This window comes from Notothenia rossii, assembly GCF_949606895.1.
Source record: "Notothenia rossii genome assembly, chromosome: 10".
NCBI lineage: Eukaryota > Metazoa > Chordata > Actinopteri > Perciformes > Nototheniidae > Notothenia > Notothenia rossii.
In genome coordinates, this window is record NC_136908.1 from 35,078,983 (window position 1) to 35,223,161 (window position 144,179).

Sequence of the window (144,179 nt, forward strand, 5' to 3'; positions counted from 1 at the left end):
GACGCTTGACAGTTCCAAAAGCAGCTTGCTTTTTAGCAACGGTGGAGATGTAGTCAGCAAAGATAGAAATCCTCTTACCCTGGCAGAGGAGGGGAGACAATTCCCCCGGCCCGACGTAGGATCTCATTGCGAATGTGAAAGTAATGAACTCTTACAACGAATGGTCGGGGTGCATCTCCCTCTCTGGGCCTGTCCCACAGTGTACGATGGGCTCGATCTAGCAGGGGCTTTTCATCCAGGCGAAGTATTTCCTGAAGTGGTTTGGAGATAAACTCAGTAGGACGAGGTCCCTCCAATCCCTCCGATATGCCCACCAGCCGAATATTATTCCTTCTGGATCTCCCCTCCAGGTCCTTGCACCGATCATCAACATGTTAAGCCTGAGCCGTTAGCCTGCTAACTGTAGCTTCCAGCTCCGTTATCTGGCCGCTATGGTCCGTAGCAGCTCGTTCAAGCTCAAGCACAGTTTTCCCGTGTTGATCGAATTTATCTTGTAATGGTCCGAATGAATTTTTTTTGGACAGAGGTAATCTTGGAGCGTAGGCTGGAAGACAAAGAGTCAATTTTGCCAAAAATGTCGGCTTTCAGGGAGTCCATCATACTTTGTAAAAGTTCGGCGTCAAGTGCGTTAGCTTCAGCCACCCCTCGAGTAGCGTTAGCCGGGTCAGGCAAAGGCGAGGTTTTGCAGCGGCCTCCTCTCTGTGCTTCGGATTTTTGGCGAGCAGAAGACATTTCGGTTGTTTTGGTTAACAGAAGTCACGTACGACGAATCCTTAGTTTATGTTCTATTTCATTTCAACAAGAAAGACCAAAATTGTGCAGGATTTATGAAATTAAGTCACATTCTCAGGATCAGCGGAGAAACACGTCTTACATCCTCAGAGCCCATGACTCCGCCTTATCAGTTAATTATGAACATCATTAACCAATCATTTATTTACATTTTACATGTCATTAAAATGTCAATCTGACGTAAAAGCTATCCACCTCTTCTAATTGCTTCACTGTGGTTCACTGCCCAAGCTTTGAATCTACTCAGAATGTAATATGTAACGTGTTATTCAATAAGGTCAGACCTTGCCTAAATGAAAAACATAGAAGCTAAAACTTCAGTTTATGCTAGTCAACCTCACCTGTAAACTAGATTAAAACAAATCAACTGCTTGGGTCCTGAGAGTAGAGATGACAGCAGAGAAGTCTAGCTGAGCAAGTTGACTTTTGTTGATTCTTAACAGTTATATCCCAAAGAACATTAGGTACAAAATGACTATTTACCGTTTTATGTGGTAATTACTCTATTACAGACAGAGTAGAGTCAGCTATCAATCAATCAATCAATGTTTATTTATATAGCCCAATATCACAAATGTTACATTTGTCTCAGTGGACTTCAGTTTGTACAGAATATCAGTATGACAATACGACACCCTCTGTCCTTAGACCCTCACATCGTACAATGAAAAACTTCCAGAGAAAAACTCACAGTTTAAAGGGGAGCATGGGAGAAACCTCAGGGAGAGCAACAGAGGAGGGATCCCTCTCCCAGGACGGACAGACGTGCAATAGATGCCGTGTGTAATTTGAAAAGATAATACATTTTACAGTGTAGGTAGACCAAATGTTTGAAAATACCAAATGTTTGGAAATGCATGTGTCTATAATATGAATCCACAAGGATGTCAGCAATCCTGTGGGAGCCATCAGGGAAGTAGTATGGTGAGAGTCAGGCAGGACCACAGAGACTGGTTCAGCCACGACTCGAAGTCCAGGACTCAGGATAGAGCAGTGGTGTAGTCTACGTGATACGCTGGTATACGCCGTATACCCACTAGAACATGCCAGTGATTTCCGTATGCCCTCTTAAAAATTGAGCGATGATACGTAACAACATCATTTTGTGACTTCGCTTTCACGCTTTCGCCCCCTTCTGTGTTAATACTTTTGGACGTCTGGGGCTTCCGTCGCCTTTGGCCTGTTGCTAAGCAACAGCAACACACTTTGTTCGGCTCTGACAAACCCCACGTTTCTCTAACGTTATCAGAATTTGATCCTTCCATCATTCAAGTTCGCGGAGCGCTAAACAGGAAGCAAACATGAAACGAAAACAGACGAAAATATTTTAATGTTTTCCGAAGTTTTCCCCTATTACCACTACAGAAGAAGAGCCAGGTCAGGCGGCTGTCCTAAAGGTGACAGAGAACGAGCCCGGCGCTACCGCAAATGTACCCGGTAAGTGGAATTAGCATGGTTATCATTAACGTAACAGTAGCTGGAATGTAAGAACAGGCATCCTTGGTTAGAGTGGAGGGACAGAAAGTTAGGTAAATGTCAGCACACATGCAAAGGAAAGCTGAACAGAAATTCCTAAAGTCAATGACTATGCAAATGAGAGTTAATTCATGGTCATGTTAAAAGTGCATTTAAAACATTTGCACCATTATATTACTATATGTTAGTTATCAGTAGTTGTCAAATAATTAGCTATTGAAAAAGTGGAACATTTTTCTCCTTTTATCTGCTTTTCATGCATTTGTTAGCCATGATGTAAATATTGTAAGCAGTTTATTAAATACTTTTGAGTAAATCTTGGCTCTTTTCTGCAGATATTATTGGTAAAAACGTGTATTATGCTAATTAGTCATGGCTTTGTTTATTTCCAGGTTGTGCTCTTTGCAGCGCTACAAAATCAACAGGTGTCCTCACAGAACAACGAGTGTCTATGTCTGAGGAGTGGGTGCACTTTAAGATCCAGTCCTCAGATTCAAGCAGATCAACATCTCTGGCCTCTTTGAGAAACAAGATTAGACGACATGAGACGTCCAGAGCACACAAAATAGCCCAGGAGCTCACGGAGAAGGGTGGACAGGATTTAGTTGGAAATTTGGTGAGAGCTGTGTCAGAGACAGTGTTTGCAGTAGGCCATATTGAGATTTTGATAAAAATGTCGATTCATTGTTCAACCCTAGAAGATAAGTGGGCTTTTTCCATCATTGTTCATTCTTTTATTTTTTTATTGTTAATGTCGCTGGCAGTTAAAAGTCACATAAAAATCTTTATAATACATTGACATGTTGATAACACATAACCAGTCTCAAGACTAGTCTATGCATTAGTAAGTGTGATGGTGTTCATGAGGTGTTGCTTCGAGACAGGATGAATACAATTATTACAGTATACCCACTACAAAAAAGTAGACTACACCACTGGGATAGAGGATCCAGGACACACGACCACATCAACAGGATTAGCGTCCTAATCGATAGTATCAAAATGCAACTGAGATCGAGCAAGACAAGAATACAGACAAGTCCTTTGTCTGAGGCTATTAGAAGGTCATTTGTGACTTTAACCAGAGCTGTCTCTGTGCTATGATGTGTTCTAAAGCCAGACCGAAAATCTTCAAATAAATCATAGTTTTTTAAGTAATCACACGACTGTTTTGCGACCGCTTTCTCAAGAATTTTTGAGAGGAACGGAAGATTAGAAATAGGTCTATAGTTGGCTAAAACCTCTCTGTCAGCCTGGCTACAGTGCTGAAAAGAAATCTTGCATTATTCTTATTCTCATCTATTAATGAAGAGTAGCAAGCTGCTCTCGCTTTACGCAGTGCTTTCTTATATTCATTGAGAGTAATATGCCAAATTAAACGAGATTCTTCAAGTTTAGTGGAACGCCATATCCTTTCAAGTTGTCTCGACTTTTGCTTTATTTTGCGGGTTTCGGCATTATGCCATGGAGCTAATCTATGTTGTTTTATTTTCTTCTTTTTCATTGATTGATTGATGTGCTAATTACTCTATGACAGACGGAGTAGTCAGCTACAGCAGCAGCTGGTGTTTGCCCATATTTGTGACCAGCTTACTGCGTATTGTGGAGTGAGATATCAACACCTATCATTTAACCCTCCTATTGTCTTCGTCCCCCCGTCCCCCCCTTAGTTTGGTGTTTGCGGTCAAATTGGAACGGTCCTGTTTTAACTGCTATTACATTAACACAAAAACCATTCATCATCACCACATTTCAAATCAGACTACTGTTATACATGAAACACTGCAGTAAATATATACGACACTGAACATGTATTGCGTGTGCCAGGTGTGATCCATGTGGGGGATGGGCACGTGTGTGTGTGTGTGTGTGCGTGCGTGCGTGCGTGCGTGCGTGCGTGCGTGATCTGATCCAGATGGTTACTAATTCCTTTTCTTTATGGCGGTCATTTTTGACCGGGAACACCATGGGTGTTACAAAGTTGACTAAATCATCCAAAATTCAATGAAAGTGGTGATCAGCAATTTTATATTTTCAAATGTCTACTGTGAAGGATATCATAAAGCCTTAATGCAATCGAATGTAAAACAAAAAGTTATGATTGATGAAAGTAGTAAATCGGTCAGATTTGACCCGAAGACAACAGGAGGGTTAATAGTGAATGATTTGTAGATTATTTGTAAATTGTGTACTAATTGCTTAAAGCATGTTTTTCTGAACTAATAACCATACCATTATTATTGCCGCGAACATGTGAATTTGAGCTCTTTTTGCATTTATATTTTTTTTACAAAAAACAAAAACACCACCACGAAAGCAAAAATCAGCACAAAAAGGAGGATGTTTTAACACATATTTATTTTATTTATAATAAATGCAAACCTTCAGCCCTTAAGTACTTCTCTCAAAAGTAGTAATTATAGGCAATAATACTGGAGAAGAGGTGGTTAAAAAAAGTAGAATATAAATGAGGGTGTTATTTGAATGAATATGTATTTTCCATTTGGCAATAAACAGTCCCAGATAGCTCTATATTATATGTTTTCGTTTAAAACTATTTACTATTAGTATTTTACATCATTTAGCTTTTCTGCCTCCTTTCATTGCAAAAACACATCCCATATACGTACACTAGTCTCCCTCTAAACCCCATAAAGGCCCCTCCTGCGATGGATTATCAAATGTTTAACAAGAAAGTTCTCTTTAGGTAACTGTTCATATAAACAGTATATTTAAAGTACATTTATTAAGAAAAACACTGGTGGAAATGAAACGTAATATTTCATACTTATTTTAAAGATGAAAGAAGCTTTGGACTTCTCAACACATACAAAGTAATACTCTACAATAATGGTTGTTTGTGTCTTTTTTCAAGAACACCCAAACATGTTAGGAATGGTGCCTGAGTTTAAGCTTTAGTATTCGCTCACACAAGCCAACAACTCTGTCATTTAAGATAGTAATGTCTAGTTCTGGTACATAGAAATATCACTCTTAGCTCAGAATGCATTTGGCTTAGCAGCTAATGTTAAATTATTTTTTGGCAACAACGTTCAGGTGTACGTTGACACACTAGGGAAAGAAAGAATGACCCCACAGAGTAGAAGCACACACACTGCTGCATGACAGTTACAGGTGTCCCTATCTTGGTTCATCCTAAGCAGTCCGCTGTGTTCGGGGTCACAGGAGGGTCCTCAGGCATGATGGAGCCAGTCCCTGAATGTGCGTATGAAGAGCATCTGGGGTCAGATCTCTACGTTCACTGGCCTGATCTCCCCGGTCTTATTCTCCTCCACCCACAGCTCTCTGTCTCTGATGGGGTCCACACTTTGTAGCAGCTGATCCACCCGCTCCATCGTCTGCAGACACAGAGAGCAGCTGAAGCTCAGGGGAAGACATGACGCCACTGATAGTGTCCTGTTGTGAACCCGCAAATGTTGAGTACCCCAAAGTTTTATGTTAGAAATGTATAGTATAGGTCCCCAGCCAGGGGCGGACTGGCCATTGGGAATACCGGGAGTTCAGGGGGAGTGGCTGTACCCGTAGGATAGAAAAGGGGGAAGTGACGTCCAGTGGCGGTTCTAGTCTAATTTGACTGGGGGAGCCTGGCTGGGGCCAGTTATTTTCTGAGGGGGGCACAATAAATGCAGGACGAAAAAGACAAAGACACTATGAAGTAATTGTGCATACACCTAAGAAAACGATGCAATACAGTTATTGGTATTTGTTTCATTACACATTATTAAATGCTTACCTTTGTGTTATGTTTGGGTCTGTGGGACCCGTTTTCAGTGTTTTCTAAAAGAAAATGTATGCAATTTAATCATTTTAACCTGCTTTATTTGGGGGTGGATGGGCCTCACCTCCTCTAGGCGAGTCCCGGGAAGACTTTTTTTAAATGTTGAAGTTAAATGCATCAATTTGGTGCACTTTGAGTACACAATGAATATATGGATACAGCTCTCAACACTCAGATGAAAGGGAGCTGTATACTTTTCAATAATCAAAACATCTTTAGAATATGATCACAACCAAGAACAAATCATTTAAACTTGTTTATTCTTATCTTATGTTACCTATAGCATCCTTTTTTTTAATTTATGCATATTTTACTAATCACTCCCCTTTCAAACTGTTTTTTTTTTTTACTGTCCTATAGTACACATTGGAATGATTTCGACGTGTTGGAGACCCCTGCTCTAATGGTTCAGACTCGAATGACAAATATCGTTACTTCCGCTTATTCCGTCAGCCAAGAAATTGTTTAATCATAAAAAAAATGTTTTTCCTTTTTAGGGGGGCCACAGGGGGGTCCAAAGTCAATGTTAGGGGGGAATTGCCCCCCCCTAGAACCGCCCCTGGTGACATCTGACTCAGAGCTCGCGCGGCTGTGGAGAAGAACGTGTTGCCCACATTCTGTTACTGAGTTTAGGCTAGTTAGCTAGCAGGTTTATTGTTTTGGGTGCAGTCACTTTTGCCTCCACTTGCTGTTGAAAGAAAAAGTAAATCTGTTTACAGTTCTGTTTCATATGGGTGTTGAGAAATGTATCCATAGATTTAGTCCCTAATTTTGCTCTCAAAGTGCACCAGATTAATGCATTTAACATCAACATTTAAAAAAAAATATCTGTACTCTCTGTGGGCTGATTTAGATTTATTTTGGGTCGATTGTTAAGATTTAGGGGATTCTGGATCATTTGGGTTGGACAGTTTGCTTATTTATTTGGAAATAAACTGTCCACAGTAGTAAAGGTCATTTTGTGCTTTCTGTATTCAATGGTAGCAACACTACTCATGGTAGTCTAAATCAGCCCACAGAGAGTCCAGATATGGCCACTGAAAACGTCTGAAATGGATTCAGCATCCTCAATAACCCCCAAAACCACTCCAAAAGGATCCAAATCGGTCAAGTCATTTTTTAACTATTGTCCACAATAATTTTAAATAACACTAATTATGCTAATTGTGCAACTTGCCCAACATATGCAGGTTAGCATCCGGCAGTTTCTATGTGCTGGGGACCCTACTATACATTTCTAACATAAAACTTTGGGGTATTCACGGATTCACTATGCTGGAAACTAGACTATTAGGAGACAACATGTGGGTGCTTTTAATGTACTTTATACTCTCTATAAAGTACTATACACACTCAACGTAACAAACATTTGGAAGGAGATCAGAGTGCATGGAAAGGAAGTCAAAGATGCAAAAGCTTAAAGTTTCTCCTGCCTCATTTCAAAAACAAATGTGGCAGCAGAAGAGTATTTGGCACTCAGCTATCAAGTTTGATGTCAGATTTTGCATCCAATCTACAGTATATATTTTATATACTATAGCTCTTTTATTTATTTATGACCTCTTTATCTATTCTTGCCACCTCAGGGAATCAATAAAGTCTGGATTGAACTTTACCCTGACCAATTTAAGTTAGGCCAAGTTATGAAAATAGAAGTTATTTATCAAAATGTCTTTTGACTCGACAGCACTATAGTGCCTTTACGCAGTAGCTTTGGCCCTGATCCCTCATGGTACTCTCACTCTAACGGTATACGTGTTTCCTCTGAACGCCTGTAATGCTGAGTGTGAGTTGAACTTACACTTTGGTTGAACATGTCTGTCTCGTGTCGGAGGGTGGTGTACTGACACAGATGGTGTCGGATCATCTCCACCCGCTCCACCTCCAGCCGTTCCAGCTCCTGGGGGGGGGGGGCACACAGAGAAGTTGAAATGCAAACAGGCACTGTTACTCACCAAACAGTAAACTTGTCACACATTTGATCAAAAGAGGTTATGTAGGGTCGATCAAAGCTATGACTCTCAAGTCACCTAGACATCAAATGAACCGTTCAGTCTCTATAGTAAATGTACAGTGTCTTAGGGAGCCCTGATGCTTTAACCATGCTTCTTCTTCACACGTCTTACAAACATCCTTTTGTAGCCGCATTCTCAAAGTGTATATGACCTGATCATTTATAGACATTACACATGGACTAAAACTTTATATATATATTGTATATTGTAAGTGCTTGTGGACATGAAAATGGACATGTCTATGTAGAATAAAAGTTCTTATGAATAAACATTTGTGTAATTTACAAAATACAAGAAATATTACTTATTTTTGTATTTCTTTCAGATCATTTGTTTGTATTATTAACATGACTTGTAGTTTCTTTGTATCTTATATGTTTATTTTGCTATGCTCTGGACCTTCACAAATTCTGTTTAGCACACAAAGTGAAAAGGCTCCATTCAGTAAGTCAGTTTATTCATTTATGTTATGAGTTTGCAGACTCAAACTTTGGGAGAATGAACTAAAGCTACTGATATTGTCAGATTTTGCTAACTATGATGCTGAAGAACATCCAAAGGGAAGAGCAGCCGCGTAGAACAGCTTTCTCTCACACCAAACTACACACACATTAACAGGACGTTTTACCAGACTGGTGGTGACCGTCTCCTCAAACCATCTGGACTGTGATTGGTTATAAAGGTCCACACAGCGCATCAGATCGTCTCCTGTTGGAGAGAATACAACGAGAAGTCTTAAAAGGACACACATGTATTACATGAGACCTGATAAGTACAAACTGTGTACAGCACATTCAAATACAAGGTGCTATATTCTACCACTAGGTGGTGCTACTGCCCAACAGCTGATGAGACTACATCACTCAGCTGAGCCTGAACAGTGCACACAACCTGGATTTCTAATACATTCTATATGATATCATAAGCAATAATAAAAGGAGAGTGTTTCTCTCCTTTCATTACGTTCTCTGCTTACATCCTGCTGAGAAACAAGACCCATATCAGGGAGGGGATGATGCTGATCCCTCTGACCCATATCAGGGAGGGGATGATGCTGATCCCTCTGGTATGCTGACATTTCGGCAACTTTATATTCAATTTAATTATATTTTCTGTTAGAATGTGTGATGACTAAATATCTCACGCACGTTTAGAAAAGCGAGCCTGAGTCTGAGCCTAAATCCTTGAGAACCTCTAACTATAGAATGAGGCTAAAACCCCCAAAATAAAGACCATTAAAGGGCCAATTATGGCCATTGGGTATTTGATATGAAGCCTAGAGGTTCTTCCATATACGGAGACACAAGCGGCTTCATACTATGTCCTCATGTTCTCAGACAGCTGCTCTGTTTTAAATGAGAGCTGTTAGCCAGCTCAAGATACATTGAATTAAACAGGTATTGTTTCATTGCTAACAAAAGTAACATTTATATTTGTATATATAACTCTTCTTTAACATTTAAGTCTTATATGCAGTTTTAAAGGAAATTAACTTCAGTAATTAGCAGAATAAGTCTGACCAAAATCCACATTATGGAATGCGCCTGTAACAACTGAGCCACAATTTAACATATTGATCAGACACAGAAAACTAATCTTGGTAATTGGCATATTGGCATAAATTGTGCAGCTGTATATAAAACTTTATAAGCGGTCTATGATCAATATCAGTATCTCACAATATATATATATATATGCCCAAAGATAAATGAGAGCTAGCGAGGCAGTGCTGTGACCTTTGACCCTGTCTTTGACCTGCTTGTGTGGATTTTCTGCGGGCTTTCTTGATGTCCTCTTCAATCTTGTTGCTGAGTTTGATTTCCAGCTGCTGAGTCTTCAGCTCCAGATCTTTCTGTCTGTCAGCCAGAGCCTTACGGGCCTGCGAAGAGAAGACGCAGGAGTGAGTGACGGGCTCACATCTCACTGCTATACAAATCATTTCAATCTGAATAATGGAGTGCAGCAAGAAGGTTCAGGGAGCGGCACTTTCACATCATCATCATGTGTCATTACTTTTCATCCATCATCCAACCAACATGACCGGAACATTTTTGCCTGTCCTGCTTTAAATGCTCAATTTTCCATGAAATAAGGAAATCAGAAATAAACTGTCACCCCAGATTGCTTTTCTTTATACATATTAAAACATTCCAGGGATGGGAAACAGCCCATCGCGAAAGGCAAATATAGGGAATCTTAATCAGCATCAGGGTGATTGTCAGAACTGTGTTCCCCTCATGCTGCGGAGCTCTGTTCTTGTTCCTGGTTACCTTCTCCACCGATGCATGGCGGCCACCTAGCTGCTTCCGGAGGTCAGCAATGTGATGTTCGTACCTCTTCATGTCCTTCTTAAAGTTCTCCCGGAATGTCAGAAGAGGCTTCTCCACCTCACTCTGCAGCTGTACGAAACACAAACAACCAATAACTCAAAAGCAGATAATAATAAATGGTGTAATGACCAGAGAGCATCCTCCTGAGGACCTCAGGTCTTTGAGCCAATGTAAAAACACAGGAATAAAATATGAAGTCTCCCTTGCTGAGAATAAAAGCTAGTGTGAATGTGACTTTGAAGCCTTTGTTTCTAAAGTTACGTAAACTACACAAAGAAATACTGTTTTGGGAAATGTACACAAAAGATAAAAAAACTAACAACAAAAATGTACCTTCTGGGAGCAAAGATAGTGTCACTGAAGGGGTTAAAGCTATTATTATTGGCCATTTAAAAGCAGTGGCTGTAGTCGGAATTGCAAATCACCAGACATTGTACACTTGTCAAAGATGTCTGTAAAACCTAAAGTGGTCCACTTTGAGCCATACTGTAGGACCAATACAATTGAACTGAAAAACTTCTCTTCACATTTGTATATAGAGAGTAACTACCATTTGAAAAAATGTGATGGCTCCTTGGAGCAAAAATATCCAGTTATCTAAATGACTCCATGCCCTTCTCTGGAGACCCTATGCTCTTCCCATCAGCTCCCGGGTTGAGTGTCCCCTCCCCTGTCAGTATGAGCTTGTCCATCTGATAAACTCAAACTGGGGCTGGAATAAAGTAGCCCAGAGATGAACAGCACATGGCTTTTAACTCTTAGATGTGAGACAAGATGTATGATGATGTATAAAACACAGTGCAAATCACCCATCCCCCACAAACTGGATTTACATATCCATTCACAATATTAATTATTTCCAGCTTTCCACATTATGTCATGACAATCTCACAATGATTTAGTTTTGTCAAAACATTTTTGGGGATTTTTGGAAACAAACAACAACTTTATCTATTAATTGTTTAACTTACTTCAGATGTATCCAATTTACAGTAGAACTGAGTGCAAATGGCTTTACCCAAGAGTTAAGGGAACTTGGCCTTGGAACCGATTGGTCGTACAATCGGACCCAAATAAAATGGAGGTGCCACTTCACCTCCTGAGCCGAGGTTTGTAAACTGGCAGGCTCTAGCACCTCTCTGTGTGCACCTGTACTGTGTTTATTAATTATATTGTTTTCATTGGAAACAATCAAAGTATATTTCCATCCCATTCCTTGTTCTGCAGCACATCTGTGCATCTCTGGAGGATCACATCACCGGCTCCATTTCCTGCATCAGACCAGCTGCATCCTGGCCAACATCTGTGCTCTTCCCTCTCTAAACCCCTAAGACAAACCCATGCTGGATTACCTTTGAGGAGAACTTCAAGTGAACCTCAGCCTCGTCTTCCAGACTCTTCTTTAACTGGGCCCAACACTCTCCCACAGTCCTGAGAGCAGACAGGAGGCAGTGTGTTGATTTTATTGGACAAAAAAGGACCACACACACACACACACACACACACACACACACACACACACACACACACACACACACAAACACACAAACACACACACACAAATCGAAAGCACAGCCAGTCCAACAGACGATAAGATAATGCTGAGCTCTGCCGTCGGCACATGAACAAGACAAGAGTGAGTGGTTGGTTTAAAAGTCTGTAATAACCGTACAGTCTGAGGTAAGAACATTGGAGGGTATCTTATAAGACACACTCCTTAAACCCTGTGACAACGCCACCTCAGCCTTCACAACCGCACAATGCAACTCCTGCTCATTCTTCCAATCCAAAATTAACAACATTTATAGAAACCTCAGCCAGCAGTGGCTCAGTCAGTAGGGCCTTGGACTGTGAGCCGTAGGGTTGCTGGTTCAAGTCCCCGAACAAAGTGTGGACTTGGAGAGGTCCCAGTTCAGCTCCTGGGCCCTGCCGGTGTTTTTTTATTTTTTTATTTAACCTTTATTTAACCAGATAAAAAGCATTGAGATAAAATCTCATTTACAATGCTGACCTGGCCAAGAAGGCAGCAACGTTACACATAACACAAACATATAAAATACAGAGAACATAACTAAGAAAACAAAAGACGAAAAAAAGCAGTTACTACATTGTGCACATTAGGACAGTAAGAAAGGCACTACTTATTACTGCAAGAGCAGCTGGTGGTAAGGACTTCTGACAACTTCAATTTAAAACAGGCTATAGAAACAAGTGCCGTCAGTTTGAGGCGTGATTGAAGGTCATTCCAAGACCAAGGACCATAATAAAAGAGACTCCTTTTTCCAGCCTCAGTCCGCACAGCAGGAACCTGGAACCGTATCAAGGCACTGGATCTGAGGTTGTAAAAGTCACAAACTGGAGCAAATCTGGCACATATGTAGAGTGGAAGATTTCCTAAAATGGCTTTATACATTAATAAAAACCAATGCTGCATCCTACGCATAGTGAGTGAGGACCATCCAGTTAGGCTATACAGTGTGCAATGATGAGTCCTATAGGCTGCATTTGATATATAACGCAGTGCAGCATGGTAGAGTGGGTCAAGTTTGGCCAAGACAGTGGGACAGGCAAGTCTATAAATGGTGTCACCGTAGTCCAGCTGGGACAGGAATAAGCCAGAGACCAACCTTTTACGGTATGAAGTTGAAAAACAACATTTAAGTCTGTAAAGGAAGCCAAGACTGAATTTCAATTTCTTTGTTAGAACTTCGATATGGTGTTTGAAGTTCAGATTACTGTCCAACCAAAAGCCAAGATATTTGTAGATATCAACAAACTCAACAGAGACGCCATCAAGGGTGTCAATGGAGAGGCAAGAGGACGCTGATTTGGGAGCAAAAAGCATTGCTTTGGTTTTCTTACTGTTCAAAAGCAGTTTGGAATCAAGAAGTGCATGCTGCAGCGTGATAAAATCAGATTTTAAATTGGAAACGGCCATGTCCAGAGAAGGAGCACATGAATATACAATAGTGTCATCAGCATACATATGATAGGTAGAAAATTGCATCTGATTACAAATATTGTTTACATATAATAAAAAGAGCAAAGGCCCCAAAATAGAGCCCTGTGGAACGCCCTTCTCCAAGGTGACAGGGTCAGAGACAGTGCTACCCAACCTGACGCATTGAGTACGGTCGGTTAGATAACTCTGAAACCAGCAAATGGCATTATGACCGAAACGAGACACCAACATAACATTAGACATAATGTGGTGATCTACATTATCAAATGCTTTGGCTAGGTCAATAAACAATGCAACACAAACAGATTTGTTATCCAAAGCAGCCTTGATATCATCTAAGACTTTCAGACTGGCAGTCACAGTACTGTGCTTTGATCTGAATCCAGATTGCATAGGGTTAAGGATGTTGTGTGAATTTAAAAAAAGTTTTAGCTGAGTAGAAACTAGGGACTCAAGAATCTTTGATAACACAGAAAGATTTGAGATAGGACGATAATTATTTAACTCAGTGGGATCACCAGCTTTCAAGAGGGGCGATACCAGAGCTTGCTTCCACAGAGCTGGCAGTGTGTGAGTGGACAGGGAGAGATTAAAAATATCAGTTACTGGTTGTGCTATAATCTGAGCTGCAATTTTTAAAAAGAATGGGTCGAGGCCGTCAGGCCCGGCAGACTTTTTAGGATCAATTGAGTGCAAACCCTGTAAGACTTCAGAGACCGAGAAAGAAGCAAAATCAAAAACAGGGGAGCTCATCTCTTGACTAGGGCTGTGAGTACGACCATTTAGAGAGTCATGACTTTGCTCATCAAAAATGTGCCTTTTTGAAGTGAGCATTGAAAGCATTAGACATACCATCTGAATCTGAAATAAAATAATCACTGACCTTCAGTTTTTGTGGGAAACTAGAAACTTTCTTGTTCTGAAGTGATTTAATTGTTTTCCAGAACTTAGAATGGTCATTAAAACAATCAGTGGTTAAGCTCAGATAGTAATCAGCTTTAGCTTTTTTAATAAGGGCTGAACATTTATTTCTGAGGACACGAAAAAGAAGCCAGTCATCACTAGTGTTAGACTTTCTAGCTAAAGACCATCGCTTATTTCGATCATGAATTAGATCAGATAGTTCTCTAGTAAACCATGGAGTGTTCCTATTCTTGACTCTGAATTTTCTAAGGGGGGCATGTCTATTAATAATCGATAAAAAGTGATCAATAAAAAAATTGGACGGCAACATCAACAGATGGAATTAACGCTATGAAGTGCCATTTAACCTCCGCCAGATCGTGTAGGAAAGCCTGCTCAGAGAAGTGTTTGAAGCAGCGCCTGAGGACAATAAGGTGTGCCCTTGATAGTGTACTAAGCTGTAAGGGAAATTGATTTCTGGTTCTGGCCTGTGTCGGGTCTGATGGTAGGAACAAAACAGCGATTGTCCTGTCAGGCAACAGTGTTGTTCTAAGGGAGAGAATAATGAAGGCACTGTGTAGAAGGTTTATGAGTCTGAGCAGACTGAGCCCAGTGGCCTAATCTGGATTCTATTTGGGACAACTCCATAGCACTGCAGTCTCATGACAATGCTTATATCAGAAGAAAACATATTGTATGCATGTTAACTAGCAGGCAGGTTAAAACTCCCCACAGTTGGTTTTGCACGCAGTCTAATTTGCAACATAGACATTGCCCTCTTTCTTTTTCAGACATTAAGGTTCAGAAATAAAGTTTGTAAGCTAATCGTGTCTATGAAGTTATGTTGATATCATAGGTAATAAAATACTCATATCTAAATTGCACAAATATGTCATGAGAATAATAGCTCAGAACTAGTACCTATTTGGATGCACTGGGAATCTGGCAGGGACGAAATACAATTTGTCCATTAGGGCTGGACAGGAACAAAAGGAAGAACTGACAAAGAACACAAGGGGAGACAGGTCTGTCAACACACAACTGATCACAAAGACAAGACACAGTTGACGAGGGCAGAAGGTGAACACACTCATACAGTCAAACAGGCAGGAAAACAAAAGTGTGTAAAGAGCTAAAAGGAAGGAGTCCGACGCAAAAATCACTTCTTGGGTAAAAGGGAGGTTTTTTTGGTCACATGAATCGTGATTGCCAGAGGAGCTTGACATGCAAAGTCTGTGGTCAAACTCCCCCTGTACTCCACATGAAGAAGCAAGCAGCTCTGGAGTTGCAGAGGGAACCATGCAAAGACCAGCCAACTGCAGTCACAACATGTGAACACACAGTGTGCTCCACTGATCATTCCAGTGAAGGTCACATACAAGCAAACATATAAGTTCTGCTCTAAACATTTTAAGAAGAACCTGAATGCTGCAGGTAAAATAATTACTGCTACGCAAATTGAAGCAAGGAACAGTTGAGACGGCTTACTCATTGACTGGTTTGGAGGTTGCTGGCCTTGACAGCAGTGGTTTCTATCTGCTGCCAGATGTTGCCAGTGACGGCTGATGACATAGTGACACAGTAAGCTCTGGCTGAAGATACGCATCCCAAGCATTGAAGTAACTGTGCACCTGTCGATTGGAACCAATGCTCCCAAGCAATTGGGACAATGAGAGGTGATAAAACAGGCGTGGAAATTCAAGCATGACCATTCTGAGATGGTTCATATATTAGACCCTCCAGAAAAACGCGATTCTGTGATCGCAGAATTTACCGCATAATCAGCAAAATGGCGCAGATTTTTAAAAGGCAGCATATTTATCAAAAGGCCGCATAATCCCCGCATTTTTCCACACAAAGTTGAGAAAAAAAAAAGTTAACTCGTCTTGACGTGACGTCATCAGCTCGCGCATCACAGAATATAAACAACACTGTATAGAGTGAACGTGTGGAGCTCACACGATAGAGAAAACACCAAGATGAAAAAATCTAATCCATCTAATTTACCGACGAACATTTCTACTAAAGACCGGGCAAAAAGTGGGGGGAAACTATTCTGCACCCTGTGCAACTGTGTGTTGGAGCATAAGAGAAAATCGACGGTGACGACCCACTTTGATTCATTCAAACATTCGAAAATGCTTTCTGCTGCTGCGGACAAGAAAGCCAAACAACTCACGTTCACCAAGGCATCAACATCCAAAACCCTTTCGAGGGCTACAAGAAACGAAGTGAGTAGCCTACAAGATTGAAGCTGGTCAGATAACGAACGAGTAAATGAAAACAGAATGAGGCAGAGAAGTGTGTGTGTGTGTGTGTGTGTGTGTGTGTGTGTGTGTGTGTGTGTGTGAGATTAAAATAGCCCAATTGCTTTTAAAATAAATAAACATTGAATGTGTTTAATTTAATAGTAAAGGGGTTTAACGTTAGTGGCAGGTTGTGTGTGAGAGAGAATAAATAAGACAGCCCAATATTTAAACATTTTTTTATTCTTTTTCCCCGCATATTTAGCATATTTCCGCATATTTCGCAACTTCCCGCAATTTCACCGCATAAAATCACATAAAACCCCTGCATGTTTAATCGCATAATCAAGGATTTTAGCCCGCATAATCAAGGAATTTAGCCCGCATAATCAAGGAATTTTGCCCGCGTTTTTCTGGAGGGTCTAATATATGGTCAACTGCAGACAATGCGCCCAGAGGATTGAAAGTCGATGACTTGCTGGCTGGCAGCAGGTGAACTGAAGGGCCCAGGTTTCTTTGGAAGCCAGAAAGCCATGTTCCAGAGAACATCATGGAGGGTGTGGTGGAAACTTCTGAAGCAATGGAGACGAAATTCAGAGAGACACGGGGAGAGCTGGAGCTTGAAGGCAAACACTGATGGTTTATTATGGAGTTACGGCCGGAGAACTGAAAAGACATGTTGCCCGACCAATTCTGAAGATCTCTACCCCAGCCCCATGTATTTAGCTGGTTCAGCTAGATACATGCTAGTTCTGGGACAAAACACTGAGAGCAGCCCAAAGTCGCAGGCCTGTGCTCATTGAGGGCAGAACAAACGGATAAACTGGGTCAAAGGTGTGGGCCTAGGAAAATATCAACAGAGGATGGTATTCCATTGGACGCCTCAGAAGTCAAAAATGACTTATCTGTGAATACTATGATTGCTAAGGACTCAACTTATGCTTCTGACCAACTAGGCATGTACTTCTCGGACTGAAGGAAGCTCAGGGTCGCAGTGTCCTGGTTCCTGTGTTTATTTGCTGTGCTTTGTATTGCAGCGTTTTGTTTGTGCAGCGCTTTGTGTAAACACTCTGCATGTTTGGTCAAGTAGGCAAATGTTTTTTAAAGACTGCATATGTTGTCTGGTTGATGATGCTTCTTCTTTTGCATGTGTTTTGGAACATTTGTTTGTTTTATTTTTCATCTTTTTTTTTAAAGCGCAGCGCATTTCTCTTGTTATGTAAGTGTTTTCAGACACCGTAAAGATAACATAAATTCAAATTATTTTGAGACAAAGATACATGCTAAAAGAGTAAATAAAGCAAAACATTCTCTATGCAAACGTGTGTGACTTGTTTGTTGTTCTAAATCCTGGCACGGGTAAAATAAGCTCAGACTCAGAATCAAACAAAGCCTTTTCTTATCAAGCTCCACTTTTGTGGAATCAGCTTCCAGTTTGTGTTCGGTCGGCAGACACCCTATCCGTTTCTAAGAGTGCGCTTAAGACCTTCCTTTTTGATAAAGCTTATAGTTAGGGCTGATTAGATTCAGCCCCTAGTTTTGCTGCTATAGGCTTCGACCAGGGGTCGGCAACCCGCGGCCCTCGGGCCGCATGCGGCCCTTGAAGCCCTCTGCTCTGGCTCCCTTGAGTTTACACAAAAATAAGAAGGAAATAAAATAAAAGTATTTGGAGGACTATTTATATTTTGTTGCATGGTTGAAAATGTTTCGTATCTTGTATTTTGAGGTGATACTGTGACACATAAATAAAAAACAAAACAGTTTTAATTAGGTCAACTAAAATATGCGTCACATCCTGCTACGGTCCCGCGCGAGCGCCTTTTCTTGGAGGCGAATAACCTGACCCCCGGCTCGATGAGCGAACTATGGATAAATCAAAGAAAAGTACCGGAGGAACACAGGATTTAATTCTGTGCGGACAGAGTTATATGCTTTCACAGCAAACGATGCTGGTTTACCGGTATGTTTGATATGTGGAGAGAAGTTGTCAAAGGTGCTGCAGCCTTGACGTGTCGAGGAACAACACGGGAGAGGAAGACAGCTGACAATCTTCAGTCATAATTCAATGGGGTATGTAATTTATTTCAGAAAACAGTTTTTGTTATATTCCATGCAATGCTCTTAACGTCCCGATAGCAATGAACATATTAAATGCTTTGACAATAAATACATAAACAAATTAATCTGTGGAAGCCGTAGCGCTGTAAAAAGCATGACTAATCATTTTAGCCGGACGGGCTAAAATGATTGGATGGCCTACCTGCCTGTCAGCCTTCCATCTGTGCACAAACTTATCTCGTGCCCTCATTGGTCATGTGCGCGTTCGTGTGTGTTGGAGGAGGGACTCTTTAAGAAAGTCTGAAGGAAGAGGCATATTTGTTCCGGTTGTGTATTTTCAAATTCTAGCGCACTCGAGCTGGTTTCTTACCTACCCTACCTTTAACTCTTTTTAGGGTGCAGCTATATGTTTTATTTATTTCAAAGTGGGCCCATTTTAATAATATTTTTTTTTCCTTCAAATGTGCAGATGACTCCTCAAGTGCTGTGTTTAATTTATTTTATAGTAGGCCTGTTTATTATTTGTAATTCTCCTTATAGGAGTTCTTTGTTTCTTATTAGAGGTTAACAGTTTTATATAATATAATAAATAGCCTAATAAATGCAAAAAAAATGTAGTTTTTGTCTGATATAACAATAAATACAACTTCATTCGCTATCAAGCTATGAAATATGTTTTGCGGCTCCAGACAAAAAAATGTTTTGGAAAAAGGAGCAAAATGGCTCTTTTGGTCAAAAAGGTTGCAGACCCCTGGCTTAGACTGTCGGGGGACACCTTACTTCTTCCTTCTCTCTGTCTGTACCTGTGTACTCTCATGTTCCGAATAACCCAGCTTCCCCCAAATGTCTTTTTGGTGTCTATCTACGGCGGGATCCTGAGTTGTGGCTGATCCTGTTGCTGTGGTCCTGAGTCCTGCATCCTGAGCCCTGGATCCTGAGTCCTGGATCCTGAGTCCTGGATCCTGAGTCCTGGCTGTGCGTTTTGCTGTGGTCCTGGATCCTGAGTCCTGGATCCCGGATCCTGAATCCTGAGCCCTGGATCCTGCATCCCGAGCCCTGGATCCTGAGTCGTGGCTGTGCCTGTTGCTATGGTCCTGGATCCTGAGTCTTGGATCCTGAGTCCTGCATCCTGAGTCCTGGACTTCGAGTCGTGGCTGAACCTGTCTCTGCGGTCCTGCCTGACTCTCACCATACTACTTCCCTATTTGTGATATTGGGCTGTATAAATAAACATTCGATTGATTGATTAAAAATGACTTGGCTCAGCGTGATAGCCCCCCTCTGCTCTCACACTTTTCGTCCCCCTTTTTGTACAATCCCCAACACGAAACTGCATGTCTGCTTTTTTTTAATAAATGACCAAACACAAGTGATCACGTCCTATCAGAGCCAAGTATTTATTTCCTACAGAGGAAGGCCATTTTGGCTTCATGCACCACTGAGAAAATGTTTGTTAATGAACGGGCCTTGCCTCACACACTGATCCGGTTTCTCTATATACATCCATGCATTGCCTGCTAGAGGGGTCGAATGGGCCATTGAAAGGCCTTTTATTAGACTAGCCTCATACTGACTAAAAAGAGGATGTTAAACATGTTGTTATTTTCCAAGCAGGCTGTGCCATGATGAATCATAATCTGCATTATTTAGCTTATTGTATTTCTTTATTTCCTGACATGTATACAGATGTAGTGCTTCATTTCAGACAGTTTGAAACGCGAGGGCCGTGATTGGTACGTGATCTGCCCTCGCTCAAGGGAAAACCTCCAGCTTGACTTGAGACCTCCCCCGTGATAAATAAATGTAATTATAATGAAGCCAGCTGCAATGGATCATTGATCCACCAGGGGGTGCAGTGGGGTTCCACACTGGAACTCATGTGAAATAAAGTCAGATACAGTACGCTGGATGTACAGTGGAACTTTGTTAAGATCCATATGTCACGGATATCATACTCTGTGCTAAATAAGAGACATGTAATCATTTACAAAACATCACCATGTTGTTATTTAACAAAATAATGTTGTTTAGTCAAAAAAAAAGAACGGGAGGAAATGCAGCCCGGCTCTCGATTTTTAATCCTAATTTAATCATCATCTTGAACACGATCATTTATGTTTATGTTCGCCGAATTGACATGAAATCACTGACACATATGAATATACTGTATTGAACTTCATTAAAACGTTATTAACGTGCCTAAACTCAGTAATTCACTAAAAATATTTGTATTAATGGAGCCTCGTCGGCAGATCAGGATCCCTCCGCTACGCGTCGGGATCCTGATCTGCATGAAGGGTTTTATTTTCCCCATAAGGAACAAGTCGCTGCAAATTATCCCGCTTATTACATGGCCACATTCTCAACAAAGTAACGACATGACTCCCAATATTAATGCTTTTATGGATTTCGAAAATGTTTTTATTGATTTAAAAAATAGTTGTATGTATTGATTTAAATTGACATGCATCCGCTAAGAAAAATAGTCCGTTGTTACCGTTTTTTAAACAGTCTGAATGCTCTCTCCCCACTCCCCCCCTGATCTTTCTTCTCCAGCAGCTAATAGAACTGTAGGTTACTCTGAGTGACCATAGACTGTATGTGACAAGCTTACAGTTAGTGACGTAACAACACCATAAAAGCTGGTGGGTTGAAAGCAATACGGGAGGTAAAAATAACTAGAATAATTGTGATTTATTTATTGTGGCTTTTATGTTTTTAGGTATAAAATGTTATGTAATTCAGGCTTATAGTTCACCCTTCTCTAAAAGCCTTCAACAATGACAATATTCATAGTAATTTAATAAATCCTTCCAACACACATTGTAAGGCGCACCTGAATATAAGCCGCAGGTGTTTTAATGTTTAATTACCATATGTAAGGGTTCGTGCACAGAGGGGATTGTCGGGAAAGAGATGGCTGTTTGAGGAAGATCCCATTTATTAGCATTTCAACAAACAAGTTGCATATTTGCATAACGTATTCAAGTGTTACCATTTAGTGCAATAGTAGATACAGAACATGTACTGTGCTGTGTAAACTGTACTGTATCACATAGCGTTTCAGACACACAAACTTTTCAACTTTCAAACTTAAACGGTGCGCTCCCAGCGCACGTACCGGCAGTGATCTACAGCAGTGGTTTTCAACCAGTGGTACGGGGACAAACTGTCTCGCTCTCGTAATGTCTGTCTGTCTTGCTCTCGTTCTGTCTCTTGTACCACTCTCGGTTCCACTTTTACTTTTGCGCTAACTGTCTCACTCTTTTCCGGCCTCCAGCTTTTCCTGCTGGAGCCCGCCGCTTAAAGGTGGGGGGCGCGGACCGGCCATAGAGCCCATAGAGTTAAAGGTGGTGGACTGTAACCTGTAAAATCCATAGATTTAGGAGGTCCCTAGTGGCCGTTAGCTGTAAAAATCCATAGATTAGCCGCACCGTTATATAAGCCGCACAATTTTGAGATACTTGTACTTTATTTAAGTATTTCAATGTTTTGCTACTTTGTTCTTCTACTCCACTACAGTTCAGAGGTACATGTGTAACAGGGACAGTTATGTCTCATTTGTATATAATATATTATGTAAATATGTCTATATAATTACACAAAATCTGTGTTTATTCTTGTTTCATCTTGTGTTAATACCTGACGCAATAGGACTCACATCAGTATGTGGAACTATAATTTTAGCGTGTACCCCTACGTTCCTTATGTATGTGACACTGTTCCCCTTTTTTTCGCGGGGTTCATGCATCGTTCTCCCCTTTTGATACTGATCTCTGTGGGAGAGGTAGGCGGCTCTTCAGCCAGAAGCAATTTCCGTGTTTTAGTGTCGACTTTATGCAATTTAAGTTACTTTTTATTACTTATTTTTGTTGTAGTGTCTCACGGGTGTTCACAATGTATTTCTGTGTTGTTTAATTTGTATAGGGGCACGTTAAAGAGAGTACTGACTGGAGAAATGTTTTCTTTCTGTCGCTGTTTCGTCAGGTATGTTGTGTTACTTTTTACGTTATGCCCTTTTTGATACTGATCTCTGTGGGAGAGGGGCACGTTAAAGAGAGTACTGACTGGAGAAATGTTTTCTTTCTGTCGCTGTTTCGTCAGGAGTGAAAATAAATGTACATCCTGAATGAAGCTACACGTCTGGGTCGTCGTCTTTCTACACAACACAACGCAGAGTCAGACACAGCCGGTTACACATGGTTTACTTCTACTCCACTACATGTATTTAATACCTTTAGTTACTTTACAGATGTGGATGAATGATGTGAAATATAATCAAGTGTTAAATCAGACTTTAGTTCCACATGGAGTAAATCCACAAGCTACCCTTTAGTATACAAAGTAATTCAAACTAGCTACACCTTTACCAGCTTTGAGAACACTTTCGTGATCAATCATTATAAAACATATCATATCTATTATTCTGAAATGGGCTAATCTGCACAATGACTACTTTTACTGTCGCTACTTTAACTATATATTGATGATAATACTTTTCTACTTTTACTTGAGGAACATTTTGAATGCAGGACTTTTAATGTAACAGAGTATTCCTACACTCTGGTACTATTACTTTTACTCAAGTACAAGATCTGAGTACTTCTACTTTTACTCAAGTACAAGACCTGAGAACTTCTACTTTTACTCTAGTACAAGATCTGTGTGCTTCTACTTTTACTCAAGTACAAGACCTGAGTACTTCTACTTTTACTCTAGTACAAGATCTGTGTGCTTCTACTTTTACTCAAGTACAAGACCTGAGTACTTCTACTTTTACTCTAGTACAAGACCTGAGTGCTTCTACTTTTACTCAAGTACAAGACCTGAGTGCTTCTAATTTTACTCAAGTACAAGACCTGAGTACTTCTACTTTTACGAGTACAATATCTGAGTACTTCTACTTTTACTCTAGTACAAGATATGTGTGCTTCTACTTGTACTCAAGTACAATATATATATATACTTATACCACCTCTGTTTATAGCCTATGAAAAAAACTAGAAATAGAAGGCTAAAGCTAACGTTAGCAGATAGTGACAATGTATGCTAGCTAGCTAGCTCAACGATTCCTTAAATAATATTGCCACAGAAAAACTTTTCAGTTCACATCACGCTCTGCCGCTCCGACAGGGAGCTCTGCTCTGGACACCTGAACGGCCCGTTCTAACAGCTGTTCACCAGCAGTCCAGTCTGTGCCACAGTGACTCCGGACGCACAGTTAATATTAACGAACGCACCCGTAGGTAATGTAGCTGCTGAAGCTAGACCATCATCTCGGAGCAGCAGAGCCTTATTATACATACATGAGCAGAGCCGACAGGCAGGAAGACTCGAGCACACAGCTCGCACTTCATTATAATATATAAAAAAAGAACACCATGCGTGTCATGATGGCACATCACAGCTCACGGCCGCAGATTACTCCGGGTCCCAGACCCCCCACATGAATCACACAAACGACCTATTTTGGATTCAAAACTTAGAACGGGCGTGTCGCCTGGCAGGACAGGAGAGTTTGTGCACCAGTCTGCCTTGATCTATGAATTCATGTCCGTGACACTCACTGCTGCCCACAGCCGTTTTATAGAAGGAAAACCTCCTTCACTTCATGAAAGTGTTTTACACACACACACACACACACACACACACACACACACACACACACACACACACACACACACACACACACACACACACACACACACACACACACACACACACACACACACACACACACACACACACACACACACACACACACACACACACACACACACACACGAATATACTGTATTCAACTTCATTAAAACGTTATTAACGTGCCTAAACTCAGTAATTCACTAAAAATATTTATATTTTAATGGAGCCTCGTCGGCAGATCAGGATCCCAAAGCGTAGCGGAGGGATCTTGATCAGCATGGAGGGTGTTATTTTCCCCATAAGGAACAAGTCGCCGCAAATTATCCCGCTTATTACATGGCCACATTCTCAACAAAGTAACGACATGACTCCCAATATTAATTGAAATGCTTTTATGGATTTAGAAAATGTTTTTATTGATTTAAAAGATAGTTGTATGTATTGATTTAAATTGACATGCATCCGCTAAGAAAAATAGTCCGTTGTTACCGTTTTTTAAACAGCCTGAATGAAACGGCAGCTCTCAGCTGTGTATTTACACAACTAAAGGCCCAGATACACCGGCCAGTCACCTGAGAAGTCGCCGACGCCGACACCGACTGTTGCGTCGCCGGACTCTCCTGCGTATTTGCCGACTTCGCGCACTGGAACACACCACAAATCCGAGCCGAGCACGTATGAACAGCGTATGCGTGAGTGGCAATAACTCTCCTTACCAGCAGGCGGCGGTAGTGTGTATTCATAATTCAAAAGAGGCAACAACCGGAACAACCGGAAGACAGAGAAGAAGAACAGACTGTGATATAAACAAACAACAAATAGTGTTTTTCTTTCCATTTTCACTCTCGTCCATTGAAAACCTGAACGAACAGAAGCTCTATAAACCGATGAGGTGAAATAGCCGTCCGTGTGTGTTGCATCTTCCATTATAAATCATTTGTTTACCTCCCTCACTTCCGTTAACGCTTCTCATGCACTGATTCGCTAGCTGAACAGCCAATCAGTGTAATCCCTTTGTCCGACTTCAGGTGGTGTTCCCGACGCCGATTCAACATGTTGAATCTGCAAGAAAAGGCGTCAGGTCGGCAGAAAAGACCCGACATTAACTGCCGATTTCGGGACGGTGTATCTGGGCCTTAATGGCCCATCAACCACAGCTCTCTCCCCCCCTCCCCCCCTGATCGTTCTTCTCCAGCAGCTAAATTAACTGTAGGTTCCTCTGAGTGACAAGCTTACAGTTAGACACAACAATGTCATTGCAAGTTACCCTCAGTTAGTTGACTTTTATGTTCAACTGCTAAATTCGTTACTGATAAAAAAAAGGGCTTCTACTGTTCCTAATTACCTTAACACTAGAACCGCCAGAGGTTTTTGTATAGGCCTACCTAAACCCGTCAAATCCCGCTATTAGAATGCAATTTTTAACAACATAGGGTGCTACATAACACACTTTCAGGAAAAGTCACGGACTGGGAGACTTTAATATTTTATTGAAAAAAAGTTACATTGCACACACACAACACACATCACACAAATTGACCCGATTGGCGGTTCTAGTGTTAAATAAACTCACTAATTAATTAAACCAGTTCAATACGCATTATTCTTATTCTTATCATTCTTTATGAGCGCAGAAATAGTCTTAAAATCAGATCTGTTTTTTAAATGAAATCTGACGGCAGGCAGTTAGCTCTGATCATGATAAATGCGCCACACCTAATCGCTGGCCATTCAGCCACAGAGCTCCCTCTATACAAATCAAACTGTAGACGGTGTGAAAGCACCTATTGTTTTAAATAAAGGTTGGAATGTGACCTGTGAGCCTTCTGAATTACCGTGGGACAGCACATTCTAAACTAAAATGTTCAATCAATAAAGTAACACCTTATCTTATCTTAATAATATCTTCATATTAATAATAATAATAAATCATACAGTATGTGTCCGACAGGGAGCAGGAGGAAGCAAACACAAAAATATACAAAAAATATACTGCATATTAAAGCAAACGATTGTAAAGGTAAAAGTATGAGCATAACAAATAAAGAAGTGTAATGTAAACATTTACATTATTATTATGAATATTTAATATATAAAGACTATATATTATTGAATTACAAGATTAGATATACTTTAGTTGATCTAAAATATTGATGTGTTCAAATGCTCTTCAAAACACAACTGAAAGTCCATGAAACTTGTCTTTCTGTATTTGTGAATGAAGCGCCATCTCCTGGTTAAAACCTGAAATTGAAAATCTGGCAACGCCCTCTTGGAAAATAGTGGGAGGGCTTAACATTCCTCTATACTGGTCTTAGGCAGGTCGTAGGCAGGAAGCTGTAAGCTAGAGTCTGAAATTAGATGCTACATCTGTATAGTTTACGTCATCTGCATAGACATTGGTCTCGCAAAACATATATTTTGTTCTCCAGTGCCTGGGACGTTAGATTTTCATTGCCCTTTCTACACTGTAGCTGCTGTGCATATGACAATAAAGCCTTGAATCTTGAAAGGAGTTTGTCTTTCTCCGTCACTCACCCTTCTTCCTGGCTTGCTAGAGGGATCTGGGAGAGCTTGGAGAGACTCTTGGCATACTCCTCTTCTATCTTTATCCTGAGAGGGAAGTCAAGAGTTTCAGTACCACACAGCCCTTACGCAATCTGATTAATTCATGTGCCTTCCTGTGTTAGCAACACAGTGGTGTACATGAGCACAAGAAAAGGGGAACTTGTTTGTTTTTAATGACAACTGCATGGTTTTCATAGTAACCTGAGCATGACATGTGGAAGAAAAAACTGATACCTTTCTCTTATAAACTCTGCCATCTCTTTCTGGATTTGTTTCCCCTTCAGCTGTTTTTGCAGCAAAACCTCAAACCCTGTGAGGCAGCTGGTGCCCTGGGGATCCTTCCTATCAGCCTACAAGGTAAACACATCAACCAGACAAGAAACACATTAAACAGGCAACAGCAGCAAAGACAAGAACAATACACCCAGAGCCAATGAACCTAAAGAAAAAAAAGTAATGCATTGATTAAGCTTGAACACATAAGTCAAGTCTGATTCTTTCTTGCATCACAGCAGCTCCATTTGCAACATCAACAAGGACAAATAGTGGGACCCAATATCTCAGACTTTGAAGGAAGGAGGATGAAAAGGATGAAATTCAAATAGAGATGTTCATTCGGTGATCAACTGGGCAAGAGGATCGTCTACACTGGTAGAATTTCCTTTTGAAAGGATTGGTTTTCTTTCTTTGGTTGCTAGTTATTTCTAATTCACTAATGGTGTGTCATTTAAAAAATGTTTCGTCCTCTGCTTCCTTCTGTTTCTCACCAAGTTTGGTTCAAGTTTTTTCTCCAAAAAGGTGACCTTTTAAGATTAACACTCTTAGCTTAGACCACTTTGGTGTTAGGATATTGGACTTGAGTTTGCCCTTGAGAAAAACTGTAGCCATGTTGTGTTCAGGGACAGAAGACATGTATAGTCTCTTAGTGCTGACGAGAACTTACCCAGAAGAAATCACAGTAGCTCCACTCGTTTGGTTTCAGCAGCTGCTGCTCCTGCATGCATGCAAGAGACGGGAACGTCACACAGTTAACCTGAGAGAGAGAGAGGGCGAGAGACAGAGAGAGAGAGAGAGAGAGAGAGAGAGAGAGAGAGAGAGAGAGAAAGAGACAGATAAGGAAGATAGAGAGAGAGAGAGAGGGAGAGAGAGAGGGAGGGAGGGAGGGAGGGAGAGAGAGGGGGAGGGAGAGAGAGAGAGAGAGGGAGGGAAGGAGGGAGAGAGAGGGAGGGAGAGAGAGAGAGGGAGGGGTCAGTCAGCTATCAGAGCTGGACGGTCGGGGAACATCAACAGAATCTTATTCAGAATTCTTCAGGTTTATATTTACCAGTAAACAGAAAACACAAAAAAATACATGTAAAGCAGAATCAAGCAGATGCCCACTGATAATTACCATTCCGTTTTAGCGTTTTTTAACCACCTTAACCATGCAGAAGCATTGTTAACTAGAAAATTCCGATGCTAACATTAACCCCGCTGAGTAATTATTAATAGCAGTAGTTGTATTGTTAAGGTACAACAAAGAATATCCATTAATTTTAGCTCACTTTTAGCTGACTATTTTAACTGTTTATCTATTAAATCTTTGGATTCTTGTACCACATTCCTGCATCGTTTCTGAACATCTTTACCACTGGATTTAGTTAACGACCGACAGGTGTTTTCAAAGATCAAAGCTTCTCTCCCCTCTAGCGGTGACGTCACCCAATCTAATGTCATGATTTTAGTTTTGTGTCTTTAGTCATGGTTTTATTTTTGAAATTCTGTTCTCCCTTTGTCTGGTCTTCCTTCCTGTGTTTACCATCCTGGGTCTGATTGTGCCTCATTGTCTTCACCTGTTGCTCTTGTGTTTCTGCCTCCCCTCCCCAGCTGTGTCTTGTCCTTTGATTACCGTTCTGGGTATTTAGTCTCGTCTTCCCCTGTGCTCCATGTCTGATCGTCGTCGCTTCTTGTCCATGATACCTGTCAGTTTTTCTAGCCCACGTTGCCTGTTCGTCTCTTCTTGCCTATGTTACCTGCTCGTCTTCCTTGTCCGTGTTACCTGCCTGTTCCCTTCTGTAAGTTTGTCCTGTTTCATGTACTCCCCAGTTTGTTAGTGTTTAGTTGTTTCTTGTTTTTCATCAGCTTTTTTAATAAAGCTTGCCTTTTGTTACTTGACCTTTTTGTTTTTTTTAACTGAACTTGGGTCCTATTTTCCCCAAACCTGACAGTACGATCAGATCCGTATGGACCCAGCAGTAAAGTTGCCCCAGCAACCATGGTTCCATCCCAAGTCCTGGCCCCAGCAGCCATGGTTCCAGCCCAAGTCCTGGCCCCAGGAGCCATGGCTCCAGTTCCGGCTCTAGTTCCGGTTCCAGTTTTGGCTCCAGTTCCAGCTCCTCGGCCCACTCCAGCCCCCGTGTCCTGTCGGCGTTCCGGCCGATGCCAGCCCCCAGTGTCCTGTTGGCGTTCTGGCCGACGCCAGCTCCCCGTGTCCCGTTGTCAGTCCGGCCGACTCAAGTCCCTTCACCATCGGGGGGTCCCGCCGACTCATGTGTCCCTTCTTCATCGGGGGTCCCGCCGACTCAAGTCCCTTCACCGTCAGGGGTCCCGCCGACTCAAGTCCTGACTCATGTCCCTTATCCATTGGGGGTCCAGCCTACACCTGTTCCATCGGGGGTCCTGCCAACTTCATGTCCTGTTTTGTTGGGGGTTCTGCTGCGGGTCCTGCCAACTCCAACACCTGTTTCGTTGAGGGCCCTGCCAACTCCATGTCCTGTTCTGTTGAGGGTCCAGTTAACACCTGTTTAGTCGGGGGTCCTGCCGACTCCATGTCCTATTTCGTTGGGGGTTCCGCTGGGGGTCCTGCCAACTCTGTGTCCAGTCCTGTTGGAGGTCCAGTCGACACCTGTTCCGCCGAGGTTCCTGCCAACACCATGTCCTGTCCTGTTCGGGGTCCCGCCGACACCTGTTCCGCCGAGGGTCCCGCCAACACCAGCCCTTGTTTTGTCGGGAAAACCTGTCCTGGGAACACCTGTCCCAGCAACACCGTTGACTATCCCGCTGAAACCTGTCCCGTCGACACCAGCCCTTGCTGTCCGGCCAACCCCGGGTCCTGCCTTTCCTCCGGGGCTGTCCCGCCTCCGTCCTGCCCATCCTCGGGAGCTGTCCCGTAGCCGCCTTCTTGCCCGTCCTTGTGCCTGGCCCCCTGAGTTCCCCAGCCGCGGCCTTTGCCCTTGTCTCCGTCCCCCTGAGTTTTCCCCTCCGCGGCCTTCACCCTCGAATACACACTAATGTTAAACTCTGAAGAAGGCTTCTTTACCAAGCTCCAAACTAAGTTAAATATCTCAAAAAGTGTACAAAATATCGAAAATGAATACAAGTTTAATAACTGAATGTCTTGTGACCGTTTTAAAGTTGGAATGAAGTCTGTGGCTGAAAGTATGTGGAAGGAGTAGCATTTGGCGCACGGTGTAGCTAAAAGAGGATTTGAAGGATCCTCCCATTGAGTTACATGTTAAAAAAAGAGTTTAAAAAGCTGAATATTTTGAAAAGTATAACGTCAATAAAGTTGAAGGTTTCCCATCATGTGCTGAAAAAGCTGAATATTTTTGATATTTGAGCAGAGCAGTTACCGGAAGCCAGTGAAGGGAGCGGAGGAGCGGCGTGGTGTGGGAGAATTTAGGAAGGTTGAAGACCAGACGAGCCGCTGCATTCTGGATGAGCTGCAGAGTTCGGATGGCACATGCAGGTAGACCAGCCAGGAGGGAGTTGCAGTAGTCTAGGCGTGAGATGACGAAAGCCTGGACCAGAACCTGCGTTGCTTTCTGGGTCAGCTGGGGAAGTATTCTCCTGATGTTGTAAAGAGTGTATCTGCAGCAGCGGGTTGTAGCAGCTATATTTGCAGTGAAGGACAGTTTGTTATCTAGGGTCACACCTAGATTCCTTGCAGTCTGAGTCGGGGAAATAATAGAGGTGCCGATGTTGATTGTTAGGTCAAGAGTGGGAGAATCTTTTCCCGGAAGGAAAAGCAGTTCAGTCTTGTCAAGGTTGAGCTTGAGGTGGTGAGCAGACATCCACTGAGAGATGTCAGCTAGACAAGCAGAGATGCGTGCGACGGCCTGGGTCTCTGAGCGGGGAAAGGACAGAATTAATTGGGTGTTGTCAGCGTAGCAGTGGTATGAAAAACCATGCGGGCTAATGACTAATCCGAGCGAGTTTGTGTACAAGGACAAGAGGAGGGGACCAAGAACAGAGCCCTGAGGGACCCCTGTAGTTAATTGACAAGGGTCGGACTCCGACCCTCTCCAAGTAACCCTGTAGGTACGGTCTTTGAGGTATGAGGTGAGGAGGGAAAGTGCAGAGCCTGAAACTCCAAGTTCTTGGAGAGTGCGAAGGAGGATCTGATGATTCACCGTGTCGAATGCAGCAGACAGGCACAAAAGGATGATGACAGAGGAGAGGGAGGCTGCTTTAGCCGTGTGTAGTTCCTCAGTGACAGCAAGGAGGGCCGTTTCTGTTGAGTGACCTGCCTTGAAACCAGACTGGTGCGGATCAGGAAGGTTGTTCTGATGGAGATAACAGGAAAGTTGTTAAAAGACAGCGCGTTCAAGTGTTTTAGACAGGAACGGGAGGAGAGAGACAGGCCTGTAGTTTATAACATCAGATGGGTTGAGAGTGGGTTTCTTTAGGAGAGGGTTTACTCTTGCCTCCTTGAGACTGTTTGGAAAGTGACCAGAAGTTAGAGAAGTGTTGATGAAATGGGTGAGAAACGGTAGAATATCAGGAGCGATAGTTTGAAGGAGGTTTGAAGGGATAGGGTCCAGAGGACAGGTGGTAGGACGGGCAGAGGTAATGAGGGTAAGAATAGAGTTTAAAAGGGGAGTGATTTGTAAAATATCCAAAAATAAAAATCTGCTTACAGTTCTGTTTCATGTGGGTGTTGAAAGATGTATCCATAGATCTCCTCATTTTACTCTCTAAGTGCACCAGATTGATGCTTTTAACTTCAATATTAAAAAAAAAAAATCTTCCCTGGGGAGCATGCCCCCAGACCAGTGGCGGACGGCCCATAGGGGCGCTAGGGGCGCCGCCCCACCTCTTCCCACATACAAAAAAAAATATTAAAAAAAATATTAAATTAAAAAAAAATATTTAAAAAAATACATATTTAAAAAATATATATATTTTATATTTTTTATTTTTAATGAACAAGGTAAATATCATACAATTTGTATCAGTAAAATGTATAATCTACAATAAAATCTTGTTTAAAATTGTGTTACGATGTCTAAAGTTACTGATAAGTCACATGTTTCCTGACTGGCCTTGCCCTTGGCATTAGTTTATCATTACGGGGCGCTGCCCCCGAGCCAAACAGCAGCAACCAGTACGTTGCAAAAGTCTCAATAGTAAACTGTGCCGCCGAAACATAATTTCAGCCAATCAGTGCCGTCAAATATTTTGGTCACGAGAGCGCTCACGTTGGCGCCCACGTTACTTACGTGCGTTGACGTGAGTTGTTTTTTATACTCGTGAGGAACTGGGGTAGTATCTATAGTAACGCAGTGTAGGCGGAGCCGTGACGTCATCTTCAATGAGCTCCCCAGAAAAACAACATAGCCGTTAGCTCTTAGCACTCAGAGCTCACAGCTCTTCATATCTGTTCAGAAACTAGACAAAAGTTAAACAAGTACAAACCACATACTGTCTGTGTCATGGCGAATACAGTCGCTGGTTTATTTATGTCTGTATAGGCCGTTGTTGTGAGTGTGGACGGTCGGAGCATTTACAACGTTAGCTTAGCCAAATCTCCATTAGAAAACACGCATTTTAAAATATAATATATATATATTTATAATATAAAATAAAAGACCTTTGGGGACAGGGATGATAGCTCATATATGAGACTTCAAAGGTCTTTTATTTTGAAACTGTACATCAGAATGTCCTGATTTTTTCTGAGTGACGACATGGGGTGTCCTGCTATCACCCTGGAGTGAGATGGATCTATGATACTGGACAATTTTTGTTTTATTCTCATCTAAAAACAGGGATGATAGCTCATACAAGAGAGATTTCAAAGGTCTTTTATTTTGAAACTCTACATCAGAATGTCCTGATTTTTTCTGAGTGACCAGATGGGATGTCCTGCTATCACCCTGAAGTGAAATGAGTCTTTGATACTGGACAGTTTTTGTTTTATTCTCATTTAAACACAGAGGGATGATTTTTTTTTTACTACCGTAATGCATAGGATATTCGCGCACCGCAATATCACGTGAGGGCTGGCTTGACTAGGTTCTCCGAGTGGAGGCTGGCTTGACCGCAGTTAGTTTAGCACACTCAGCCCGACTCAGCCTGGTTGTTCCTGGCCCTAGAACCACGATTGTATGGGGCCATTACATCACCAGAAGTCCCAATTTAAGGGGTCATTTCTCCCAAATACTCACTATATCAACAGCCCCACCAAAAATATTTTCCACCAGCCGCCGCTGGTCAGATGGCTTCGAATAGTTCTCTCTTTTTTCACCATACCTGTGTTTGCATCACTGTAACCAATGAGCACCTGCATGTGTATGAGAATGGCCCTGACACCATTTCAGCCCATAACTCCTGGCAGGAAAAGCTCAAGCTCACTTCTCGCACTGAATTTAAAAAAAGCAAGTGAGGGACTGCAATATAAGAGGGAAAGAAAGAGAAACTTTAAAACTGTTCAATTGTTATTATGTGTAAAGGCTGATATTGTTCTATAATCGTCTGAAACAGTTAAGTCATGATGTGAAACAGTAAACAAAGAAAAAGGGAAACTCAAGCTGCTGCTACACTTTATTTTATTTATCTAAAATGAAGCACTTTTAAGATGCACATATTTTCAAAAGCTATTTTATTTATTTTCTCCATTTTATTTTTTTTAATGCAGCCCGAGAGGGACATTACACATATCCACAGTATTTACTGTATATCTGTATAGTTCGATGTTAATTGACAATAAATATAGTTTTTTATGAATTGTACTTTCTTTATTTGATTGGCAGTCAGTTGTTGATTAAATGCAGACGTTGATAAAGCAACAGGCTACTTCAATATATATCACACTAATTCATAAAGCAACTTAGACATTTTGATGTTCCGGACCTTTGCATGGGGAGATTTTCTCTAACTGGACCTTGTTGAATTTTAGTTGAATACCCCTGCTGTAGAAGGACACTGCATGCCTCCTCATCTCAGCAGGTTCAGAAGTTACCTGTCCATCTGGGAGACGCAGACATACCATCTGCTTCCTTTGGCCCACAGACCTCTCCAGGTTGAAGAAAAAGGTGGTTGGTGCATCAATGTCTCTCATGGAAGTAAAACGGGCTCTGATCAGAGCTCCCTTGGCTTTCTCCTGAAGAAAACAGTTAAGCTGTTGTTGTTTTAGGAGGGACTGTTCTATATTTCGAGCAGACACACTCTCTAACTCTCTGATCTCCCTCTCTAACTGCTCTATACTGTAGCTCTCCTAATGTTTGCAGTGGAGTAGGCTGTATACTGTTGGAAGAACTAGACCCTCCAGAAAAACGCGATCCTACGATCGCAGAATTTACCGCATAATCAGCAAAATGGCGCAGATTTTTAAAAGGCCGCATATTTATCAAAAGGCTGCATAATCCCCGCATTTTTCCACACAAAGTTGAGAAAAAAAAAAGTTAACTCGTATTGACGTGAAGTAGTGATGATGATGACGTGACGTCATCAGCTCGCGCATCACAGAAGGTAAACAACACCGTAGAGTGAACGTGTGGAACTCACACGAGAGAGAAAACACCAAGATGAAAACATCAGATCCATCTCATTTACCAACAAACATTTCTGCTAAAGACCGGGCAAAGCAGTACCCCGATGTCTTTCACAAAAGTGGGGGGAAACTATTCTGCACCCCGTGCAACTGTGTGTTGGAGCATAAGTCTTAGAGAAAATCGACGGTGACGACGCACTTTGATTCATTCAAATATTCAAAAATGCTTTCTTCTGCTGCGGACAAGAAAGCCAAACAACTCACGTTCACCGAGGCATCAACCTCCAAAACCCTTTCGAGGGCTACAAGAAACGAAGTGAGTAGCCTACAAGATTGAAGCTGGTCAGATAACGAACAAGTAAATGAAAACAGAATGAGGCGGAGAAGTTTAAAATAGCCCAATTGCTTTTACATATATAATAATAATATTATAATAACAATAATAACAATATTTTCAAAAATATCTATTCTTTTTCGCAACTTTCCGCATATTTTGCAACTTCCCGCAATTTCACCGCATAAAATCACATAAAAACCCTGCATGTTTAATCGCATAATCAAGGATTTTAGCCCGCATAATCAAGGATTTTTGCCCGCGTTTTTCTGGAGGGTCTACAGAACACTCTAATATGAGCCTTCCCTACCTCCCACCATTGACAAAGGGAGTGAAAAGACTCTTTCTTTGATTTCCAGTTGATCCAGAACTATTTTAAATTCTCACAGAAAATCAAATCTTGTAAAACTTTAACATTAAACTGCCAGAACGATCTAGGTTTCTCTGTGTTGGATAAAACCAAATCTAAAGAAACTAGCTGATGTTCAGACAGTTCACTGCACGAGTAAAAAAAGAAGCAGACATGTACAATCTGTCTAGCCTGAGTGCACTGACGCCCCCATCTAGCATTCTCATCCAGGTGTATTGTTTAACAGAGGGATGCTTCATCCTCCACACATCCATTAAGTCAGCCTCTCTTATCACCTGTGACAGTAAAAGGGACCACTGAGGATGAGGCTCCCGTCCTATTCTGTCTAAAGTGAGTCCAAACGTTCCAGTCCACCCTGTTAGAAATTCAAATCATTGTTTAATGACGTAATTTAGTTTAAACATATAGTAAGCTTAAAACTGTTTTATTCTGAAAACACTTCCGGTTAGCATTGGCTTGTGGCTAACGTTGTTGCTAAAGTTTATTTTGAAAAGCTTTACTGGAAGAAGTCTCCGGATATCAACAGTGGTGTCATTTCCGGTCTTACGTTAACATCGATCACAACCGTTAAAATGCATTAAATAAAAAGTCATGAAAGAGTCTATGAGTAGAAAAGGCGTGTCCTCTGTTTTATGCGATATCGGACACAGAAGACAGAGGACGTCACCGGCCGCCATTGAAGAGGAGGAGTCACAAATAAGATATATAGATAGGTGACGGAGCTTTGTTCGCTCGCTTCCGACCGGAACCCTGACGGGGTGCCAAAACGACACACCCACGTCGCAATGAAAGCCCGGGCAATGTCTGCGGCTGATGTTGACACGAGAGGAACCGCCTCCGGCCAACGGGTCGTCCTGTCCACCATGGTGAGGAGCGACTGGGCTGTGAGCGGGCGAGGAAACGCCGCAGCAGCCTCCACCTTCGCCGGCAGGGGTGCTGCACCGCTTTTGGTGATGCGGTGTCCGAGGAAGTCAATATCAAACACCCCGAACTGGCACTTTGCAGGATTGATTATCAACTCGTGTTGGCTGAGCCTCGTGAAAAGGGCTCGGAGGTGTGACAGGTGCTCTTCCACTGAAGCGCTGGCGACGAGTATATCGTCCAGGTAGACGAACACGAACGGCAGATCCCTTAGCACCGAATCCATCAGGCACTGTAACGTTTGGGCGGCGTTCTTGAGCCCAAAAGGCATCAGCAGGAACTCGAAAGTCCAAACGGCGTTATCACTGCTGTCTTAGGGATGTACAAGGGAAGCATGGGCACCTGGTGGTAACCACGCACCAGGTCCACTTTCGAAAACACCGACGTACCGGCCAGATGTGCCGAAAAGTCTTGAATGTGCGGCACCGGGTAGCGGTCAGGTGTCGTGGCGTCGTTGAGGGGGCGGTAATCCCCACACTGGCGCCAACCACCGTTCGGCTTGGGAACGATGTGTAGAGGAGAAGCCCAAGGACTGTCAGAACGGTACCCAGGCGATACCCAGGCGTTCCATGGTTGAAAACTCCGCCCTTGCTACTGCAAGCTTAGAAGGGTTCAACCGCCGGGCCCTGGCGTAGACTGGGGGACCCTCTGTGGTGACGTGGTGCTCCACCCCATGCTTGGTGGTGAGCGTGGAGAAAGTGGGCAGCGTCAGGTCTGGAAATTCAGCCAACGGCCTGAGAAAAATGTCCGCCCCTGATAGCGAGCCCGACAGCCTCGTGAAGCTTCCCGAGACTCTGTCTCTGACGAAGAGAAGCCTGCTCGTGCCGCCAACGCTCAGGGCCACTACCGAGCGCTGGCTCCTCCGTTTCCCGGAGGCTTGTAGCTGCAGGGAGCGACACACTTCTTCGCGCTGGCCCCGAAACGTGCGTGGTAAAAACTCTCCTGTGTCTCCACTCCGGCTTGTTACTGTCACGTACAGCCTCCCCCAAGCCTTCTTAACTGTTGAGGGGGCGCTGAGTGTCACAGCTAGCACCTCTGCGCCGGGCTGCTGGGTAGCCAAGAAAAAAAGGTCGGCCTCTTCCGCCAATGCACGGGGCTCTGTAGTGTTGGCTAGCGCCGTCTGGACCCGGGAAGGCAAGTGGCGTAGGAATGTCTCCATGAACAAAATCCGGGGATCTTCCCCCCCTAGCAGATTTAGCATTTTCTCCAAGAGCTGAGATGGCTTGCTATCCCCTAGGCATTGAATGTCAAGAATCTGGCGTGCCATCTCCTTAGCAGATAAGCTAAATGTCTTAAGGAGAAGGGCTTTAATCGCCTCATATTTGCCATCGATAAATCCCACCAACCTGGATGAAGTGGAGCTTCCCAGCGCTGCTACTACTTGGTAGTATTTCAAATCCCCGTCACTGACTTGTTGGCAGGCAAAGTGTGCCTCCACGTGTGTAAACCACGCCGCAGCGGCATGCTCCCAAAACTCTGTCAGCTTTACGAAAACATCACGATCAGCCATGTTCAATAAGTCTTCGGAATCTATCACGAAAACGTCAGGGTCACCAGTGTAGAGCCGATAAAAGGTAAGAGGCGGTGTGTTCAGTATAGAATTCCATACTTTACTTTCCATTTAGTAAAACATGCTTGCTGCTGTTCTCAAGCTAGCATAACCACCACACAGTGCTCCCATTAACTCGTCCGTGGTGCAACACACACTATAACACACAGTGAATTATGTCCCGTAACTGTCACCACACTAGCTTGTCTTTTAATAACTGAAAAACAGATACACATGCAGGGCCCTGATTGGGTGCATAAACATTAATAAAAGTGAAAAATAACTAACAGTTCCACTTTCACCATCAAGGCTCTACCTGCAACTATCTCTGTGCTGGATAGAATCTTAACATTTAGAGAGGGGGAGAAAAAAACAGCTACTCCAGCACTAAGGTTTGAGCCATGACTGAGTACATACTGACCCCCCCACCACATTCCCCAGCCCGTCTCATTCAGGCTATCACTGTGCGTTTCCTGCAGAAATATCACATCTCATTTTTCCTGATTAAAGACCTCTAACACTAAAGCTCTTTTATGTGCACTTCTACCCCCGTTAATGTTTAAGAAGCAACCCTTAAAGCCTGCATTAGAGGAAGGAGACAGAGAGAAAGAACAGACAGGTACACACAGCAGAGAGGAGACACCCAGTGCTGCATGATCATGTTGAAATTATTTAGACCTTTTCAGTTTCCTCCCCCTTTTGCTTCCTTTCGTACCTTTTTTCATAGTAGTTACATGCTTCCTGAGACAAAAGCGTTTATTTTCATCCGGCAGGTCTAACCCTAAAACTTTCTGAAGAGTGCTCACTGTATGAAGAAACTTGTTAGTGTCAGGGAAAAAGTCTCTCACTTCCACTGCCTTGCTAAAAGACTCTTCCAAAGAATATATCTGTGTTCTGAGAGACTATCTGCAACTGAAACACAGTCAGAATCCCCCTCACCGTCTGTGTCCATCTCTGTCACCTCATTACTGTCTGCAGCCTGTTGAAGCTCTTTTTGCCACCCAGAGCCAGACGGCAGCTCCTGCTGTGTGCTAACAGCCTCCACCTGTCCCACAGCCCCGGTCCTCACCTGTCCTGCTATATCATCTCCCACCCGTTTACCCGTTTCCACATGTTTTCCTCTCACACTCACCACACTCTCTGTTTCATCTCTCACGATATTCATCCCTACTTCATCCGCAGCCCCCGGGGCCCCGGCGGGTGCAGCGACAGCCCCCGCGACACCGGGTTCCGCGGCCGCGGACCCAGCTTCTGCCCCTGGCTCGGCTGCCCCGGGCTCAGCCGCACCCGGCGGAGCGGCGTGCCGTCTCTCTGGACATGCAACACGTTTGTGACCCGACTCCCCGCACTCAAAACACTTTGCGTTCCCTGAGCTCGCATAAACCTTATAAAAACCCTCTTCGTGCCTCACCCGGAAGGACACTTCTAGTGTCTGAGTGGGACAATTCAGAAACATGAAAACCTGTCTCCGCAGAGATTGGAGTTCGTCTGACGTACTTGCAAAGAGTACAAATATACCAACGAAAGATCATACAGTTAAATAAACGATTGAAACAAAAACAAACGAAATAAAAGTGAAAATCTCTCTTCCCTCTTCAAACATACCTCCTCCACCACCGAAGAAGAAGAAGAAGGCTGTTGCACAGCGTTCGCACCAAAGAAGAAGATTAACTTATTAGTTACAGCATTCACACTAATAAGCATGTTGAATACTACTGAAAACATTGTCATCAGTTTGACAGTGAAGGACTATTTCTTAGATGATAGGCAGCAGGCTCCCTGCTGTGAGCTGTCTGGGGTTAAAAGAACAGTACACTGATCCTATAATGCTGAGAGCTTGATTATTTTTCCTTTCTTGTGAAATTCCAGGGTCGTAGAGAAAGAAGAAGATAATCACTGCTTTTTGAAAATCATTCATACAGAATACAAAATACAATTCTCTAAAACCAGTGGCTTAAGGTTAGGATTCGACAAGTCATCATTTCAAAGTTTAGCAAAAGAAAATGATAATGTTTTTTTAAAAAAAGCAAATGCATCTTCTTCAGCTGCCAATTCAGTTATGCATTACCATTGAAATGGAAAGGGAAAGAAACCACACATCTCAAAAGGAAAATAAATGAAAATCTTTTAATGACAATTAAGATACAAATAGACCCAAGTTTAACAAAGAATGGGGCTAACTTTTTTAATTTCTTCCAGCTCACCTCAGAAGGCAAACACCCTGCAGCAAGGATGCAATTCTTCTTCTTCAGTGGCACCACAAACAGCTGATGACTTCTTCAGAGCCAGTATTCGGATTGGAAACAATAACTGGAGTTCAAACTTACCATGGTTTATACAGATTATTATGTGTCACTGCTGAGGTCCAGACATTGACAGCTGGAGTGGTTTCAACTGCGCGCCCCCCCCCCTCCTCTGGTGGAGACCAGGGCAAGGCTACCCCCAACATTCTCAAGTGAGGTCTTTGGATTGTTTGCAAGTCTGCTACTGACAGAGCTTTTTCTACTTCAATCTGAAAAACAAATAAATCTGACACCGAAATCCATATAAACTGCATGCTTGATACAACACAAATGTAAGGATCCTCAACAATGTGTAATACATGTTCACTTTATTATGGAAATCACCCTGTTCAATCTTCTTGTTTTTTTAGACACAAAATGTTATTTAAAGAAATACTGAATCCATTAATTATAAAATAATGACCTGTACTGCCCCCTTAGTGTCAAAGAGCCTCCGATCTTGGACTAAATAGCTAAATATATGCGGGAAAAATATCTGCTCTTAATCATCATGCTAATCTCAAGGAATTCCATGCTAGTCAACCTAGAAAATGTCTCCAGCTTGTGGTTTTAAACTAAGACCGAAGAAATACTGAAGCCTTTCTCTGATGGGATCAAATGTGTTCCTTTAGGGCTACTGTAGAGAGGCAGGGAGGGTTCAGGGGGGGTTCAGAGATCAGAGTTCCTGTTATCCTCCACACTCACTGTGACTGTAGTTTCCTTGTTCTGTTTCCTGGTAGCTGACGTTGATCCTGGGCTCTGCAGAGAGAACACACCTCTGTCAGACATGACCGCCACACACACACACACACACACACACACACACACACACACACACACACACACACACACACACACACACACACACACACACACACACACACACACACACACACACACACACACACACACACACACACACACACACACACACACACACACACACACACACACACACACACACACACACACACACACACACACACACACACACACACACACACACACACACCCCTAACAAATTAGTAGTAATTTACTGTGTTCTGAGTAAACTTTTTCTCCACCAAGACACGGCGAGGGCTTGGGATGGAGACTAAAGCTTTAAAACACTTTATATCATCAAGGTGTTATGATAGTACCGACAAAATTGGAAGTTGGTTGGATGAAATCCGTAGGAGGAGCTTGTTTAAATGCGGCATGTGAAAAGTAAAAAATGGACTGCACATAAAATAGAAAATGACTTATGTGATGAGATTCTTGGAGCAAAGAACTGGAACACAAGGAGCACACAGGAGAGCTGGAACTGAGGTCAGACTGATGATTTATTAGAGCCCCTGCCCAAGCAACTCTAAGTTCTCAACAAAAAAAAAACCTCTAACTTCTCAAAAGCTCAGAAGATGACTAACTTCCTGTTGGATTTACAATACTGCTGAGAGGCTGCCTGTTAGCAACTTTGTAGGGGGCGCTATAGAGCTATTTGCCCACACCCCAAGAAAGAGACCTTTGAAATATCCCATTCTTGAAATAGGCAGCAGAAGAAAAGCTGGTCAACCCCCTGAGAATGATGCCAAGGTAAATGTCTGTCCCTGAGCCCTAAGCTTTCTGAAAGGCGACGCTTAAACAGTGTATTTTAATAGTCTAAGATAAATCTTATTAATCAGCCAAATATTTCATCAAGCTCCAGAGCGTCTGTATGTCGTCTGGCAACATGCTTGCTATTTTCCTGAAGAACTGCATTGATTGGCAAAAACTGATTCGTTTTCAACTAATTATTGATTTTTTCACTTTTATGTGTGTTTATATTAGCAAACCTTACAGATCTGCGTAGTAACTGTTTAGTAAAGGCAATTAGCTTATCTGTCTAACACAAAGTAACGTATGAACTCCTGAGGCCAAATCGGGTAATTCAAGCAATTGTGGCAACTGTGCCTGTGAGGCAGTGCAGGTCGTCCTTCCATTGGAAGGTTGTGGGTTTGATCCCAGCCCCTGCAGTTGATGCTCCCTGTATAAAGCGCTACATATATGCAGTCTATTTACCATGTGTGTCAGCCCCATAAAGCTCATTGGGTGAGGTTTGACCAGTGGTAGAGGAAAAGGATTTGTTTGAATAGTTTAACGGCTTTACCTGTGGCTCTGAACTGCTTTTCCTAACCACACTGTTGTGTGAATGTTCCACATGATGCAACGGACTACCACTTGAGTGAAATCCATTTACTGGAGAGAAATGAGAGAAAGAGGGTGAGAGGGAAAGAGAAAGTCCTTAGTTATTTGGTGCTGATTGGCTGTAACCTTTGCTGATCCAGGATGAACGTTTCCTTCTCGTTGTGTGTATATTATGTCTTATATGAGGCAAGCAAAGATAAATAATAGAGATCTTGATTGGGTTCCACTAACTATTCATAAATTCACCAATAAGTTTGGTGCAAATTCCTTCCTAAATATTTAGCAACTGATGAAAATGTAATCAACAGAAATGGAGGAGGCCTCCCAGCAGGGCAGAGATGAGTCACAGGAAGTGTTTTTGCTGAACAGGGTGCTGACACACTGCAGACCCTACCTATTGGCAGGGGGGGTCTGTGGCAGAGGCAGGTGTTTGGGGTCCCAGGGGCACTGGACGGTCTCTCCCATGTCGTCTCTGATGGAGTGTTAAGGAGAAGGGGGGGGCATTAGGAAACCGGAATGCCTACCAGCTGTCATACTCTTGTCACAGTGTTCACATTGAAAGTGAATGGTTGCATACTTGGCACTTCAGTCAGTAGTTAAACAGATCTTACAGTGTTCCACATTTATTTCACTTTGGAGTGGGATCTGTTATGTTTTATAGCCTAACCCAGCGTTTCTCAAAGTGTGGGGCGCAGAGATGTCAAAGGTGGGTCGCGAATGGATGCGATGAACGGGAGTTTATTATTTTTTTAATACATTTTTTGGACCTCAAGCCGTTATCGAACCCGGTTCCTCGTGGGCAGTAGTGGACTGTTACAGCCGGAGACTCGCAACGGCGGTTGACTTTCACAGCGCCGCTGTGTGTTTGCGTCGGTGGATGCGGTACCTGCGCAGCGGCACTGTGAAAGTCCACGGCCTACCTATGCCAGAGCCAGCGGCCCACCGAAGGCAGCGGCCCACCGAAGGCAGCAGCCCACCAACGGCAGCGGCCCACCGGGAAAAGTCCTGATACTACCGATGGCCAATCCGAGCCTGCTCACACACACACACAACTGAAACCAAAATCATTTACAGACTTATTTGACAATGCACAGTTTTACCCACTGCTGTCACCCATGGCCAAAGCATATCTCTCTGTCCCAGCAACATCAGTACCAAGCAAGAGAGTTTTTTCCACAGCAGGGGATATTGTAAACGCCCAAACATCCCAGCTTCTACCTGAAAATGTGGACATGCTCATATTCCTAAAAGATAACCTTGATGATGCTGAGTGAGTGAGTTAGAGAGTGAGTTGAGTTACTTGAAAAACGAAAGTGAAACTTGATTTATTCTATTGCAGGGTCTGATTATTATATTGTTGACACTTTAAATACTACTATCTGACTAAAATGCTGTACAAATCAGATTTATTATTTAATAAAGAATTATAATTTTTTTAAATCACATTTTTTTTCTATATTTTTCAATATCGCGATAAATATCGTACCGTGGACTTTTTATCGCGATATTATCGTACCTTGAGTTTTTGGTATCGTTACATCCCTGAAAACGGGTCCCACAGACCCAAACAGCACACAAAGGTTAAAGGTAAGCATATAATAATGTTAAAATGTGCTAAATATATACACTGCAAAAAAACTAAAAAGAGGAGTAAAAGTAGCTCACGACTTGTTCTATTTTTTCTTAAAGTAGCTCTCATGCTAAAAAAGGTTGGAGACCCCTGTTTTACGAACGATACATTTGACAATTTTAAGCTTGGCCTAGCATTTGATTGGAGCGATGAGGAACAGGTGGGGCTTGAAAAGGCCCACCTGTTCAAAGTGGGGAATGACAGAAAAAATTTGAGAACCACTGCCCTAACCACTCGGTTGTCCATTCTTAATCAATGTATTTTGTTTTTTTGTGTAGTTGTATAACGCTAACACATTTCAATCATGCAATGGTAGCATATTATCCTGGCATTGTTGAATATACGTTATTTGTACCCCAGAAAGCTATTTATTATTTAGACCCTCCAGAAAAACGCGATTCTGCGATCGCAGAATTTCCCGCATAATCAGCAAAATGACGCAGATTTTTAAAATTCCGCATATTTATCAAAAGGCCGCATAATCCCCGCATTTTTCCACACAAAGTTGAGAATTTTTTTTAAAAGGTAACTCGTCTTGACGAGTAGTGATGATGACGCAACGTCATCAGCCCGCACATCACAGAAGGCAAACACCGTCGTGTGAAGGTGTGGAATTTACACACCAAGATGAACAAATCGAATCCATCACATTTACCCACGAACATTTCAGCTAAAGACCGGGCAAAGCAGTACCCCAATGTCTTGCACGAAAGTGGGGGGAAACTGTTCTGTACCCCGTGCAACTGTGTGTTGGAGCATAAAAGGAAATCGACTGTGAATACCCACTTCGATTCGCTCAAACATTCAAAAATGGTTTCTGCTGCGGACAAGAAAGCCAAGCAACTCACGCTCACAGAGGCTTCAACCTCCAAAACCCTTTCGAGGGTTGCAAGAAACGAGGTGAGTAGCCTACAATATTGAAGCTGGTCAGATAACGAACGAGTAAATGAAAACAGAATGAGGAGGAGGTAGGTGTGTGTGTGTGTGTGTGTGTGTGTGTGTGTGTGTGTGTGTGTGTGTGTGTGTGTGTGTGTGTGTGTGTGTGTGTGTGTGTGTGTGTGTGTGTGTGTGTGTGTGAGAATAATCACTTTTTTCCGCTTCCCGCATATTTCACAACTGTTCGCATATTTCGCAACTTTCCGCATATTTCGCAACTTTCCGCATATTACGCAACTTCCCGCAATTTTCCCGCATAAAATCACATAAAAACCCCGCATTTTTAGCGCATAATCAATGATTTTAGCCCGCATAATTAAGGATTTTGGCCCGCGTTTTTCTGGAGGGTCTAATTATTGTTTGTTGCATCAAATTCATTAGGACCTGCTACAGACAACCCCCCCCCCCCCCTGTAGCTGTGCTTTCAGTTGGTCAGTAGGTGCATAATGCTGCTGTTATTATTAAGATTAACTTTATTGATCCCCCTAGGAGGGAATTCAGTTTCCCCACTCTGTTTGTATATATATACATATATGTATATTAATACACACACACAGTACAAAAACACACATGCATTGGAATACAGGTGACATATAGGTGCACACATGCACATACATTTGCAAGACCCTGCGAGGAGCTATTTTTGGTCCGATCGGGGCGTGACCTGAAGCCACTGCTGCCCCTAACTATAATAATATATCATAATAATATTATAACAGACTTAACTCACTGGCTCTAAAGACACAATATTCCTCTCCATTAAATTCTAATAAAACTCAATATTTTAAGAAATATAGGGTACTAATGCAAAGACATACATCATAATCTACTTACCTCAGAGAATGTCCTACATTGTGTGACTTGCCAACAGGAAAGCAGTAAAAATACCATTAAAAAAAAATGTTTACATCACAATTAAATGATAATAGTTTCTATTTATACAGTTGAGAGATCGGATTCATAGCTTCAGATACTGTGATGCAAATGTAGCAGAAGCAGGGATGATTTCAGCCAGCTTTTCAAAGATCAGCTGAGGTCTGAAAGGTTGTCCATCCTGAATAGTCTTGATGAAGGAAAATATACCATACTCATAATGTATGAGTGTACATTTGAATTAAATGGATGTAAAAGACTAGGGCTGAATGATAGCCTACATATCCACGCCATCTTCCCGAAAGCCAGCTTCATTGCAGAACATGGAGCTTGGGGGTTTTCTGAGCCCTCAGCAAAAATGTTTAGGAGCCAGGATATAGATTCTGCTGCTGTTTTAATTAACATGCAGATGAAAAAAGAAGAAAAAAACTATTTATTTCTCTCTGAGGAACTCCTTTGTTCTAGCGCACGTCTAGCTTTGGGAAATGATCCTTCTACTGCTTAAGGTAAGCCCATAAACCTTGTTACAAGAAAAAAAAAAAGAAATCTGAGGAAACACTCCCAGTTTAACATCACAACAGGAGTTTTGATTTAATCGTTTAATAAGAATAATAATAATATAAATAATAGTAGGGCTGTCAAAAGATTAACATTTTCAAATCAGATTAATCACAGCTTAAACATTAATTAATCATGATTAATCACCATTCGAACTATGTCCAAAATATGCAATTTCTTTATGTATATTGTTGTGGGAATGGAAAGATAAATGAAAGAAGGCGGATATATCCGTTTAACATACAGTATGTATGTTTATTATAACATTGTTCTGTGTGTCAAAATGAAAGACAGCCCACACACCTATCAATCATCAAACCGTGGGGTCTTATTTCATTACGTGTTGATTTCTACCCAAAAAAAAATATTTCTAACGGGGGAGTACTTCAGGAAAGTCGACGGGGGGGGGACTAGTGGAGTACTTCGTGACCACAGAATGTCAACGTTGTGATCAGCTGTTTTAGCGCAGTTCTCCAGTGAATGGGGGAGTCTCACTCCGTAGCCGGTTGGCGTAGTTTTGGCACAATTCCGTTGTACAGACGGACGTTAACAGCAGCCCTGTCTGTGCACACGGAGACCGACTCTGTCGTCCGGTGATCTAACCGCCTTCTGGAAAAGCTTCACAAGTACGTCGGTACGCGAATGCGCTTTGTGACACAAGTGACGGTACGCATTTCAGATAACGCACATAACCTACTTATAACCAGTTATGTGCACCCCTGTACTACAGCAAAAGTATTCTCCATCGGGACTTCCTGCAACAACACCACGCCGTTATCTTGATTCTGATTGGCCAGAAGACATTATCAAAGATGTTCTATTGAGAAGACGATCACTACGTGACAAAAGTTTTCAAAAAACAGACAAGTGGCTACTGAAATCAATCTTACTAACTGCTGTCTGTGCAATTTATTCGGCGCGAGTTGGCGGACTTTATTTTTCTTACTTTAACATCCTTTTTCATGGTGGGTTTAAGCCATTTCTTGGTATGGGTATAGCCTACCCCAGCCATACCCTGGCGCTGCCACTGGCGGGATGTATGGGATGGGCCATTCTGCACATGCGTTAAATGCGTTAAATATTTTAACACAATTAATTCAAAGTGTTCCAGAGAGTCGGCATTCCTGATAGCAGAGGGGAGAGAATTCCAGAGGGTGGGGGATTGTGACACTGAAGGATCTGTCGCCAAAGGACTTCAGCTTGGAGCGCTGGATGGAGAGCAGCCCTGTGTCGGAGGACCGCAGCTGACGAGAGGGGGTGTAGGGCTGAAGGAGGTCAGCGATGTATGCAGGGGCTAGGGAGTGGAGAGATTTGTAAGTTAGCAGGAGGAGTTTGTACTGGATGCGTGACTTGACCGGGAGCCAGTGAAGGTGGAGGAGGGTGGGGGTGATGTGTTGCCAGGGCTTAGTGCAGGTGAGGAGCCTGGCTGCAGAGTTCTAGACGTACTGGTGCCTCTCCAGGGCTTTGCTAGTGACCCCGAGCAGAACTCCATTGCAGTAGTCCAGACGAGAGGAGATGAAGGCATGTATCAATGTTTCTGCAACGGGGTCGGGGATAGAGGGCCGGAGTCTGGAGATGTTTCGTAGGTGAAAAATGCAGTTTTGACAGTAGACCTGATGTGGGAGTTGAAGGTGAGGCTAGAGTCCAGAGTGACGCCCAGGCCTGCGTTAAGATGGTCAAAAGAGCCCCATCATGTTGGTTTGCCTCTGATTGTTCTCGATAAAGAGAGAGGATGTGACATGGACTATAGGTCCCTACTGTGGGAGCAGAGAACGGGGCAAAATACAGAGAAATGGCTGTAGGCCGTTAGCTTTCCACCAAGAACTTTAACAAGCTCCAAGAACAACATTTTGTGCAAACACTCATACAGCATTTTGTGTGCCCAGGCTTGAAGAATTAGAAAATGCAAATATTGTCCCTTTATCTCACACTGCATCCACGTCTTGAAGTGACAAGATGTTGGTATCATCAGTTAGCTTTCACAGTGACGTCACTCAGAGACAGTGTCTCCAGAGCAGGGTATGACGCTGTCTCTGTGTGAGTCAACACTGAGTGCTATTGTGTAATAAAAAATGAAACTATCAGCAGTATCACTTCTTCTACCCCTCTCTCACTGGTCCCATTGCTCTGTATACTTGATGTTCGACTCCACTGCAGAGAAATATAATCTGTCGCATACCACTATGATAAGTCAAAGCTTATTTGTAAATAATGTTTTTATTTTGAATCCAAAGTGAAGTTGGGGAGCAAGGCAGGACAGTTTTTGCCACCTCCACTTAGTTAAAAAGCCCTCGTCTAAGTGAGCCACGGGAAGAACGAGCACCCCCCAATAAATAAATCAACAAACAACTCGTATAATTTTCTTCAGCTCAACCAGGACAAAACTGAGCCCTTAATTATTAGTTCTGGAGCTCAGAGAGAGAAACTGGGTTCAGAACTTCATTAACTACATATAAAACCTTGCCAACAAGTTGAGAACCTAGAGGTAATCTTAGACTCGGAACTACACTTTGAACCACATATCAGAAATATAACAAAAAGAGCATTTTATCATCTCTGGAATATTGCCAAAGTACAACTGTTTCTCTCTCAGGCCAGTACAGAGACACGGATGCACGCTTTGATAACATGTAGAATCCATTACTGCAATGCACTACTTTCTGTTAGGCCTAAAAAGAATATTGCATCACTATAACTGCTGCGAAACTCAGCTGCACGTGTTTGAACGAGGACCAGAGCACACATCACCACCATTGTAACGTCTCTGCACTGGCTCCCTGTGAGCTACAGAATCCATTTGAAAATACTTGAATTGTTCTTTTAAACTCTTTATGGTCTTGGGCATAGCTATTTATCGGATTTGCTTTTAACCTATGAGCCCTCTAGAACCCTCAAGTGTTCTGGTACTGGCCTTTTTACCGTACCCAAAGGTAAAACAAAGACCCACGGTGAGCATCATTTTATTATCACAGAGATGTGGCTGTGGTACAGCCTCCAGAGGATCTGAGGCAGCAGAGAGGGATCACACTTTTAAGATAAAAAATCAAAACCCACCTTTTTAAATTTGACTTTTAACTGAATTGTATTTTATTATTCTTTAAAAAATGTGTATTGTATGTATGTATGTATGCATACATATATATAAATGTATACAGTGTATATCGCGAAGCTATGAGTTGATTATTAACCTGGAAGGGAGAGATAGTATTGTTTCTATTTGTGAATTGTCTATGTTTTTTTGTGAAGCACTTTGTGTTACCACTGTGAAAGGTGCTATATAAATAAAGCTTGATTTGATTTGAAGGAGCAGGTCATTATATCTATATATGTGCTGTATGCAATATTTAAACGACAGCCTAGTTTAGTATTGTTTACAGGCTGTTAGCAGAGGAATCTGTTACCCAAACAGAGAGTGGGGTTATGTTGTGGAAATACATCTTAAAAATGTGTCCTTGACTATTTTACTTCATTGACTCTTACCGTTGCTTGTGGTGTTGACGTAGTATCGGCAGCCTTGTGGAGACATGTAGCATCTCCACTGAGGAGGCAGGGGGTCTCTGAGCCCCTCCACAGGGAGCTGACAGAGAGATGCTGTCCTCTGTCGAAACACACAGTCAGCTTGTGTCAATAACCACCAGCACTTTGGATTTGAATTTCAAACACAAGCTGTATTTCTTAAAACTTAAGACTGTCTAAATTTAAAAAAGTGCAGTAGGTAAAACATTTAACAGAATTTAACAAAAACACTGAAGGCTCTAAAATTGTGCAACAAAAAGTTTGACTTCAATTAGGTTCCCACTTCCTCAAGTATTTCACAACCAGCAGCCAATGACTTCAGAGTTGAGCAGGCTGCATGGAACTACAATATGTACCGTACATGCACACAAACTGTGATTATAGTCTGCATAATGTGTTTGTGAGAGTGGCAAGTACTGCTAACAAAGCCTGTTCTGTTACAACCCACCCCTCCAGTTTATGTGGATTTCTAAAGCCTTGTTTGTCTCACTCCCTCTCCTCGCAGCTTCTACTCCAGCCAGACACATGACGTGGCTGACACAGGGTCATACTGACACACACTGTGCTCTCCTCACATCTTATCTGCACTTCTGTTCAGGATCATATAGCAACATGTCAATCCACAGTTCTGCTTTCCCCACTAAGTACTCTACAATGCATGTCTCGCTGTGACCGTTCAAAAGCCACTGCATGACAACACAGGAAGTGACTGCTTCCCTCAACTTTATGCAACTCCATGCGTCCAGATTTGAATGATCATACTGCCCTCTCTAACTGATCTCATGCGGGGTGTGACTAGGCTTACACATGCTTGTCTTGATATATAATTATGTAATATGCAAAAAGTTGTTTTATTATGTGTCAAATGACACATGTATACCTTCTTGTTATTGTGGTTATGAATTGAACAATAATGTATAATTTCCCTCAAAGTACAATCATTTGAAGGCCCTGCTTTCCCAGGAACACAAGTGATGAATCACATAGTTTAATGTACAGAACATTCTGATTAATCTTCATTGTATGTTAGTGTTGGGACCTCTCCCTGGCAACTGAACCATGGATCTTAATTTTACAAGATCCCCCATAGGTGTGAAATGTCATTGCAACTTCTGAAAGAAATAAGGCTGAAGAGACATACAAAGCCACCAACTGGACTTTAACCTGTTAAGCCCGATAGCCCCCTGCCGGCGGGGGCAAACAAAACAATTTTCACGAAACTGTGTCTCAGGGCTTCTTAACATTTAACAAACTATTAATGTGTTATACCAACTTAAAACTCAATATTAACCATTTTTCATAACCTAAACAAAACAGACAAAAGTCTAACGCCAAGCCTCTGAATTAGCACTAAGCAAGAGTGCTTACGCACTTAGTACATAACTCACGGTACCAATATTTTATACTTCGTCATTCGTTCACGAGACGGGACTAAGGTGTTAATGGTGGACTATCGGACATTGAAAATGCAGGGTATTTCCCCCCAATTGTCCGTCTTGTCTGTCAAAATACATCTTACGTTTCTAACTTACAATATCATTATTTCCGCTCTCTTCACTCCAGAAGAGAGATCTCCCTGTGTCTCTCTGTGTGCGGGGGCGGGGCCTAACAGACACGCTGCAGCGGCACACAGAGATCTGCCGGGGACGGAGCATTCAGAAGTATAGAGACACTCTACAAGGCTCGATGTGGACAAAGCTCGTTTGCCATTAGTGTTTTCGCGTTAGCGCGTTGACACGAGTAGAGTAGTCTGTCCAAACAGCCGGCCAAAAAGCGTCATATTCAGGCGGAGAAATACATAATTTTCGAATTCCTTAACTCGTAGCTCTGTTGCCCCAATTACGAGTAACGTTATCACATCAGGTGCGCAGAGGTGGGAGAAGTACTCAGATCTTGTAGTTAAGTAAAAAAATACCATTGTGTAAGAAGAGTTCCTCAAGTAAAAAAAGTATGATCATCAAAATATAGTTAAAGTAGCGACAGTAAAAGTAGTGATTGTGCAGATTGGTCCATTTCAGAATAATATACAGTGGGGCAAAAAAGTATATTTAGTCAGCCACCAATTGTGCAGGTTCTCCCACTTAAAAAGATGAGAGACCTGTAATTTTCATCCTAGGTACACTTCAACTATGAGAGACAGAATGGGGGGAAAGAATCCAGGAAATCACATTGTAGGATTTTTAATGTATTAATTGGTAAATTCCTCTTTAAAATAAGTATTTGGTCACCTACAAACAAACAAGATTTCTGGCTCTCACAGACCTGTAACTTCTTCTTTAAGAGCCTCCTCTGTCCTCCACTTGTTAACTGTATTAATGGCACCCGTTTGAACTTGTTATCAGTATAAAAGACACCTGTCCACAACCTCAAAAAGTCACACTCCAAACTCCACTATGGCCAAGACCAAAGAGCTGTCAAAGGACACCAGAAAAAAAATTGTAGACCTGCACCAGGCTGGGAAGACTGAATCTGCAATAGGTAAGCAGCTTGGTGTGAAGAAATCAACTGTGGGAGCAATTATTAGAAAATGGAAGACATACAAGACCACTGATAATCTCCCTCGATCTGAGGCTCCACGCAAGATCTCACCCCGTGGGGTCAAAATGATCACAAGAACGGTGAGCAAAAATCCTAGAAACACGCAGGGGGACCTAGTCAATGACCTGCAGAGAGCTGGGACCAAAGTAACAAAGGCTAACATCAGTAACACATTATGCCGCCAGGGACTCAAATCTTGCAGTGCCAGACGTGTCCCCCTGCTTTAGCCAGTATATGTCCAGGCCCGTCTGAAGTTTGCTAGAGAGCATTTAGATGATCCAGAAGAGGATTGGGAGAATGTCATATGCTCAGATGAAACCAAAATAGAACTGTTTGGTAAAAACTCAACTAGACGTGTTTGGAGGAGAAAGAATGCTGAGTTGCATCCAAAGAACACCATACCTACTGTGAAACATGGGGGTGGAAACATCATGCTTTGGGGCTGTTTTTCTGCAAAGGGACCAGGACGACTGATCCGTGTAAAGGAAAGAATGAATGGGGCCATGTATCGTGAGATTTTGAGTGACAACCTCCTTCCATCAACAAGGGCATTGAAGATGAAATGTGGCTGGGTCTTTCAGCATGACAATGATCCCAAACACACCGCCCGGGCAACGAAGGAGTGGCTTTGTAAGAAGCATTTCAAGGTCCTGGAGTGGCCTAGCCAGTCTCCAGATCTCAACCCCATAGAAAATCTTTGGAGGGAGTTGAAAGTCCGTGTTGCCCAGCGACAGCCCCAAAACATCACTGCTCTAGAGGAGATCTGCATGGAGGAATGGGCCATGTGTGTGAAAACCTTGTGAAGACTTACAGAAAACGTTTGACCTCTGTCATTGCCAACAAAGGGTATATAACAAAGTATTGAGATGAACTTTTGTTATTGACCAAATATTTATTTTCCACCATAATCTGCAAATAAAGTCTTTCAAAATCAGACAATGTGATTTTCTGGATTTTTTTTTCTCATTTTGTCTCTCATAGTTGAGGTATACCTAGGATGAAAATTACAGGCCTCTCATCTTTTTAAGTGGGAGAAATTGCACAATTGGTGGCTGACTAAATACTTTTTTGCCCCACTGTATATGATATGTTTTATAATGATTGAGAATGAAAGTGTTCTCTGTATACTGCAGGGTAGCTTGTGGATTTACTCCAGGTGGAACTAAAGTCTGATTTAACACTTGATTATATTTCACATCATTCATCCACATCTGTAAAGTAAACTAAAGGTATTAAATACATGTAGTGGAGGAGAAGTACACCATGTACCTCTGAACTGTAGTGGAGTAGAAGTACACAGTAGCAAAACATTTAAATACTCCAGTAAAGTTTTCGTCGACTAAAACTATGAAGGATAGAAATGACTAAAATGTGACTAAAACTAATAACCATTTTCGTCTAAAGACTAAGACTAAATCAAAAACAGCTGCCAAAATTAACACTGCAGTTGCTGCACTAAACTACATTTTAGCATTTAAAATACCTAGCCATTATTTTGCGGTTATTTTGGTGAAAGTAACTCAAAAGTAATATAAAAGTAGTGTAACTCATTACATTTCAGAGACAGTAATATTGTATTGTAACTTATTACTTAAAAAAGACAGTAATAAGTCATATGTAATGTATTACATCTTGGAAGTAACTTGCCCAACACTGGTTGTGTCTGCCGGCCTGGCGGGCTGTGAGGAGCGGGGGTCACACACAGAGCCAGGTCAGGAGTCAGGCACTCCGCGTGCACATGCAGCAGTGTAGCTTGATCTAGCATCCAAATTAATAATATAGCGAGTAGCAACAAGCAGGAGACAACGTGTGATTACTCGAGGGGAATTTAAATAGAAATGGAATTGGTTACAAAACCTAATTCCACATCTCCGGTGTGGGAGTATTTCGGATTCAAGCCAAATGAACGAGGCCAACCTATGGATATTAATGAGCCGGTATGTCGCCTTTGTTTAAAAAAGGTAGCGACAAAAGCAGGCAATACCACAAATCTCAAACTGCACCTGAAACACAACCACCCCATTCCGTTTTCCCAGCTGGGAGCAAACACGGCAGCTGTCTATACAACCAGGTGAAAGACACAGTTCTGAAAGAGTTAAAAGACATCTCTTTTTACTTTTTACTCTGTGGTCAAGCTCTAATATGACACCATACATGAGCTTGACCGTGCATTACATTACAGATGACTGGACTCTGCAGTCAAAGTGTTTAGAGACCAGGTACATTCCGGACAACCACACTGCTAACATACTTGCAGAGAACCTGCAGTCTGCTTTAGCGCTATACAAGTCTCATGTATTGTTATTATTATTAGCAGACTGGGCACTGGAGGAGAACAAACTTGCCTATATAACCACAGACAATGGTGCAAACATTGTGGCTGCAATAAGCCAACTCGGCTGGCCATGGCTCAACTGCTTTGGCCACAACCACCATTTGGCTTTGTCTCATGGTTTGGACAGTGACAAGGATCGCACAGCGCGTGCCATGGGAGTATGTAGGAATCTTGTCAACACCTTCAACCTCAGCTGCCTAAAGAAGAGAGACCTGAGAAAGGCACAGACTGAAGCCAATCTCCCCCAACACAGTCTAATACTGGTGAGTGATGGATAAATCATTGATAGTTGTGTTAATATTCAACAAAAAATATGTTAACGGTTCATTTAAGATTAAATAAATAAAGAGTTCTTATTTTTTTTGTGACTTACATATGGACCTGTAATGATCATTGCTTACATTATAATAACATGTACAATTATTTGTGATAAATAATGGAAATGGAAAAAGTAGTATTTGTTTAATTATGTTGATTTAGACTAATGAAAAATAATATGTTATCTTTCCCACAGGATGTCGCCACACGATGGGGAACAAAGCAAAAGATGATAGAAAGGGTGCTGGAGCAACTCCCAGCCATAAGACGTGTCCTCGTTGAGGATCGAAAACATGGCCACCTCAACCCAACCTGGCAGGATGTTTCTGTGTTAGAATCCATAAATGCAGCAATGAAGCCAGTGGCTGATTCCACAGATGTGCTATCAGCGGAAAAACATGTCACAGTGTCCTCAGTTAAGCCTGTGTTGGAACGACTAAAAGGTGAACTTTTATCACCAGGCCCCGATGACACTGAACTCACAGAAAACATAAAGGGCAACATGTGCAGGGTACAGAAATACAGCCCACCAAACATCCAGCTGTTGTTGACCAAGGCCACCATCTTGGATCCGAGGTATCGTGGTAGCATGGAGGATGCAGAAGTCTTAGATGATGTCAGGCAACAGCTTGTGCAAGAGCTACTGGACATGAAAGAGCAACAAGGAAGCAGAGAAGGTGCCAGCAGCGAAGAGAGCTGCAGTAAAGCTGCAGAGGAAACGATGAACCTCCACCAGCACCTGCCAGGAAGAAAAGGCTGAGTGACCTTCTACAGAAAGCCCAATTAACCACAAGTCAGCCCCAGGCTGCGCTCCCAAAAAGAGTACTTGTTGATTTAGAGCTGACAAAGTTCCTCCAGGAAGAAGCAGTTGATGCATCATCCGATCCCTTGACGTGGTGGCGTGATAATCAGAGGAGATTTATACAATACATGTGCATTTGTGCAACAAGCACTAGCTCAGAGAGAATGTTCAGCACAGCTGGCAAAATTGCTACCCCAGAGAGATCCTGCCTTAAGCCCCACAAGGTAAACATGTTGGTGTTCCTGGCTCGGAATCTTTGATTTACAGATTTGGATATGGCCTGTTGAGGTATCTGGGTCTTTGTATGGACAGTGGCCTGTACACTTGAGTTTTGTTTTAAGGAGGTTTTTTTGCTTGTGTGCTCATATATATATATATTAGGGCCGGGACTCGATTAAAAAAATTAATCTAATTAATTAGAGGTTTTGTAATTAATTAATCGAAATTAATCGCATTTTTAATCACATATAAATATTTGACCTGAGAACAGTGAGAAGATGTCAATAAAGTGTCCCGTCACACAGAGGTAATTTGAATTGCTTACCGAGGTCCAATGATCCCCAGTCAGGGCAACACATTCAGCTTTCTCCAATAAATTCTCTTTATCTTCCTTTTCATTGTCATAAAGCTGCTGGATTCTTTTTGTCACTGTCTTTCTGCATGGCAGCTCATATGTTGTGTCAGACGATGCAATCTGTAGTACCTTTTGCAGCCGCTTATCTTCTACCACTCCAAGTGGTCTACAGTCGAGTGCAATCCAGTGAGCTGGTTCTTTTTCAGACGTGGACTTAGTTATCCTGGCCCTGAAACCAGTCATCTGGTTGAGTGTGGGTTGGGTGTGGTTCATACTTGTCAACCCTCCCGATTTTCGCGGGAAACTCTCGATTTCATTGCCCTCTCCCGGTTTCCTCCCGGGGTCATATTTCTCCCGCATTTCTCCCGATTTCTGACAAAATCAGATTTACGAATTGAATTCCTTTTTGCATAATTTCATACAACCGTGCTCTTATCGACGCTTCCATCCGTCCGTTTTTTAAAACAAAATGTCCCATCCACGGGGCCAAGCAAAGCGGTCTCATCAGCTTCTTCGTTCATGTTTGACTATTGTTCACTGTGGTTTGTTGTTGTCTGAAGTCATGAACGTTAGTTAGTGCTCCAGTATAATCGGTACGCCTGAAACTCATCCAGTGAGAAATGTTCCGCAGGGCAAAAATAAGTGCGATTAAAATGCGTTAATTTTTTTAACGCGTTAATGTTTGTGTAATTAATTAATCTTAATTAATGCGTTAAAGTCCCGGCCCTAATATATATATATATATATATATATATATACATATATATACACTTTATTTGATTTTTTTACTAGTGCATTTTCAAATGCAATTGCGTGTTTTGGCCACAAGAGAGCTCTGTTTTCAAGCCTGAGTCTATTTAATTTATTGTTTTGGTTGTGTGATTTATTTAATACATTTTTTATAATTTAATTAATTTGTTTTTATTATATATTTCAATATTATTTCACACTTAATTTGCAATGTTCAATAAAAGGTTGGTTCTGTTTGAAAGGATGTACTTGAATTATTATCATATATTATCATTATGTCAGTGGTCTAAAATGATCTTACAACGGTCAATATTATCGTTTATCGCAATAATTTCCAGGAAAATGTATCGTCCAACAAAACTAATTATCGTGACAGGCCTAAACATATAGTCATTTGTTCAGGTCATGTCATTTTCGAGCCTGAGACCTGAAAAACAGGCTCAGGGCTTAACAGGTTAATAAAGTAACGCACTGATCATCACTATCTGTCTGCTCTCCCTGATATTCATCCACTTTGGATCCACACCACGCTATACCGGACAATGAAGCCAACATCACAGTGGGCGTTACACGGGATACAACCTTCCCACAGATTGCTCTTTCTATCTCGGGTGTCTCTTGCTGCAATAATCCATGTGCATTTGACAAAAGTACTCCTCAAAAGGATAACAGGAAACAGGTGAACCCGGTGATCACCTAGGATCTCCACCAACAGGAATCGGAGTGTCTTTCCACCTATCAATCACTCAAGAACATTCTGGGATCCCAAAGCTAAGCCAAAGGGGCTTTTAGGTGGGCATTTACCAGAGGTGGGGACTCGAGTCACATGACTTGACTCGAGTCGCATATTTTTTTACTTGAGACTTGCTTGACTAACATTGATAAAAGACTTGACTTGACTTTGACTTGGTATTCATGACTTGAGACTTGACTTAAGCTTGAGATAGATGACTTGAAAGGACTTGACTGTTTAAAATTAAATATTTGCGTTTGTTTTGGGAGTGCGATATTACATTTAGTTTTTTCGAAAAACGTGATTATAGCGCCATGCGCGCAAACCTGGCAATCCACTAGAAGGCTGGAGTCTCAGTTAACATGGCAGCGGCTAGCGTTACTCCAAAAATAGTTAAGTTTGGATTCAAGGATTATGTTGTCGATGACGGTAATAAGAAGAGAACAGTGGTATGCAGGGTCTGCAGCATAAAGATCAGTGACAGGACCACCACAACATCCAACTTCATTCGTCACTACAAAAACAACACAGAGAAAGGTACTACGTGAATGTGTTGTGTTAGCTAGAAAGCTAACGTTAAGTTTAAGCTACGTTAGACTTGGTTTCAAATCGATTAAGCAAAGAGAAGACAAAACGGTAAATTAACACTAGAACCGCCAGGGGATTCATTTTGACTAACCCCGACACTGACGGGCTGTCAGGAGAGAGAGAGAGAGAGAGAGAGAGAGAGAGAGAGAGAGAGAGAGAGAGGGGAAAAGAGATGCCTCGTTTATTTCCCCTGTGTTATTATCAGAAGTTACTGTAAACTTTTGAATAATGTAGTTCATCTACTTTTAGTAGTTTGTTTAAATGTTTTAATGATGTTGTTTTTGTTTGTAGAAGTGCATCATTCTTTGATTTATTGTAAAATGAATCTGAACTTTTTGATCTGTTATGATGATAAACTGTAGCAATTTCTAAATTAACCCAATTAAGTGAGTTTTAAATCGTCCTACTTAGTTTATAAGGAAATGATGAAGAGGAACAAATGAAATGATTTGAAAATGATATCTATGTAGGTGCTGACGCTGTTGGCGGTTCTAGTGTTAACAGAAATGTAAATGAAATATGTGTAATGGCAAATGCCATATGTGATTTTCTTACCTGGAATTCTGCCTTTTTGAACAGACTTTTTGGTGGGCGCTGTAAGTGATGAAAGTGGGGGATGTTGGCTTATCAGGCGCCCGCAGCTCACAGCCAAAGTGCGAGCGTGGTAGCGAGAGAGCGAGCAAGGGAGAGGGCGCACCGGTACCGGCGCTGTTGTTATTAGAATCTGGTGCTAGCTGCGCTAACGGATATAAGAAGTAGATGTTTCTACAACCAGGGTGGAGGAGAGCTCTCCTGTCAGACTGAGAGGCTCAGTGAGGTAAAGGACTCTCTGAGTATTTAGATAGTTAATTTCTAAGTTATCTCAGTGGGTCTCAAACGTTTTGACCACAAATTATGTAAACACATATTTCCAAGGCACTCCTTTATAATTATTAGGATAAATAAAAACAGGTTTGAAATCATTCCAATGTATACTATAGGACAGTTAACCAAAAATATTGTTTAAAGTTGGAGAGATACAAAAATATGCATAAATAAATAAATGTTAACTAGGTAAAGTAAGATATGAATGAACAACAAAAATAAAATAAGCTACATTTATTTGTTATTGGCTATGGTAGGTTATTGTTTATGTTCATATACAGTAATTATTTGATTATTAAAATGTAAACCGATCTTTTTCATATGGGCGTTTTAGAGTTGTACCCCCTAGATCAGGTCTCTAGTAATTGTGTGCTCAAAGTGCACCAGATTGAAGCATTTTACTGTAAAATGTTCAAAGAAAAATCTTCGCGGGGGGGCATACCCCTGGAATCCCCTAGAGGATGTGACGTCCACCCCCCAATTCAAACATGTTTATACAATACTGAATACATTTGAAGCCATTTTGACTTATATTACCTATGTCAATAAGTTTCTGTTTTTGTAGTGTATTTGTCTTTTGTAGAGATTTTTCATTTATTCTTTATATAAAATGTCGCCTAAAATCTCACCTAGGGAAGCAAATTGTCTAGAACCGGCCCTGGTACTAGGCCTCAAGAGCCTTTCTTGTGCTGACTTCGCACGCGCACACACTAAAAAATTCCACGCGCTCCGCGCTCACATTATGCTGGACCCACGTGCCTTAGCACCGCTGCTATGACTCCATCCTAGGGGAAACACTGCTGTGTATGTAATGAAGATCATAGTGTGGGTTGAATCCATTTTCATAACCACTGTCTTTTAACTGATTTAAATGCAGAAACTGGGCTTATTCATCAGAATTTCGTATGACTTGACTTGACTTGCCTTGACTTGCTTGACCTGAGCAATGACTTGACTTGACATGACTCTCACCACAGTGACTTGGGACTTGTTTGATACTTGTAGGTCAAGACTTGAGACTTGCTCATGACTTGCACATGTAGGACTTACTCCCACCTCTGGCATTTACACATACAAAGCATTACATCTAAAAGTGAGCAGATCCATCAACTTTCACTGGGCTCTAATTTAGATTTCCTGTGTCATCTGAAACCTGGCTTCAGAAAAAAGCAGCTCAGAAAGGGGCATAGTTATGATTTACATGAAGGATAGTATCCAGTGTAAAGAGATCCAATTAAAATGGTAATCAATTAGAATGGATGGGTGTCGCACATTGTCACCAAAAATGTAAATTGTTCTTATTGTAATTTATCATCCTCCCTCTTCAAATTATATTTTTTATGAGAATCAAGAACATTTTAATAGTAATATAATTTTAGAAAAAAGCTATTAGAATGGGAAATTGGAAGGTGACCCTGTGCTTTCATTGCAGAGAGGAGAGCAGGCCTGAGGATTTCACAGGAATGTGTCTGGAATGAGGAAGTGCTGCCTGAGAGGTGATAGTGGGAGGGTTAATCTGATGCGCAGCCACCGTTATTAGTGAATATCTGTCAATGCTGCCTTTATCTTCCAGTGTGTGTGTGTGTGTGTGTGTGTGTGTGTGTGTGTGTGTGTGTGTGTGTGTGTGTGTGTGTGTGTGTGTGTGTGTGTGTGTGTGTGTGTGTGTGTGTGTGTGTGTGTGTGTGTGTGTGTGTGTGTGTGTGTGTGTGTGTGTGTGTGTGTGTGTGTGTGTGAAAATGTGTGTTTCAGTGGCAGGGATAACAAATTAAAAGTAGGATTTAAGCACATTGACATCCAGAAGTAGTATTAAATAACGGAAGCATATATTAAATGTCTCTCACCTCCAGGACCTGCACATAGCTGGAGGGGAACCAGCCCGATGACCCCTCCCTCTGCCCCCGCCACCAGCCTCCGGGCGCCGCCTGCAGCACTTCGATCATGTCCCCGGCATGGAAGCTGAGTCCCTGCGGGTGCTGCTCCCCGCTGAAAGGGTACAAACTCCGGCAGTAGGATCCAGACATCCCCTAAAGCGCAGTGATGGGGTGGGGGGGGCGGGGAAGTGGATCAACAGTTGTTGCTCACCGGCAGCCCTCACTAACTGACGCAAACGCAAACAAGAGGCTTGTTTGAGACGAGCTGCGGCTCGCCTCGAAAGTAGACGAGAATAGCCGATCGCAGCCGGGGGAGGTCTCAAAAAGCTCGCCTGAAGTCGGACAGCAGCCCTGTCTCAGGTCGACTATTTTCATTTCCTCGCTCCTCGGTCCTCGGTCTCACCGGAAGTTGATTTGTCTGCGCCATCTTGAGTACCGTCCCAAGGCTCTTATTTCTGCCGGAGGACCGAGGATCGAGGAGCGAGGAGCGATAATGGAGGAGCGATAATCGAGGAACCACCAGTCCATCCTCCGATGAAATCCTCAGATACTCGCCCCGCCCCCTTACTGTGTATCGCTCACTGATTGGACGATGCAGTGCATGCACTGATCTCATGCTTCTTGTTCTTGACATGAGAGCAGTACCCCAGCGGAGTGAAGAAAATAAATGAAACTCACGAGAGTCGCTCCTCAGTTTAAACTGTGTTTTGTTTCAATTCATGTATCATTTAGTTACAAATATGTGATATATCTGAACAACAAAGTGGTCAAAAATCATTGTATTCATTTATTGGAAACATTTTCATGATCGCTTTTTTCGTTTTATATTTTCATTTACTGTCATTTCCATACAGTCAGTCATTAAGTGCTATTAAAATGTTAATGTGCTACATATCCACACAAACAAACAAAGTGTGCAATCCAATTAATGTTAATCTAACTGGGTTTTGATAGATAATATATATATTTTTCTTCTCTCAATTATTTTATTTCTATTGTGCACTCTAATCAATATTAATAATGATAATAATAATAATAATAGATTTAATTTGTTAGCGCTTTTACAGGTGCTCAAAGACGCTTTACAGATAATAGTGAAGAGAAAAGAAAAGAGAAGAAAGGAACAACAAATAAATATATAGCTAAAGTTAAAGTCAAATAATACAAAAACAATCACACATGAAAAGCCAGATTGAAGAGGTGATTTTTTTGAAGGTGGTGGGGTCGGTGCAGTCTCTGATGGGTTGTGGGAGTGAGTTCCAGAGGGAGGGGGCAGCGACGGAGAAGGCTCTGTCCCCCCAGGTCCGGTGATTGGTGCGGGTGGGGATGGATAGGAGGTTGGCTTCTGATGAGCGGAGGCAGCGGGAAGGGGTGTGGTGGTGCAGCAGGTCTGTGAGGTAGGGGGGGGGGCTGGTTGTTGAGGGCTTTGTAAGTAATGAGGAGGACTTTGAAGTGGATTCTTTGACGGACGGGGAGCCAGTGGAGGTTCTGGAGGATGGGAGTCATGTGGTCTCGGGAGCGGGTGTGGGTGAGGAGGCGGGCAGCAGAGTTCTGGATATGTTGGAGTTTATTGAGGAGGTTGGATGGTATGCCATAAAGTTTGGAAACCCCTGCCATAGAGGATGCTATGGCAGTAGTGGAGTCGTGAAGTGATGAATGCATGAATCAGGGTTTCAGCAGCAGAGGAGGAGAGTGATGGGCGGAGACGGGCAATGTTTTTGAGGTGGAAAAAGGCGGTCCTGGTGATGTGATTTATATGGTGGTTGAATTTGAGCTGACTGTCGAAAATGACTCCGAGGTTGCGGATGTGAGGGGGGGGGGAGATAGAGTGTGGCTGTCAATGGTGAAGTTGAAATTCTGGATGTCTTTGATACGGGATGGGGGGCCGATGATGATGATGTCTGATTTGGCACTGTTCAGTTGGAGATAGTTTGTTTGCATCCATGCTTTTATTTCTGTGAGACAGTTGGTGAGAGTGGAGTGTGTTGTGGGGGTAATGGTTTTTGTTGAGATATAAAGTTGGATGTCATCGGCGTAGCAGTGAAATTGAAGGTTGTGGCGACAAATTATTTTGCCAAGGGGGAGCATGTAAAGGATGAAGAGGACCTCGGAGCTGTGGAACGCTGTTGCTGTGGGTTTGGGGGTCAAGCTGCACCGCACCACCGCATATCACCCCCAGGCTAACGGATTGTGTGAGCGGTTTCACCGATCCATGAAGGCGTCACTGCGTGCCGGATTGACAGACGGCAACTGGGTGGATAAGCTCCCGTGGGTTATGCTCGGCCTCAGGTGTGCCCCCAAGGAAGACCTGCAGTCCTCGTCGGCGGAGCTCGTCTATGGCCAGACGCTACGGGTCCCCGGGGAATTCATTCCCACCGCCACTGTGCCCTGGTCTGCAGCCGGGCAGCGCTCCTCCCTGCTGGAGACCGCCGGGACATTCACGCCCGTCCCCACGTCGCAGCACAGCAACCCGGCTTTCCGGGTGTCCCCCGGATTACGGTCGGCGGATTTCGTTTTTATTCGCCACGACGCTCACCGCGGTCCCCTGCGCCCCCCTTACGACGGTCCGTTCAGGGTCATACGTCACGGGGACAAGAGCCTGGTGGTGGACGTTGGTGGCAGGCCTGAGACTGTGTCCGTTGATCGGATTAAGCCTGCTCACGTGGACGTTTCCAGGCCGTTGGAGTTGGCTCTGCCCCCACGTCGGGGCCGCCCTCCCATGTCCCGCCCCCCACCCCCTGTGGGGATGCCCTCGCCCTCGTTGGCGCCCCTGCCCCTGCCCTCGCCTGCGGCCCCGCCCTCCTCAGCCCCTGTGGTCCGTACGCGCCGGGGTCGGGCGGTACTTCCTCCCAGGCGCGAGGGTTTTGACTATGGGTGAATTCTGGGGGGGCTTGTGTGGTGATTGACATTATTCACCCACGGAACTATGGGTTGGGGTATTGTTCCGCACGGACATTAGTGAGTTGACCGGACTTCCTGTTTCCCCCGGTCTTACCTTCCCGGGCTGAAAGCTGTTTACATGTTGTTCTGATGTTAAATAAAAGTCTAGCTTGTACCTTCGATACCCCGCCTCCGACTCCCGTCTCTCGGCACTACAGTTTATACATTTTAAGAATGGCGTTTATCTTTTTTGAGAATGAGTTCTTATTTGATTTTATTTATTGGGGTCTACAACAGATGATACACATGTTTGTGTCAGTAAATGTGTGGCAGGGGTGTTTGTGAAAATAACGGGGACAGAGCTGCTTTCAAACGAACAGCTGTGCGGTGTCATCAAAAACGGACGTCGCTTCACGTGACGCTTTGGAGGAAAGGACGTCCCACTGCTCATTTCCCTGCTTCTCGTGGTTTCCTTGCGTCCCTCCATGCTTCCCTGGAGGGAGGGACTAAACACAGGGAAACGACGCAAGTGAGGGAAGCAAGGATTTAATTTAACCGACCTGAGACGGGGCGGTCGGCTTCTTCTTCTTCTTCTCTCGGTTTTTTCGCGGATTGCAAACAACTTTAAGGTGCATACCGCCACCTCCGGAGTCGGCTTGACTCGGTTTGCATTTATAAAGAATGCACACATGTCTTTAATCGTTAATGTCAGATATGTGTACTAACTTAGTAAATACATGTGTTCCTGCTCAAGATTAGTTTCAACTTTATTGTTATTGCACATATTACAGGTACTGAGACAATGAAATGCAGTTTAGCTTCTAACCAGGAGTGCAACAAGCAGTAAAGTAAAAAGTAATGTACACAATCTACAGAATAAAATATAGAATGAATTGAATGATGAATAAACAGTGAGGAGGGGTATGAATACACTATACACAGCAGCCTGTGAGCAGTATGAACAGTGTGTATGAATATGCTAAGATATATAAAGTATGAAAAAGGTAAGCAGTGCAAGTATAGTATAACATAGATATTCATTTCATGATGATAAACATTGTGGAACAATGATGAAAAATGTTAATGGAGGGGGCGACGTAAAACTGACACCAAACAACAACAAACTTTTGCCGAGCCAATTGGAAAGTTTCATCACCAGCACGTGGTAAAAACCACCAATGAGCGCTCAGCTCGAGATACCAGCGAGTCGTTTCCCATCCAGCATTTCGCTTCCGCAGCCCGTGGAGAGGAACTGCGCCGCCTCGCGGTACCTCGCTCTCAAGGCTGCGGGCGTCTTTGTCCCGCGAGATTTCAACGTCTCATGTAGGCGAGCCTCCAGAGCAAGTCGGACCAAGTAGGCTTGTTTGAGACGCGTTGCGGCTCGCCTCGAAAGTAGACGAGAATAGCCGATCGCAGCCGGGGGAGGTCTCGAAAAACTAGCCTGAAGTCGGAGAGCTCCGAGTCGGCTTCTTCTTCTTCGCCTTTTTCTTCGCCTTCTTCTTCTCTCGTTTTTTTGGCGGATTGCAAACAACTTTAAGGTGCATACCCCCACCTCCGGAGTCGGCTTGACTCGGTTTGCATTTATAAAGAATGCACACATGTGTTTAATCGTTAATGTCAGATATGTACTAAATAAATAAATGTGTTCCTGCTCAAGATTAGATTCAACTTTATTGTTATTGCACACATTACAGGTACTGAGACAACGAAATGCAGTTTAGCTTCTAACCAGGAGTGCAAGCAGTAAAGTGAAAAGTAATGTACATAATTTACAGAATAAAATATAGAATGAATTGAATGATGAATAAACAGTGAGGGGTATGAATACACTAGATATACACAGCAGCCTGTGAGCAGTATGAACAGTGTTTATGAATATGCTAAGATATATAAAGTATGAAAACGGTAAGCAGTGCAAGTATAGTATAACATAACATATATAGATATTAACTTCATGATAATAAACATTGTGGAACAATGATGAAAAATGTTAATGGAGGGGGCGACGTAAAACTGACACAAAACAACAACAAACTTTTGCCGAGCCAATTGGAGAGTTTCATCACCAGCACGTGGTAAAAACCACCAATGAGCGCTCAGCTCGAGATACCAGCGAGTCGTTTCCCATCAAGCATTTCGCTTCCGCAGCCCGTGGAGAGGAACTGCGCCGCCTCGCCGCGCCTCGCTCTCAAGGCTGCGAGCATCTTTGTCCCGCGAGATTTCAACGTCTCATGTAGGCGAGCCTACAGAGCAAGTCGGACAAAATGACTAACCATCATGCAACGCACTAGCAAGACGTTGATCGAAATTGCGCAGGTCTGCGCAGGTCTCGCTTGTCTCAAACAAGCCTAATGACTAACCATCATGCAACGCACTAGCAAGACGTTGAGCGAAATTGCGCAGGTCTGCGCAGGTCTCGGTTGTCTCAAACAAGACTATTCAGTTCCTGACGGACGCCAAAAAAGCCCGAGATTATGGAACTAAACAAATAAATAAAAACAAGGATAATTGTGTGTTATTGGTGAGTAAATAACAGTGTGTTATTTTGAAAAGAATAACAAATTAGAAGGACAAAAATATTTAAAAAATACAGATTTCAATATTCTGAGGCTCTGAGCCCCATTTATTTTCCTCACAGACGGCAGCAAAAGTCCGAAATTATACGATTTAAAATAAAAGGAATAATTGTGGCTTGATATTGAGTAAGAACATGTTTTCATGAACCACACAGCTTCCGGTCTTCCTATAACACGTGAGACTACCAATAGAAATACATTGCTTTTAAAATCGTGCTGTGCAACACGAAAAAAAGGGGGAAATCGTGTTGGTGAACACGAATCAATAGATTAAAAATCGTGTTGGTGAACACGAAATGCCATGAGACTGGGTTGACAGTGTGCATGAATATGCTAAGATATATATAAAGTATGAAAACGGTAAGCAGTGCAAGTATAGCATACAATTTAAAGATATTAATTTCATGATGATTTGTGGAACAATGATGAACAATGTGAATGGAAGTGGCGACGTAAAACTGACACAAAACAACAACAAACTTTTGCCGAGCCAATTGGAGAGTTTCATCAGCAGCACGGGGTAAAAACCACCAATGAGCGCTCAGCTCGAGATACCAGCGAGTATGAGGGACTGTGTAGGCCAAAATTCAAACTCACCTCACACACACACACTACTGAAAATCAAGCCTCACACATATTACTGAAAATTAACCTCACACACACGCAACTGAAAATTAACCTCACACACACACACTACTGAAAACATATGGCCTTGCACACACACTACTGATATACTCTCACATTCACGACTGAACACCTCGCACACACACTACTGAAAACATCTGGCCTTGCACACACACTACTGATATACTCTCACATTTACTACTGAACACCTCACACACACACACTACTGAAAATCAAGCCTCACACATATTACTGAAAATTAACCTCACACACACGCAACTGAAAATTAACCTCACACACACACTATTGAAAACATCTGGCCTTGCACACACACTACTGAAATACTCTCACATTCACTACTGAACACCTCACACACACACTACTGAAAACATCTGGCCTTGCACACTGAAGGATTAAGTTGAATTATTTGAAGTATTAAAGTAACGTGTTATGGCAGGAAAGTTAAATCTGGTATATTCATTTTAATGTCACCTTATATATATTCATGTGTGTTAAATTTGAAGGGACAAAGTATATTTTCCCTCCCCAATATATTGAGGTGAAGTCTTTGTGTTCAGAGAGAGATGTGAGCAGGGGACATCCTAATTTGGGGATAGCTCCAAAACTCTGGAATGTTTCCCTCATAAAAGAAGAGGGTGCGTTACACATGCTTAGGGCAAATGTATGTGTTTTCATTGCAGTAAATATATGTGCTGCATGATTACTGTTCAACTATACCTCTGTTTTTATTCTTTCATGTGCGGGTACTAAATGGCTACAAACATTGTGGAGAAATTAGCTTAAACATGTTTTATTACTCTATATGAAATGGAAGCAGCTTTTATGATAGGGACGAGAGAGTTGGGGGAGGGGACATTCTTCCTAAGATTTTCAGCATGTCAATTATCAGGGAAATCTACTTGTTTTCAATAGATGTGTGTGGTTAATTACTTTGTATTAATAATAACAGTATGTGTAAAGGAAGTTGGAAATATACAATGTGAAACCTTTTATTTGAAGTAAAGATGTGAACAATAGCTCAAATGGTGGGAAGGGGTGTAGGACAAATGAGTGTGTTCTCTATATTAGGCCTGTGTGAAGTTTGACTATTTGAAAAGCATCTCTAATACTGCTTAAGAGCATAGGTAATGTGTTCCTCGTTATTATTGATATGAAAGTGATTTACATGTATTACGTATATTTAGCCAACTATAACAACTATATCTTAAAACATACTTTTAACTTGTGTGTGGTAGCCTGAGGCGGGAAGATGGACTCAGGGACAAAGGGCCATAAAGGGGATGTGTGTGTGCTGGCTGCAAGATGTGAAATAAGATAAGGAAACTTGTTGTTTAGAGCAGGTTCGTACCAAACTGAAAGAGACTTTTTTGTTTTTTTTGTTTCCGGGTTTCTTCTGCTGTGTCGCACTGATTGGGTGCGACAGGCCATGTGTTGGTCTCTCCCAATAAGATGACCTCTGGGGGAAAGCACGCACACACCTCCTCCTGTGTTTTAGTATGAAAGCCTGTGTTTTCCTTTGGTTCGCGCTCTTGTTTTTGACTGACCGTTCCTGAGACCTGTCTCACACGTGGTAGAACCTGAGCCCGGAGTACTCTGCAGAGTGCTTCGTGATTCCTTTGTATTTGTATTGTTACTTTGTATCATTAAAACAAGATTATTGTTTCACTTGTATTCTGGTGTTTCTTAATCCCTTCCTTTTTACGAATTTACCCAGTTTACCAAACGACACGCGGAGACGAGGTTAGTTTTAAACATCCTCCAAATCTCCAACAACACACACTACTGAAATACTCTCACATTCACTACTGAACACCTCACACACACACATAACTGAAAATTAAGCCTCACACACACACTATTGAAATCCTCTCACATTCACTACTGAACACCTCAAACACACTACTGAAAACATCTGGCCTTGCACACACACCATTGAAATACTCTCACATTCACTACTGAACACCTCACACACACTACTGAAAACATCTGGCCTCACACACACACTACTGAAATACTTTCACATTCACTACTGAACACCTCACACACTACTGACAATTAAGCCTCACACACACACTACTGAAATACTTTCACATTCAATTCTGAACACCTCACACACGCTACTGAAAACTAACCTCACACACACGCAACTGAAAACATTTTACTGAAAGGTTCTTAGTAGGGAATGTGCATATGTTTCACCTATGTGTGTGAGAGGGGGATTCTTGCTAGTGTAACGGAAGTCATTGTAATGAAACGGAAGTCATTGTAATGAAATGGAACTAACAAAGAACAATGCTGCAGTGATACAGTAGGTGGCGATCAGAGATGGGGTCGTTACTAAAAAAAAAGTAATATATTACATATTACTTTAAAAAAAAAGTAATATATTACATATTACTTTTTAAAAAAGTAATATATTACACTACTTCGTTACTGTCTACATAAAGTAACTCGTTACTTTAATCGTTACCAGTGCTTGAATTGGGCCGGTACTCACCGGTACGCAGTACCGGCACTTCTGATTTTTACCCATGTGGTACCGGCACTTCTTACTGAGTACCGGCACCTTGCCGGTACTCAGTAAGAAGTGCAAAATGACTAACCATCATGCAACGCACTAGCAAGACGTTGATCGAAATTGCGCAGGTCTCGCTTGTCTCAAACAAGCCTAATGACTAACCATCATGCAACGCACTAGCAAGACGTTGATCGAAATTGCGCAGGTCTGCGCAGGTCTCGCTTGTCTCAAACAAGACTATTCAGTTCCTGACGGACGCCAAAAAAGCCCGAGATTATGGAACTAAACAAATAAATAAAAACAAGGATAATTGTGTGTTATTGGTGAGTAAATAACAGTGTGTTATTTTGAAAAGAATAACAAATTAGAAGGACAAAAATATTTAAAAAATACAGATTTCAATATTCTGAGGCTCTGAGCCCCATTTATTTTCCTCACAGACGGCAGCAAAAGTCCGAAATTATACGATTTAAAATAAAAGGAATAATTGTGGCTTGATATTGAGTAAGAACATGTTTTCATGAACCACACAGCTTCCGGTCTTCCTATAACACGTGAGACTACCAATAGAAATACATTGCTTTTAAAATCGTGCTGTGCAACACGAAAAAAAGGGGAAAATCGTGTTGGTGAACACGAATCAATAGATTAAAAATCGTGTTGGTGAACACGAAATGCCATGAGACTGGGTTGACAGTGTGCATGAATATGCTAAGATATATATAAAGTATGAAAACGGTAAGCAGTGCAAGTATAGCATACAATTTAAAGATATTAATTTCATGATGATTTGTGGAACAATGATGAACAATGTGAATGGAAGTGGCGACGTAAAACTGACACAAAACAACAACAAACTTTTGCCGAGCCAATTGGAGAGTTTCATCAGCAGCACGGGGTAAAAACCACCAATGAGCGCTCAGCTCGAGATACCAGCGAGTATGAGGGACTGTGTAGGCCAACATTCAAACTCACCTCACACACACACACTACTGAAAATCAAGCCTCACACATATTACTGAAAATTAACCTCACACACACGCAACTGAAAATTAACCTCACACACACACACACTACTGAAAACATATGGCCTTGCACACACTACTGATATACTCTCACATTCACTACTGAACACCTCGCACACACACTACTGAAAACATCTGGCCTCGCACACACACTACTGAAATACTCTCACATTCACTAATGAACACCACACACACACTACTGAAAACATCTGGCATTGCACACACACTACTGAAATACTCTCACATTTACTACTGAACACCTCACACACACACACTACTGAAAATCAAGCCTCACACATATTACTGAAAATTAACCTCACACACACGCAACTGAAAAGTAACCTCACACACACACTATTGAAAACATCTGGCCTTGCACACACACTACTGAAATACTCTCACATTCACTACTGAACACCTCACACACACTACTGAAAACATCTGGCCTTGCACACACACTACTGAAATACTCTCACATTCACTACTGAACACCTCACACACACACACAACTGAAAATTAAGCCTCACACACACACTATTGAAATCCTCTCACATTCACTACTGAACACCTCAAACACACTACTGAAAACATCTGGCCTTGCACACACACTATTGAAATACTCTCACATTCACTACTGAACACCTCACACACACTACTGAAAACATCTGGCCTCACACACACACTACTGAAATACTCTCACATTCACTACTGAACACCTCACACACTACTGACAATTAAGCCTCACACACACACTACTGAAATACTTTCACATTCAATTCTGAACACCTCACACACGCTACTGAAAACTAACCTCACACACACGCAACTGAAAACATTTTACTGAAAGGTTCTTAGTAGGGAATGTGCATGTGTTTCACCTATGTGTGTGAGAGGGGGATTCTTGCTAGTGTAACGGAAGTCATTGTAATGAAACGGAAGTCATTGTAATGAAACGGAACTAACAAAGAACAATGCTGCAGTGATACAGTAGGTGGCGATCAGAGATGGGGTCGTTACTAAAAAAAAAGTACTTGAGGATGCATTCGGAGACCGCATATGTCACTTCCGCCAAACGAAGGCTGTCCCAATTCAAAAAAAGACAAGACTCCTCCGAATGCGGCCCGCAAATGCAGCCTTCTTTCCCCAGATTTAGAGGATACATCTGATGTACACTCCGCGGTGTACCATATCCCAGGATGCAACGGGTGACGGTGACAAATGAGTTAAAAAAAATATATGGCTTGTAACGTCCCATCAACGGCTACAACGGTTTCAGCTGGATTCGTTTTTAAATGTACTCACCCAAATAGTAAACGACATGAGAGAAAAGTAAACCTATTTAATTTGTGTATTTAAATATACGGGCAATTGGAGATGTCTTCTTTATATTACATACATAAAATAATATGAATTGAAAATATTTCTAAACCCTGTTTGGTTTTCATATTTTTGGGATTCATTATAAAGCTAATTTATTTATTTAACTGCTTTAGTTATACAAATCTTACTGCAACAATTTTGTTTTGATAGGGAGCAAGGAGTAGACTGCGCAATTTATCCAGATGCGCGGGGAGAATGAAGCCCTCTTCACGGGGGCCTGTTGCGACCTCGGGAAAATAATTTAAACATATTATATAACACCAAAAATAAGTACAGCTAGATCTGACTCCATATTGAACAGTTTTGAAAACAGTTTGAAAACAGTTTGAAAATATTTTGCCTAGTGTCAGAAATTATTACCGGCACTTGTGACTGCAGCTAGGTTGCTAGGTGACGGGGGCGGCAAAATGTAGGGGTAACTGCCGGTGACGTACAAGGACATGCTCCGTAGACCGTCTCATTTCGCAGTCCGCGGAGGGCCCAAGCTGGGTCCTCCGCGGGTCTGCGAGGCTGGGTCTGAATTGGGACACAGCTTATACACAAGTTATTGAGCCGTTTCCGCTCTACATCCTGAACTCCTCCCTTCGATGCAATGCACTTCCGTTTTGGCGGACTGGGTTTGTTTTGCTAGCTAGCTCCGTTGTGCCGACAAAGCACTGATATCGCAGAGACAAAGAGGATATAACAATTACAACATGAAGAAAAGTGGTTCGGGAACTACGTGTGCGGTAGTTGGTTGCAATCACTCGAGAAAGCACCTGAACGAGTGGTTAGATAGAGAGTGCTACGACCACAAACCAGCACCCAGCACCCAGCCATGTTGTTCATTAAATACAGATAAACACAACAAATACTGCATGCATTGTATTTTTTAATATTATATATGAATATTTTCATAGTGATGTAATTGTGTGGGCTGCTTTTATATTTTAATTTGTAATACCTGTTAGGATTAAACATGTGATCTTTCTTGTTGAAGCCATTTCTTTAGTTTCCTCTCAACAATTAATTCATTCAGTGTTATTTATGTACAGTATGAGCTTAATATGAATGATGAACTGTGTTAAAAGAAATTGTAGCACTCTAAGGAACATATGAAATGCAATAATGCAATAACAGTGCAATAATGAAATTAAATTACATCAAACTTTATTTTCACTCAAACAGTACAGGCACATATGATATATTGCACAGCATAAAGGGATCATGTAAATTGTGCATTATGTAAACAACAGACAACTGTTGGCTCCTGTGGGCATGACCTAAATAAGGCAGTTTATTTTGGTTTTATGCTGGGCCACGTCGTCATGTTATCCTCCCAGTTTTGCACTGAATTCGGGTGGGGGAGAGTAACGCCATCTCCAGTCAAAGAAGTAGAATCGTGTTCCCAAGCTAGCATCACTGTTAGCATCGAAATCGCTGTGTTTACACCAGTGCCCGTCTGACTGTTTACATCGGTTTACACCGACAGACGCTGTGCAAAAGACTTCCGGCGGAAATGAAGTGCATTTGTGTAGTGTCATGGCGCTACCCGTGTTTTGGCGCGTAAACTTGTCTATATGATCATTTTCTGATAATGATGACGAAATAGCCCCGCCTCTCCCCACCTCTGCTGCTCACCCCCGCATCAAAGTAAACTGCACACTAAATTCAGATTATTTATCTTTCTCTCGATATGGACATAAACGCGAGTGAAGTCTAATCTGACAGGACGGAGACACGCAGCTCTGCTCACCTGCAGCTCCCCCCGCTGTGATGCAGCGGTGAATGGAGCGAAACACACACTCCAAGTCAGATCATCACCCTTAGCTATTTTAATTACCTCTCAAACTACCTAAACTAGTTATAAATATGTTTATTTTTACTGTCGGCCGGGTCACTCATTACTGGATCAGCTGCTGCTTGAGACAGACACTGACGCTGTCCGAAGAGAGGGAGGAAAAAGAGAGGCTCCATGTATTATATTATTATATTATATAGATTCGTTATTCATTTGTTTTAAAGCTCAATAAATAACAAAGAAGACCTTTGACCGGCACTTTTAACACGATGACTGGCGAAAAACTCTGCCCGGTTCCGTCGGCCCCTACCGCGGAGAATAAACAGAAGGGCAACCATGACAACCATGCTTCTTCGCTGCTTTTGTGGAGGAAGTTACAGCGCCACGTACAGGCTCCTGTATATGTACTGCAGCTTCTCCAGCGGTTGGAGCTAAACGGAGCTGTCTCGTGTGGACAGACACTATCCGGTGAACATTGCGTGTGGACGGAAGCTTTTTTGCGATTGCGTTTGCGTTAATCCTATGCGTTTAGCCGTATGCGTCCTCGTGTGGACGGGGCCTAAATCTCATCCTGGTCACTGACCTGCCAGTGTGCAACTCGATTTTGACAGGATAACAACTGGTGACTTCTAGAATTGTGTGAGTAACATTCTGTTTTTAGACTTCTCTGTTTCAGTGTGTGTACTCCTGAGGTGGGAGTAAGTCCTACATGTGCAAGTCATGAGCAAGTCTCAATTCTTGACCTACAAGTATTAAGCAAGTCCCAAGTCACTGTGGTGAGAGTCAAGCAAGTCAAGGCAAGTCATTGCTCAGGTCAAGCAAGTCAAGTCAAGTCATACGAAATTCTGATGAATAAGCCCAGTTTCCGCATTTAAATCAGTTAAAAGACAGTGGTTATGAAAATGGATTCAACCCACACTATGATCTTCATTACATACACAGTTAATCATTTGAAATCTAATTTAGACCGATGACAATCATATTAGATTCATATTAACCCCAGAACTGTAGACAATATAGCTAGGACTCAAAAAGTCTGTTCAAAAAGGCAGAATTCCAGGTAAGAAAATCATATATGGCATTTGCCATTACACATGTTTAATTAAAATGTCTGTTAACACTATTACCGCCAACAGCGTCAGCACCTACATAGATATCATTTTCAAACCATTTAATTTGTTCCTCTTCATAATTTCCTTATAAACTAAGCAGGACGATTTCAAACTCACTTAATTGGGTTAATTTAGAAATGGCTTCAGTTTATCATCATAACAGATCAAAAAGTTCAGATTCATTTTACAATAAATCAAGGAATGATGCACTTCTACAAACAAAAACAACATAATTAAAACATTTAAACAAACCACTAAAAGTAGATGAACTACATTATTCAAAAGTTTTCAGTAACTTCTGATAATAACACAGGGGAAATAAACGAGGCATCTCTTTTCCTCTCTCTCTCTCTCCTGACAGCCCGTCAGTATCAGGGTTAGTCAAAATGAATCCCTTGGCGGTTCTAGTGTTCATTTACCCCGTTTTGTCTTCTCTTTGCTTAATCGATTTGAAACCAAGTCTATCGTAGTTTAAACTTAACGTTAGCTTTCTAGCTATCACAAAACAGTCACATAGCCTACCTTTCTCTGTGGGTTTTTTTTGTAGTGACGAATGAAGTTGGATGTTGTGGTGGTCCTGTCACTGATCTTTATGCTGCAGACCCTGCATACCGCTGTTCTCTTCTTATTAGCGTCATCGACAAAATAATCCTTGAATCCAAACTTAACTATTTTTGGAGTAAAGCTAGCCGCTGCCATGTTAACTGACACTCCTGCCGTCTAGCGGGTTGCCAGGTTTGCGCGCATGGCGTTATAATCACGTTTTTCGAAAAAACTAAACGTAATATCGCACTACAAAAACAAACGCAAATATTTAATTTTAAACAGTCAAGTCCTTTCAAGTCATCTGTCTCAAGCTTAAGTCAAGTCTCAAGTCATGAATACCAAGTCAAAGTCAAGTCAAGTCTTTTATCAATGTTAGTCAAGCAAGTCTCAAGTCAAAAAATATGCGACTCGAGTCAAGTCATGTGACTCGAGTCCCCACCTCTGGTGTACTCTGTATAAATACTCTGTAGTTGATCTGACTGAAATTGTGATTTTAAATCTCAAAACCACTACAGTATCTGTCTTGGGACAAGTAATTTGACTGAAACCTTAAAACTGAACTAACTGACTGCTAGGTTTAACTTTGGTTTAAACATTTGTAGAATACTCAGAGCTTTATTGAGTAGGTGTCCATTTTAGGTAGCTCTTTCCTGGAGAGTCAGCTTCAGGGCCCTGACCAGAGCTCTTGCTTTGATTCGGTGTGAGAAGCGATATTGCGAGACCAGGAGTGGTGGACACGTGCTGAGACTGAGTAGACGGAGATAGGAGTGAACGTTGAAGTGAGTGCGAGATTGAGAGCAGCTGGTGGAATGGCTTCTTTGAGTCCTGGAGAGGAGGATATGGAAAGTGCATCTGAAGGAGGATGGAATGAAGTAAGGAAAAAGACTTCAAGAAAGAAGATAGACATGTCAAGTGACAGTCTTAGTGAATCTGATTCACAGAATGAATTGAAGAAAGTAAAGAAAAGGATTGAGAATGAAGAGTGGAAAGTGATTGTGGAGTTTGGTGAGCAATCCGCAGCTAAGCTACATCCAGTGGCCCTGACTAAAGCAATTCACAAAGAAATTGGATCGATAAAACAAGCAAGATTTCTGAGCAAAGGACGGATGTTGGTTGAGTTGATTAATGCAAGACAACAGGAAAAGTTACTGAAAAATGAAGACCCTGAATGAAGTTCGAATTAAATGCCATGTTCCTGGAGCAAATCGGAAAATACTTGGAGTTATCAGTGGAGTTCCCATAGAAATGGGCATAGAAGAACTCAAGAAGGAAATTAAAGGGGGGAAAGTGACTGTAGTCAAGCGTCTTCCTACTAGGTATCAAGGTAAGATAGTGGATAGTTTGTCTGTTCTTCTTCAGTTTGAAGAAACAATGCAACAGAAGATAATGATCGGTTGCATGAGCTTTCCAGTAAGAGAATTCATCCCTAAACCTCTGCGGTGCTTTAAGTGCCAAAGGTTTGGGCATGTGGCAGACAAGTGCAAAGCAACTAAGCCCAGGTGTCCAACATGTGCGGGGGAACATGAATATGGTAGTTGTACTGCATGTGCTAAGGTGAAATGTTGTAACTGTGGTGGGGAACATAGTGCTGCGTATCAGGGCTGTGAAGTGCAGAAAAAGGCCAAGGAGGTGCAGAGATACAAAGTGCAAAATAAAGTCTCATATGCTGAAGCAACAGAAAAGGTTTCACTAAACATAGCTAGGAAATCCCAAGTAGCAGCAAGTATGTTCTCTTCAAAAGATTTTCCCAAACTCCCACAGGCAAAGGAAAGCTCCACAAAGTGTTCACATAAGTGTGTGATAGGAGAGGATGCATTGATTGTTAATAAGTACAAGTTTGTGGCCTTTATTGGAAAAGTGGTGAATGTTGCGTTACAACAGACAAAAAAGAGGTCAAGACTGAAAACAATAGTGGAGGCAGCAGGTGAATTTTTGGGGATAAAGGATATAACCGTTGAAATGATACATGAAATGCTAGCCACCAATAATGATGATTCACAGATTGAGTAGATGAATGGTTTTTCTCATTCTGCAATGGAATGCTAGAAGCCTTATTGCAAATGGACAAGAATTCAAGACCTATATATATCAGTTAAAAGAAAAACCAGACGTTATTTGTATTCAAGAAACATGGCTGAAGACTCATTTGGACTTCATAATTGGGGGATATACTGCTATAAGACAAGATAGAAATGATGGCCAGGGAGGGGGATGTGCAATCTTTATCAGAGAAGTCATGTCTTATAGTAAGCTAACTTTTAAGAACAGTCATGATTTAGAAATAGTGGGTGTAGAAGTTTGGATTAATAAAAGGAAAATTAGTGTCCTGAATTTTTATAATCCATGTAATAAACTCAGAATAGAGGAATTAGACAGTCTTTGCCAAGGAAATGAAATAATATGGTGTGGTGATTTTAATGCACATAATACAATGTGGGGAGGGAGATCAACAGATTACAACGGACAGGTGGTGGAGGATTTAATGGAAGCAAAGGAATTAGTTTGTTTAAATAATGGGCAAGGTACAAGGATCAATTTTAGAGATGGAACAGAGTCTGCGATCGACCTAACTCTTGTAACAAGTGAATTAGCTTCTGGGAGCAGTTGGGAAGTATTGGCAAATAACAGTATTGGGAGTGATCATCTTCCAATTATAATCAAGTTTGATATAAATCATGTGGTTGAGCTAGACGGTATCATGAGATGGACTTTTTCTAAAGCAAATTGGGAGATGTTTGCTAAATTGTGCGATAATGAATTGGATCAGATTGATATGGCAGAAAGTATTGATGAAATAAATGAGCAATTTACTTCAAATATAATTAAAAGCGCTAATCAAACTATTGGGAATAAAACTGGGAAACTTGGTAAATGTGTTAAGATGGTACCGTGGTGGAACAAAGACTGTAATGATGCAATCCGAAACAAAATCAGGCTGTTTGGAAAGCTAAGAAAGACACATTCATTACATAATTTATTAGAATATAAAAAGGCACAGGCTCAGGTAAGGAACATTGTTAAAAGAGCAAAAAGGGAGTGTTGGAGAGGATTCTGTTCAAGTATTGGGAGAACTACACCATTAGATAAAGTATGGGGAATGATTAAGAAGATGAGGGGAATAAGACATCAGAGTAACCTGCCAGTATTAGAGATTGGAGGGGAAGTTGCCACTGGTGCTTTGGAGAAGGCAGAAATTCTAGCTGAAAATGTTGTCAAAGTTCATTCTTCGGAAAATTTGACAGAAGAAGGTAAGATCAGGAGGCAGAAAGTGTTAGATGAGCATCCTAATGTATATGAAGAAAGACATTCGTCGCAGAGTGTTGTAAATATACCTTTCTCTATTCAAGAGTTGAGAAGAGCATTAAGTAAGTGTAAAATGACTGCTCCTGGGAAAGATAATGTATGTTATATAATGTTGACCAAATTAAGTGATTTTGCATTAGGAAAGCTGCTGGAGATGTACAATAAGATCTGGGAGAAAGGGAAGCTGCCAATAATATGGAAAGAGTCAGTCATTATTCCTATTAGGAAACCTGGGAAAGATCCAACCAGTCCAGGCAGTTATAGACCTATAGCTCTGACATCACACTTGTGTAAAGTTATGGAAAGAATGATAACAGAAAGGCTAACATACTACATTGAGGAAAATGAACTAATGACTCCTTATCAGAGTGGGTTTAGAAGAGGGCGGAGTACTTTAGATCCACTGCTGTGCCTGGAGTCTGAAGTCAGGAAAGCCCAAGCGAACAAGGAGTGTGTTGTAGCTGTATTCTTTGATGTGGAAAAAGCTTACGATATGATGTGGAAGGAAGGATTATTAATAAAACTGGACATTATGGGTCTGGGAGGTAATGTATATAATTGGATTAGGGATTTTTTGTTTGGCCGTGCCATCAGAGTCCGAGTTGGCAAGTCATATTCTCGAAGGCATGAAGTTGAAAATGGAACCCCGCAGGGGAGTGTCATCAGTCCTCTTTTATTTTCTATCATGATCAATGATATATATACACAAGTAGGATCTGATATTGGTAAGTCACTTTTTGCAGATGATGGAGCTATTTGGAAAAGGGGCAGAAATTTAATATATATTGTAGCTAAGATTCAGGAAGCCATTAGGGAAATTGAAAGCTGGTCTCTGACATCGGGGTTTAGATTGTCGGTGGAAAAAACTGAAACTTTATTTTTTACGAGGAAAAGGATAGGTGAGGAGGTTAGGTTAAAACTTTATGGACAAGATCTAAAGAAAGTGAAGACATTTAAATTTCTGGGAATATGGTTGGACGAGAGAATCACATGGAGTACTCACATTGATAAAGTAGTAGATACATTTAAAAGGGTTTAAAATGTTATGAGGTGCTTGGCAGGCACTAAGTGGGGGGCTGATAAAGCTGCTTTGAGGAACGTATACACGGCCTTAATAAGATCAGCCATAGAATACGGACTAATAATGTATGGGTCAGCTGCATACTCTTCTCTTCAAAAATTAGATAGAGTCCAGGCACAAGCACTAAGGATATGCTGTGGGGCAGTAAGATCTACACCAGTGTCGGCACTTGAGGTAGAGGTCGGAGAAGTACCTATTTCTTTGAGGAGAAAGCAGTTAATTGTTAATTACTGGGCAAATCTACAGGGTCATAAAGATACTCACCCTACTAAACAAACTGTACAAACAAGTTGGGAAAGTAACAAAATAAAAAAAGAAAGTTTTTGTTTTTGTGTTTCGGAAATATGTAAGGAATTCAAAGTTAAAGAATGGAATATTAGTCCGACGGTGTTGTTATCAGCTGTTCCACCATGGTTGCTACCTCAACCTATAGTAGATTTATCACTATTGAAACGGGTACATTCAATGAAAAACAAATTCAATGTACAGGCTTATGTGAACACTGTTCTACATGAACAATATGGGCACTTTATACAAATATTTACTGATGGATCCAAAAATCCAGAAAATGGTCTAACGAGTTGTGCATTTTATGTTCCTGAGTTAAAAGTCAAAGTGGGAAAGCGTACAAGTGATCACATTGCAGTATATACAGTAGAGATGATGGCTATCTCTCTAGCACTTCAGTGGGTAGAGGAAATACAGCCAATGCGAGTGGTCATTTGCTCTGACTCCAGTGCAGCTCTGGAGAGTATAGAGTAACAACTTCTCTTCAGAATGTCGTCAGGATATTTTACACGGAATTTTACAAGCATGTTTAGGTTAGTTCATCTGGGAATTGTTGTTCAATTTGTGTGGGTTCCAGCGCATGTGGGCATTAGAGGGAATGAAGTAGTGGATCAACTGGCAAAATGTGGTTTGAAAGCAAACCAGATTGATATTATGGTACCCATCAGTAGAGCAGAAGTCAAATCTTTTACAAAAGTGGTTATCAAGCAACAATGGCAAAAACTATGGGACAGTAACACCAAAGGAAGACATTTATATCAGATACAAAGGGAAGTAGGAACAGGAAGCACTTGGGGGAGTAGTAGAAGAGAGCAGAGCATTAACAGCAGGATAAAATTGGGACACTCTGGACTAAACTCATCACTGCATCTGATTGCAACTGCACCGGAACAACTCAACATCAAGGACATGGATTTCAAGGCAATATTTGAAAGTAAATCAAGAAATGAAGCAAACAAGCTGATCTTCAAATTCCTCAAAAGCACTGGTCTGAGGACAAGGATTTAGTATGAACATTTAATAACTAAACAGTAGGTGGCGATATATGCTCCAAGTGGAAGCGATTCGCCATTAAAGAAAAGAAGAAGAAGAAGAAGAAGAAGAAGAAGAGTCAGCTTCAGCGTCAGACTGACGAAGACTGACGAAGACATTGGAGTCCTGCGGGAGTAAGACTGACGAAGACATTAGAGTCCTGCGGGAGTCACGAGGGAGGCAAAGAGGAGGCAAATCCTACTTTGATTGAGCTAAGTATCTCTGGTGTTTTATTTAGTTTTTTAGCCCCTCATGCTATAATCATGTGTATTTTCTCCATTCCTATTCATGTGTCTTCTCGCAATTATCACTGGCCCCGTGTATCTCCTAATCGGTATAACCCCAGCTCTCGTCTATCCCACATGCTCCACTGAGATCCAACATCTAGTTTCAGGTGGCCTGTGGAACTGCCAGTCAGCTGTTCCTAAGGCTGACTTCATCTCTGGCTACGCTTCCCTGCAGTCCCTGGATTTCCTTGCTCTCACTGATACCTGGATTACTCCATCCAACACATCCACCCCAGCAGCTCTCTCCACAGCATATTCCTTCTCCCATACACCCAGACCCACTGGCAGAGGAGGTGGCACTGGTCTCCTGCTCTCTCCCAAATGGAGCTTTTCCCTCTTCAAGCTACCTAACTTCACTCCTTCCACCTTTGAATTCCATGCCGTCACAGTAAGCCATCCTATACAATTAACCATTGTTGTTCTCTACCATCCACCAGGTGCCTTGGGGGACTTCTTGGAGGAATTAGATAATCTTCACACATCCCTGAAACTGGCCCTCCCGCTGTACTTCTCGGAGACTTCAACCTCCAGACAGGGAAGATAGACAAACTAACATCTCTGTTAACCACCTTTGCTTTCTCACTGTCTCCATCCCCACCAACTCATAAAGCTGGGAATATCCTTGATCTCATATTCTCAAGGAACTGCACTACTTCTAACCTCTCTGTAAACCCACTCCACGCATCCAATCACCTCTTCATTTAATTCTCTCTACCCCTCTCCAAACATAACAAACTAATCTCTTCTAATTCTGCACCTGTTCGCCGCAACCTTTGTTCCCTCTCCCCCTCTACCTTTGCCTCATCGGTGCTCTCAGCCCTCCCTTCCTCTGACTCGTTCCAACTCCTGCCTCCGAACTCTGCTGGAGAAACTCTCCTCTCTACTCTCTCATCCTATCTGGACACTCTCTGTCCTCTCACATTTCGGCAGGCTCGTCAGTCCCCTCCTGCTCCCTGGCTAAATGACGCACTGCGTGCTAATAGAACCATCCTTCGGGCAGCAGAGCGGAAACGGTGGAAATCCAAACACCGTGACGACCTCCTAACCTATCAGGCTCTCCTCTCCTCTTTCTCTGCTTCGATCTCTCAGGCAAAAAGCACTTTCTTTCAAGATAAGATCCAATCTTCCTATTCCAATCCCCAAAAACTATTTTCCATCTTTTCCACCCTCTTGGAACCCCCCAAAGCCCCTTCCCCCTCCTCCCTTCTGTCAAGCGACTTTGTTAACCACTTAGAAAAAAGGTTGATGATATTCGCTCTTCTTTTTCTGACTCACCTTTACTCACCGCTGGGTCACCAGACCCTCCCTTCACCCACACACTGACCTCCTTTTCCCCTCTCTCTCCAAGTGAGGTTCTTACCCTCATTACCTCTGCCCGCCCTACCACCTGTCCTCTGGACCCTATCCCTTCAAACCTCCTTCAGACTATCGCTCCTGATATTCTACCATTTCTCACCCATTTCATCAACAGTTCTCTAACTTCTGGTCTCTTTCCAAACAGCCTCAAGGAGGCAAGAGTAAACCCTCTCCTAAAGAAACCCACTCTCAACCTGTCTGATGTTATAAACTACAGGCCTGTCTCTCTCCTCCCGTTCCTGTCTAAAACACTTGAATGCGCTGTCTTTTAACAACTCTTCTGTTATCTCCATCAGAACAACCTTCTGGATCTGCACCAGTCTGGTTTCAAGGCAGGTCACTCAACAGAAACTGCCCTCCTTGCTGTCACTGAGGAACTGCACACGGCTAAAGCAGCCTCCCTCTCCTCTGTCATCATCCTTTTGGACCTGTCTGCTGCATTCGACACGGTGAACCATCAAATTCTCCTTCGCACACTCCAAAACGTTTCAGGCTCTGCACTTTCCCTCCTGACCTCATACCTCAAAGACCGCACCTACAGGGTTACTTGGAGAGGGTCGGAGTCCGACCCTTGTCAATTAACTACAGGGGTCCCTCAGGGCTCTGTTCTTGGTCCCCTCCTCTTCTCCTTGTACACAAACTCGCTCGGATCAGTCATTAGCCCGCATAGTTTTTCATTACATTACATTATATTGCATTTAGCTGACGCTTTTATCCAAAGCGACTTACAATAAGTGCATTCGACCAAGAAGATACAAACTTGAAGAAAACCGAATCATATAAGTACATCAGGTTTCATAGAGCTAAAACATTTCAAGTGCTACTCAACTGAGTTGAGTAAACGGAATAAACGGAGTTTATTTCTTTAAAACACGAAATGATATTACTTTTATTTATTCCAATGTAGCACAGTCTCTATAGCGTTTCATTCCTGGATATTATGTTGAGTTTTGTAGTGTGTTTAGCTTTTACAATAGGCTACGCGCAAGCTAGCGGCCACGTTCAGCTAGCCTCCGGCTTTCCGGTCAAAGTTTGTAGCTGGATAGCATTTATAGTTTATACAGCTGGATAGCATTTATAGTTCATACAGCTAAATGACATTAGCTGTCCCCGGCACAGTTGGATAGTGGAGGTGCCGGTTAGAAAAATATGTTTAAATGCTTGTATTTGCCCATGTGTTGTAAAGACAGCTTTCAACACAGAGTGTTAATAGTGGAATCGTCGATGGAGTGGAACAGAAAATGTGGACCTGGAGTTTTTCCAGAGGATTTGACTGGCCAGTGGGGACATTGGGATTGTTACATTGTAGAATTAAAATATATAGTAGAAGATATATAAATTATACTAAATTATTATTGCATAATAGAGTAATGCACAGATTAATTATTATTGCACTCTCTTCATTTTGTGTATTGTTTGTGTATTGTGTCTGTATTGTTTGTATGCCATGTCCCTCATAATATAACAATATGCACAGTATAAATTATACTAAATTATTATTGCATAATAGAGTAATGCACAGATGTTACTGTTATTCTAAATAATCCTAATCATGTTTTTATTTTTCCTGTTTTACAGCTTCTAAATTATTATTGCATAATAGAGTAATGCACAGATTAATTATTATTGCACTCTCTTCATTTTGTGTATTGTTTGTGTATTGTGTCTGTATTGTTTGTATGCCATGTCCCTCATAATATAACAATATGCACAGTATAAATTATACTAAATTATTATTGCATAATAGAGTAATGCACAGATGTTACTGTTATTCTAAATAATCCTAATCATGTTTTTATTTTTCCTGTTTTACAGCTTCTTTACAACTCTATATCACCAACACACACATATCCACACACACACACACATATAAAACCAACAGCACTTTTAAGAGCCACTCTCTCTCTCACTGTCTCTCTTTCTATCACTCTCTCACTTTCTCTTTCAATCACTCTCTCACCTTCTCTTTTTCCATCACTCTCTCTCACTTTCTCTTTTAATCACTCACTCTCTCACTCCTACAAATGGCTGGAGGGTCCCAAAAAAAGACCTGCCCAAGCTGTAGGCAAAGTATTTACTGTGGTAATAAAATCTGCCCAGTATGTAACCATAAACAGCCCAAAATTTGAGACTGAAAAAGAAAATAGAAAAATTCCAAAGCCAGCCGCAGCAGTGGTTGTCATCAATGACAAAAAAACGAATCAAGTCCCACGTTATTGATGACGCCGCCATTCTGGTATGTAGTTTACAGAATTATCTCATTCACCAAAAGTGTGAAAAGTAGTTTTATTACTTTGTCAGAGGATTATAAATTAACTGGTATTGCTTCACATCCACAGTATTAATTGTATCATTAAAGGTAGGGTATGTAATTTTGAGAAACCAGCTTGAGTGCGCTAGGATTTGAAAATACACAGCCGTAAAAAACCTGCCACTTCCTTACCGAGCCCCTCCTCCAACACACACGAACGCGCACATGACCAATGAGGGCACGGGATAAGTTTGTGCACAGATGGAAGGCTGACAGGCACGTAGTCCGTCCAGTTATACAGCCGGGCCGGCTAAAATAATTAGTCGTGCTCTTTACAGTATTACGGCTTCCACAGATGAATTTTTTTTATGGATTTTTTGTCAAAACACTTCGGATATTCATAGCTATCGGGATGTTAAGAGCATTCCATGGAATATAACAAAAAGTGTATCTCGAGCCGGTTTCTCAAACTTACATACCCTGCCTTTAATGAGAATATAATTCATGATTAATGATTTTCAAACAGAATTAACTATTATGTGTAGGAAGTTTAGGAAATGTCTCATAAGTTAAAAATTCCCAATGTATTCAACAAAACATTATGAACAAATCATTGTTTTTATTATGATGCCAGGATATTAGTGTAGATGATTTATTTTGATGCTACTTCAGGGCAAGCTTGCAGATAAATTCAACAAATGTAAACAACAGTTTTGTGTATTTATCTAATTGATCTCTCTACCTCAACAATTACTTTCCCAGATGGAAAAGTTGCATGCCCTTGGCTTGAAGCCCCTGCTGCTGTTTGCGTATCCCCCTAGCAAGAGGGTGGCATCTAAAACAAACGTGTTGATGCCCACGCATGCCCAGCTGACCACATACACCAAGACATGCCTCGAAAATGTGGAGGTCATCTACAATCTGATGGTTGCAGGTGAGATTGCATTTATTTAATAACCATCTGCACGAGTCACTCATGCATATATTGACTATCTGTTATACAATGTGTGGTGTTGATTTGTCCTGTTTATTTCAAAGCAACAAAGAGAGTCATTTTAAAGAGCTGGGGTCTCATTTATAACTGTTATGTATGCACAAAACAGGGCTTGAAAGAGGTGTATGCCACTTCCCATGCAAAGTTGTAATCTATATATTTTTTTTAATTGACAGAAGATTATGTTGACAGGGGAAATTGTCTATGCATATTGTGAGGTGGTGAATTGAAGCCAGATTGTATAAATACATGTTATAAGCATCATTATACATATAACCTCTCACATATTTAATTTCAGTTAATATCACACGTTTCTTAAAGATCCTACATTCAAACCATCAGTGTTATTTGTGCATATGCTTGTGAGCCATAACTAATTCCATAAGCATCTTTCAATGGTAAAAGAAGTAAGCCAACTCAAATCTCAAATCAAATTCCACTTAGTATTTCATCAACACTGTCTCGCCAACACATTCCCCACCATCGGAGCGCAGAGGAGATGGTTGAAACAGTATAGTACTGACACTCGTGGTCAGTTGTGGAGCTGATGAAAAAAATCCAAGATAACATGAAATAGCAGTAAACAATGGCAGAACAGATGCAAGTACCACACTGTGTCTCCAATGCGTTCTGTGGTGCACAAAGAGCGCACTGAAGACACGCCGGCCCCCACACACGTCTTCTCAAGTGACCTGACCCAGCACATCTTTCCCACCTGAACATATGGATAGCAAAGTCTAGAAATAAAGCCAGTGACAGCTCTCGCACAATCTCACATATGAGTCCTAATTATATTGCAGGCCAAAACTTAAATAAATACATTTTGTTCACTTATCAAACTTCCATTTTCCAATGATAACCCAGTGTGGGGGATACCATTGACTTTTGCAAATATTGAAGCGATCAGTTTGATTGCTGTAAACATTTATAAATATTTATAAACATACTCAATCAGTTTGACTTTTTTTACAGTTTAGGTAGATTAGGGTTGCCTTTTTTTGCATGTTTTGCACATTGGCCTAATTTCATATTTTATAATGTATGTGTGTGTATTCCATGTTCCTGTTTTCAAACATTCAATATTCAAAGGTGTTATTGTCATATGCACCGCTACAGCGTAGTTGTTGCCAATGACAATCTTAACTCCCAGGCTCCTCCAACAATGCAGCATACAAACAGTACAAGAAGAAATAAAATACTGCAAGAAGAAACTAGTCCAACAACGTACGTACAAAACTAACATGCAGGAATAAGTCAAATATATACTTATAAAATAGAATAAGATGAAACAGAAAGTAAAATGAAATACTAATATGGGGAGTAGGGATGTGCATCTCCATCACTGAGGCCGATGCGATGCGCATCTCGATACGTTGCCAACGATACGATCCATTAACGATACATTTGAAACATCAAGCGATGCGATACGATTCACCCCTGTTGCGATACAGTTCGATACGATTTGATTCAACATTATGCGATTCGGGGCGATACGATGCGATTCAACACGATGCAAAATAATGATACTTCATTATGGTACGACAGAGGATTTTTGTTTTATTCTTTATATTAAGCAAATCATACATTAACAAAAAAGTGCTTTACATATTTGGTTCTCTCTACTAGCACTGCACATCCCTTCATGCTGTTTCTTTTTTACCTTTTTTACCTTAAAAAACTCTCCAGAGTACAATTGTATAACACCTCACAGTTAAACAATTTAAGGATGCATTGCCCATGATTCACAATGTGCAGATAACAACTACCATAGTGCAATGCCCATACAGCTGCCAGCCTGATGTGCTTAACACTCATAGGCTGACTCACCAGTGAGCAGAAAGCAGTGGTTTCTATAGGAACAATAAAGAAAACAAATAACCCTTCACAAACAGCTCTATCATAACTGCTTACAGTAAGGAAGACATTTAAACTATTATTGGCAGTCACAGGCTGCTGTAAACTAAACACCACTCTCTCTGAGAGAACACCTCACTGAGTGATTTAACTCATATGTCTAACTTTCAGGTTTCTCTTTTCAGCCGCAGCCATGTCGCCTCTTTATGTGCGTCGCTAAATTCCTCGTACTACTAAAGCGGCACGGCATCGTTTACAATTTGCGAGCGATTTTTCAAGTTGACCGTCTTTCTTGAAAAATCCGAAGTGTTGTCAAACGTTTGATTTGTAGGTATTTTTCGGTACGCTGTGTTTCTCTTTTCTTCGACTTCCATGTGTGTTGATAACTCAGACACTCGGCCTCCATAGTGCGAAGCAAAGATCAAAGATCGTCTCTGCTGAGTGCTGACAGGATGAGGGGATATTATATGGATGAATCGTTTTTTTACCAATGCAAAGACGCTACAATCGATGCATCGCGAGTTCAACCCAAACTGTAGCCGATGTACAGTCTTTCAACCGGTGCACTCGCATCTTGAACGTTTATGCCGGTGCACCGATGCGAATTGGTGAATCTTAACATCCCTAATGGGGAAGCATGAATGAAATGGTTGTATAAACAGATGTGGATATGTATAAATATATATGAACAGATAACTAACCAATGCAACATTTTGGTATTATACATAATAAATAAATAAATATGTTGGCTTTTAAACAGATTTGTACTGCAAACTCAGGGACAACACTCAACCCAGATCAAGAAGAGACCCCTGACACACCACCCCAAGACCCACCCAACCCAACCCAACCCAACCGATAGCTATATCTTACATTTGGTGCCATGTGATCAGCAACCAGGGGAAACAGCAGACCCACCACCACACTAGGCTCCCATCACCCACCCACCACCACACCAGGCTCCCATCACCCACCCACCATCACACCAGGCTCCCATCACCCACCCACCATCACACCAGGAACCATCACACCAAATCCCACCAAAGCGGCAGCAACGCCTGATGAAATTAATCATCTAAATAAAATTCAAGACTGCCTCAAGGACTTAAAAACGTGGATGACCTTACATTTTTTGATGTTAAACACGACCAAAACTGAAGTTATTGTACTTGGCCCGAAGAATCTATGAAACAAATTATCTAAAGATATATTAACTATGGATGGCATTAATTTGGCCTCCAGTGAGACTGTAAGGAATCTTGGTGTTATATTTGATCAGGATTTATCCTTTAACGCCCACATAAAATCAATTTCAAGGACCGCCTACTTCCATCTACGTAACATTGCAAAAATCAGGCATATCTTGCCTCAAAACGATGCAGAGAAACTAGTCCATGCATTTGTTACTTCAAGGCTGGATTATTGTAACTCCTTATTATCAGGGTGTACCAAGAAGTCAGTCAAGTCGCTTCAGCTGATTCAAAATGCTGCAGCTCGTGTACTAACCAGAGTTAGGAAAAGGGACCACATTACTCCTGTTCTGGCTGCCTTACACTGGCTCCCTATAGAACACAGGATAGAATTTAAAATTCTTCTTTTCGCCTACAAAGCCCTTAATGGGCAGGCGCCATCTTACCTTAAAGAACTCATTATACCCTATTGTCCTACTAGGGCATTGCGTTCCAAGAATGCAGGGTTGTTGGTTGTTCCTAGAGTCTCTAAAAGTACAATGGGAGCCAGAGCCTTTTCTTATCAAGCTCCACTTTTGTGGAATCAGCTTCCAGTTTGTGTTCGGACGGCAGACACCCTATCCGTTTTTAAGAGTGCGCTTAAGACCTTCCTTTTTGATAAAGCTTATAGTTAGGGCTGATTAGATTCAGCCCCTAGTTTTGCTGATATAGGCTTAGTTTGTCGGGGGACATCTTACTTCTTCCTTCTCTCTGTCTATACCTGTGTACTCTCATGTTCCGATTAACCCAGCTTCCCCAAATTTCTTTCTTTTTGGTGTCTATATACGCCGGGATCCGGAGTCATGGATGATCCTGCGGTCCTGTGTCATGGATTGCGAGTCCTGGATCTTGAGTCGTGGCTGCGGTCCTGGATCATAAGTCCTGGATGGATATCCTCGTGGATTCATCTTCTTATTATACACACATGCATTTCAAAACATTTGGACTACCTATGTTGCAAATGTATTATCTTTTCATTTTACACACGGCATCTATTGCACGTCTGTCCGTCCTGGGAGAGGGATCCCTCCTCTGTTGCTCTCCCTGAGGTTTCTCCCATTTTTCCCTTTAAACTTTGGGTTTTCTCTGGAAGTTTTTCCTTGTACGATGTGAGGGTCTAAGGACAGAGGGTGTCGTATTGTCATACTGATATTCTGTACAAACTGTGAAGTCCACTGAGACAAATGTAACATTTGTGATATTGGGCTGTATAAATAAACATTGATTGATTGAACGTAAAAAACCATCAAAATGAAAGGTATGTTTAGCTTGTATTCTACTCATTTAGATGCCACATAAGCATCAGTAAGTTAATGTTGCGATTTTTGTAGACGTTCCAAACATTGATTTATTAAAGGCCGGACTCATATTTGCCTTCAAATGTTATGCATGGATGCTATATTGATGTTTATCACACATGCACATTTTGGAGTTAAAACAAAGACACAACAGAGTAACCTGTATGTATGTTGTCTGATAAGCTGAAGTCACATTCATTAAAACCTTTCTATACTTTATAATTGAATGGAAAGCTTGCACATCATTGCTTAATGTAATATAGTGCTACAGAGCCCAAGTCCCAGTGTAATGAATATAAGACTAAAACATATCCACTCAGTAGCAAGCAATGTAAGATGTAATCAGTCCATTAGCAGACACAGCAACATCCCGAAGGAATGGCAGAGAAGCTAAGATTTTGAATAAAACCATGTGTAGACTCTTAAACTTCTGTGATTTCTCAGTAGGAAACACTAAATGTGCTTATGTCACACAGTGGAAATGTTTGTGCATTCTGAGTTGAGCCCTATACAAAACGTACTTTACCTGTTCTGCACATTTGTGCAAATAATGTATTCCATACAATTACAGATTGCTCTCACAACCAACTCGAGGTGTTCCCTGTCCGCGAAATACTAAGGACAAGGAACCGAAAGGTAAGATAATGATTACCTGGATGACAGTGTTTGCTGTTGGATAACTTTTCTGAATGTGTATAGCAATTACTTTATCTTACCTTGAAGGAAAGCTGTTGTCCAATTCACAATATTAAGCTATTTGTGTAAACATCCTGTAAATCCCTCTAGTCGGTCAGATGTCTTTTTTCATGACTATTTTTTTAAATATATGCAAACTATTCTAACAATACATATATTATAAGTACTTGTGAAAGTTCAACGTTCAAATAACATACAGATGTACAATGTCTTTGTCTGCCTGCCACAGGGGGGACGGAACACCTTTACCAGTGGGAGCCCTGCACCATTTAGTTTGTTAATTTGCTTTTGTACAATTAAATCTATGTGTGCTGTTAACATTTGTGGTAATTTTTGGCACGCCATTATCTTAGGTGGCATTTGTTAAAGAAAAATGCAAAAAGTTCTGCTGTCTGTAGCACCAGCTATACACAAGTTCATTAATCTACAGATGTGCAAATGAACAACAGTGACAATCAAGTGGTGAAACCGTAAACTACAACAAAGGGTAATATATCAGTACCCTATTATTGGGCAGATCAAATTGTAACGTAACAAACGCATCTATCAAATGCTATTTGATCCCTTATCTTGGAATACAATGTGCCTGTTGGAGTAGTTATTATTCACTTGAAATGTTCTGCTGTAGGGATGCAATGATTTTACATTTTGATGTTATGATAATAGTCTGAGGAAACATCACCTTTGTCAGGGTTTTACAATTATTACACTAAGGATGGATAAATGTGTTCTTATAATTAGAGGTTTTATAGGATCTTTACACAACATTTTGGCATTTTCAGCTGCTGTGCCTATTTACCTTTATTAACCAGTTTTCCATATTTGTCAATGAGCAACAGTTGCTGTAAGGAACCTTAACGTACCATAATGTAGTTGTTTAGAGAGTGAGAACAAAAACACTGTGTAGCTGAACTGTTAAAAGTGACATTGGTTAAAGGTGGGGTAGGTAAGTTTGAGAAACCGGCTTGAGATACACTTTTTTTATATTCCATGGAATGCTCTTAACATCCCGATAGCAATGAATATCTGAAGTGCTTTGACAAAAAATCCATACAAAAATATCATCTGTGGAAGCCGTGGTACTGTAAAAAGCACGACCAATCATCTGAGCCGGCCCGGCTAAAGTAACTGGATGGCCTACCTGCCTGTCAGCCTTCCATCTGTGCACAAACTTATCTCGTGCCCTCATTGGTCATGTGCATGTTCCAACAAGTCCTCCAACTAATACGACCAAATAGGTCGATTGTTTTCCTCGTTTTCCGACCCATTAATACGACCCAGAGCAGCGTTTTCAATCAACGGGTGCGTCAGCCTGTATACCTTTACGACCCACGGGCGCGTTTTAAATCAACGGGAGGCGGCGTAATGACGTACAACGTCCTCGACAACTTCTGTTAACAACCCTCGTTTTTCAGACACGTACACTCTTCAAAAATCACGGCTGTCTGTCGTAGAACAAAACGTGATCCGTCTCTTAAATTTGTGTCGACCACAGACCTTATTTCGAGCTATTTTCCCAAATCCTATGGAGAAATCTCATTGGTTCTGACGCGAGGGAACCGGAAGTGGTCAAATGCTAACTTACCGGGGTTTTGGACTCGTCACTGCATCAGACAACATCCATTTATTTCCCAGACAAGCTAATAAACGTGAGTAGTCAGATATCAAAAGTATATTCATTTTGGGATATGTATTATGTTGTTTTATTTTGTCGTCTAGTACAGTGACTAAGATTACTATGTTTACCTAGGAATAATGATAGCAAAGCTAAATTAGCCAAAAGTAGAATCAGCTAACGTTAACGTGAGCATGGAAGTTATGTGATCCATCGGTTCATGCGGTTGATCCAAATGTTATCAAACGTCACATTCTTTATAACTATATTAAATACTATTTATCTATTAAGTGAAGAGTGACCAGGGGTGTAATACTGCCGGAACACCGCTCCGGCACCTAAAACGGGGATGGTTGTTAGCATCTGGTGCTAGCTAGCTATGATAACGGATAGGCTAAGAGGCTAATGTACCTAATGTAATGTTTACACAGTTAACTTTAGTCTAAGTTATCTCAGTGGGTCTGAAACAGTTTGGTCACCATATATGGAAATACATATTTCCAAGGCACACTTTTATATTATTGTAATGTTCCACAATAGGAGTCGGAAATTCAAGTTCTTAGGTTCAATAGCTCCTTTGGTAGTATACAAATACAGGTTCATAGGTCACAGGTTGCAGGTCGCAGGTTCAACGTCACACAGCACCCTAAAAAAAATCGAATGAATCTAAAACATCGATGAAATCATTACAATTCATACTATTGGACATACAACAAATGCATAAAAAAACAAAACAGTAAATAGTTAAATATGCACAAAGATACATTTAAAAAAAGTATTATTCTTATCATTTTTTTTATTATTGAAATGTATACAGTTAAGTTTCATATGGGTGTTGACAGATGTATCCATAGATTTAGTTAATTTTGCCCTCAAGTGCACAAGATTGATGCATTTAACTTCACGGGGGCCTCCGGACCCCCCTAGAGGACATGAGGTACACCCCCACTTAAAACATATTCACATGGATAGGATACTAAATACATGTGCACACTTTTTATATAGTAACCTTTGTACCTCAGCAGGAGGGAGTTAGTTTATAAAGGTCCTTCACTGATCACTTAACTATCACGCAGCTGTGTGCAGCATTTACTGTAAGAATCACACATTTATTCAATAATGCAGACTTAATAAATGACCATTCTTTGTTGATTCTGGCTGGAGTGTTAATTGACAGTAGTTACATAAGCTTCAAAACAAGCCACAACTGCGCGTGCACACGTGCAGAACTTATAGAATTAGCAATACACCCCTGGTAATGATGATTTTAGTATTATTTTCTGTGATGATGGAGCATCAACTTTTGGATCAACCAGATATTTACAGATTAGGGTTGTCCATAACAGTCAATTTAAACATGTGACTGACTCTGTATAACATTGTTTTCCTTACTCTTGTGATTTTTGTTCATCCTATCTAAAAGATAAAAAAACATGAGTTCATTGTTTTAACAAGATTTTTCACGATATAATAAAATACATGAATCCTGTAAACATTTGTAGTATAGTATTCTTATTTTTGGTATTCCCTGACATTATCTGTGTTTCTGTTACAGACGCCTACTCAAAAAGTGTGCCAGACATGCAGGCAAAGTATAAGAGTAGCAAGTAAAAAATGCAAACAATGTGGTGCCATCCAACCCTACAAAGAGAAACTCTCCAAGCAAAAAGAAAAGGTTGCACAGGAGTGGAAGGCCACGCAACAGAAAAACCACAGTGTCAACAAAGTGTATGACTCGACACATTTACTGGTAAGCTTTTTTCTCTTGCAGATGTCAGTTATCATAAAAAAGTGTGTAAATAATCCCTGATCTTAATCTTTTTATACAAATTGTTAAATTACTGAATTGATTTATACTTTCCAACAGTCGCCCTCATTTACTTTTTAAAAATAATCCTAATTTCTTAAGTAAGTTTATGTGAGAAGTACAGACTAGTGCACGATTACTGCACTTCATGTAATGTGTTAAGCAAAATTGTTGTCACCGTTGTATTTAAAGCTGTAAAGGCATAACACATTTTTTCGAACTGATGTTAGATAGTGTTTGTACTTGCAAGCACCCAGTTTTAGTAAAACATTATTTCTTAACCAGAAGTAACATAGTTCAGGCCAGTGGTAATTCCTAGAATCAGAGCTTCAATGTACATGTTTTTCTAATTATATCTTACAAAAAAACCTGCATTTTGGTGTTTTATATTTTATTTTGGAACTTCATAGTATAGAAAACACATAATTATGTGACTATGGTTTCCAAAAGTAAAATAAATGAAATATCATATACATTTTTGAATAAATGGTAAAACCAAGAATGTCAGTGAATCAAAACCAGCCCATATTAATATAGTGCTTGAAAGACAATCAAGACCTGGAAAGAGTTAGTATTAATAAAGAGGCCCTTAAAAGCACTTTCATTAAGCTTACCAGAGTCTCTGACTTTGAGCCGTGTTCGAACAGTCCTTTAAAAATTCCCCTGTAACACCAGCTTTACATCTGAAGTGCTGTTAATGCGGAACTTTGAACCTGAAATGATATAGGTTATAGCTTGCTGACATGTTTCAAGGCTAAATGTAGCTTATTCAGATATCTGAATGTGAGAGTTAAATGGACAAATATTAGGCATGCCAGAAACTGACCATGATCAAAATCGGACAGCCCTGGCGAATATTAATTGATTATTCGCCGCCGAATTGAAACTAAGCCAGGAAATAAAAGAAATACATAAATAATAATAAAAATATATATAAATAAAATCGAATTTTAAAAATAATTTTCGATTATGGAGACTGTAACGAATATTCGAAAAATAGAATAATCGCTGGCATCCCTAACCCATATAAAAATAACTATGCCCATGTAAAAAAAACTCAAAGTGAACCCGAGCTCGATAAACTTCTTTTTTTTTTACAGTTCTTTTTTAGGGGCTCCCCTAAAAGGGGTCTAAAATCACACCTGGTTAATTGTGGGGTGCCTTCCTCAATGTGCACACGTATCACATCAGTGCATTTTTCACTTAGGCAAAATAAATGGAGTTATAATGGCTTTAGGTGTGTGAAAATGTTTAGAACTGTTGTGTACATAATATTTCTTGTTTTTTTGTGTCCATTGTGTTCCAGCTCCACAAATGGAAAATGTTAGATCGGCGTCCCATCCTCCTTCTTGCCAAGAGAGGCACAAATGGTTTTTGCCGATTGCATCTGTCCATGGCAAATCGAGACAGAAGATGGTAACAATGCACTTGTTACCATAAAGAGGATTTACGAAAGCCTTATTAATGGTAAAGTATACAAATCTGCATGCTATATTTCAGCAATTTATCTGTTAACATTTTTTGTAAATTAGTTGCCCAGTTATCTGGTTTTAAATGTAAAAAAATGTGAATCACTGTTTACCAAGTAGTACAAATATGTCGTTATGTCTTGTTTTGTCAGTTAAAGGGCCCATGTCATGCTTTTCTGGTTATTACCCGTCCCCTTCTGTGTTATGAAGCTTTTCCTGCATGTAAACGGTCTGCAGAGTCACAAACCCTCAAAGTACACCCTGTAGCGAGTAAAACTCTAACACAGAAAATACCTGTCTATGCTGCTCTTTTTCAAAAAAAAATCTTCCTGAGTATAGTGACGTACCGGCTCACACACACTCACTCAGCCTTATCTTTTCTCAGCCGAGGCTCCGTGGATCTCCTCACGCACACACGCACTCACACTCACAGCCTGGATGTGAGTGTGTGTGTGTGTGTGTGTGTGCGCTCAGGCTGAGTTCCTCGCTGTCTCGCAGACCCCACACAGCAACCAGGAAACAACACCAGTAATCCAGCTCACACTGTCTGCTCCTCGAGCCTCAAAGGGCGGAGCAGCGAGCCCCCCAACGTCCCGCCAACACGGCACCCAGACCCCACGCAGCATTCTCATCTGTTTGTCCTTACTGGTGTCATTTCCTGGTTGCTAACAAACGCCATTGTAACACAGAATCACTGATGTTCCGCTGTTTCATTTTTAGCTGTAATTACTCAGATTATAAATGTATATGGCGGATTATACTTGGTCATTTACTCACCATGCGTCTACTTTTTTTTCTTCTCAATAGTGACTTTGGCAGTTGAACCTGAGGGCCCTTGTACCACACAGGCAGAAATGGCCGCAGACCCAGGATCAGACTTGTCTGTACCTCTTACCACCGAGACTGACACTGAGTTCACTCTCTTCCTCACTCCTGTGTCCTCCGGCCTGACTCCTGCTCTCTCCTCCGGGCTGACTCCTGCTCTCTCCTCCGGGCTGACTCCTGCTCTCTCCTCCGTGCTGACTCCTGCTCTCTCCTGCGGGCTGACTCCTGCTCTCTCCTCCGGCCTGACTCCTGCTCTCTCCTCCGGCCTGACTCCTGCTCTCTCCTCCGGCCTGACTCCTGCTCTCTCCTCCGGGCTGACTCCTGCTCTCTCCTCCGGCCTGACTCCTGCTCTCTCCTCCGGGCTGACTCCTGCTCTCTCCTCCGGGCTGACTCCTGCTCTCTCCTCCGGGCTGACTCCTGCTCTCTCCTCCGGGCTGACTCCTGCTCTCTCCTCCGGGCTGACTCTTGCTCTCTCCTCCGGGCTGACTCCTGCTCTCTCCTCCGGCCTGACTCCTGCTCTCTCCTCCGGGCTGACTCCTGCTCTCTCCTCCGGCCTGACTCCTGCTCTCTCCTCCGGGCTGACTGCTGCTCTCTCCTCCGGCCTGACTCCTGCTCTCTCCTCCGGGCTGACTCCTGCTCTCTCCTCCGGCCTGACTCCTGCTCTCTCCTCCGGCCTGACTCCTGCTCTCTCCTCAGTGTCTTCCTCACAGAAAAGAAGACCAACGAGGAATAAAGTGGCAATTAATGGTATGTGCGGGTTAATTAGTAATTATCTTATTTACATCGACTGAAACTGTGTTTGATTTTGCACATTGAATTAGTTAAAGAGAGAGAAAACAATCATCGGTACAATTAGAATACACCACCTTTTGTTTTGTTTAAGACTTTGCAGTATCAAAAGTCTCAGTGCCATTTTGAACAGTTTAATTGAGCACAATGTGATGTTAGGCAATGTTTAGGAGGTTATTGCTGAACTTCAACTTATTACCATCTTTTAATTCCTTGCAGAATGTCCCATTCATCAAGGGTCAGACACTTTCCCCTACAAAAAACTACTGAGGGAACGAATCAGGGAGGTTTGTTTAGAAAATATTTTTAAATAAATAAACAATGACAATAATGTTTCCGTGGAACCAAGTCTTATCTTATTGGATTTTCGTATACTTTGTTTAAAAGGAGTGTTTCAGTCTTAAGCATGACTGCTAATGTAAATATTGAAATTACAGTAACAATAATTTATTATTAATTTAAGGTTGAGGTACTTGTGTAATGCTTCATGTCGCATTAATGCATCATGTCCAGCCATTTATTTGTATATTACATTTTTTCTTGTAATCCTTTGTAGGTGAATTCCTATTCTTGGCAGTACAAATATTTTTTTAAATAATAATAGTATTCCAAAATATTAAACTGATGGGGAAAATGCTATTGACTATGTTACAGTCCTTCATATGTTTGAGTTAATCGTACCTACTATTATTTCAAATTATCATTTGATTTCACTGGACTTTTTGTATTTACATGTATGACATTTGAAAAAAATGAAGTTTACCTAAAATCTGTGTTTCTTTACTCAGGGCCATACCGAGGTGTTGGTGCAGTGGCAGTCTTGCTCTGGATGGTATGTATCTAATCTGAAGTTTCCTTCAGTGTAGCTGATGGGTCTGGCAGAACAGGGGCCACAAAGTAGTCTTACCAACCAACTTCATCAACCCTGAGATCACTAACTTAAACATTTTGGGTTCCTCAGCAGTAAATTGAATTTAGTTGATCACATGGGGGTGGGGAGCCATGTCATCAATGGCTCTATCAGACGTTTGCGCCATAAAGTAAGACATCCAAGTTCTCTGCCCTTCGTCATTCAGACATCGCGCCCTAGAAATGTTGTCTGATTGTAACACATAAGCAGGGAAGTAGCCTACATTGAAATAGAAATTAAAATATACAATAGAGTTTATCATTGATCAATATCACTAAAGGTTAAATGATTGATATGTGAGGCTGGATGGTATTTGATCTCTTTTGTAATTACTGACTTGTTACATTTGTTCTTAACAATTATACTATAAGTATAGTTAGTAGTAATAAGTAGTATTATTTCTGTGTGCAGTCTTGCAGGCAGTTGTCTAAGTTTAGTGCTGTATGTTTGGGCATTGATAAGACAGCAAATTCAAAGAATTGGTCAAATGAAACATTGACTTTGAAATAAAAAATGTACCTTGTATTATATATGATGTACGTGTTATATATAAATATATACATTATACTGCACTTTCATCATGATATTTTTGAGTGACTTAGTATATCTTCTCATTTGAAATAGCATTGTCAACATACTGTAGAACTACATATTCCAAAAAGTAATACTTTTTGCTGTGTCAGTATTGTCATACTGATATTCTGTACAAACTGTGAAGTCCATTGAGACAAATGTAACATTTGTGATATTGGGCTATATAAATAAACATTGATTGATTGATTGATTGATTGATTGATTGATTGATTGACTGTTTCTGTTTTACAGTGGGGCGAAGTGGAAAAATTCCTGGGAGCCAAAGGAAAACTTTTCCAGTTAAATATGGCTGACTTTTTTTTTTCTATTTTGGAGTAATAAAATACATATAAATAAAACATCTATGTAAGTGTTGTGCCTATTTGTGTTCTTATGTTATCAGTGAGCTGAAGCCAAGACAAATACAAATATGTTTTAAGTGTATCCATACAAACTCATTCTCTAAAACTGTCATGATTGGTCTGTTGTGAATGACACCCATGAGGAAAAAGGTCCTATACATTATATCACATCGGCAGGGCTGTGATGTGATGAGGCCCTCGCGAGCGTCGACGGGGGGGTGGTGTGTAAACCCTGGACACACCAAGCCGATTACAGCTAGTGGAGCCTCGCAGCAAAAACTGTGGCGCGCTCAATTGCGCCGCATTTGCGCATCAGATGAGGCTCCCTCCACAAGATGAGGGCGAGAGGCAGACGCAGTCTGTGTGATCGGCGTGTATGGAGGGGCGGGCCTGCACATCGGCATATCACAGACTGGTGCATACATTGTACAGGCGGCAATTTGAAATGGAACGCAGCCCACACACGGCAGACAAACCCAAACACTTTTGGAACACGCCACCTCCAGACACATTAACATGCACTCCCCTAACTTTCCCCTAATCTGACATTGTATTTCATTCCATAACATATAAATATACTGTTCACCCATGTGAAACACACACACTGAAACCAAAATAATTTACAAACGTGAAAATCTTTCATATGCGATGGAAACTTCTGAAGCAATGGAAACAGGAGTCAGAGAGACACGAGGAGAGCAGGAACTTTGATGGCAAACTGATGGTTTATTCACAAGACATGTTGTGTGCCACGAATTGACACAAAAGATGCCAAACCAATTCTGAAGATCTCTACCCCAGACCCATATTTAGCTAGTTCTGAGAGAAGAATCAACATTGTGCATAACAAGATAAAACCAACACCTCTATCAGCTGACGCCAATAGGCAGGAACAGGGAGACAAAACACTGAGAGCACAGTAGCCAAGGCTACAGGTGCCTGTGCTCAGTCAGGACAAGACCTGGGGGGTATACCACGAAACTGGTTCAACCTAACCTGGATATGTTTGAGTTAGCCGGTTGGCCTAATCCAAAACATACGCCCTCTCGCTAAACGGCACTACGACACGGGTTATCAAGTGGATCGCTCAAGCCAGCCGTGCCTATCTAGTTAGGTGCGCGTTCACATAAAAGGGGTAGTATTTGGAGCATTCGACCAATCACAAACATGGAGAAGCGTACTGACAGCGCAGCGCGTATACTTCCTGAATGAAAAGTCAACTATATAATTAGACAAATATGAAGACTTTAAACATCCATGACTCAAACACTTTATCCAGGATAAAAGCCACATAGCTGCACCTGCAAGGTGAACACAGCTGGTAAAAGAAAAAGTGTTTGAATGCGTACATTAACAGGTTTATGATATGCCCCGTCTAAGACACGATCTGACTTTAATTACATTTGACTCGAGTGTTTCGTAATGTGTTGCTTAAAATAATACTTCTGCATACAGTATGTGACACTGTAAGTGTTGCACGGCCAGATACGGCTCAGCTGACTCAGATAAGGAGATATATGATACATTATGATGTGATGCCGCGGACTGTACTGTGACTTTGATCCAGTTACTTATGTTGAGGCAGATATTTAATTAAGCTTTCTTAACGCCAATGTTATAATAGTCAGATTGCTCTGAAGATGGGAGGTGATATTCTATTAATGTTCACATTCACACGTGAACACGTTTGGTTCTATGCAAACTCAGTAATATCCATTGTGATACAGTTATAAGGCCTTCACAAGAGACTGTCAGTGGAGATTAAAGGGGATCAGGAGCTCACGTCTTCTCAGAGTCCTTGGTATCTGGCTTGATGATTGTCTCACATTTCTAAACTTCATGTCAATAACCTGCTTAAAAAGCTGAGGGTTAGGCTAGGTTTCTTCTACAGGAACAAGTCCTGTTTCTCTGCTTGAGGCCAGGAAAAGGCTAGTCACTGTGACCTTTTGACCTGTGCTGGACTATGGTGATTTGATCTATATGAATGCACCTGCCAATTGCCTGGTCAAGTTAGATGCTGCGTATCACAGTGCACTGAGATTTGTGACAAACTGTAAAGCATTAACCCATCACTGTACCCTGTATGCAAGGGCTGGTTTGCTTTCACTAACTGTACGGAGGCTCAGTCACTGGTACATTTTTATATACAAAGCCATGTTAGGGAAACTTCCATCTTATATCTGCTCCCTGATCTCACGGAAAATTGTAAGTGGCTACTGCCTGAGATCGAATGCTGTGGTTTTATTAAATGTGCCAACTGCTAGGACTGTCTTAGGGAAGACAGCTTTTAGATGCGCAGCTCCTCTGTCTTGGAATAGTCTGCAAATTAAATGGAAACTGAGCAATCTGGTGCCACTAAATGTTTTTAAAGCTCGGTTGGATGCTACTCAATCGGAAGCTATTGGTACCTGTTTATGTGGATAGTTATGTAAATGGTGCTGTATGATGTCCTTTTGTTGTTCTGTTTATGTTTTTATGTTTCGTGTGGAACCTACTTGAGCAGGTCTCCCTTGAAAAAGAAATCAATGATCTCAATGTGATACACCTGTATAAATAAAGGTTTGAAATTAAATGAAATGAGAGTCATCATCATCATGTTCTCTCTGCTGCTGCTGCTGCTGCTGGCAGCTGGAAGTGAGTCAACACTTATTATACTGCTGTTTAACAGGATAATCTGTCATATAACTTTTTTTTGTATTTGTACAGGTGTGAAGTGTGAACAGTTGACACAGCCAGCTTCTGTGACTGTGCAGCCAGGTCAACGTCTGACCATCACCTGTCAGGTCTCTTATTCTGTTAGTTAATAATAATAATAAAATTCAATAACATGCTTTAACCACTAGGTGCCCGTTTATCAGCTGTGCGCCGTTATGGTGTAAATACTGCCTATCTACCAATTGGATCCAATATAAAAGTCAGCCGAATTACTGTTGATATTGCAAGGAGACATATTGTGTGAAAATAAATCTAAGATGTTGTTAAATGGCTGATATATTTGTGATCCACGTCACGTTTTCAGTTTTGGCGGCAGTTCTTCCTGTTTGTATAGAAGTCTTCTCATCAGGGCTCTATAGATAGATAACTACGGCAGATATGTAATATGTAATGCAGCCGAACCATGTATTACAATGCCGTTATGTGATTAGCTCCAAAGAGAAAAGCAAGCAAACTCGGAATAAAGTATTATTATTTTTTTTTAAAATGTTTTCGGATTTCACATCGCATAAACACCATTTCCCAACGTGCATTGCGGCTAAACCATGAATCACCGAGCTGAGGATCTTGGTTATGGCTAGAAAGGATCCGTCTTGTGTAAAACTCTCGCGAGAGTTCGGCTGAATGTCACGTGGCTGAATGTTTACGTTTGGCAGGCAGCCTTTCAGTTAGGATCGTTAACATCAGTTGGCCACAGCAAATGATGGTGAGAAGCTAAACTATCTATTAATTATGTCAATGACAGGGAGTGTGATCGTTAAAAAGCGGTCTTGCTGGTGTTCAAAGAAGAATGACAACACTGTAGATCACCAACACTATGGTTTATTTTTTATTCACAGGCAAGTCAACGTTGTCGCAGTAAAAGTCCCAAGATAGCTCCTGGTGCAATAAAATGTTCCCTTGCAGTGTTTTACTATTATGTCTGATGTTTCTCTATTAATATTGCTGCTGCATTAATGTGTATGTTGCATCATGTTACTGCTGTAGATGTGTTTCCGAGCCGCTCCGATTACAACGAGAGTTACAACGAGAACGTGACGTCATATTTACAATAGAAGGATCCTTTCTAGCCATAACCGAGGATCTTGCCTACGTCTGTTTCCGGTATTGTTTTTGACGGATGTATTTTGTTATACACACATTCCTCCACATTTAATTTAAAATGTACATTAAAATATTTCATGAGGCTTTCTAAAATGTTTTAAAATATAACTACGGTTCGAGTTGAAGAGTTTATAAATTAACATGAACCGAAGCTGTTGCCTGGTAACGCAATCGTGCAACGTCACGTCCGTTAATTCCACATCCACACACATCGATTTAATAAATGAATATAGCCTTTGTATCTGCTAAAAGAGGTGCCGACCAGCTGGGGCAACAGAAAATTAGCGAAATTGAGTGTGACTATTACAAATGAAATCATTATTATATTAATATTGATAATAATAACAACCGACCGTCGGGGTAGCATTTGCTTGGCATTTCCGGGTATATCTCCACTGGTTGGGCCACGTTAACAATACTGTGTAAATGTCACGTTTGAAGGGACGAAATCGTGACAGCTTCACGTCTCCCATCATGGTAAATCGTCACATGTTCACGTCTTGCCGTGATACCGGGTTGTGCTTTATGACAACAGTGTACCAATCTTCTGATGGCTACTTCCAGCAGGATAACTCACCGTGTCACAAAGCTCAAATATTCTCCAACTGGTTTCTTGAACATGACAATGAATTTTACTCAAATGTCACAGTCCACAGTCATCAGATCCAAATCCTACAGTGCACCATTGGGATATGGTGAACGAGAGATTTGCGTCATGGATGTGCAGCCGACAAATCTGCAGAAACTGTGATGCGATCAGGTCAATATTGAGTGAAATCTCTGAGGAATGCTTCCAGTACCTTGTTTAATCTATGCCATGAAGACTTAACGCAATTCTGAAAGCAGATGGGGGTCCAACCCATCCTAGCAAGGTGTACCTAATTAAGTGGCTCGTGAGTGTATTACTTAGCTCAATTTGTATTGTTAGTGTGTGTCTGTAGGAGTAAAGTCTAGACACATTCTTTGGATGTAAGCATTGGCTAATTAAACAGATCATGATTAAATGACATGATGATAATAAGGGTGATCACCAAAACCTTATACCAGGGGTGGGGAACCTCTGGCCCTCGAGGTAACTCGGATCTGAAGGTGACTGATAACTGCTAATGGCATTTACTTGGATACCAGACATAGTAAATGCAAAGCAGGATCATATAAAAAAAAAGGTAATAAACAAGCCATTCAATCGTAATACTCGTTTTAATACGTTGACATGCATACAACACAATAGACTTGTTAAGTCCTGTTCGTTGTCCTGTTTGTTGTCCTTATCACCGTCCTGTTAGTTTTCCTCATCACCGTCCTCATCACCGTCTTGTTCGTTGTCCTCATCACCGTCCTCATCACCGTCTTGTTCGTTGTCCTCATCACCGTCCTCATCACCGTCCTGTTCGTCGTCCTCATTACCGTCTTCAATGTCTTCCTCCATCATGAGAAAAGACGAGTCCGAGCCAATACAGCTGTAGGTGCTGGTGACTCTGCTCAGTTTCTGCTCCAGAAGATATTGATGGTGTAAAATACAGCAGTGCAGTCCCCTGTATCCCTCTTCTGTTATATCGCTTGGAGAAACTAAAATAAAAAGACAAAATGACAGTCTATGTAAGGAAACTTTTAGTTAGCATTGATGTTGGTTCCATATAAGCAATTTGAATGTTTAACTCCGAGGCTGTATATTAGCTAAAAAGATTTGTGATTCAGAAAAAATGCAATCATTACAGATGCTATTCAGTGATAGACATTTGACACTGGGAGGGGGGCAGTGGCAAATATTATAAATCGGTATTTGTGGAACATACTTTGGTTCCTGATGTCGTCTTTTGTCTGATGAAGGAGGCGGTCCAGTTTGTCCAGTGCCTGCCTCAGATTTTGACAATGCTGGGTCATCTCCTTCACAATGATGACTTTCTCCTCTTCCATACGCCTGACCAGCATAACCTGGTCAAAAAGTCGCCTCTTTGTGCGCAGGTTCACCACTATAATGGAAAAAACACAAAATATAACAACCACAATGGTAAGGCTAATAAAACAAATAATATCAGTTTGTATTCAATCTTTTTTAATTAAATTGACCAAAACCTTAAAATCTGGTAAAAAAAAAATTCAACCTCGCCGCTTGCTGAATTTTTTCAATTCTGTCTATGTTGGCAGAATTACATTCAGTATGTCTTGAGATTCAACATTAGTATGCAGTTCAGGGTGGTCAGGAAGGGTTTTACTGTTTCCATAGATATGCCTGTCCCAGTGAGACTAGACTATTAAGACTTGATAGGGCAACATCATACAGACCTTTCAATATAATTATTTTAAAATGATTTGTTGTGATCATGATGATTTGTGACACCTATGTTGATAGCTCTGTGTTACATTGGTGATTGTATTCTAGTACTTCAACTGAATTTATGGAATATCTAGGGCAAACAAAAACAAGTTGTTTCTTACCATCTCCTTGCGCCTCCCAGGGCAGAATGACATCCTCAGACAGACCGCATGCTGCTTCTGTGTCAATTTTCTCTGAACAGGCATCAATGGTGCAGTATCCTCTCTCTGAGTTTCTTCTTGAGCTCTGTCAGTCTTCTCCGTTTGCGTTGCCTTGTTTGGTTGCTGTCTGTAAAGTAAAACAAAATACAAATAAACTAATATTAATAATACAAACAACAACAACAAGAAACAAATATTGTTTCTAGATAACGTAATAATAAATACCATTTTGTCGATAGAGGTCGTGTTTCTTTCTTCGGAGGGAATAAATAATTTCATCTATTTCTCTCTGGAGCTCCTCTTGGCTACTCTGGGCTCCATGTTTCTCTTGAAAACAGAAACAACAAGGTGTAATCATAAAACATGAAGCCAAATGTTTGGAAATATGGAACCAAATCTATACCACAGTGATCATATAACATACCAGTGGCTGCCCATTGCTTGACCTCCAACACCCACTGCTCCGTGTCCTCCAGGGAGATGTTCAGCTCTTGCTTGAGACTCTCAAGATTGTCCACTTCAGTTTGTGCTCTCTGTGTAGTCTGGTTAGAATGTTTAAAAGGAAAAAGTGAATATGCGTTCCAGTTGGTTGAGAAGGTTGTTTTTTACTGAATTCCTTTATGCACATTAACTGACCAGACAACAACATGAAATGCTAAACACCTTCTCTTCAAGGTTGGCAAGTATCACCTTAGTTTCCCTTTTTTTTCAAGATCAAGCAGGATTAACATTATTATTATTATTATTATTATTATCCAGAAATTCAGATGAATCAACCTATAGTGCTTTATTAAAAACAAACAGAACAGAGACTCTCTTGGCAGAACAGTGTGCCATGGCAGCACCATCATAATGAAATGATTGCAGAATACATTCAATTCAACAACATGTAGCTAAGGATGGTGTTAAATTACTACAACAACAAACTCGGATAGTCTTAATATACATTTTGAAATGCAGCATGGACGTCTTACTTTGACAAATCTCTTTGAGAGTGTCTTGTGGAGATTCTCCACCTTCCTGTGGTTCCATTGCATAGCCAGCACGGTTATCATATCTGCTCTAGCTGTAAACACAAAAACATGAACATTCATATGAGCTTTACAATGTGGCACTACTTAAAACTATTTGTTTTCCTCTACCAACCTGATTTGGTCATGTATTTTGTTGTCAGAGCTGCCCTTGAGAGGAAGCTGTTAACCTGTTCCACTTCCTCGCCGACAGTATTTCCAGCACCTTCCTGGCTTCTGCCACCCCACTTCACCTGCTCAGAATCATAAACAATGAGATCTAGCTATTTAGTTCAATATTATAATTTCTTGTACTGTACATCTTTAGTTATCATCAGTGTCAGGAACAATTTCAGAAAGTTAAAATGTTCTGATATTGAATTATGCTTTGAACTACAATGTCACAACTGCAGTTATTTGAAGCTCTATTCATTCATTATTTCTACAGTGCGGATATATTTACTAAAATAAACATAATGGGTTTTGGAAGCCTATCCTTGTGACAGTCTGTTTTGTAACAATTTTGTCAACATTTGTAACTATTACAATTATTCCACAGGCTTGAATAGAATATACTACATGATATTCTTATGTGCACTACAATTTCTAAAACATTTGAATCTAGTGACACAAATGTTTAATTTGCATACTATACCTCGCATTTGCCTGTGTGGGCCTTGGCGTGCATTACAGAGAGAAAAGGTTTCATCTCTGTAAGTGGTTGGAGCTCAGGCAACTTTGCTGCCATCTTCTCCAAATAAGGCCAGTACCTGTAATGACAAAATCAATTAGCTCTTCCAGTTGCATGATGGCATAATAGTAAAAAGATAAACCAGGTCCTTAAAATTACCAGTACAATCCTTGTAACCAACATCAGCATTTATCCAAATGAATGCTTTTTTTGCTTTACATCTACTGGATGTGCAAGAATTAAATAGATAACACGTTTCCCACAAACACTTCCAATTTTGCAATAGTTATAACTACCTGCAGGCAACATCCATACAAAAGAATGTTGCATTCGCAACTTCAGCCAGCTCCTTCTGCAGGAACATTGGGTAGGCATATATTTCACCACGGTAGTGATTTAGGCCTTGTAGTAAGATGCCATGTCTGCACACAGCTATTTGCAGTCCTTCCTCATCCACCTTGGCCCTGGACTTGTGTGAGGTTTCTCTGCAAGCTGTGAATGTTGCCGGTCCACAAACATCACGACCACTTTTCTGAAATAGACACAATCTGTTACATTTAACCCTGTGCTAAGAAAAATAAATAAAGGGTTAGGGGATTGAATAGATTCTTACAATCGTCATCTGGCTCCTGATTTTGTCGACAAAGGCAGACACTTTACTGTCCTGGGCAATGAACAGTCCATCAAATAGAGACGGTTCATCTGTCCTGCGAAATTCGAGAAAGACATTGTAAGCAACATTATCATACATACATAAGTTTGATTGTGTCCTCTATTTAATGTGGCCAATTTGCTTTTGCCATAACATTTTCATAAATGTGGAAAAGGTCTTTGTGAATTTGATCTGTAATTCTGTGTAAAGTCTTTTGCCACCATTATTTAACATTAGTGAAAAGTTTACTGACTTCTTGTAAAAAGGTAAAAATAAAAGTACATCCTTTATATTGATGGGCATGGAATAGGGCAGAGGAAGGCATAGAAAAAGGTTCCTGGGCAATTTAATACATTTTTCATGAAGCGATTATATCCAAAACTGGTTCTTAGCTCCAACATATCCAACTAACGTCAACCATTTAACATTTTAGAGTTAACTTTACAGGCGTCATATATAATAATGTTTATGAATTGGATTTATATAATTATGTGTAATTTCACACCAACCATTGTTTTCTGATGGTCTACAAACTTTGGAAAAAGAAATTGCAGAGTTGGGGAAAGTTAGACATTTCAGCAAAGACATTCAGCTTAGTCAATAAAACAACAACTAAAATGAGAATATGATTTCACTGACCCTCTGGACTTCTTGAAGCGATAATGCTTTCTATTGCCATCTACAGCAATAGCCAGCATGTCAGGTGTGCATGCTGGGCATTTAAAGGGCTCCACCAGGCATAGATCTTCTTGTCTGTAATTACAGAAGGCAAACTCCCGAAAGACTCTGTGGAAGATATCGCTACAGATTCTGCCTGTCTGGAAAAAAGAATGGTATTCATTTGGTTAATTAAAAGTTTGGTATTCAAAAATCTTGAAAACCACATTTTATTCTTACCCTTCCTGTGGAAAACGATCGATGTTCAAGCATTTTTATAAATACTTGCTGGGATAATGCTGGGCTGGCCAATTTCATTTGCTCGAATGATGTGAACACATCAAACTTAAAAATAATTTTGCAGCTGTCGATTGCTGGCCAGTATTTGTATCCCAGCAAGTCACCTATGCTCGGGGACCATTTGGCGGAACAAATTGGGCAGCACACAGAAGGCAGACGAACGTTGTATGGACCTGAGAAAAAATATAAATGTGCAATTTGACAGCTATCTATGCAATGTAGGACAAAAGTATAATAGTAATCCTGTATTTCTGCTTGATCGTCTTCTGGTGGCAACAAACCATTGATAGTCACCAACACGGTCTGCTTTCCTGGGATGATGGTGAAATCTTGGCTTGGACCACAGAAGCAGATTTGGGATGGCGGAGGAATTGGAAGCAGACACACTGCAGCAAAGACAATTTCAGAGATTCATATGCATGTTAGGACATGTTAGGAAATGTAGTCAATACAAATTGAGACATTTTAACTGTTAAAGCAAACTTCCGACATGGTGAAAATGATGCCGCTGTATATGTAGTGCACATTAGGAAACCATGGTAAGGGAATATGTAATACCTTATTTGAACCCACCTTGTTCACAGAGTCCATATTGGCCACTTTCATCCACAACCACTAAGGATGTGGGAGGAATAGGTCTGTAAAACCCATCAAACATGGCTTCCCTGTCATGGAAGACATGTTTACCATGGATAATAGGGTCACATGCCGGACAAAGAAAGGGAGTTCCTGGTGGAACACAGTCCAAGCACCGGACCACAGCATCAGCAGTTTTGCATTGGAGACAGGAACGTGTAGTGACAATCTCTGCAGCCAATTTCAAATTAAGGAGCTCTGGCATTGCAGCTCTGAATTTTTGTTCACGTTTCAACTGTCTTTGGGTCCATGTTGATGCAGTGGGTGTTTCTTCTGATGATGCAGGGACAGTGAGAGAACCCAACAGGTTTCTCAGTGTCTGAAGATGTTGATCTAAAATAACAAAATATAAAACAAATCATGGAATTTAGTTGAATTTAAAAAAGATATTCCATACATGGCTTTTCACTTTACAATGTATCATGAACAAAGCTATTACATACTACAAACAATTACCTACATTTCAAGTTGAAGGATAATTTAAGAATTCATTGTGCATACCAAGACTTGGGACCTGTAGAGGAATCTCATGTGTCTCCTCGACCTCTGGGGACTTCTGAGAGCTGGAAGGTTTAACTGCATAAAACAAAGTACGATGATATGGGAAACATTATTGAGGACCGACCAACGACATTAAAACTTAATGAAACACTAGAACTAGATTATATTTTACAGACCAGATCGATTCTTATTCCAATGTTGGGCTATAATGTTCCCATCCAGGTCCCTCTTCCTCCAGGAAACATTTGATCCTTGCGTTATTTTCTTTGGTATCTTCTGTATCTTCGGTTTCTTTGGTTTCTTTGGTATCTTAATATATAAATATATAAAAGAGATTATATATTTCCCTTAATTGTTGCACACACATCTTTGTAATGTGTGTGTCTGTTATCATTTGAGTAAATGTTATAATACATTTTTGGATAATGTTGTACTTGCCTTATTTGCCAACTCATCTGCGAGGGCATTCCCTATCTCTAGCCATTCATTCAGTTGCTTGGATGCCATTTTTAAGTGAGGATAAAAAGGGCAACAACAAACAAAGGATGAACTGACATACAGGGAGGGAGAAAAACAAAACAAAAGACAAGAAAACGAGAGGGGTGAAAGAGAGTAGGAAGAGGAATATGGCTCTGAAAAGAACCGTTGATTTTTTTATGATAATAGGCTACTTCATATAATTGAATTGATAGATGACCTGAAAAAAACCAAACAGATGAACTCAAATTAGCTGTGCTACCATGTAATTTAATTGTTGCTTCATAAATAAGCATTCGCCAAAATAAAACTACAGGCACCAAAATCAATCAAGTCCCAGGTAAATCAGTAATTACAGGGAAATATATTTCTCTTTTTAACTAGATGTGATGCTTTCACAAAACTTAAGTTGAATTAGCGAATGTTTAAAGTAGTAAAACAACTATGACCTGATGATATTCAAGTGTTGAACTTACCCTAACTATCATTAATGCAACATGTTAGGTGACATTTCGAAGAAAGAAAAAGTGTGTGCATTATAAAAAGCGCCATGTAAATGTCAACTATTATTATTATTATTATTAAAGTGCCATTTCCTTTCGCATTGTTTACGTTCATATCATGTCCTGGTCTGGTTAGCTGAATATACATACTTTTGCCATTGTTATGTGTTATGTCACGTGCTACCAAGGGTTTTGTTTTTAGGCAAGATTTTAGCTCCTTTTGTGCGAAGGAGAAAACTCTCCCTACAACTTGTTGTAGACGAACCTTCTTATATTGCAATACATATCCGTTAGCGCATATAAGCTAAGCGCTAAGCGCTAACCTTTACAGCCATGCTATTGCTAACAACATGCATTCGCCTATACTGCCTATGCCACGGGCCAGCCCTAAAACGTAAAACTGAAATATCGTGGTTAAACATGATTAGTAGAAAAACGACAGGATTAATTAAAAGCGTAAACAAATCAAATGAAATACAGAAATCAGATTTACCACTTGTAAAGCTCTGACGCTCTTTAACAATCCTTCTTCTTCTTCATCTTCATCTTCATCTTCTTGGCTCGTCGCACTTTTATTGATGCGCAAGGTTAAAGTTCACGGGATTACGATCGTGACAAAACGTGACAAAAGGTTGTAATAAACTGCTGCTAGAAATGAATAATGGGAAAGCTACGTGGCTATGGGTCGTAATATCGTGATCAACACTGCTTAAACAATCGACCTATTTGGTCGTTTTTTGTAGGAGGACAGGCTGGCATGTTCGTGTGTGTTGGAGGAGGGGCTCTGTAAGGAAGTGGCAGATTTTTTCCTGCTGTGTGTTTTCAAATCCGAGCGCACTCGAGCCGGTTTCTCAAACTTACATACCCTACCTTTAATCGCTGCATCCATACACTGGAATACCAAATACTTCATACAACACTGCACTTGTCTTCAAACGTTTATAAAACAGTATAAAAATGTTACAGTAGCCTAATGAAAATCGATTGAATGTGTATTACTGCTCACTAATTCTTCTTCACCCTCCCTTTATTTTATTTTTTTCTCAGTGGTATGTCCTGGCCTCCATCCTGGCAAGCAGCCTGATTCCCACCCCATGCAAATCCCAATGCAATGCAAATAAAATGATTTGGTGTTTGTGTAACAGGGACAGTTATGTCTCATTTGTATATAATATATTATGTAAATATGTCTATATAATTACACAAAATCTGTGTTTATTCTTGTTTCATCTTGTGTTAATACCTGACGCAGTAGGACTCACATCAGTATGTGGAACTATAATTTTAGCGTGTACCCCTACGTTCCTTATGTATGTGACACTGTTCCCCTTTTTTTCGCGGGGTTCATGCATCGTTCTCCCCTTTTGATACTGATCTCTGTGGGAGAGGTAGGCGGCTCTTCAGCCAGAAGCAATTTCCGTGTTTTAGTGTCGACTTTATGCAATTTAAGTTACTTTTTATTACTTATTTTTGTTGTAGTGTCTCACGGGTGTTCACAATGTATTTCTGTGTTGTTTAATTTGTATAGGGGCACGTTAAAGAGAGTACTGACTGGAGAAATGTTTTCTTTCTGTCGCTGTTTCGTCAGGTATGTTGTGTTACTTTTTACGTTATGCCCTTTTGATACTGATCTCTGTGGGAGAGGGGCACGTTAAAGAGAGTACTGACTGGAGAAATGTTTTCTTTCTGTCGCTGTTTCGTCAGGAGTGAAAATAAATGTACATCCTGAATGAAGCTACACGTCTGGGTCGTCGTCTTTCTACACAACACAACGCAGAGTCAGACACAGCCGGTTACACTTGGTGCCGTGACGACCCGTTGTATCCGCGACCAGCGCCGTCTGGTCCCCGGGGTAAAGCTGCTGCCCACCGGCGGGAAGAAGGAAAGACTGGAGTGTGTGTTTTTTTTTCCTCTTTTTTTTTTTTTCCCCCTCTCTTGCTGCGACCGCAGGTGCGTTAAAGGGACAGTGTACATATTCAAATTGAGAGATGCACTGAGTCTGAGAGGACACTTATCACTGAGTATATCTGTCTATCTGTGTTTTATCATTTTATTTTATTTTAGTGTTTTATCTCTTGTGGGTGGCTTTAAACTGTGTTTTGATTGCTTTGTGGGATTTTTTTGTTGTTGTCATTAACAATATGGATGTTAGTGGGCATGATGTCACATTTGGGTTGGGGAGGGGCCAGCGACTTAAAGGTAGTGAAAGATTTGGGTTCGCTAGTGATTTCAACCCGACATTAATACCTGCTGCAAGCTCCACACCTATTATGCAGCCAGACCGTAAACTTACACAAGTAGTATCTGTTGAAGCTTTTGGGGAAATGATAACAAGTTTGGCTAAACAGATAGGTGAGAACATATCAAGCACCATGCACCAGCCCAGTGCTGCCCAGCCTCAGTCTCCCACCAATCCACACCCGTCCCACCAGGCTGATTTGTCTCAATTGAAGGTTGTGGTGCAGTCAGACACCAAGGCTCCGCCTTACTTCAGGGGTGATCGTGCTGATGTATTTTCTATTCATGAATGGGAGGACATGATGAGATGTTACCTGAATAGAGTGAAATGTGACACTCACGTAGAAAGGTTTGATCTGATTATGTCAAGACTAACAGGTAAAGCCAGGGATGTGGTGAAAGTGTCAATCCGCAGCCGACCTGACTTGAGTGCGACCGACCTGCCCACAGCTGTGTTTGACATATTAAAGGGTAACTTTAGTGAGCTGTCATACTCTAACTTGCCCATGAAAGATTTTTACGGCACTGTTCCACGTGCTGGTGAAAGTGCTATGGACTATTGGATACGCCTTAACAAGTCAATAGATGCTGCGGACGAGTGCCTCCGGAGGCGAGGTAAATGTGTAGATGACCCCAGTGCAGAAGTGGTCTTGATGTTCATTAATCACTGTCCTGACCCCAGTCTCGCCATATCATTCCAACTGAAGGCACCTGAGCGGTGGACCACGGCTGAGGTTCAGGAGCGTCTGGACGCCCATATGAGAAATGTGAGAAAAACAGCAGCGCAGTCTCATAATGTGGTGGGTCTGTCAGTTTATAGTCAGAGCCCTGTGACTGATTCTTTTCGCCCTGTCAATCTGGGGATGTCTCAGGCCTCATTAGCGCACCAACCAGACCCCCCTCCCAACTCTCTACCGGCCACTGCCCTTGCTTACAGTCAGCCTCAGCCAGACCATGCTAGGGTGAGTCCCCAAGTGTCCCCCTTATCCCTGCCTCTCTCTGCTGTCTCTGACCCAGCCCCTACCACCGTCAACCCACCTACTACCGACGCTGGTGTTCAACAGGTAGTTGCAATGTTTGACAGAGTTCTGGCTATGTGCAACGCTTCCCTTACAACCAGTCAAAGGCCAGACTACCATCAGCCAGGTAACCACCAACAAGCCCACCGTCAGAATGGTCAGCCAGGCAACCACCAACAAGTCCACCGTCAGAATGGTCGACCCCGTTACCAGCAGGCATCTGAGTCCTTTCCATGCAAGGTTTGTGGCTCCAGGGACCATTCAACCCATGCACACTGCAGGCTTTACAGATTATGCCTTAACTGCTTCAGTCCTGGTCACATAAGAAATCAGTGCCCACAGGCCTCTCCTTCCTCAGCCATGCCACCTTCTCCCTCCAATGCTGGTTTAAACTAGCCCGCCCGTGCAGTGAGAGGGATAGCATGGGCGGCACTAGTGACACCCTCAGTGAGGAAAATGACTTAAGATCAACATATGTGAACTGCTGTAGTAATCTTCCTGATGACAAAACTGTGATTGCTGTGGGTTCACATAGAGTTGAAGGAGCCAATGACTTGTTTTATACCCCAGTGTTAGTAGGGGGTCAGTCAACTTTAAGGGGGATGCTTGATTCAGGGAGCATGTCATGCACACTCAGCGAAGAGGCAGAGTCCAATCTTAGAGCTGCTGGTGTCCTCCCTTGTCCTCAGCCTGTGCCAGAGAAGGTGGTCCTAGTTGGCTGTGGTGGCCTTATGACACAACCCAGATGTATCTATGACCTGGAGATTGAGGTTTACGGTTCTAAATTCATTGTGCCAACTTTCCTTGTCCCAGGGCAGAGAGACGAACTCATTATTGGTAGCAACGTCATCAGGCCCATATTACAGAGGATGAAGTCTGATGAGAAGTACTGGGAGCTCATCCAGTCCAACACCTCAGACCCCGACTGTGAGCAGTTTCTTCAGTTGCTCAGCTGCATCACTCGTTGGTCTGGTCCTGAACTGCCTGACAAGGTTGGCACGGTCAAGCTACGGCAAGCTATCACTCTAGCACCACAGAAGGAGTATCTGGTGTGGGGAAAGCTACCTGGCAGTGTTCCTGTGTCCCCTGGGAGCACTGTCATTGTGGAGCCCACCTCCTCCCGTTCAGCCCCCAAAGACATTATTGTGGGACGGGTTGTGGCACCCATGTGGGGAGATCGTTGGGTCCCTATGAAGGTCCTTAACCCAACCAAGAGTCCCGTGACACTACGCCGCAATGCTAAAGTGGCCGATGTGTTTACTTGTGTCGCGATGGAAGACCTTCCCCTCTCTCAGGGTGTGAATAGGCCACAGACCAGTCAGGCAGCTGACCCTCCTCCCAACTCAGATGCCAGCTCTACCCACACTCAGCAGCTTAAAGACTGTGGATTGGCAGACATCGACCTCGAAGGCTGTGCGGTGTCAGATGAATGGAAAAAGAGACTCTCTGAACTGTTGCTCACTTACCAGGATGTCTTCTCCAAAGACAAGCTGGACTGTGGGGAAGCTAAAGAGTTCGTCCACCGGATTCATCTCACTGATGATCACCCCTTCAGGCTACCCTATCGCCGTGTCCCTCCAGCACACTATCACAAACTGAGAGAGGTGCTGTCTGAGATGGAGTTGAAAGGCATCATCAGTAAATCAGTCAGTGAGTATGCATCGCCGCTGGTCCTTGTCTGGAAGAAGTCAGGAGAGTTAAGGATCTGCACTGACTTTCGCTGGCTTAATGCCAAGACCGTCAAGGACGCCCACCCGCTGCCTCACCAGGCCGACTGTCTTGCTGCCCTTGGTGGAAACGCCTTTTTCAGCACCATGGATCTCACATCGGGGTTCTACAACATCCCCCTCCATGAGTCTGACAGGAAGTACTCGGCATTCACAACACCCTTAGGCCTGTATGAGTACAACAGACTTCCCCAAGGTCTTTGCAACAGTCCCGCGTCCTTTATGCGGATGATGATGAGTGTGTTTGGTGATTTGAACTTCTCCAGCCTCCTCTGTTATTTGGACGACCTGCTTGTCTTTGCTCCATCCGAGGAGGAAGCCCTGAAACGGCTGGAGACTGTCTTCTCGCGGCTCAGAGCCAACAACCTGAAGCTGTCTCAGAAGAAGTGCTACTTCCTTCGCAGGACTGTGGGGTTTCTGGGTCACGTGATAGACAGCAGTGGCGTCTCAGTCGACCAAGAGAAGGTGAGGGTCATCTCAGCTTTCGGGAAGGAGGATCTCATGAACGACGACGGTTGCACCCCATCTCAGCGGAAGGTCAGGTCTTTCCTCGGGATGGTGCTGTATTATCAACACTTCATTCCTGGCTGTTCTTCCATCGCAAAGCCACTCTACGCCTTAACTGCAGGGCAGAAGAGGAAAGCCAAGGGCTCTTTCGGTCGGAGAAGAGCTGGCACCTTTCGAGAACTGACTCCTCAGGATTGGACCCCTGCCTGTGAGAAGGCATTTGATGATCTGAGACACGCACTCCTCAACAGCGTGGTGCTGGCACACCCAGACTTTGATAGGCCTTTCATCCTCTCCACCGATGCTTCCCTTGATGGTCTGGGTGCTGTACTGTCCCAAATTTCTGCTGGTGAGGAGAAGGCAAGACCCATCGCCTTTGCAAGCAAAACTCTCAGTCGCAGCCAGCTCAATTATCCTGCACACAGACTGGAGTTCTTGGCTCTAAAGTGGGCGGTTTGTGAGAAGTTTAGCCACTGGCTCAAGGGTCACAGATTCACCGTCTGGTCAGATAACAATCCTCTCACATATATCATGACCAAGCCGAAACTTGACGCCTGTGAGCAGCGGTGGGTTGCTAAGTTGGCTCCGTATTCCTTCGAAATCAAACATATTCCCGGCAGGTTGAACGTGGTGGCGGATGCCCTCAGCAGAGACCCTTTCGTGAAACCTTTGAGGGAACGGTTGCTGCGTGAACCCTACTTGGAGCTACTGGACCAGGTCTGTGACGTCAGTGATGGGTCTGTGCAAGATGCCTTCCGCCTCACCTGCCAACCACAGTCACTGGAGGGTCCATCTCACTCTGACGCCATTGAAGGTTCAATGTCTGAGGATGAGGTCTCTTCTCTTCTTTCCTCCTTGGACGAGTGGGACTCTGCTCCTAGGCAGCGTGCAGCCTCCCTGGTTGATCACCTCACCACCTTTGAACCACCTGGCCAGGACACGTTGCATTCCCTATCTCTTTCTGAGCTGCAGTCACACCAGCAACAGGACCCAGTAATTTCCAGGGTCGCTCTCTATGTCGACAGGAAGCGCAGGCCTTCCAGACGGGAACGCTACAATGAGAGTCAGCCGACTCTGAGAGTCTTGAAGCAGTGGGATAAACTGACTCTTCTGAATGGCGTCCTCTACAGGGTCACGAAAGATCCCTTGACTAGACAGAAGAGGTCCCAGTTCGTGGTGCCGGAGTCGCTAAAGGCAGATGCATTATCTGGTGTTCACGACCATGCTGGCCATCAAGGTCAGCCCCGCACACTGTCTCTGGCCCGCCAGCGTTTCTTCTGGTACGACATGGAGAAGGATGTCCGCAATCATGTGAAGCACTGCCACAGATGTGTTCTCAGCAAGACTCCTGAACCTTCCGCAAGAGCCCCACTGGAGAGCATTAAGACCTCTGCCCCCTCTGGAGCTTGTGTGCATCGACTTCTGGTCAGCTGAAGACCGTCACAACAAGTCTGTGGATGTTCTTGTGATCACCGATCACTATACAAAGTTGGCACATGCTTTCCCCTGCCAGGATCAGACAGCTAAGAGAGTAGCCAAGAAGCTGTGGGACAACTTTTTCTGTGTTTATGGCTTCCCTCAGCGCCTTCATTCTGACCAGGGAGCAAACTTTGAAAGTGAGCTGATTGCTGAGCTCTTGCAGTTGTCAGGGGTTGACAAGTCCCACACCACACCTTACCACCCTATGGGGAACGGCGGCACAGAGAGGTTCAACCGCACCCTGGGCAACATGTTGAGGTCTCTACCACTTCGCTCCAAACAGAAGTGGCCGCAGATAATACAGACAATGACTTTCGTGTACAATTGCACTGTCCATGAGACCACTGGGTTCGCGCCCTTCTATTTGATGTTCGGGAGAATCCCAAGGCTGCCAGTGGACCTTCTGTTCAGGAATGTACTTCATGATGTGACTGTGTGTGACTACAATGCCTACGTGAAATCCCTCTTGGAAGACCTGCACTGTGCCATGGCACTGGCCCAGAAAAACTGCACAGCGGAGCAGAGACATCAGAGTGACCAGTATAACAAACGGGTCAGGGGCCAACCTCTGTCTGTCGGTGACCAGGTGCTGCTGGCGAACAAAGGCGCCAAGGGAAAATGCAAGCTTTCTGACAAGTGGATGCCTGTTGTGCACACTGTGGTGGCCTCAAAACCAGCCCTCCATATCTACCGGATCAGGGATCCAGAGGGACATGAGCGTGTTGTTCACCGAAACCTGCTGCTGCAAGTCAACTTCCTTCCGCTGGAGGAGGCCTCGGATGGTGAAGATGATGCTCCTGTGCCCGCACCTACCCCTAGCATGACCGATACCGCTCCGGTATCTGATTGGCATGGGACAGAGGTGTCCGAGTTAGACACAGCAGCTGCAACAGCTGGGCCATCCCTAGCTGGTTCCCTCTCGGATGTTGACGGGGAGGATGGCCGCACCGCCTCATGGGTCCTTGAGCAGTCCCCTTTTGATGACTCTGTTCATCCAGACCACCCACCACCTCCTTCTGTGTTGGTCACCCCCGTTTCTAGTGACCCTGCAACTGCTGTAGAGACCCCAATGGCTTTCCCAGCTCCTCTGCCACAACGGCCCCCTGCCAATAAGCGTCAAGCATCACATGTAGATGGCCAGGTTACCTCACGATTCGGCAGAGTCATTAGACCTGTGCGCCGCTTCATTGAGTCCATGGCACAACTTGAGTCCCTTCTTGAGGGTTGAGATAAGGCCGCGTGCTGTTATTAATGTGTGAAATGTGGCGTGTTAGCCATTATTTGTGCTCTGGTGATATACTGCTGTATTGAGCCTTTTTTTATTTTTCGCTCATCCACATCGTTTGGCCAGGGTGTGGGGTGTAAACTGCACCTCACCTTGTCTGTAGAGTACTGTGGGTTCTTGCTGGGCCCAAGCGAGTCCCTCATTCTCTTATCCTTTAGGTAGGAAGCTCTTATTGCTGTTTCATATGGTTTTGTTGCTTGTTGTAATGGCCAGTGTGTTTATATGTGGATTGTTTTGCGACCCAGAATTTTGCATAATTCTAGCGGGGTGAGTGTAACAGGGACAGTTATGTCTCATTTGTATATAATATATTATGTAAATATGTCTATATAATTACACAAAATCTGTGTTTATTCTTGTTTCATCTTGTGTTAATACCTGACGCAGTAGGACTCACATCAGTATGTGGAACTATAATTTTAGCGTGTACCCCTACGTTCCTTATGTATGTGACACTGTTCCCCTTTTTTTCGCGGGGTTCATGCATCGTTCTCCCCTTTTGATACTGATCTCTGTGGGAGAGGTAGGCGGCTCTTCAGCCAGAAGCAATTTCCGTGTTTTAGTGTCGACTTTATGCAATTTAAGTTACTTTTTATTACTTATTTTTGTTGTAGTGTCTCACGGGTGTTCACAATGTATTTCTGTGTTGTTTAATTTGTATAGGGGCACGTTAAAGAGAGTACTGACTGGAGAAATGTTTTCTTTCTGTCGCTGTTTCGTCAGGTATGTTGTGTTACTTTTTACGTTATGCCCTTTTGATACTGATCTCTGTGGGAGAGGGGCACGTTAAAGAGAGTACTGACTGGAGAAATGTTTTCTTTCTGTCGCTGTTTCGTCAGGAGTGAAAATAAATGTACATCCTGAATGAAGCTACACGTCTGGGTCGTCGTCTTTCTACACAACACAACGCAGAGTCAGACACAGCCGGTTACATTTGTATGTAATTAAAGTGCAACAGTTTAACAACTGCAACAGACTTACATTGTTTTTGACTTGAAGGATCCCTGTATGCATTGTTTTATGGCCACTGGCAATTAATTTCACAGGTGAATTGCATATTGATGTAAAATGAAGCTCAGCGCAAGTTCTTTCAGGAAGACTGGGTATATATATATATTCACTCCGCAGCTGCATATAATCAGCTCATCACAGGCGTTCTCTTTAACCTATTACATTTCACCTCATTCTCCAGCAGCCAATCACCGTGCTAGAGCCAAACTTTAAAATGGCAGTCAGCTGTTATTTCAGGTGTTCATGCTGCCGCCCGCCCCCTCCCCATCCACCTCCTTTCATCACATCCAGTGCCAGGAGAGCTAATCCAAAAACCTCATCACACCTCCTCTTCATCCCATCTCCTCATCAAATCCAGATCTTCAGCATCATCACCAGTGTCTAGACCCCGGGGGGTTCCCTATACAGTATGCTCACGGCTGCATTTCCCCCTTTAGATATACCATTTCAGGATCGGGGTCTAATCGCCAAAGACTTAACATTTATCGTATGGCATGTGTCAATAAATGTTCTTTAAACAAAATGAAGTCTCTCCTGATTGAAATACACAGAAGCAGCCCACAAGGGGTCCTTGAGATGATAGTAAATTATTGAAAACATTAATAACAGAATGCTTAATGCACAAAACATCAAGAAATAAGTAGCCAATGCTTCAATCCTTTGAGAATACACTGTTTGTAGTCTATTTTCATTTAATAATAGATTACATTTATAAAGCGCTTTTCCTGGTGCTCAAAGCGCTTATAAGCAAGTAAAACAAAAATAACAACAAAAGTAGAAAGTGCTAAGCTAGGTGGAATAAAGGCAAGGGGTTAGTTGATTAGGAGTTGAAGGCAAGAGTGAAAAGGTGAGTTTTGAGGGAATGTGTGTAATCGGATCTATGGGAGTCCGGCTGTTTCCGCACGGACATTTTAGTTAGCCGGACTCCCTGTTTCCTGTGAAGTCCGGAAAAGTTTTTTTAAAATAAAACAATACTTTATTCCGAGTTTGCTTTCTTTTCTCTTTGGAGGTCATGACATAACGGCAATATAATACACGGTTCGGCTGCATTAAATATTACACATCTGCCGTAGTTCTGTATTTATAGAGCCCTGATGAGAAGGCTTCTGGACAAACAGGAAGAACTGCCCCCAAAACTGAAAACGTGACGTGAATCATAAATATGTCAGCAATTAAACAACATCTTAGATTTCTTTTCACTCAATACGTCTCCTTTCAGTATCAACACTAATTCGGCTGACTTTTATATTTGATCCAATTGGTAGATAGGCGATATTTACACCATAACGGTGCACAGCTGATAGAAATCAAGCCTAGTGGTTGAAGCACGTTATTGAATTTTAATATTTGTATTATTAGATATTAATAGGAGAGACAGACAGACAAACTAATAAGTGAGAATGTGTTGGTTTGTTCCAATCAGAGGCCGATTTAGCAAATATGGCAGTAGCCATCGATCATCACAAGATAAGATATACTTTATTGATCCCAAGTTGGACATTTTTTCGTTACAGCAGCATGTGTAACAGTTGTAAATATGCAGTGGTGTTTATTTGTAAATCATTTAGTATAATCACACAAATTCTGTGTTTTATATTTAATAATTCTCTGTTCTTTATTTATTGAACGTTCAATACCTGACAGTATAATACATATGTATAATATCAGTTAAAATAAGTGCTTAAACATAGCCTACAGTAGTTAACATAGCAGGAAAGCAATATGTCAATACTTTGTCAGGCTTAGATATTAATAGGAGACACAGACAGACAAACTAATGGTCTAAAGGCCTCTTTTGAATAAGAAAAAAGCTATCTGCTATACTACTATCATATATCAAAAGAATCAAAGGAACAGTTCAGCGCCCCACAACTTCATTGCAAACAGTTACAACCTTGACTGTACATCAGAAAGAACAAACATTAAAGAAGTGACTAACTGCATCAATAGGGTTAAACGTGTATTCAGCTAAAACATATACATCGCTGCAGTTATTATCCAGTGGAAAGCCCTTACCTACTGGCCTAGTTGAAAGAAAGTGGTTACTTTTTTTACTTTTTTGTGGCAGACAAAGCTATTATAGTAGGAACCTGCGACCCAAGTTTTTCATCTCCGACCTTTTTCATCTCTGACCTTGTTAAACATTGAACATTCAATAAATGAGGAACAGAGAATTATTAAATATAAAACACAGAATTTGTGTGATTATACTAAATTATTTACAAATAAACACCACCGCATATTTACAACTGTTACACATGCTGCTGTAACGAAAAAATGTCCAACTTGGGATCAATAAAGTATATCTTATCTTAAGATGATCGATGGCTTCTGCCATATTTGCTAAATGTGCCTCTGAACCTTGACAAGTGCATGTTTCAGGCTTATCAATGAACAACAGGAGGTGTCACAGACATAAGACCAGCTGTTAAATAAAGCTCTTCTGACCTTAGCTGTCATGTGGGTATATATCAATGATGCCCATTATGGACACAAGCAATTTTCACCCATGTATTAATTATATGTTTTAAATTTGAGTGTTTCCTATCCCCTAAACCTCCAGGGATGTACACAGTTTAATACTGGCAACTTCTAATTATGGGAAATACGAAAACGTCTTATAAAACTACAATTCCCAGTAGAGACGTGCCATAGAACATGTTGCAAAACACACAATAGCCAGCATGTGTAGTTCTGGGGACGGGGTGGGGGAGGACCCGTCCGAGTCCAGTTTTGGATAGTCTGCCGTGGTTCCATCCCATTTCAAAGTGCTGTTTGACACTCGGCGTAACGGGCGTAACCCTCGGCGCATTCCAACATCCAATCACAGCTTGAGGACTAATCACGGGGGTTGTCAAACATAGCGGAGAGAATACTTACTTCCGGGTGTAAAATTCTCTCAAGCAACTTCTATGAGCTGCTCCGACTCTCGGTCCTGACGGTTCCAAATGTCCGACATTATACAATCAAACAAATAAATAAACACAAGGATAATTGTGTCTTATTGTTGAGTAAATAACACTGTGTGGTTTAGAAAATAATACAACATTAGAAGTACGAGTTGGGAGTGAGAATGTGTTGGTATTTACCCTGCATTATGCACATGTTACTAATAAAGGATTATGTTATTGTATGAACTCTATTTACAATGTATTCACATTAATAGTTCATAATCAACGAATGACAAAATGCAGTGACAAGAAAACAACCATTGTATAGCACTTGTTTGAGTAATAAGAGGCAGTTAAATATAAAGGCAAGGCAATTTATTTTTCATACACATCAGCAAGTCAAAGCGCTTTAAATAAACGGAAGTACAAAATATAAACACATTTTCACATTACTATGAACTTGGGCGAAACAAGTGCATAGTTTAATATCGTTCTCATATATAGTGTTTTATAATGTTACATTACATTACATTGCATTTAGCTGACGCTTTTATCCAAAGCGACTTACAATAAGTGCATTCGACCAGGAAGATACAAACTTGAAGAAAGCAGAATCATATAAGTACATCAGGTTTCATAGAGCTAAAACATTTAAAGTGCTACTCAACTGGCTTTAGATACGCCAGTCCTTTGTTAGTATATAAGTGCTTTGTTAGTACTTTGTTAGTAGTTCTTTGTTAGTAATTATTTGTTAATAATTGTATCGCTCGAAGTGGAATCGAAAGAGATGAGTTTTCAGTCTACGCCGGAAGATGTGTAAGCTTTCTGCTGTCCTGATGTCACGGGGGAGCTCATTCCACCATTTTGGAGCCAGGATAGCAAACCCACGTGTTTTTGCTGATGGGAACTTGGGTCCCCCTCGCCGTGCGGGTGCAGCGAGCTGTTTGGCTGATGCAGAGCGGAGTGCACGTGCTGGGGTGTACGGTTTAACCATGTCCTGGATGTAGGAAGGGCCAGATCCATTCGCAGCATGGTACGCAAGTACCAGTGTCTTGAAGTGGATTCTAGCAGTTACTGGAAGCAAGTGAAGGGAGCGGAGGAGCGGCATGGTGTGGGAATGTTTTGGAAGGTTGAAGACCAGACGAGCCGCTGCATTATGTCTTTATTTTGTATGGCTTTAAGTGTGTTTTAAATGTGTTTTGTCATTATTATGGCGTGCACCAGCATGTGGACGTGACACGTCGCTTGTGAAAGAGTTCTCCAGTGCCTCTGTGTTGCTTGGCAGAAACCTTTACAGGTCTTCTTCCTCAGACTCAGGGCTAGTGTAGTCATTGTCATCCGACTCCTCAATGTCCTGCTGTAATTGAAGATCATGGCATTAGCGAATACGCCGCTGTACGCATGTACAGCCTGTTTGTGTTGGCTTTTGAGGAAGTGCCACCTCAGACTGAGGACACTCTTGAGCCCATGTGCAGCACCCTCTGTCAGGTCACCGAAATCTGTAGAGGAATAATCACACAGCAAAAGGGCTCAATGTAAACAAACCAGGACAATTGCAAATCTCTTTGCATTGTACAATGCTGCATATGTAAACACACTACAAAATAGGTAAATCCATCTTAAACTGAAGGATGTTACTATATATTGGGTGCCAAATGGGACATGTTGATTAATGTTTATATAGTACTTAACAAATAGTCAATAGACAGAAAATAATCGATTATGATCTTGATAATGAATAGTTTCAGTAATTTACTATTTCACTTCGGCCTGACACAGTGACAGATGTGTTCTACTTATGTAAGACATGTAATGTGTTGAAGAGGTGATGAAAATATTCAAATGTTAAGATCTCAGACATACTGCTGGTTTTGATGCCCTCCAAAGTCTGTCCTCTGAGTGCTTCCACTTCTTGCACTTCCTTCAGAAGGAACATGATGTGCTGCGACATCTCTTTCACCAGGATGCTCTGCTCCTCCTCCAAACGTCTGACCAGCATTACCTGGTCAAAGACAGACCTCTTCAACCTGAAGGTGTTGCCTTTAGGTTGAGGAAAGGAATGGAGTAGTGAACAAGGAATATTTATTCATATAATATATAATTACAGAATGATTTTCATTTCTTAGACACAAATCTTTGTAGCGATAGCATTGGTTCTTTCATATTTTGGTATAGACTAAAAAAAAAACAAGCCAAACTAGCAATTATCCTACCATTTCCATGCCTCTCCCATGGTAAGATGTAGCCCTCTGTCAGACTGCAAGCCAACTCCTCGTCGATCTGTTCTTCTGCACTCCTGTGTTGTATTGCACAACTTTTTCGCGAAGCTTCTTCTTCAGCTCTCTCATTCTCTTCCTCTTTCTTTGCCTTGCCTGGTTGCTGTCTGCAAAGTGAAACGGAAACAAAACTGTGTCATGGTGCCAGAATGTTTTTATTGTTTTTGAAAGGTAATTTCAATAACTACGTTTGACAACAAACCATGCTGACGATACAGATCTTGCTTCCTGTGCAAAAGAGTGACGGTGATGTTCTCAATATCCACCCTCAGTCCTTCAGTACACCCTGGGGCGTAGACTGTCTCTAAATAGTTGCAAAAAAACAATTGGAGAAGAGATACAATCAGTGACAGTCTCAGTTTCAACATATGGCCAACTTATATTGTGTGTCTAAACTTACAGTAATTAACAGATGTATATATGGAAAACCTGTGGTATGTCTTACCTGTGACTGCCCATTGCCTGACATCATACACCCACTGCTGTATGGTCTCCTGATCAAGGTTGTGCTCCTTTTTGAAGTCGCTGAAGCTGGCAGCTTCCACCTTTGCCCTCTCTGTGATCTTTACAAAAAAAAGAAAATGCCAGCGAAAAGCACCATGCAACACCATAATGCAAAGAACACCAGTTTTCAGTACAAGACCTTCAGAAGAACAGTTGAAACATTCCATGACACCATCTGACTTGCAAGAGGAAGTGTGGATAAGGGAGAACATAATGTATATAGCCATGACGTTACATTGCAGACATCCTTCTTAAATATGTAATGTCAGATGAGAAGACAATTGTAATTTGCCCTTACTTTGACATATCTGTGGGCTAAAACTTGATGAAGGTTGTCCCTCTTCCTTCTGTTCCAACCCATGGCCTGTTGAGTGAGCATGTTCACTCTTCCTAGAAAAGACCAAAAATATATCCACAAACAAAAAAGTAAGTATTCACATCAAAAAGGCAATACTGAGTGAGAAACCTGATAGACATGACTAAACCCAATCGTTGAAAGGTTGTTGAACTGGTAATTACAGTAAAGTAATACACCAATAATGTTTTTAAGGAGGGAACTCTCTGTAAAATACTTATCAGGGCTGCCTTATCACAGTGTGTAGTGTTAATACCAACCTGCTTTTGTCATGTATTTTGTGACCAGAGCTGCCCTGGAGAGAAAGCTGTTCACCTATAATGAATGTTACAATTAATGTTCGGTCACCATAACAATATTACCTACACATCATAGATCTTGAACTGGATGGTTTAAGAGAAAACTTGTGTACTGACTTCCTACAATATGCATGCATTTAGTGTTGCTGAACATATGAGCTGCCTATCTTTCATTTGAACTCAGACATAAAGGATATGCTTTCAACTAATCAACAGGCTTGTCACTGAGATGACATACATATTTGTACTGCTTTCTATTAAGACTTCTTGTATCCATACAGTTACAATAATGCCATTAATAACATACCTGCTCTACTTCCTCTCGCACTGTGTTTCCTGCTCTGTCCTGACTTCTGCCACCCCATCTCACCTGCAACACAGCGTAAGTAGTGTTATGTTGCATTTCTTTAGAAGTTTTTGATATCCAATAAGGCATGCCATGCACAACATTTAAAAATCCTTTGCATTAAAGGTGTTATGTACCTCACATTTTGCTGTATGGGCTTTAGCATGCATCACGCTAAGAAATGGCCTCATTTCGGTCAACGGCAGAAGCTCTGGTAATCCCTCGGCTATTTTGTTAAGGTATGGCCAGTACCTAAGAAGCAGGAGCAGCATTTTGTGACAATATCAATATCATCTAAAATGACTGCTGAGGCATAGGCCATTTTAAACATTGTTGTGGATGTGCAATATGACAGTGAGGATTACCTGCATGTTACATACAGAAGAAGTCAACATTTGCCTTCTTGGACATCTCTTTTTGGAGAAACATTGGGTAAGCGTATATTTCTCCACAGAAGTGGTTCAGTCCTCGTAAGAGAAACCCATGTCTGATTAATCAGAAGAAAATCTAGTTGTTAATAATAAACTGACACAGCAAGGCCTGGCTTAAGCACTCATCTCTGTCATCTAGGTGGCTATAACAACAAATATCACTTGGATGCTACAAATGATGGATCAATTCAGCTCCACAATCAAAAGTGTTTAATGCTTCCAATTCTTTCAAAGACTTAGACTTGGATTGCTATTAAAACTGAAATAATGAGACCAGACTCAAGAACACATATACACACACAGACACACTTACAAATACATACCTGCAAACTGCCACTTCAATGCCCTCCTCGTCTATCTGGGCACCAGACTTTTTTGACATCTCTCTGCCAGCGGTGAATTTGGCAGTACCACAGACGGCACTGTCATTTCCCTATAAAGTCAGTTTATTACACACAAGTTTTGACATATATAAAAAAGAACACCACAGCTGTAACTGCAACTATCATAATAAGAAAAAAAACGTACACTTTTCATGTTGCCTCTGACAAGGTCAACAAATGTTGCGACTTCCTCGTCCTTGGCCAGGAACAAGCCCTCATAGATTGGCGACTCCTCAGTCCTGTCCATGATAAGTTAACATACAAGTCAATAATACAAATCACAAAGCACTACATTACTATGATTTGTTTTAATATCTGTTATGGCTACTCAAAGACAACCCCAAGGGCTACTATTTGTATTAGCGGTGTGTTCTTTATCATTTTCATTAATACCTATACATACCCTTTTGACTTGGAAAACTGGTAATGCTTGCGGTTTCCATCACAGCAGACAGCCAACATGTCTGGAGAACATGCTGGACAAACAAAGTGATGGACCTGGCACATATCCTCTTGTTTGTACTGACAGAAGCAAAACTCGAAGAAGCTTCGCTGAAATGTATCAGCACAGATACTACCTGTCTGTATATTGTAAGTGGATTAGTAATTGTTTTGAAAGCAATGCCAACAATTAATGATATGGTATACAGTAATATGATATTGTTTTTTGTATGTTTCCGTGTGATTCAGGCAGATTTACCCGTCCAGCTTGAACAGATCTGTGCTCCAACATTTTCAGAAATGCCTGCCTGGACATGGCTGGTGCTGTGACCTTCATGTGCTCGAATGAGGTGAACACATCATATTTTTAAAGCGTCTGGCAGCTGGTGCTAGCTGGCCATTACCGATACAAAAGCAGGTCTTTAACCTCAGGAGTCCATTCTGCAGAGCAGGATGGACAGGATTTCCGAGGCAAGCAGACATTGTATCGTCCTGTGAACAAATGGACAAAGTAAAGGTATTTCGGTAATAAAACTGTGAGTTTGCCTTAACATGTTGTATTTAATACATAGATGTGCATATATGATATATTAGCTATTTGACATGGCATTTGGATGTTGTCTGAAAAGGACCAGGTGATAAAAATCTTTGCGTTGCACAAAGTGGTAAAACTCTGCTGTACAATACTACTTGTACAAAAAGAAGGGCTTTCAGAACAACTTACCGTTGATGGTGACCACAGAAATATGCTTCCAAGGAGTAACTGTGACGTCATCAGAGCATTCACAGATTGACCTTGGAGTAGGAACAGGCAGTTGACATACTGCAATGTAGAAAATAAGTTAGGAAGGGTGTATTTACAGTTTTTCCTTAATTCTCCAGATTATCAAGATATTCAATAACATTTTGCATAATTTCACAGCAGTTGTAGGGGGAATGGGCTCCAGAAATCCATTGAACACAGCCTCTCTGTCATGGAAGATATTCCTCTTGTGGGCTTCCATGTCACAGGTTGCACAGAGGAACTCCATGTCCAGTGGAACACAGTCCAGGCACCTAATAGCCGCTTCTTCTGCACAGCATCTGTGGCACTTCTGAATGGCTATTCTCTCAGCTGAGAGTTTTGCATTAAAAAGCATTGGCCTAGCAGTTTTCATTCTCACATCTGTGAGAAGCTGCCTTTGTGCCCACGCAGAAACCGTTCCGTCTGTTGCCCCCAGAACCTGGACTGCAGTTAGGGTGTCCCTTAACTCTTGGAGATGAGTTTCTAAAAAATAAAACAGCTGTTAAGACACCCTAAAACTGGTATGATGGATATTAAGGTAGTATACTGAAACACTTTTGAGTTGGGAAAATACATGCGGACTAATAACAGCAACATGCTATGAATCATTATATGCATCCAAAGCAATATTAGCAAGTGATACTTATACCAAATATGCATTCACTTGTCATGAAACAGTCAACACTCAATACTTTATTATGATTAACTAGATGAGTATAAAAATGGAAAAATTGGGGAAAACTGTCGTGCCAGTCAACTGCTGTTATAATCAATATACTCACCAAGACTACCAAACTCTTGATGTTCTAGCTGAAGGCCTTCCTCATGCACAGGATCGTCTCTTCTGGCTTGTGAAGCTGCAGAGACAGTCATTTTTGCTTAACCCTTCAATCAATCTAAAATTACACCAATTAATTGTAATATGAGAATGCTCTGTAAGGACTTCAGGTAATGAAACTAAGAACATATTACCACAGCATCACAATGACAATTTACATTTGCCATACTTTTATCCAAATCGAGGTACACATTTAAAATACAACACAAGCAAGGATTATCAGTCATAGGCTCGTAATATATCTTGATTTAATTTGAAAATGTTTTAAACATTGCAACAGATTTGTCAAGAGGTATCTTTACATTACATAATTTCTTACTGTGTACACCAAAATAACTTTGTTATGAATTATCTTTATTCTTAGACTTAGAAATCATGATATAGTAAAGAACAAACCTGATGCGGAGCGCTGTGTTTCCCATTGTGTCTCACGTCTGCGTGTGACCACTGGATAAGAAAGAGGTCTCTTCCTGCTTTTTCTTTTCTTTTTCGGAGGGATGGCAGGGGTTTCAGTGACCATGGCAGCCTATATTTTTTCAGAGGTTGAGATCAACAACAAAGTTGTAATACAACATAAGACAGCAGCTCTTATATTTGAGCAATTATTTAACAGTTGCATAAAAAGGTCTAACGGACCCTTTACATTACATCAATAAAAAGCAATAGCAATGATTATATTACAGACTTGGGTATTTGCTTATCATGAAAAGCCTCACCCTGGCCTCATGGACAAGAGCCTCGCTAATCAATGATGCCATGTGCATCCTGGCCTCATTTGGATCCTCAAAGACCCTCACTTCACGGTTGAGGGACATGGCATACAAAGAGAGAGTGAGTAATTAAAAGAGAAAGTGAGAGAGAGTGATTGAAAAAGAGAAGGTGAGAGAGTGATTGAAAGAGAAAGTGAGAGAGTGTTTGAAAGAGAGACAGTGAGAGAGAGTGGCTCTTAAAAGTGCCGTTGGTTTTATATGTGTGTGTGTGTGTGTGTGTGTGTGTGTGTGTGTGTGTGTGTGTGTGTGTGTGTGTGTGTGTGTGTGTGTGTGTGGATATGTGTGTGTTGGTGATATAGAGTTGTAAAGAAGCTGTAAAACAGGAAAAATAAAAACATGATTAGGATTATTTAGAATAACAGTAACATCTGTGCATTACTCTATTATGCAATAATAATTTAGTATAATTTATACTGTGCATATTGTTATATTGTGAGGGACATGGCATACAAACAATACAGACACAATATACAAACAATACACAAAATGAAGAGAGTGCAATAATAATTAATCTGTGCATTACTTTATTATGCAATAATAATTTAGTATAATTTATATATCTTATATCTTTTACTATATATTTTAATTCTAAAATGTAACAATCCCAATGTTCCCACTGGCCAGTCAAATCCTCTGGAAAAACTCCAGGTCCACATTTTTGTTCCACTCCATCGCCGATTCCACTATTAACACTCTGTGTTGAAAGCTGTCTTTACAACACATGGGCAAATACAAGCATTTAAACATATTTTTCTAGCAGGCACCTCCACTATCCAACTGTGCCGGGGACAGCTAATGTCATTTAGCTGTATAAACTATAAATGCTATCCAGCTACAAACTTTGACCGGAAAGCCGGAGGCTAGCTGAACGTGGCCGCTAGCTTGCGCGTAGCCTATTGTAAAAGCTAAACACACTACAAAAATAAACATAATATCCAGGAATGAAACGCTATAGAGACTGTGCTACAGTGGAATAAATAAAAGCAATATCATTTCGTGTTTTAAAGAAATAAACTCCCCTTGATTTTAGATACTTACTGTAGTCCGTTGTGAGATGAATTGAATGAAAGTGACGTGATCGTGGGCAACGTCACGTGGCTACGTCACTGCCGTAAAGCGCGACACAACGTTGCCGTGGTAACGACGGCATCTTCTTCTGGTTTATCGTTGTTATAAAAAAAATGATTATTATTGCTATTAATGATCAAATATGAATGTAATTGTCTTTTAAATAACGTAAACTAAAGGGAACAATCTATTTGACACAGCTGAAGCTCTGGCCTTCCTTAGAAAATAACTAATTTAATAAAAATGCACCGTTTTTTGAGAACAAACATTGGTAAATAATGCACCATAATACATTCTGACGAAAAATAAAAATAATTATGAATACAAATAAAATAAAAGAAGCCTCCCGTGAGTTACTACAAGCTATAAAGTAGATTTTAAAAACGTTTTATAGAATAAAAAGCTCACTGCAGGACGTTGTAGAAATGCGTGTGCACCACGACAAAGGAGCCTCATTCACTTTACATTGGGGTTGTTTGCGTGGTGCCGACACGCAAATATAAAAGATTCCGTGACTCCACCACGCAATGCGGTGTTAAGGAGTCGTGGAGGAGTCACGCATTCTGGTGAGATCAGATTGTAGAGTTAATTTATTCACATTAATTCCCATCAACAAATCAATTGTATTTGTCACATGAAATCTTTATTAGGCAAGGCAAGTTTATTTATATAGCACTTTTCAACACAAGGCAATTCAAAGTGCTTTACAAAAAATGAAAGACATTAAGAAAATGGCATTTAAAATCAGTCATTAAAAAGAAAAGATAATAAAATAAACATTAAAAGAAAAAACACATAGATAAAAGTTACAGTGCAGTCTAAGATATGAATAGTTCAATTAAAAAGCAGCGACAAAAAGAAAAGTCTTCAGGCTGGATTTAAAAGTAGTAAGAGTTGGGGTTTCTGGGAGTTTGTTCCAGATATTTGGAGCATAATAACTGTACGCTGCTTTACCATGTTTAGTTCTGACTCTGGGGACAGAAAGCTGACCAGTCCCTGTAGACCTGAGAGATCTGGATGGTTCATCATTTAGCAGGAGGTCAGAAATGCATTTTGGTCCTAAACAATTCAGTGCTTTATAAACAGCAGCAGTATTTTGAAATCTATTCTTTGACACACAGGAAGCCAGTGTAAAGACTTCAGAACTGGAGCGATGTGATCCACTTTCTTAGTGTTAGTGAGGACTCGAGCAGCGGTGTTCTGAATCAGCTGCAGCTTTCTAATAGATTTTTTAGTGAGACCTGTGAAGACACCATTGCAGTAGTCCAGTCTACTGAAGATAAAAGCATGGACATATTTGTCAAAATCCTGCTGTGACGTTAGTCTTTTAATCCTAGATATGTTCTTTAGGTGATAGTAGGCTGATTTAGTAACTGTTTTAATGTGACTGTTGAAACCAATAACTAATTTAACCCGCTGACAAGAGAGCCTACCTCCGAAGATCGTGACTGGCTGAGGGACAGACACGGGGGCAGGTTCTCAGGAATTTCTTGGCTTCTCTCCCCCGAGCCAGAAGAGGAACACTACAGCTTGGAAACACTTACTGTTCCTGAAATTATCAAATCTGTTGGGCATCAGGGACCTGAGGAAATTGTGGCAAGCATGGCATTGTCTGAAGAGCGACAGAGGGCAATTCAGGTGGCTACCACTGGTCAGCGAACCAACCCAAACTGGCATTTGTTCAGGAAAGGAAGGTTGACTGCCAGCAACTTTGGAGTTGTCCTGAGGTTAAAGCGTGTGACTGCTTCCCTTATTGCCAGGGTGCTAGGGCAACAATAGGCCCTTGATGGTGTTTTGTCTGTACAGTGGGGGACTATGAATGAATGTGAGGGCTTCAGGGCATTCACCACTGCAACCCAGATGCAGGTCCATGAGTCAGATTTGTGGCTCTCCCTATCAGGAGTGTTGGGGGCATCTCCAGATGGTCTGGTAGGGTCTTCCGCTGTGCTGGAGATAAAGTGTCCCTACAGAGCCAGGCAAATGACAATTAGTGAAGCATTGCAAATCAAGGGCTTCTGTGTCAGTAAAGAAGGAGAAACATTCAGCCTGCGTGAGGAACATCCTTACTGGCACCAAGTGCAAGGTCAGCTTCACCTCACTGCAAGGAAGAAGAAATAAAAAAATTGTGAATTGTTTTTAATTTACATTTACTCGCCTTTGCAATGTTGTGGATGTTAGAGTGTTAGGTTTCCTGTCAGCTCGTCTGTTGGGAAGATATAAAATATAGTTTCATGGAAGTCACCCCGTCACATATACTGTAAGAGCATTAAGACATACAGTACATAGGCTAAAACAAAACATATAACCTTGCACTTTGATAAGTCTTGTGAACATTTTCACTATTTTGACATTTTTATAGATGAAAATTGAACTAAAGAAATAAATGGTAGATTAATCCATATTGAAAATAGGTGTCAGCTGCTACAATAATTATAATAGTTATATTTCTTAATCAATTAAGATAAGATATTACTGTATGATCCCAATTTGGGAAATGTTTGTGTTGCAGCAGCATAACAAGAAAAACAAAATATAAGTTATTATATACAAAAGTATGTGAGGGATGGAATATTAAATTGAATATAAATGTAAAATGTACATGTGATTTTACGTCCAAGAGAAGCTATGGAGCCGAGAGTTCTCTGCCAGCCAGAGGTGATTTGTTATTAGTTCAATATGTCAAACTGATTTCCCTGACTACAATCTTTAGTTACATGGTGAAACGTTATGCTGCTTGTACTAATTAGACTTATCATATAAGCCACACAGGTTTTAATATGATTTATTCATTATCTTTACTTATGTTGCGGTCTTTTCAGCAGCGCCATCTCTAAAACGGTGATACAGTCACTACCCATCATTTACATTTCACCGTGACATGGACAAAAATGTAACGTCAGCTTACCTCATGACACGAGTCCAGACTCTCCTTTGGAAAACATCGGCCGGGAAACGATAGAACAAGCACGTTTCATGCGAAGACCTGTGGCTGCAACCCGGAGCAAAGCAACAAACCATTGCGTAGCTAACTAGTAGCGCTAGCTTTAGCTAACGTTAGCTAACGAAACGAACTGCCGAGTAAAATTGGAAAACACTGGTAATTAATTATTCTATAATTTGTAAAACTACTGGGTTAAAAACGACAATTTCAAAAATACAGATTCTAATGGTCAGATATGGATATACAGATACTAAAGATAGGCAGGTACTTGCTTTCAAGCAGAACACAGGGGAAAACAAATTTAGCGGGAGTGTTTACGTGTTCTGCGTAATGACGTACAACGGCCTCGACAATTTCTGTAGTCCTATTCAGCCACTCGGTAACAACCATCGTTTTTCAGACACGTAAACTCTTCAAAAATCCCCAGTGGGGTCACTGCTGACGTATTTAATGTCGTAGAACAAAACATGACTTATCTCTTAAATTTGTGTTAACCACAGACCTTATTTCAAGCTATTTTCCAAAACCCTATGGAAAAAATGCATTGCTTTTTGAGGAAGGAACCGGAAGTGCTAAAAATGCTAACTTACTTCCTGGTTTTACGATGCGTCACTGCGGTTCTCTATTGCGTTTATTAATAATATACAGTCCTTTTCTTCCAATATCGTGCAACAACTGTTACCTTTGGAAAGTTCAATAACTTAGGGTCATAAAAAGTATAACTCCAGATGCTTAAACACCTCAGTTGTCAGCAATGTGTGTATGTTCATGTGTTTTTAAAAACTCAGTTATTGACTTCTTTCTACAGGTGTACATCATGTGCAAATTGCGCTGCAATGCCGTCTGAACCAGAGAATGTGTGCTGCATGGAGATACCACAGATAATATTTTTGATAGCTTCACTAAGTTCTTTGTTTAGAGAATAAGTTTTTCACATGTCATTCAATATGTTTATCACACTAGGTGTCAAGACGGATGCAGGAACTTGAGCACTCTGTGCCTTGTATGGTGGACCATCCTGGTTTGGAGCCTGTGTGCCTAAATGTGTTCTGCCTGCAGAATGCTTTAAATATATACAGAGCTGAACATGGGAGACTACAGATGAGGCAAATACAGCAGTGAGTGGTTTGTTTGTTTTGACTGAAATTGTAAAACGTCTGCTAATATTGTTCATGAAAATAAATACTGATGTATATGGCCTTTGCTAATATTGTTCATGAAACAATTTGCTAATATTGTTCATGAAAATAAATACTGATGTATATGGTTTTGTGCAATCTTTCATTTCATTCTGTCATTGTATATGGCGTTACTATTATATGATATACTACACAGCAATGGCATAACACACCCATGTGTACGACAAAAAAAGTCCACACACAACCTTATGCTTTTGAAAGCAGCGTATACTTTACCCATCCAAACATGAATAATCATGACACATTTGATATAAACTGTCGGAAATTTATTCAAAATCAACGTTATTTTACATAAATTACATAGGCTTTTCACTAAATATTCTTTGCAATTATTTCAGGCGTCACAGGTATCTAGCCTAAAGAAGCTTTGTGAGCTGGTGCTGGGGCTTCCTTGGACGCAAGATCAGAGTAGTCATTCCGGCCTGCGTTGTCCTCAGGATTCACAGGGAGTTTACTGATCCGCAAAACAACTATGTTGGGTTCAGACCTATGGTTCAGACAGTCAAATTGAACCGTGTAGCATAACCGGCGATGACCTCCTCCCTGTCAGGTCGCTCATACTGGGAACACAGGTCCTCTGGGATGGGTATCTTCAGAAGCTCCTGTGTGAATGGTGCAGGGTCCACAGAGATTTGGTCGAAGATGAGGTCCATCAAGTTGGCCACGTAGCCTGTGCAATGTTAAAAAAAAGCAAAACAAATATTTGGTTTAGATTTGTATATGCATGTAAAACACTGAAAGTTGTTTCTAGTTTTTTATTTTATAATTTGTTGTGGAATACATACTTCATTTTAAAAATGTGAATATATTTATTTTTCATGTGCTTGTGTCTGAATTTATATGGAAGTCTACTCTTTGGTTGTAAATAGTTGTATAATAAATATTTTTAAACACTTACGGAATGTGGGGACAGTCTTTATGGGTTTTGCTCTGCATTCTCCCTTCCTGGCCTTTGGGAACTACAGTTTATACAGAGGGTTTTCAGTGGATGTAGTGGCTTGTGCACGATCAGCGTTTTCATTGTAGTGCAGGGCTGCCAGGTACAGTCTTTAATTTCCGTAATGAGAATTTTTTTTTAAATAATAGCAAAGGATGTACAAATTGTCACTAATAACTAGTAACTATGGTTTATTTTACCTGCACAACATTCCAAGAAATGGAAACACAACATTCTTTGGCATAGCCGTGGGAACATATTTCAAATGGGGGGTGCTGTGGGGGGAAGATTTTTTTTCAACATTATAAAGTAAAATGCTTCAATCTGTTGCACTTTGAGCTGAATTGCCAGAGACTAGATCTAAGGGGTACAACTCTAAACACCCATATCGAAAAGATCGGTTTACATTTTAATAATCAAATAAGTATGTGGAAATAACCAATAACCTAACATAGCCAATAACAAGTAAATGTAACTTATTTTATTTTTGTTGTTCATTTATTTCTTATTTGACCAGTTAACATTTATTTATTTATGCATATTCTTTAATCTCTCCAGATTTAAACAATATTTCTGGTTTACTGTCCTATAGTATGCACTGGAATGATTTCAAACCTGCTTTTATTTATCCCAATAATTATAAAGGTGTGCCTTGGAAATATTTGTTTACATAAATTGTTAACAAACCGTTTGAGACCCTCTGAGATAACTTAGACTAAAGTGAACAATCTAAACAGTCAGTCCTTTACCTCACTGAGCCTCTCAGTCTGTCTGGCTATCAGTCCTGTCCAGACAGCTGATATCTGTCCTGTGTGTGAGCTGCGGGCGCCTGATAAGCCAACATCCCCCACTTTCATCGTACAGGGCAAATGGAAACTGTAACCGGGGTGAAAAGGGTGTTATCTTTACTTAATTATGAATGTTGTTACATCAGGGCTGAAAATTCGTTTTTTTTGTATTATATTTACATTTAATCTTGTGGACGTGCAGATTCCCTGTCCTCCATCAGGGGGTGCTGCAGCACCCTCAGCACCCCTACTTCCCACGGCCCTGTTCTTTGGAGCAAAGTGCAGCATGACGCTGTGGAATGCCTCCAAAGATGAAGTCTGGTGGTGGGGGCTGAGTTTGGCCACAGCTTTCAAAATCCTCTTGTTTGAGAGAATTTTCTCCAGCTTGCAAAAGGCCGGCGTTCCTAAGAAATTGAAAATCAAAGTCATATTTGATATTATATATATTTGAATTGTCATGCTTTATAGATCGTGTCTGACAACATCCTGTATTCAATAGTTGTCCCCTACAAATATTTATAGAGTAATGTAATATGGTTTATGATGAACAACATACCTGTTGCCATCCATGTCCTTTTATTGGTGGTAATGCGCAGTGGATGAAGGCACTTGGGGAACAGGGGGTCATCATGAGAGTGGACATCTTGCACGTGGTTCAGGATGGAAGTCCATTTGGCCACTCTCTCAGGCCCGGTGGTGGAGGCTGCTGCAGTCCAGTATATGTGTTTTCTTATACTCTTCATCCACTTTCGAAGTTTTTCGCAGTCCTTCAATTTTGCAGCCTTATCCAGTTGCTTAGAAATCCCTAATAAATACATTTAACATGTAGTTAATATACATACAAGTTGACTCAAAATATTATTCTACTGATGTGATTGTAGGAAGCCGGGTTTGTGTCTAAATAAATCGGTGATTATATTTACAATAGATTTATTTACATAGAAATTAATACAAAGAAAAATACCTTTTTCTATGTGCCACACATCAAAGAATTGGGTGATGCTGCCTTCCCTTAGGAATTTCTGAATTTGCAGATGTCTGTCCGTGACAATACAGTCCAGAGTCACACCACGTTCCTTTAACAACTACAGACTCCTTTTCAGGCCCTCTAACTCCATGTGGTAGCTTCCACCAACCTCATTGCTCTGTCATGACACATGCAAATAACCAGCGATGCACACATTTTAAAGATTAATATAACGTGCAAACAGTGTTAAAAAAAACGACATTTCATTTCACCCCACTTACCTGAACCAACTGGATATCAACAACTTTGTTGTTCTTCAGGTCCATCATAGTTTAGCTGCCGAACTTTGCAGAGTGGCCTGTGAAAATATGTTTTACAGTATTTATTTTTCTCTGTTGATGGTGAATTTGTATTTTTGCTTGTAGTGATTTAGCATATGTTTTTCAGGAACCATTAATTGAACAAATCACACATAGTGAAACCCCTTTCTGAAATGTAAAATGTGAATTATATAAAAATACATATACGACATACCTGGAGAGTCAGCCCTCATATCACCACCAACTATCACTTTCTCCTCTGCATGGAGCTTCTGTAGCATGCCTTCCTGTGATTTTGGCCAGTAAGAAACAATCGCTGGCTCAATGAACATCCTGGCATGCCTTCGGAAGGTGTTGTATTTGAATAGCTGCATATTCATTGCTTTGAAAACCTAATGGTTGAAAGAAAACAGCAAGAATACATTTTAATCTCAAAGATCACCTGTATATTCGTTGAGGAGTCATTGAGGAGCTGTTGAGGGCAAATGCGCTGCCCTTTTTTTAAACAGGGAAAGAGATGAACATGTCGGAAGGGGTGCTTCCTCTAGAGTGGCCCCTTCACATGTCTTCTCTTTCTCCACACCCCCCTCCCAAAAGAGCTTTACATATTAGCATGGGTCGTTACCTAACAGTGCCACCTTTTCTCACTCTTGTTATTGTTACCTTGTCCTATCTTATTCAACAACAACATTTGCATTTTCAAACATTTGCAAAACAATTGTCTGCAGTTAATTTACCTTTGAAAGTTTGTAGAAAGATGCTCCATTGACATATGTTGCAACTGATAGCTGCAGGTTTCCAACTGGAGTACTCCCAAGAATAGGCTGGCTATTCCAGTTTCTTGTAAACTGACAATGGGGGCACAGAGGTTCTCACAGAGTGACCATTTGATCGCTCCAAAGCTCGTTGACAGCTCATTCTTTCCACAGCATGTCCTGTCATTTCCTACACCTGAGCTTGACTGCGCCGTGAAACTGTGGCCTCCGTTGGGAAACAAGGAGAAGTTGAAGTCTGAGCTGACCACGCTCTACCGCTACAGTGAGCTTCACAAACACTGCCCTGTCTCTGTTGAAATCCATTAGCGAGAACAACTTGGAGGATACGTTTGCTGAGACTGTTATTTTGGTCAAAACAATAGTAACAACTCCGATGACGACCTCCGAGTCGGAGAGGAACTTTTCCACCCTCAAAAGGATAAAGACTTTCACTCGCAACACCATGGGACAGCCGCGACTTAACACATTGGCCAGGCTTTCAATTGAAAGCCAGTCGATCCAGCAACTCCAAGACTTCATCCCCAAAGTGATAGAAACATTCTGTCAGAGGAAGGACCGCCGTGCCGCTTTTCTTTTCAAGTGAGCCTTCAGCTTTGGTAAGTTCATTTATGTCATATATTTTGTTGATCTTCTGTGTTTTGCCTCTGCTGGATCGATTGATATTGTGACCTCGGTGATGAGTGTCTGTGTTTTCCTTATATTTACAGTCTATGGTGTTTTAATGCTAAAGCTTACGGTTGTTGTTATTGTTAAGAATTGCTTTGTGATGGTGCCCTTTACTGCATGTATTAAGGTGCATTACAATATGACATCCCCACGCTGTGTACGTAAATGTATGCGCTCACAGTGTTGCTCCATGTGGTCTTCAGTATGTAATTTGACACTCCCACCCCCATCTCTCTCCCCCCCCCCCCTCTCTCTGCCCCCCCCCCCCCAGTTTTGTACACATAGCAACGCCACTGTGCGCAAGTATCAGCTGTATCTCGCGTTAATGCAACTCCACACTACGTCTCGGTGCTGTACCGGAGGCGGAGGGGAGAGAGAGATGTAATACGGTTTCCTGATAAACGTTTTGTTTGATAGGTCCCATAAGAAATCTTACCATAGTACTTGTACCATAGTACCATGGTATATTTACCATGGTACATGTACCATGGTATTTTTGACAGATTGTTCCATGGTACATTAATATATGTGCTATGGAACAAATACCATGGTACTATAAAATATACCATGGTACTATCTGTAAAAAAATACTGTGGTACATGTACCGTTGTAAATATACCATAGTACATGTACCATGATAAATATACCATGATACATGTACTACGGTAAATATACAATGGTACTATGGTACGAGTACTATGGTAACATTTCATATGGCTGTTGGAGGGCACCATAACAATTACCAGGGTAAATACATATGTTCTTGTATTTGTGTCATACCTGTACTGAACTGTAGATACTGTAGAATGTACAATGGTAGGCTATATCAAATAAAAATAATGGAATGAGGCAAGTACAAATAATACATGGACTCAACATGTATTAATGTTATGCCCCTAATATGGGGAAAATATAAGACAAAGGAAACAGAGACGATGTTAGCTTGCTTCAAGTCTTATGTATTATGCACCCGCGGCAAGCAACACGCGCCCTCTGCTGGACAGACCCGGAAGGTCATCAACCATGACATATATCTATTACACACTCCCCTTCAAAACAGATGTCGTCCCGACATTCTAATCCACAATATTATGCCTACATGTCAGCAACATCTATAACATTTATTAAACACATACCACGCTCACTGTTCAGTCTGGCAAAAGTGCACACACTCAATTTACACATTTAAGCCCTTGGCTTAGTAGAAAGTCCATCATTGTATGACAAACATATGTTCACAAGCTCTCCGTTTGTTTTTCAGGGCCGTTACTGCAGCAGTATCGGCAGGGTCCACTCTATTTCCCTCAGCAGACACAATTCTTCCAAGGTAACGTACTTGTGTTTTAAACAGGTCACACTTTCTGGGCTTTAGTTTTATCCCATGCTCCCTCAGCCGTTGCAGCACCCTTCTGACAGCATTGATATGATCCTCAAATGTCCTGCTAAACACAAGAACATCATCAAGATATGGCACACATATTTCATCCCTTAAGCCCTCCAAGCACTCTTCCATGCAGCGCTGGAATGCTGCAGGGGCATTCATGAGTCCAAACGGGATTCGTACCCACTCATAAAGGCCCCAGGGGGTCACAAAGGCTGTTAGGTGTCTACTGTCTTTGGCCATGAAACCCTGGTGGTATGCCTTACCCTGGTCCAGCAGTGAAAAGAGTGTGTTTCCTCCCAGGTTATCCATAATGTCCTGTACTCTGGGGATGGGATGGCGATCTGAGTGGGTTTTCCTGTTGAGCTCCCTGTAGTCAATACATAAACGTAGAGTTCCGTCCTTTTTTCTTACGCAGACGATTGGAGAGGAGTAGGAAGACATGGACTTTTCAACCCACCCTTGTGCTATCAAGTCCAGTAAGTAATCTTTCATCTCCTTGTATAAGGGTTTTGGAACAGAGCGGTAGGCTCTTGACACTGGCTCAGCATCTTGTAGTGAAATCTTCATTTGCAAGTTTTCCACACAGCCTATGTCGTCATCAGACTTGGAAAATGAGTCTGATTCTTCTCTTAGCATCTGACTGACTATTTGTCTCTGGTGTTCATCAAGGTGAGTCAAATCCACAGGAGGATCCCACTGCTCATGCACAGGGGGGCTTTCACTGGAGATCTGGGCGTTGACATGGTGGATTGATGCAGCAGGTTTTTGGTCTGTTTTAAATATGTTTGCAGGATATACTGATCTGACTGACTGTACAGTTCCAATAATAGTTCTTGCTGCCATCGTAATGTCATGATTTGTTGTGTTTTGCACACTAACAATAATTCTTGGGACTGTATCTGCCTTCACGGACACAAGAGTATCACAAAACTCTAATCCTTCAGGCCATTGTGGGTTCTCATTTGGCTCAAAAAACAGAGTTTTATCCTCTTTGAAAAATGGAGCCTGTACTCGACACTCGAGTTGAATGGAGTTACGTTTAGGCACACTAACTCTCTCATTTGCTGTTCTTACGTTATAGTCACATGTCTGTCCTACACTCACAGCATTAATAAAGGCTTTTGCTTTGTTTTTTCGAAGATGAGGAAAGGCAATTTTTACTGCCTGTACAAGCTTCTCTTTATCCCCATGTCTTTTCTGGCCTGGCTGACTGGCTATCACAAGGTGCTCAATGACATTAAAGCCAATAATGGGACACTGCTGTTGGTTACCTTTTAGCACTAGCATGGGTATTAGCAACTCGGTATCACTTGCAGTAAGTTTAAAGGACACTTCAAGCCAACCAACATATGGCATTTCTGTACCATTGGCCGCTTCAATTTGTAAAGAGTCTATAGGGTCAATTAGCTCTGCTACATCTCTTAGCGGTACATCAGTTAGATGGCTTTCTTTCCATACCTCATCTATAGCACAAATTTGTGAGCCTGTATCCCAGAGGGCCTGAGTTTTCTGTTCGTGTAGGAAACACCTGATGAGGCACTTGTTCCCTACTAACTCTCTCACAGTAGCTGTTTTTTCTTTTGCAATATTTTGTTTGTGCTTGGATTTGTCATGTGACTGTGTCGCTTTCTTAATACCTGAACATGTGTATGTCTTACAATGCCTTTTGTGTGCAGGCCAATGGTTCTCCTGACATTCTTTAGAACAATACAGTTTAATTTTGCAAGTTGAACAGTATTGTAGTTCCCTACTCTTTTTCTCTTCATTGCAATTTGCACAAGATTGGGACTTATCTGTGTGGCCGGTTGCTGCATGTCCCATGGGAGCAACCCCTCTTAGTTTAAAGGGCTCCGCCTAGTGGGTCCCTCTACCCTCTGTGCCTTACAACCTGCTCTGAAATGTTCACTGCTTCCACACCTAAAGCAATGCTGACAGTACTCTTCGCCTGCATGAGTACAGGAAACACACCTAGGTCGGGGGCGTGGTGCTGGGTAGTATCGCTGCGGTGCATACCCTTGTTGAAACTGAGCCGTTTCTCTTACTCGTGCCGGGTGGAATGCCGGTCGGTACTCCTGCACTGCTGCTGGTGGCTGCTGGTGGTACACGCTGTTGGCATTGAATTCAGCCCTATAGGGAGAGGGTTGTTGGGGTGAAAACACAGGATAAGGGGTGGAAATATTAGCTGGTTCTCTGCTTGGTGAGGGATGCTGTGGGGGTGCAGATGTGGCCGTTTGGATCGTTTCTCTGATTTGGGAGACCTCAGCTCTCAGGGCTTGCAACAGCACCATGTCAGA

General features: G+C 41.6%; 6 protein-coding genes and 2 long non-coding RNA genes across 19 annotated transcripts; 3 read left to right on the plus strand and 5 right to left on the minus strand.

Moving 5' to 3' along the window:
* The first annotated feature begins 1,516 nt into the window (after positions 1–1,516).
* LOC307021339 lies at positions 1,517–4,866 on the plus strand. The gene is made up of 2 exons (XR_013803130.1): positions 1,517–2,229; positions 2,661–4,866. It is a non-coding gene; the product is annotated as an uncharacterized lncRNA (long non-coding RNA).
* Positions 4,608–61,530, minus strand: LOC307021324 (growth arrest-specific protein 7-like). 7 transcript variants are annotated; one of them, XM_079653332.1, is made up of 14 exons: positions 61,021–61,530; positions 49,642–49,759; positions 42,559–42,636; positions 42,127–42,215; positions 40,707–40,760; positions 27,736–27,825; positions 27,027–27,142; positions 26,763–26,837; positions 11,765–11,843; positions 10,353–10,481; positions 9,838–9,961; positions 8,711–8,790; positions 7,869–7,967; positions 4,608–5,627 (listed from the first exon to the last, which is right to left on the minus strand). In XM_079653332.1, the coding sequence occupies exons 1-14, from the start codon at positions 61,198–61,200 to the stop codon at positions 5,514–5,516; spliced, it is 1,425 nt and encodes a 474-aa protein (XP_079509458.1). In that variant the 5' UTR covers positions 61,201–61,530; the 3' UTR covers positions 4,608–5,513. The 7 variants fall into 7 exon arrangements, with proteins under 7 accessions (XP_079509458.1, XP_079509461.1, XP_079509459.1 ...); XM_079653335.1 differs by lacking the exons at positions 42,127–42,215; positions 49,642–49,759 and adding exons at positions 39,325–39,354; positions 39,924–39,996 and having other exon boundaries at positions 61,021–61,178; XM_079653333.1 differs by lacking the exon at positions 42,559–42,636 and having other exon boundaries at positions 61,021–61,528.
* A 12,143-nt stretch (positions 61,531–73,673) lies between these two features.
* On the plus strand, positions 73,674–91,499 carry LOC307021341 (uncharacterized protein). 2 transcript variants are annotated; one of them, XM_079653357.1, is made up of 6 exons: positions 73,674–74,493; positions 81,941–83,308; positions 84,675–85,095; positions 85,873–86,044; positions 88,738–91,121; positions 91,411–91,499. In XM_079653357.1, the coding sequence occupies exons 3-5, from the start codon at positions 85,045–85,047 to the stop codon at positions 88,818–88,820; spliced, it is 306 nt and encodes a 101-aa protein (XP_079509483.1). In that variant the 5' UTR covers positions 73,674–74,493; positions 81,941–83,308; positions 84,675–85,044; the 3' UTR covers positions 88,821–91,121; positions 91,411–91,499. The 2 variants fall into 2 exon arrangements, with proteins under 2 accessions (XP_079509483.1, XP_079509482.1); XM_079653356.1 differs by lacking the exon at positions 73,674–74,493 and having other exon boundaries at positions 74,538–82,035; positions 83,153–83,308; positions 88,719–91,121.
* Positions 91,500–91,563: 64 nt separating this feature from the next.
* Positions 91,564–99,542, plus strand: LOC307021342 (uncharacterized protein). Of its 2 annotated transcripts, XM_079653358.1 has the most exons (7): positions 91,564–92,830; positions 94,352–94,546; positions 95,910–96,070; positions 96,880–97,644; positions 97,906–97,973; positions 98,475–98,518; positions 99,422–99,542. In XM_079653358.1, the coding sequence occupies exons 3-7, from the start codon at positions 95,971–95,973 to the stop codon at positions 99,471–99,473; spliced, it is 1,029 nt and encodes a 342-aa protein (XP_079509484.1). In that variant the 5' UTR covers positions 91,564–92,830; positions 94,352–94,546; positions 95,910–95,970; the 3' UTR covers positions 99,474–99,542. The 2 variants fall into 2 exon arrangements, with proteins under 2 accessions (XP_079509484.1, XP_079509485.1); XM_079653359.1 differs by lacking the exons at positions 91,564–92,830; positions 94,352–94,546 and having other exon boundaries at positions 95,931–96,070; positions 96,458–97,644.
* Positions 99,543–104,531: 4,989 nt separating this feature from the next.
* On the minus strand, positions 104,532–109,191 carry LOC307021343 (uncharacterized protein). Of its 2 annotated transcripts, none has more exons than XM_079653360.1 (11): positions 108,821–109,191; positions 108,143–108,236; positions 107,826–108,061; positions 107,494–107,608; positions 106,975–107,092; positions 106,803–106,894; positions 106,253–106,370; positions 106,054–106,155; positions 105,790–105,955; positions 105,147–105,323; positions 104,532–104,919 (listed from the first exon to the last, which is right to left on the minus strand). In XM_079653360.1, the coding sequence occupies exons 1-9, from the start codon at positions 108,877–108,879 to the stop codon at positions 105,873–105,875; spliced, it is 1,017 nt and encodes a 338-aa protein (XP_079509486.1). In that variant the 5' UTR covers positions 108,880–109,191; the 3' UTR covers positions 104,532–104,919; positions 105,147–105,323; positions 105,790–105,872. The 2 variants fall into 2 exon arrangements, with proteins under 2 accessions (XP_079509486.1, XP_079509487.1); XM_079653361.1 differs by having other exon boundaries at positions 108,691–109,191.
* Positions 109,192–109,236: 45 nt separating this feature from the next.
* LOC307021344 lies at positions 109,237–111,792 on the minus strand. Its single transcript, XR_013803132.1, has 3 exons — positions 110,276–111,792; positions 109,420–110,107; positions 109,237–109,311 (listed from the first exon to the last, which is right to left on the minus strand). It is a non-coding gene; the product is annotated as an uncharacterized lncRNA (long non-coding RNA).
* Positions 111,793–123,772: 11,980 nt separating this feature from the next.
* On the minus strand, positions 123,773–132,137 carry LOC307021840 (uncharacterized protein). 3 transcript variants are annotated; one of them, XM_079654316.1, is made up of 19 exons: positions 131,878–132,137; positions 130,786–131,151; positions 130,466–130,595; positions 130,014–130,088; positions 129,611–129,714; positions 129,172–129,270; positions 128,707–128,939; positions 128,410–128,588; positions 128,152–128,245; positions 127,947–128,056; positions 127,330–127,444; positions 127,154–127,211; positions 126,806–126,862; positions 126,491–126,591; positions 126,134–126,251; positions 125,891–125,992; positions 125,626–125,795; positions 125,276–125,452; positions 123,773–124,911 (listed from the first exon to the last, which is right to left on the minus strand). In XM_079654316.1, exons 7-17 carry the CDS (start codon positions 128,782–128,784, stop codon positions 125,665–125,667), a joined length of 1,143 nt encoding a protein of 380 aa, XP_079510442.1. In that variant the 5' UTR covers positions 128,785–128,939; positions 129,172–129,270; positions 129,611–129,714; positions 130,014–130,088; positions 130,466–130,595; positions 130,786–131,151; positions 131,878–132,137; the 3' UTR covers positions 123,773–124,911; positions 125,276–125,452; positions 125,626–125,664. The 3 variants fall into 3 exon arrangements, with proteins under 3 accessions (XP_079510442.1, XP_079510441.1, XP_079510443.1); XM_079654315.1 differs by having other exon boundaries at positions 129,172–129,714; XM_079654317.1 differs by having other exon boundaries at positions 126,491–126,582; positions 126,808–126,862; positions 127,154–127,216; positions 129,172–129,714; positions 131,878–132,125.
* A 4,218-nt stretch (positions 132,138–136,355) lies between these two features.
* LOC307023196 (uncharacterized protein) lies at positions 136,356–138,849 on the minus strand. Its single transcript, XM_079656305.1, has 5 exons — positions 138,737–138,849; positions 138,329–138,577; positions 137,953–138,176; positions 137,734–137,860; positions 136,356–136,717 (listed from the first exon to the last, which is right to left on the minus strand). The coding sequence occupies exons 2-4, from the start codon at positions 138,513–138,515 to the stop codon at positions 137,747–137,749; spliced, it is 525 nt and encodes a 174-aa protein (XP_079512431.1). The 5' UTR covers positions 138,516–138,577; positions 138,737–138,849; the 3' UTR covers positions 136,356–136,717; positions 137,734–137,746.
* Positions 138,850–144,179: the final 5,330 nt, after the last annotated feature.

Coding starts and splice junctions, on each gene's coding strand:
- LOC307021324 (XM_079653332.1), bottom strand. CDS start 61,200: ATGTCTGGATCCTACTGCCGGAGTTTGTACCCTTTCAGCGGGGAGCAG. Junction 40,761..42,126: donor AAAGCAGTTCAGAGCCACAG/GTAAAGCCGTTA, acceptor TTCTCTCTGCAG/AGCCCAGGATCAACGTCAGC. Junction 9,962..10,352: donor GCCATGCATCGGTGGAGAAG/GTAACCAGGAAC, acceptor TTCTCTTCGCAG/GCCCGTAAGGCTCTGGCTGA.
- LOC307021341 (XM_079653356.1), top strand. CDS start 81,505: ATGTGTCTTCTCGCAATTATCACTGGCCCCGTGTATCTCCTAATCGGT. Junction 82,036..83,152: donor CGGAGACTTCAACCTCCAGA/CAGGGAAGATAG, acceptor TGTTATCTCCAT/CAGAACAACCTTCTGGATCT. Junction 83,309..84,674: donor TGTCTGCTGCATTCGACACG/GTGAACCATCAA, acceptor CCTGTTTTACAG/CTTCTTTACAACTCTATATC.
- LOC307021342 (XM_079653358.1), top strand. CDS start 95,971: ATGGTTTTTGCCGATTGCATCTGTCCATGGCAAATCGAGACAGAAGAT. Junction 97,645..97,905: donor GAATAAAGTGGCAATTAATG/GTATGTGCGGGT, acceptor AATTCCTTGCAG/AATGTCCCATTCATCAAGGG. Junction 98,519..99,421: donor TGGCAGTCTTGCTCTGGATG/GTATGTATCTAA, acceptor TCTGTTTTACAG/TGGGGCGAAGTGGAAAAATT.
- LOC307021343 (XM_079653360.1), bottom strand. CDS start 108,879: ATGCTGGCTATTGCTGTAGATGGCAATAGAAAGCATTATCGCTTCAAG. Junction 107,609..107,825: donor TGTATGGATGTTGCCTGCAG/GTAGTTATAACT, acceptor TTGTCATTACAG/GTACTGGCCTTATTTGGAGA. Junction 106,371..106,802: donor TCTCAAAGAGATTTGTCAAA/GTAAGACGTCCA, acceptor CATTCTAACCAG/ACTACACAGAGAGCACAAAC.
- LOC307021840 (XM_079654316.1), bottom strand. CDS start 128,784: ATGAAGGTCACAGCACCAGCCATGTCCAGGCAGGCATTTCTGAAAATG. Junction 126,592..126,805: donor AATACATGACAAAAGCAGGT/TGGTATTAACAC, acceptor TATATTTTTGGT/CTTTTCTAGGAAGAGTGAAC. Junction 126,252..126,490: donor TAGCCCACAGATATGTCAAA/GTAAGGGCAAAT, acceptor TTTTTTGTAAAG/ATCACAGAGAGGGCAAAGGT.
- LOC307023196 (XM_079656305.1), bottom strand. CDS start 138,515: ATGAAGAGTATAAGAAAACACATATACTGGACTGCAGCAGCCTCCACC. Junction 138,177..138,328: donor AAGGACATGGATGGCAACAG/GTATGTTGTTCA, acceptor TCAATTTCTTAG/GAACGCCGGCCTTTTGCAAG. Junction 137,861..137,952: donor GCACGTCCACAAGATTAAAT/GTAAATATAATA, acceptor CCCCGGTTACAG/TTTCCATTTGCCCTGTACGA.